The 144,179-nt window shown below is 49.7% G+C and overlaps 1 protein-coding gene across 1 annotated transcript; it reads right to left on the minus strand.

The window, feature by feature from the left end:
• Window positions 1-13,705: 13,705 nt before the first annotated feature.
• LOC140398053 (V-set and immunoglobulin domain-containing protein 10-like 2) lies at window positions 13,706-101,856 on the minus strand. The gene is given in 12 exon segments (XM_072486265.1): window positions 13,706-13,902; window positions 18,423-18,618; window positions 20,525-20,628; window positions 42,136-42,258; window positions 68,210-68,548; window positions 72,459-72,749; window positions 73,956-74,213; window positions 82,943-83,203; window positions 85,520-85,795; window positions 87,481-87,759; window positions 92,192-92,545; window positions 101,784-101,856. Coding segments are annotated over 12 exon segments (2,751 nt in total).
• Between the last annotated feature and the right edge of the window lie 42,323 nt (window positions 101,857-144,179).

Below are 144,179 nucleotides of genomic sequence, written 5' to 3' on the forward strand. Positions count from 1 at the left end.
AGGAAAGGACACTACCCCGATGAACACTTGCAGTGGTGTCCAGGAGTTCAGATGATTAACCTCCAACAAAAACAACCATCCTCCTTTCTGCCAGGAATGGCTCCAACATGTGGAGAGATTTCCCCCTGATTCCCATTGACTCCAGTTTTGGTACGGCTCCTTGATGCCACACTCGGTCAAATGCTGCCCTGATGTCAAGGGCAGTTACTCTCACCTCACCTCTTGAATTCTTTTTTAAAATTTAGAATACCTAATTATTTTTTCCAATTAAGGGGCAATTTAGTGTGGCCAATCCACTTAACCTGCACATCTTTGGGTTGTGGGGGTGAGACCCACACAGACACAGGGAGAATGTGCAAACTCCACTGTGCAAACAGTGACCCGGGCGGGGATTGAACCCAGGTCCTCAATGCCGTAGCCAGCAGTGCTAACCACTGCACCACAAAGCTGCCTCTCACCTCTTGAATTCAGCTCTTTTGTTCATGTTTGAACCAAGGCTACAATGAGGTCAAGAGCTGTGTGACCCTGGCGGAACCCAAACTGAGCGTCAGTGAGCAGGTTATTGCTGAGTAAGTGCCCCTTAATAGTGCTGTTGACAATTTTCAGCACTTTCTGATGACTGAGAGTAGACTGATAGGGCCGGAATTGACGGAGTTAGATTTGTCCTATTTCGTGTGTCTAGGACATTCCTGGGCAATTTTCCAAATAGCTCGGTAGATACCAGTGTTATAGCTGTATTGAAACATCTTCTCTTGGGACGCAGCAAGTTCTGGAGCATATGTCTTCAGTACTATAGCCTTTGGTGTATCCAGTGTATTTCTTGATAACATGTCGAGTGAATTGAATTAGCTGAAAACTGACCTTTGGAGTATATGTCCTTCAGGACATGGACAACCTGGTCAGTAGTGGCGCTACTGAAAATCGCTTATTGTCACAAGTAGGCTTCAAATGAAGTTACTGTGAAAAGCCCCTAGTCGCCACATTCCGGCACCTGTTCGAGGAGGCTGGTACTGAGACACATTTTGTGCTCGACATTGAAATCCCCCATCCTGTACCCTCACTATCCTCAGTGATTCTTCCATCAGGCTTTCATAGTGGAGGAGCACTGACTCATCAGCTGAGGGAGGCAGTAGGTGATAATCTGTCGGAGGTTTCCATGTCTGTATTTGACCCAATGCTATGAGGCGTCATCGGCGTTCCAGAGCCGAGGCTCCCAGGGTCACTTCCTCCCAACTTTATACCACTCTGCTGCCAGCTCTTCTGGGTCTGTCCTTCTGGTGTACATGATATATCCAGAGATGATGATGGAGGAGTCTGGAACATTGGTTGTATGGTATGATTACATGAGTATAACAATGGCAGGTTGTTATTTGACCGACCTCCTAACTTTGACACAAGTCCGCAGATGTTAGTGTGGAAGATTTCTCGGGGGTGGCTGAGTACTTTTGTCGATATACGGCACCTAGGCCAATAACGGTTTTATTCTCACTAGACTTTTCATTAGTGGGTTGGTACAGCTGACTGGCTGGCGTGGCAACTTCAGAGGACAGTTAAGAGTCAACCGCATTGCTGTGGGTCTGGAGTCACGTTTAGGCCAGACGTGGTAAAGGTGGGAGATTTCCTTCTGTGGGGCTTACCCCCTTTAATGGGCGATCTACCGAAAGGGGTGACGTTGCCCGGGTAACCAATCAGGGACCGGGGGGGGGGGGGGAATCACCCTAGCAAATGCAGTTTTCTGAATCAGTTTGATTCTGGAAGCTGACCCACAGCCTCGAGGCTGCAAGCCTGTGCATTGTAATTAGAGATAAATAAATGTTGCAGTTATTATTAACCCAACTGGTGAAAAATAAATAATACACCTTCCCTAAAGGATGTCAGTGAACAAGGTATTTTTTTACAACAATCCGGTAGTTTTGTGGATACCGTTATTGAGGCTAGTTTTGTATTCCGGAATTAGTCAATTACTTAAATTCACACCAGCTGCTGCACTGGAATTTGAACCCATGTCTCTTGAACATTAGTCCAGGCTTCTGGGTTCCCAGTCCAGCCACATCAGCACTATGCTACTATTCCATTAAATCTTTGAGGGGACCATGAGTCAGTGAATGAGGGGTAACTGGAGGCAGGGTTGTTGTGAGCCGGGAGATGGGAGTGGGGCCACCACGTGTGCAGCAGAGCGTGGGCCGGTGTCTTATGTGGGAGAGGAGCGCATCTGGAAGAACATTAACAGCGGCATGGAGATGTTGATCCACAGCTGCCAATAGAGTCCAGCCTTGCTCAAGGAAAGGTAACTTTTAAATAATTGAGTTGGAGAACCCATCTCATTGATGGCTGTCAGTCAGGACCTGCTTTTGGCATTTATTTTAAAAATGTTTTAATTGTCATTCATGGGGTGTGGGCTTCACTGGCTGGGCCAGCATTCATGGCCCATTCCTAATTGCCCTTGAACTGAATAGCTTACTAGACCATTTGAGTGTCAACTGCACTGTAATTCTGGAGTCACATGCAAGCCAGACCAGGTAAGGATAGCAGATTTCATTCCCTAAAGAACGTTAGTAAACCAGATGTTTTTTTAATGACAATCGACAATGGTTTCACGGTCATCATTAGACTTTTAATTCCAGATTTCTTATTGGATTCAAATTTCACCATCTGCCATAGTGGGATTCTGTTATAACCTGACTACTTACCATTGGCTGGAGACTAATGACAATCCCACAATCCTGTGGGAGTATGAGCTTCCCCAATGAGGGGGGCGGAGAAACCATTAGTAAACTCCGAGTATAAATGAAGCTGGCCAGTTCAGGAACCAGCAGGAAGGAGTAAGCAGCAAGGGAAGTTGCTGCTGCTGTTATATAATATATGTTATTGTAAATAAATGTTATTACTTTGTATCCTTAAAACTCGTGCTGGATTCTTCGTGGCCCTCACAAAACTGGCGACGAAGGTTAAAGTGAATAGCTGTCTACACTGCTGAAGCCACCTCCCTGGATTTTTGTTGGATACAGGTTGGAAGTTGTTTTCTATTATACCATGCCTCTGTACGGATGTTTGGATGTTTTTGATGCTGCGCTGGAAGCTGGAACCAGTACACACAACGGATGCGTTACTATTTCCGGGCAAACAATATCGCCGAAAATGAGCGCCAGGTGGTCATATTGTTCACTGCCTGCGGCCCGCATACGTTTGGGGTGATTAGGAGCCTTGCGTACCCAGCTGCGCCGGACACCAAAACGTTTGATGAACTTGTGAATATAGTGGGGCAACATTTTAACCCAACCCCGTCCACGATAGTCCAGTGTTACCGGTTTAATACCGCTGAGAGGACCCCTGGAGAATCCCTTGCCAATTTTCTATCCAGGCTACGCAGGATTGCGGAGTACTGTGACTATGGTGAGACCTTGTCAGAAATGTTGCTCGACAGTTTGGTTTGCGGTATTAACAATGCGGCCACTCAGAGAAAGTTGTTAGCTGAGCCAACATTGACTTTTCAACAGGCCATTCAAATAGTATTGTCCCGAGAGAGCGCAGAACGAGGAGTGCAGGAGCTACAGGGAATGGAAGTGCATGCCTTGGGACGCAACCCCTTCCGTCCGAAAACGTCACCCCGCACTCCTGCGGTACCTTGTGCAAGGCAACGTCCGGACCGACACCAGTGGCCGTCGGACATTCCTCCCCGAAGGGAGCCTTCTCCAGAATCAATGGATGAGGAGCCATGTCCGTGTCAGACTTGTAGGCGCCGACCCCGTCGCGGACGGCGGTCCTGGGGGCGCCAGAGGCGCCGTCGTTCCAACTGAAACTGGGACCAGCCCAGGGGCCGTAACTGGGACCAGCCCAGGGGCCGTACCTTCCATGTGGATGAACCTGCGGCGACTACTCCTGAGGACGTGGAGACGGAGGACGACTGCCTGCAGCTGCATTGTGTGGCAGCTCCCCGTGTGGCCCCCATTAAGGTGACAGTACGGGTCAATGGCCACCCGCTTGAGATGGAGTTGGATACTGGCGCAGCGGTCTCCGTGATCGCCCAGAGGACATTCGACCGCATCAAGCAGGGTATACAGGCCCTTACATTAACCGACTCACAGGCCAGGTTGGCCACCTACATGGGGGAACCACTGGACATTGCAGGAACTACAATGACCCCTGTTGTTTATGGACGCCAGGAGGGGCGTTTCCCACTTATCGTGGTGCGCGGCCATGGGCCCAGCCTGTTGGGTCGGGACTGGTTGCGCCATTTGCGGTTGCAATGGCAGCACATCCTCCAAACAGTTTCTGAAGGGTTGACTGAGGTGCTAGGACGATACCCAGATGTATTCCAGCCTGGTTTGGGGAAAATAAAAGGGGCCGTAGCCCGTATCCAAGTCGAACCAGGAGCCACGCCGCGCTATTTCCGGGCGCGCCCAGTGCCTTACGCCTTGCTCGAGAAGGTAGAAGGGGAGCTCACTCCTTTGGAGAGTTGGGGTATTATCAGGCCCGTCCGTTTTGCTGACTGGGCAGCACCAATTGTACCTGTAATGAAGCCAGATGCCACAGTTCGCTTGTGTGGCGACTATAAACTTACAGTGAATACGGTTTCCCGACTCGACCGATATCCAATGCCTCGCATAGAGGATCTCTACGCGAAACTTGCAGGTGGACTCTCGTTCACAAAATTAGATATGAGTCACGCCTACCTGCAGTTGGAGCTGGACCCTACCTTCCGACCATATGTAACGATTAATACACACCGGGGCCTGTATGAATATACACGGTTGCCCTTTGGAGTATCCTCTGCCTGCGCAATTTTTCAACGTGTTATGGAGGGCATTTTGAGAGGTTTACCACGTGTGGCTGTCTACTTAGATGACGTTTTGATTACAGGGACGTCGGAGCAGGAACATTTGGAAAATCTGGAGGCTGTCCTTAGACGCCTTTCGGAGGCTGGAGTCCGTTTACGTCGCACAAAGTGCGTATTTCAGGCAAAGGACGTAGTCTACCTAGGTTATCGGGTGGACCGCGAAGGTTTGCACCCCGTCGCAGAGAAGGTGCGTGCAATTCAACATGCCCCCGCCCCGACTGACACTTCGCATCTTCGTTCTTTTCTCGGTCTCGTAAACTATTACGGGAAGTTCCTCCCCAATCTGGCAACTACGCTGGCCCCTTTGCACCTTCTGCTAAAGAAAATCACACCTGGGTTTGGGGTCAGCCGCAAGAAACCGCTTTCCAGCTGGTAAAGCAACAATTGTCGTCGTCTGGGTTATTAACCCACTATGATCCTGGAAAGCCTTTGCTCGTCACATGTGATGCATCCCCGTATGGTATTGGAGCCGTCCTGTCCCACAAGATGGAGAACGGGGCCGAGCGACCAATAGCTTTCGCCTCCCGCACATTGACTGCAGCGGAGAAAAAGTACGCGCAGATCGAGAAGGAGGGCCTGGCAGTGTTTTTTACGGTGAAACGCTTCCACCAGTACGTGTATGGCCGCCATTTCACTATCGTGACTGATCATAAGCCTCTGCTGGGACTTTTCAGAGAGGATAAGCCAATACCGCCCATTGCTTCTGCACGGATCCAGCGCTGGGCTTTGTTGCTTGCTGCATACGAGTATTCTCTGGAGCATAAACCAGGTACGCAGATAGCAAATGCCGACGCACTGAGCCGATTGCCTTTATCGACCGGCCCCATGTCGACCCCCACGACCGGTGAGGTGGTTGCAACACTAAATTTTATGGACACCTTGCCTGTCACGGCAGCACAGATCCGGGAGTGGACCCAGACGGAGCCAGTCCTGTCAAAGGTTCGGCACATAGTCCTGTATGGTGGGCAGCATAGACAGCTCCCAGGCGAGTTGCGGACATTTTCCTCCAAGCTGTCAGAATTCAGCATGGAAGACGGCATCCTCTTGTGGGGGACGCGTGTGATTGTCCCGGAAAAAGGCCAGGAGCTGATACTAACAGACTGCACAATGGGCATCCAGGTGTGACCAAAATGAAAATGTTAGCCCGGAGTTATGTCTGGTGGCCAGGCCTCGACACCGACATTGAGAAGGTGGCCCAAAACTGCTCCATTTGCCAGGAGCATCAGAAGCTTCCGCCGGCCGCGCCCCTACATCACTGGGAATGGCCAGGGCGGCCTTGGGCACGTTTGCATGCAGATTTCGCAGGCCCTTTTCAAGGATCCATGTTCCTTCTACTAATTGACGCCCAGTCTAAATGGCTAGAGGTGCATAAGATGCAGGGGGCAACGTCCTGCACAACAATTGAAAAGATGCGTTTATCGTTTAGTACGCATGGCCTCCCCGAGGTGCTGGTCACGGATAACGGCACTCCATTCACGAGTGAGGAGTTTGCGGGGTTCACGAAGCTGAACTGCATCCGCCATATCCGCACTGCCCCTTACCACCCGGCCTCAAATGGGTTGGCAGAGCGCGTGCAGACATTCAAAAGAGGCCTAAAGAAGCAGTCTTCCGGATCAATGGACACGAGACTGGCTCGCTTTTTGTTTACGTATAGGACCACCCCCCATGCAGTGACTGGGGTAGCTTCCGCAGAACTCCTAATGGGCCGGAGACTTCGCACCCACCTTAGTATGGTTTTCCCGGACATTGGCGCAAAAGTACGCCGCCCACAAGAACGGCAGGGATAGGGATTTTCTCGGCATCGGCCGATTCGGCAGTTTGCGCCCGATGACCCAGTGTTCGTTCGGAATTTTGCTGGCGGTGCCCAATGGGTTCCTGGTGTAATCTTTCACCAAACGGGCCCTATATCTTACCAGGTGCAAGCCCAGGGTCGTCTCCAGCACAAACATGTAGACCACGTTCGGTCCAGAAGACTATCCCCTCAAAAGATTCCCCGTCCCCGGAGCTCATTTCAACAGCCGCAGAGACCAGAGACAAGGGAAGGGAGTCCTCACAATCTTCCACTGGTGCCTCACTCGAAGCCTGCGCAGGTCGTTATGGGACTGAATGGAGATAGAGACGCTGACATGACGGAGGCAGCAGACTCTGTATCCGAGATGGACACACAGGATGCATCAGAGGGGGAATCCTCGGGTCCACGGGCCGTGGATGTACAACCGTTGCGCCGTTCATCACGGAAGCGCCGGTCTCCGTCTCGTTACACGCCGCCTGATCCAGCGCCGCGTGCAAATGGTGTCCGGCCTGCGGCCAAACGAGTCCGACGCCCTCCTTCGCCAGGGTCTTCGGTGGATTCCTTGGACTTTGGGGGGGAGGCATGTTATAACCTGCCTACTTACCATTGGCTGGGGACTAATGACAATCCCGCAATCCTGTGGGAGTATGAGCTTCCCCAATGAGGAGGGCGGAGAAACCACTAGTAAACTCCTAGTATAAATAAAGCTGGCCAGTTCAGGAACCAGCAGGAAGGAGTGTGCAGCAAGGAAAGTTACTGCTACTGTTATATAATATATGTTATTGTAAATAAATGTTATTACTTTGTATCCTTAAAACTCGTGCTGGATTCTTTGTGGCCCTCACAAAAGATTCGAACCCAGTTCCCCAGCATTACTAGTCCAGTGCCAATACCACTGTGCCATCACCTCCCTTTACAGACAGCACTTTCATATTATGGGGTGTATCACAGTTCACTCAGGGAGCCCGAGTTGCTGTGGAAACATGTGCATTTACCAGCATGTTAGAGTCAGTAGGTATGGATAGTGATGGTAAAGTCTTCAGTTTCCCTTTCCATCACCTTTACTCGGGCAATTAGGGATGGGGAATAAACGCTGGCTTCGGAAGTGTTTCCCACACCCTGTGAAAGAATAATGAAAGCTTGGCTAACCACGAATCTCTCCCACTCTTCCTGCCCACCATTGCCATGGGATAAAAGGACTTGCAGGTTGATACCTGTTTGGCCACATAATGACCATCGAGTCCTGGGGTGGGGCTCAAACCCTGAGCTCCTGGCTCTGAAGCAGAGATGTGACGCATTGTGCCACAAGACCGACCCCACACTCCCCACCCATGAGTATTATCTAGCATGGTTTAGCATGGGGCTGGTTTAGCACAGTGTGCTAAATAGCTGGCTTGTAAAGCAGAGAAAGGCCAGCAGCATGGGTTCAATACCCGTACCAGCCTCCCCGAACAGGCGCTGGAATGTGGCGACTAGGGGCTTTTCACAGTAGCTTCATTTGAAGCTCACTTGTGACAATAAGCAATTTTTATTTCATTGTAATTTAGATGGGAACGTTGTGATTAGGAATCTATTTGTAAAGGTCTTTCAATCATTAAAGTTTCACAGCCATTGGTTTAGTTGTAGCCTAACCAGTCATTAAAAAATTTTTGCATAACCTCTTTCCATCGGAATGAGCAATAACACAGGTTTTGTCCATTTCATTGACACAGTGATGGCACCGATGGGATGATGATCTCTGGGGATTTTGTTCTCTCGCCCCAGAATTAGAAACTTAAAGCTGGGAATTATCAGTCAATTACATTGACATATATAACTGGAAAAGTGCTGGCTCTGAACATGAAAGAGCTCATTCAAAACATTTAATCAGCGTAAAATCCAAAGTGACAGGTTTTTGAAAGGTAGGTCATGCAAGGATTTTTCTAAATTCATTTGAGGTCATGACACACTTGGGAAATTTTCTGGAACTTGACTTTCATCAAATCTTTCTGAAGGTCCCTGGGCAGAGCAACATGTCTGACGGGAATCTCTCCTGGGACCAGAAATGGAATGGCAAATTGGATTAATTGGTGAAATGGGAAGCAGGGCATAAATAATAGGTCTAATTGGGAAATGAGGGCCAGTGAAAACTCAGAAATCACTGCGTGGTTAATAGAAAAATGTGTTGGATGTATTTATGTTTGAATATCTCGGTGACCTGCTCATGAAGGGAGTTAATGGAGAAAACTGGGATGGAGACGAGTAAATATGGAATGCATTGCCAGAAAGGATGGTGCAAGCAGATTATAGAATCTCTACAGTGCAGAAGGAGGCCATTCGGCCCATCGAGTCTGCACCAACCCTCTGAAAGGTAACCCTACCTAAACTCACTACCCCGCCCCGTAACTCCATAATCCCACCTAACCTTTGGGCATTAAGGGACAATTGATCATAGGCAAACAACCTAACCTGCACACCTTTGGACTGTGGGAGGAAATCGGAGCACCCAGAGGAAACCCACGCAGACACGGGGAGAACGTGCAAACTCCACACAGGCAGCCACCCAAGGCTGGCATTGAACCTGAGGTCCGAGCACTGTAAGGCAGCAATGCTAGCCACTGTGCCACCCCTTCAACAGTAAATTATAAAAGGGGATTAGTTGTCTACTTGAAAAGGGAAAAACAAAATTGCAAGGTTCAGGAGAATAAGCAGGGGAGTAGAAATAATTGGATAGCTCTTTCAAAGAGCCAGCACAGCTGTGGTGGGCCGAATGACCTCTTCCTGTCCTGGGTGACTCTATGAACGCTAGAGCAAGGATACACCTGCCAGTTGAAATTGCTGCAGCAATCAGATTCTGTTTGATCAGCAGAATAGACTGGTAAGGGTCAGGGGGAAGGGGGCCTGATTTGGGGGGGGGGCTGCTGGTGGGGGGTCAGAGAGCGGAGTTGGGGGATGGGTCAGGGGGAATTGGGTGGGGGAAGGGTCAGGGAAAGGGGGTTGGTGGGAAGGGCCGGCAGAAGGGAGTGGGGAACAATGATATAGAGGAGATTGTCCCTCAACACAGTCACTGACATACGCGGAGGATTGGCTCCAAGAAGACAGTCAGCTTGTTTGCACACCTAAAGGCACCCTAGGGTAGGCTGCTGGCTCAAAAGAGTCGGCCTCCCTGCAGAAGCCCAGGGGAGGCAGAGATGCCATTTCCCGAAAAGGGGGCCACGGACAGGGAAGGACCCCTCTACCCCCTTGCCCCCAACCATCCTTCGCCGTGTCGTCAATGATCTCCCCAGAAGAAATTCCCTTCCACCCGCAACTCCCCAGATTTTTGCGGGTTTTATTTACTTATCTGTCTATGTTCCCGAGATCTCCTGCCTGCCTCAGCAGCAACTATCTCTCACGCTGGTGTTGCTGAGGCTTCAGAGCTGCCCACCTTCCGGTGGAGCCAATTAGGAGGCCATATGTGATAAAATGGCCGAATCTGTACTGCTGCGGGAGCCATTTTCTGCACTGATGTTGGGGCCCCAAACCCCACAGTAAATTTCAGTCTGTATACAAGTGAAGGGCTCAGTGTTAACTAGCAAGAGACAGATGAGATTTGGTTTTGTCTAAATACTGAGCGAAAGCTCAAACAAGGAGTTGGAACTGTCTAGTAAGTAGAAAAATGCGGGGGATGATGAGGGTGCCCAATATCTGACAATAAACAGATGTTACTTCTCATCTCTAATAACAGTCACCGGCACAGACACAATGAGCCAAATGTTCTCCACCTGTGATGTAATTGCTGTGATCACATGCTTTGTACATCTTAACTGTGATCAGGTTTCTATCTCTTGCCAGCTTCTGGTGAGGGAGTGTTTAGTGCAATAAGTGAGGTTGTTAGAATCGTGCATTCCTTCTCAAGCTTCTCACAAGTGGTCATACCAAAACACAACATGTGGCAACATTTGTAAAACATATATTATTCAATATTTCAATTTGGCAGCACAGCCTAAAAATTGGTCATGTTTTTCAGGCACTGCTGGGACCAATAAGGGCCTCATATAGTGGACCACAAACCAGTGCACCTTTCAGGCCCCAAGAGTACTGGCCACCATATTGGGTAAGGACAACCCTGAAGCCTCCCCGTACCAGCCTCCCCGAACAGGCGCCAGAATGTGGCGACTAGGGGCTTTTCACAGTAACTTCATTGAAGCCTACTTGTGACAATAAGCGATTTTCATTTTCAAGTGCCTTTTGCCACACTCAAGGTGGCCATTAGGCCATTACCTTTTTCAAATAAGAGGCCTCCTGCTTATTTGAGGTCCCCCAGCCGATTGTCTGTCCCTTGGCAGCTGATGTCATCGCCAACTGCACACAAAGAAAACCAGGCCTTGCGATCGCCTGCCAACCAAGAAGATAAATAACTGAATAGGAATCCTAGAAGAGAAGGCTTACGGAGAGTATCTGGGCAGTCTTCCATTCAGTGCAGGAAAAACGCCCTGTGGCCCCACACACATACAAAATGGGCACGTCAGAGTTTCTGGGCCCATATGTTTTCTTTTCATTATTGTCTGTATTTCCAAGTATTTTAAAGAGAAGAAAATTTAGTTATGAGGATTAACGATGCAGCTGAGAACTGATTTTCATTGCCGGCCATTCCACTCTATCAATGTACTTAGGAACAATAAAGTTCGGGAGGCATGGTGGCGCAGTGGTTGGCACTGCTGACTTCAGCGCTGAGGACCCGAGTTCAATTCTGGCCCCAGATCACTTCTCCCCGTGTTTGCCTGTATTTCACCCCAAAAGCCAAAGATGTGCAGGTTAGTGAATTGGCCACGCTAAATTGCCTCTTAATTGGAAAAAAGCTAATTGGGTACACTAAATTTTTTTTTAAAGGAATAATAAAGTACCTCTTAAATAGTTAACCAACTGAAAACAGTGCATCAAGAATAGATGGTGGTATTGTGGTATTTTCACTGGATTAATACTCCAGAGATCTAGGGTAATGCTCTGGGGACCTGGGTTCAAACCACGGCAGGTAGTAGCATTTCAATTCAATTAAAATCGAAAACCCATCTCCCTTTAGGAAAAGAAACCTGGTCTAGCTAACCATTCAGCTCGAGGACCATTGGGGATGGCCAACAAATAACCTTGACAAATGATGTCCACATCCCAAGAATGAAAGCAAATCTGCTGACCTCGGGCTTTGAGGCCATGGGGTGAAAGGTCACATTCACAAAGGTTCAGGATATTTTTCAGGATTGTTTTCTCAAATGGTAGAGCAGACTCAAGGGGCCGAATGGTCCAATCCTGCTCCATTAACACTGATTCTGCAGCCCCAAAATATATCAAAATACATTTTCAGAGCATGGGGATTCATCTGAACACACTTGCTTCCTCCATGGTCCTCAGCTGCAGTGTTGCTCATGTTGGACTCATTCTGCTGCAGCTCCTGACTCCTGATTTTCATTAAAACTTCGGCTACAAATTAACCCTCATTCGACGTAAAATCACAATGGAATCTACACGTGGGAGTCAGCTGAACAACAACTTCTCACTGACGCTGAGCAGGGCACCAGTCAATAGGGTCGGAGTGGGAAAGACCAGTCAGCACCTTTAGGTGCTGCAGGTGGCATCCTCACTGCTCCAACCACCTAATTTCCTCATGAGGATCCTACCCTTTGAGCCTCATTTACATACCCAAGAACAGCGGCATGGCCAGCCAGTAATGGAGGAACACCAAAGGGAAGAGTAGGGCGACCGTGATGAGGATGAAAGGTTGGCCTGAATTTTCCAGTCCCGCCATGGTGGGACCCGCTGTGGGAGATTCGGTGGCCCAGCCGAAAGTCCATCCACATTTGACGGGACCGTACGTTCCCAACAGCGGGCAGCGCCTGAAAATCCCACCATTTCCATGCTGACTCTGTGCTGAGGACCACTGGGTAAAAGGTACCTCTATGGAGCAGTGGTGTTCCGCTTTGGGTGGCCGAAGATCTGAAGCTGTGCTTGGAAGGTGTGGCTTGAATGAACAAGGTGATCCAGGGGACTGGAATCTCGGAAGGCGAGATTGAAACCCTGTGAGGCGGGTCATTATTGAAGCCATCCGAGTGGGAGCGACCTTTGGAGAGAATTCTTTGGTGAGATCTTTAGATGTTGAGATTGGAAACTCTTGTGCGAAAGACAAATTTTCAGTGAAATTGTTTGGCTCACAATGTGACAAACATCTGGGTGGGTTGTTGAGAAACCCATGGAATCTGCTTTGGTCACATCTGTCACATCTGCCAACTATTGTGTTCAACCACAATTCACCTGTTAATTCACGTGCACCTCATACTTATACTGAATGTTAGAGTATCAAACAGATCCTGTGGCTTTATTCATTTAGTAAATGTCTTGAATCTCAAACTTCATCTACTTTAAATAAAACATTATTGATCCCAAACCAGACATCCCGCCACACGATTGGATCTGGCCAAGGATCATAATACAAGCAGAATCCATCCAATGTCTCAATGGAGGCTTAGGGCCGAAATTTGTGATTTTTATTTCAAAGTGTTGCCACCATGCTTCCCTCCCCCAACGGAAGTTGACCCTGGCACTGCCTGAGCACTGCTCCCTGGCACTGCCCCCAGGGCATGACCCTCTTCCCTCTGGGGACTGTACTTACCTGTGCACCCAGTGCAGACCGCTTGCCAGGTCCCTGTTTTTCCGGACCTGTTGCAAACCCCATAGGTGTGACATCACGCTGATGGGGCGAATTCCTTATGTGGGGGGATAATGCAGCAGGGATGCCCGCTAATGATATCTAAATGTATAGGAATGGTTCCTGACCTTTCATGGGAGGAAGCACATTATGTCATTGATAGGGTCTGTGGACAATGTCAGTGGAAAGCCTACCGGCATAAAAGACATTTGGAGATTCCCGTTCGATTCTCCACGTTCCTGTCCCGTCCCGTCCCCCCCAATCCCCTGCCCCTTCCCTCTTCCCCCCCCCTGCTGAAAATGGGGGCAGAACTCCCCTTCTTTAGACTTTTTCCAAGCAAGCTCAGCTTGCGGTCACATAGGCTCCAGCTGATACCGGGTAAGCACAGATCCCACTGCTGATAGGGGCTTGCAGAATGTCACAGCAGACTAGCAATCTGTCCTTGAATACATTGCCAGGACTGTGACCATCCTGGGGGAGTGGCAATGTCTCTGATGAGCACAAATCTGTTCTCCAAGGTTTCTGCCACGTCTTTCTTCCAGATGTGGTCATATTGGCTTCTATTCTCCTTGGCCGACAGCATGACAGGGAGAATGAGCAGACGTGATGCACAAGCTGCTCAAAGAGAAAGAGACAGGGGAAAATATGTGTTACGGTTCACTTAGGGGCCTGATTTTTCTTTAATTATTTGATGGGAATTGGACGTCTTTGGCTAGGTCAGCATTTCTGTTCCCCATCCCTTAATTGGCGATGAGCCACCTTGAGCCACTGCAGTCTATGTGGTGCAGGTACACCCAGGGTGCTCTTAGAAGGGGAGTTCTAGGATTCTGACCCAGCGACAGTGCAGGAACAGCGATATTTATCCAAGTCAGGATGGTGAATGGCTTGGAGGGGAACATGCAGATGGTGGCGTTCCCATGTGCCTGCTGCCTTTGTCCTTCCAGATGGTAGAGGTCATAGGTTTGGAGGGCACATCAAAGGAATGTTGACTGTTGCTGTGGCAACATACACGTTTCCATTCACGTTGTAGTCTCGAGTTATGGTCGAGAATCCAACTTTCGTCCTGTCACATGGTTGACCAGGAATCTCTCCAGTTCTTACTTCTTGCCATTGTAGGGAGGATTTGCAGATTGATAATCAACCTGTTTGGCCAAGTTATGAACGCATCTTTCTTGACCATCTGGACAGGGGCTTGAACCCGGAACTTCTGGCACAGAGGCAGGGACGCTACGCATTGTACCACAAGACCTCCCGGAAGAGCTAGTAGCAGGAGACAAATAATGCACTGACAAGTTGGACTGAAGTTTTACCCAACTTATTTTAGTGGTAATTAGTCGGCAAAAGCGTTGATAAAAGCAACATTATTGAGATGAGTTGTCAGCGCGGCAATAATAAAAATAGTGTTATTCTGATCTGAGAATGAAGAGCCAGGGAAAATCTGATGTATAATTAATATCTGATTCTCATGGCTGAAGACCACACTGAGAGTCAAATGGCTGCAATAAATAAATGGCAAAGATTTTCCAAGTGAGAGTTCCTGCCGTAGGGCTTTGTCCATGGAATCATTTAACAGAAATACACAGCTCAACAAGTTCAATTCCTTACATTTATTCTTCCCAATGGAGAATCATGTAGGTGTTTGCTCGCCGTGTTTAAATTTCCATTACACTCTCCCATTGCGACAAACCCGGTGGCATACCGTGAACACCAATTCCTTGATTTCACTGTATCTGACCCCTATGTTCTTGAACGGTGGTGCCACATGTTCATATTCTTTTCATTCCTGTGCTGGCGTTTCTGTGATCCATTGATGACCAGAGTGGAACAGAGCCTTTGTATACATTATAAAGAAAGATTTGCATTTGTATAGTACCTTTCAGAACCTCAGGGCATCCCAAAGTACTTTGGAGCCAATGACGGCACAGTAGTACAGTGGTTAGCACTGCTGCCTCACGGTGCTGAGGACCCGGGGTCGATCCTGGCTTTGTGTCATTGTCCTTGTTGAGTTTGCACATTCTCCTCATGTCTGCATGGGTCTCACCCCCACAGCCCAAAGATTTGCAGGCGAGGTGGATTGGCCACGCTTGATTGGAAAAAATAATAATTCGGTACTCTAAATTTATTTTTTAAAATAATGTTGGAAAACATTGTAGCCAATTAATGCACAGCAAGGTCCCACAAACAGCAATGAGGCAATGACCAGGAAATTTGTTTTTGTTGGTTGTGGGATAAATATTGGCCAGGCCATGGGACATAACTCCCCTGCTCTTCATCAAAATACTGCCATGATATCTTTCACATTCACCCAAGTAGCTTGACCAAGTTGGCAGTCGGGATCTCGGCTTAACAATTTATCCAAGAGATGGTAGCTCTGTCAGTGCAGCACTCCACTAGCACGGCACTGGAACATCAGCCTAGATTGGGTGCTTAAGTCTCTGGAGTAGGACTTGAATCCACAGCCTTCTGTCTCAGAGTCATGAGTGCGATTACTAAGCCACGGCTGGTACATCTGATGGTGAGGAATGTGTGGCAGGCATGGATAGAGGACTAACAATTTATCCTGAGATGCAGCAATTCAGAAGTTGCTTCACCAACAGCAAGCACCTTGGCTTGTGGAGCTTCCAAGGAATTTTCCAATAATACGGTTAATAATAATAATCGCTTATTGTCACAAATAAGCTTCAATGAAGTTACTGTGAAAAGCCCCTAGTCGCCACATTCCAACGTCTGTTCGGGGAGGCCGATACGGGAATTGAATCCGCGCTGCTGGCCTTGCTCTGCATTACAAGCCAGCTGTTTAGCCCACTGTGCTAAACCAGCTAATGAGGAATTCGGAAATCTTATTGGTGTCATGGGGACTGATATTCTTTGGAAATTGGAGTGTAAGTGTCCAGTAACACTCATGGGTTGATAGATTTTTAATCAGCAAGGGAATTAAGGGTTATGGGGACAAGGTGCAACAGTGGAGTTGAGGATAATCGCATCAGATCGGTCATGATCTCATTGAATGGCAGAGCAGACTCGATGGGCCAAAGGGTTCAGCTCTTACATTTGGTCTTGTGGTCTTATGGTTGCCAAAAAGTGCACTGTTGTTGACAGATGTGGCTGAATGGCACGGCTCCGACACCGTCCTTCATACTGCCAGGCCTACCTGCTGCTCTCGCTCTGTTTGGATAACCAGCTCGTTTCTCTGAATTACCGAGATGGGGGAATTCCCACTGGAAAACCCAGTAAAATGGTTTATTCTCAGCATATGAGCATCAGCAGAGCCAGAACTTATATCCCATTCCCACTGGTGGCGATAGTGGGGCATTGCCATGTAATAGTTTGGTGCAACTGAATGGATTGCTCAGTCACTTTCGCAGAAATTAGGGCCAACCACGTGGGACTGGAGTCACATATAGGCCAGACGAGGCAAGGAGACTCACATCCCTTCCACAAACAACATTAGTGAACTGGTTTGGTTTTTTACAACAATTCAACATCAACCTGGTCACTTCAAGCTGATTTCGAAATCTTGAGGATGAGGATTGTCAGAGGATACAGCAGGACATAGACAGGTTGGAGACTTGGGCAGAGAAATGGCAAATGGAGTTTAATCCAGACAAGTGTGAGGTAATGCATTTTGGTAGGTCTAACATAGAGGGAAATATACAGTTAATTACAAAACTCTTAGGAATATAGAACGCCAGTGAGATCTGGGCGTGCAGGTCCACAGATCTCTGAAAGTGGCAACACAAATGGACAAGGTAGTCAAGAAAGCATACGGATTGCTTGTCTTCCGTGGGGCATCGAGTATAAAAACTGGCAAGTCATGCTACAGTTGTATAGAACCTTGGTAAGGCCGCACTTGGAGTATTGTGCACAATTCTGATCGCCACACTACCAGAAGGATGTGGAGGCTTTGGAGAGGGTGCAGAGGAGGTTTACCAGGATGTTGCCTGGTCTGGAGGGCGTTAGCTATGCGGAGAGGTTGAATAAGCTCAGACTGTTTTCATTAGAACGATGGAGGTTGAGGGGCGACCTGATAGAGATCGACAAGATTATGAGGGGCATGGATAGAGTGGATGGGCAGGCACTCTTTCTCAGGGTGGAGGGGTCAGTCACCAGAGGGCATAGGCTTAAGGTCCGTGGGGCAAAGTTTAGAGGAGATGTGCGAGGCAGGTTTTTTACACAGAGGGTAGTGAGTGCCTGGAACATGTTGCCAGGGGAGATTGTGGAAGAGATACATTAACGGCTTTCAAAAGGCACCTTGACAGATACATGGATAGGATGGGTACAGAGAGATACGGCACAAGGAAGTGCTGAGGTTTTTGGCCAAGGTTAGTATCATGACCGGTACAGGCTTGGAGGGCCGAAGGGCCTGTTCCTCTGCTGTATTGTTCTTTGATAAGAAGATAAGAAATAGGTGGAGAGGTCAGCCATTCAGCCCCTCCAGCCTGTCCCACCATTCAATAAGATTATGACTGACCTTACTGTGGCCTTAACTCCACTTTCCTGTCTGCCCCTGTCACTCTTGACTTGTCAATCAAAACCCCCTTCTAGCTCAGCCTTGAACATATACAATGACCCAGCCCCCACCAACTTCACTGGGAGGTAAAGAATGCAAAAGATTAACAACCCTCTGACAAGAAATACCTCCTCATCTCTGTCTCAATTGGGAGACGCCTTATTTTAAAATTGTGCCCCTCCCAGTTTTTGATTCCTCCAGGGGGAACAACCTTAATTTTCCTGTGAAGTGCCAATGCTGCCAGTAATGGTAAGGAGGTGGGGGTTTGGGGGGAGGGGCAGATAAAAATGACAACAATTGATACAAAGGCTCATGAAGGTCTTAATTTCAGCAGACAGGGAAACCATTGTGGGCGCAGCAACCTAACAGCCTGTTGGGAAACTCACAGAAGGAAAGAGCGAGATGGAGGTAGGTGCAAGGATGGCAAGCGACAGAGAAGATGCAGATGCTACTGCACATCTGGCAACAAATTTACACCCAGTGAGATTCATATAACTTCCCCTCGCCCAGTCCACTGAAGTACAGATTAATGCAATGGTTTCCTGATGTCAGTCAGCGTGTGAACAAAAACTATTGAGCTTGACGGGTGTTCTTTTAATCTTTTCAAAACAAACGAGGGGAATACCGATCATCATTACTTTATCGAACTTCCAGTGTTGCCTGCCTGAAGTACTCTGTCGGCTCCTCAGGCTCCATCTCTGATTCTCAGGTGCTGGTTAACTCGCTGGCTGCACCATCACCTTGGTCAGCACCGGCGGACGGCGATTCGACGGTGGCTGTGGTGGTAAAGGCCTCCTCGGCAGAAGCGCCTGGACTGGTCTCTGCAAGATTGAACGCAGCCATTGAGAACACGCCCTGCCTTCTTCGTGAATGTTACACTGATCTCCCCCCCCAACACATGAGGCACCAACTGAGTTCCTCGGCCAAGTTTAATTCAAATTATCAGCGTAGAGTGGCACAGGGGGCGGGATTCTCCAATCCCACGGCAGAGTGTCCACGCCGTTGTATAAGCCGTTGTGTTTTACGACAGCGTGAACGGGCTGCTGCCAGGACTAATTATAGCCCCTACAGGGGGCCAGCACGGCGCTGGAGCGGTTTGCGCGCTCTAGCTGCCGATCCCGGCGCGAACTGTGCGCCGCAGGATCTGCGCAAGCGCAGTTGCGCCGGCGCCAACGAGGACATGCGCAGTGGCCTCCTTCAACGCCACGGCCCCGACGCAACATGGCGCAGGACTACACGGGCCGGCACGTAGGAAAGGAGGCACCCAGCCACAGAGGCCGGCCTGCCGATCTGTGGGCCCAGATCGCGGGCCAGGCCACATCGCAGGCCGCCTCCCCCCCCCTCCCCGGGGTCAGAATCCCCTCACCCCCCCCCCCCCCCACAGGCCGCTACCTGACCCTTCCACGCCGATGTCCCGCCGTATGGTGACTGGAGGTTGTCACAGGACATTTGGCACTTTATTGATACACATTTATAAATTATTTTTTTTAATGCTTTTCATTTTGAGTTTGAACGGGCATTTCCAGTGTCCTCCTTTAAGGGAAGCTCTTTCAAGTTTAGAGTTTGTTGGAAATACATTCTTGAACTCTTGGTGTCAGCTGGTGTAAGTCCAACATCCCCTTATATACTGGACCTGGTTCACACTTGCCAACATACTCATGCGTGCAGCTTAGGAATGTAATGTTAGACCTGCCGTAGCTTGAGCAGAATACTAATAGAAACAGAGGTATTGGCCATTTCTGCTACTTCTCTGATCTTATCCCTGATTGAGAGAATCACAAGGAATTTCTATCCCACCAGGAATGTACCAACCTCCCTTCTGAGGATAAAGCATGATGAGAATCCTAACATTGCAGGTGTGCAATCTCTTCCAATTTACAAGTGGAAAGACTTTCACCAGGCCCCAGAACAGGGAAATAACAGCTTTTCCGCAAAAAAAAGAGCTTGATCAGAAATATACTCCTGTGGCCAGCACGGTGGCACAGTGGTTAGCATTGCTGCCTCACGACGCTGAGGTCCCAGGTTCAATCCCGGCTCTCGGTCACTGTCCGTGTGGAATTTGCACATTCTCCCCGTGTTTGCATGGGTTTCGCCCCCACAACCCAAAGACGTGCAGGGTAGGTGGATTGGCCATGCTAAATTGCCCCTTAATTGGAAAAAATGAATTGGGTACTGTAAATTTATTTTAAAAACAGAAATACACTCCTGAACTATTATGACCAATGCGCCCCGGGAAAAGTTTCCAACCCTCCAGGATTGGCCTGGAGCCTCCAGGGATTGGAGGTCAATCTCCAGGACACTGCTGCGTGCGACCCTGGAGAAAAATCATCAGGACATTAAAAAAGATTGTGTCTGGTTATCTCTAGCCGTTCGATGGCAGTGAGATTCTCTGTTCCCGCTGGCAGTGCACCCCATTCTGCGTGTTTCTTGGCCGCGCGGGGTGACTTCAATGGGAAATCCAATTGACGAGAGCAGGAAGAGAGAATTCCACCGCCAGTGAAGGGCGCGCCACCGGGAAACACACGACAGGGAGACCAGGAGAATCCAGCCCTGTGGTTTTTTTGCCATTTTCTCTGAACATTTCTCTTTACCAGATATAAAAACATAGAAACTGGGGGGAAAAAATGTTGTTTAGCTGATAGGCAAGCATCATCCAATTGGGTAATGAGTCTGGGGTCATGAGACCTGAAGAGAACAAAGGAGAGAATAGAAAAATCTATCCAATACCTTCTGCCTGCTCCCTGCCATCCTCAATGTCTTCGGCCTCAGCAGGGGAAGTAACATCAGCATCCTCCGGATAGTTAATCTGCTCCTGGGATTCACTGGGTGGTCTATGGAGAAGAAAGTGATACGTTATGAGGATTAAGACCACCTCAGTTCAATTTTTACCAGTTCTCAACTCAGTGACAAATCCATAAGAAGCTGGAGAACAATAAAGGCCATTCAGCCCAACTAGTCAACTCCTTTAATGGGGACCATCTATACTGTTGTTTCTCTCCCACATCTAATGGTGCACAAGGCAGACTTTAATCTGTTCCCATAGCAATTTTTTTCCCCTGGAACAGGTCATTAGTCCTTCACCAGAGGCTTATAGCATGAGGAGCGCCACTCTGGATCAAGCATGTCTGACCAGGAATATCTCCTACTTTTACGAACTGCCATTGATAACTGTTGGAAGGATTTTGCAGGTTGACGCGCAAGCTGTTTGGCTGCATTACAAACACATCTTCCTTGGCCATCAAGTTCTGGGGATGGGACTCGAACCCAGAGCTTCTGGCTCAGAGGCAGGGACGCTACATTAAAGTAGATAAGACCCCAGGGGCTGATGGGATCTACCCCAGAATTCACTGCGGGAGGCAAGGGAGGAAATTGCTGGGGCCGTGACAGTAATCTTTGTATCGTCATTGGCTACAGGTGAAGTTCCAGGGGACTGGAGAGTAGCCAGTGTTGTACCATTGTTTAAGAAGGGGATAATCCAGGAATTTATAGGCCAGTGAACCTTACGTCAGTGGTTGGGAAATTATTGGAAAAGATTCTTAGAGATACGTTTTACTCATATTTGGAAACAAATGGACTTATTAGTGATGGACATCATGGTTTTGTGAAGGGGAGGTCGTGCCTCACTAATTTGATTGAGTTTTTTGAGGAAGTGACAAAGATTTCTTTTTTAAAATTTAGAGTACCCAATTTGTTTTTTCCAATTAAGGGGCAATTTAGATTGGCCAATCCACCTACCCTGCACATCTTTGGGTTCTGGGGGTGAAACCGACGCAAACACGGGGAGAATGTGCAAACTCCACACGGACAGTGACCCAGAGCCGGGATCAAACCTGGGACCTCGGCGCCCTGAGGCAGCAGTGCTACCCACTGTGCCACCATGCTGCCTGAAGTGGCAAAGATGATAGATGAGGGAAAGGCAGTAGATGTTGTATACATGGACTTCAGTAAAGCCTTTGACACGGTACCTCATGGTCGACTGGTACAAAAGGTGAAGTCACATGGGATCAGAGGAGAGCTGGCAAATTGGATACAGAACTGGCTTGGCACAGAAGACAGAAGGTGGCAGTAGAAGGGTGCTTTTCTGAATGGAAGGCTGTGACTAGCGGCCTTCCACAGGATCAGTTCTGGGGCCTTTGTTATTCATGGTGTATATAAATGATTTGGAAGAAAATGTAGCTGGTCTGATTAGTAAATTCGCAGACGACACAAAAATTGATGGAGTTGCGGATAGTGAAGAGGATTGTTAGAGAATACAGCAGGATATAAACTGGTTGGACTCTTGGGCGGAGAAATGGCAGATGGAGTTTAATCCGGACAAGTGTGGCAATATGCACTTTGGAAAGTCCAATGCATGTAGGAATTACACAATAAATGGTAGAACTCTTGGGAGTACTGACAGGCAGAGAGATCTGGGTGTGCATGTCCACCCATCACTGAAAGTGGCAACGCATGTGGATAAGGTGGTCAAGAAGGCATAGGCATGCTGGCCTTCATCAGTCGGGACATTGAATATAACAATTGGCAAGTCGTGTTGCAGCTGTACAAGACCTTAGTTAGGCCTCATTTGGAATATTTTGTACAATTATGGTTGCCACACCACCAGAAGGAGGTGGATGCTTTGGAGAGGGTACAGAAGCGGTTTACTAGGATGTTGCCTGGTATGGAGGGCATTAGCTATGAGAAGTTAGATAAAGTCAGACTGTTCTCGTTGGAACGACAGAGATTGAGAGGCGACCTGATAGAGGTCTACAAGATTGAGTGACATGGACAGAGTGGATAGTCAGATGCTCTTTCCTCGAGTAGGAGAGTGAAGTACTAGGGGACATAGGTTTAAAGTGCGTGGGGAAAAGTTTAGAACAGATGTGCGAGGCAAGTATTTTACACAAGAGGGTGGTAAATATATGGAACGCGCTGCCTGGGGAGGTGGTGGGATAACGGCATTTTAAGGGACATCTAGACAAATATATGAATAGGGTGGGAATGGAAGGATACGGATTCCGTAAGTGCAAACGGTTTTAGTTTAAGCAGGTACCATGGTCGGCGCAGGCTTGGAGGGCCGAAGGGCCTGTTCCTGTGCTGTATTGTTCTTTGTTCAAACCCTCCTGACCATCCATATCGCGTATTAAAGCTCTTACATCTGTGTAACCTTTTCCTCTATAAATTTCAATGTCCATAGTTATGATGACAATTGCCTTGTGTTAGGCACATCCTGTAAGTATCATACTCAACTTGCTTCACTGGTAAGATGCCTAGTGTTGAAATGAATATCGCTCATTGTCACAAGTAGGCTTCAAATGAAGTTACTGTGAAAAGCCCCTAGTCGCCACATTCCGGCGCCTGTTCGGGGAGACTGGTACGGGAATTGAACCGTGCTGCTGGCCTGCCTTGGTCTGCTTTCAAAGCCAGCGATTTAGCCCTGTGCTAAACCAGCCCCAGTGCTAAACCAGCCCCAGTTATGGACTATTAAGCAATACGTGGCAAATTTGTTGTATTAATTGTATTATTATTTTATTGGTTGGAACCGTCTGTTGACACTGAGCACCAATTTTGCACCAACATAGTGCTTTGAAAACATAAGTATTTCACCAGAATATTGTCAGACTATAAAAGGGTTAAATTAGGTTCTCGTGTTGTATAAAATTGCTTTGTAGTCTCTTGAGTTCAGAAGGGTTGAGATGTTTACAATGACATTGGGACTTGATGGGAGAGATCATGAGAAACTAGTTTAGTGTCTGGGGAATCGAGAACAAGGAGGCAAAATCTTACAACACAACTCAGGAGTGCAATGTGGAGACATCTTGGGCTGGATTCTCTGGTCCCCCCTGGCCACTTGTTTCTCAGTGGCGCACCATTCGCTGGTGGCGGGATTTCCACTCCCGCCCCTTGCCAATGCGATTTCCCTCACCGCCGTAAAACCTGCGGGCGGGGTGCGCTTCCAGAAGGAAGGATACAGTCTGTGGAATTCTGGAACTGTCTCCCCAGAGGCTCTCGGTGCTGGGGAAACAATTGAAATTCTCAAGACAAATTTAAACTCTGAGCAGCATCAGGAGTGGAACCGTTAGGAAATCAACTCTCAGGGACAACTGAAAGTGATGAACAATTTATTCTCCAAACCTCTGGAAACTATCCATGTTCACATTAGACATTAAGCAGTACTTACCGCTGAAGCAGCAGGTCATGCAGCCCTAGGGAAGAAGGATAGTTGGTCATTATAACACATCCATCACTCAACATTAGCCGTAATCTGGTTAAATGAAACACTATAATTTCACAGCAATAATTCAGCAAAAATATTTCCTTTGAAACCCAGTGTGATTTATGTCATTACATTTCAAGTTATCATTCCTTGCTTATTTAGGAATTCACGAGAGCGAATGTGATTCTTTCCTTTTCGATCGATTCTCACTCTATGCTCCAGGTAACACAGGAGGGTTGCCAACCCACCAGGATTAGCCTGGAGTCTCCAGGAACTGAATATCAATCTCCAGGACATTGCTGTGTACGACCCAGGAGAAAAAGCATCAGGACATTAAAAATTATTGTTTTTTTAAAAAGTGTTCCTTCATCGGATAAAGAAAATATTGAATGTAGCGGGGGGTGGGGGTGGGGGGGAGGGGGTGGCTGCTGTTTGGCTGCCAGACAAGCATCGTCCAATTGGATAATGAGTGTTTTAGATTTCTGATTGGTACAGGTAGGCCGTAGGTCACAAGGATGGATGTGTTGGCCGATCAATGGATGGAGCGCGAGAGGCAAGCCATGTAACAAAACCTCCAGGAATACATTTAATCACAGTTGGCAACCCTGTAACAGGCCTCGTAACAGATAATTTCCCGGCAATCTGAACTTCTCAACTTTGCTTGATAACCACATTTTTATTGGGTTTTCCGGGGTGCAGTGGTTGCCAGTTGTGTCTGTAAACTAACTGACCTGACCTGAGTACCACAAGCTGCGAGGTGTTTTGGCAGAGGCGGTGCCACAGTGGTATTGTCACTGGACTAGTAAACCAGAGACCGAGAGCTGTATTCTCTGTCCCGGGACGCCCAGAATGTGTTCCCCGATGGGATGGAGAATCGGGCATGGGGGCAATATTGGGATCGGGGCCGCTGCCGACCCAAACGCCATGCTCCGACACGTTGGTGGCGTGAACAAGTTCCACGCCGCATGCCAGCGGGAGCATGGAAATAAATGGTAATGACCCATTTGCAACTATTTAGCGGACCCACCGCCCTATGCACCGCCCTCCCGTGGCCGGGAAGCACATGGTTCACTTGTGATCTCTACAGTCATGGCCCTGCCATGGTGGGCCTCGCCCCCTTGGCCCACCACGAGATCCAGCACGGCAGGGCCACAATGGTGGACCCCATTCAAGTCCATCTTACCCCACACCGCAAATCAGGCCCAAACCCACCACCCACATCACACAGCAGCCCCCAACCCTCAGATTCCCTGGGTGCACCCCTCAACCCCAAGTATGGGGTGCCCCCCCCCCGGGGCCCCTGTAATAGGGTTACCCCCACAGGAATCCTGGTGATAGGGAGAGCCCCCCACAGGGGCCCCTGTAATAAGGAGACTCCCCACAGTGGCCCTTATAATCGACGACCCTCCACAGAGACCCCTGTAATAGGGAGACTCCCCAGAGGGACCCCTGTGATAGGAAGACCCCAACAGGGATCCCTGACTTAAGGACCCACCATGGGACCTCCTGGCTGAGGGAAAGCCCCCTCACGGACATCCCCTCAGGAAAGAGACCTGCTAGAGAGCAGTCCAAACAGGGGCTGTGGGAAGCATGTTAGCTGTAATACCGACCTAGCAGCTCCATGTGTCCATTCCTGCATCAGGTTGCTACAGATCCACGATCTGCAATCCATTCATGGCTTTCCAATAGTGGTCCAGTAGTGACTACTCATAAAAGCCATCTGCAGCTTTGATCCATTCATATGCTAAGTGGTGAAACCCCAATGTTTGTAAACATTGACCACATCAAAGAGATGAAAGTGCACTAAGTGCTTCCAATCACTCAAATATGTGATTTCACTGTACTTAACTCACTTACCTCCCTTTGATGTGGTCAATGTTTACATTGGGGGGTCAAGGCCAATTTGTGGTGGGGGAGGGGTTTAGGGCTGATTTGGGGTGCGGTGGGGGGGGGCAGTGCCCATTTGCGGTGCATGGGGGGCTGGCCATGGGTCTCCGCTATCTCCACTCAAGATGGCGGCCAAATAACGGGATGCCCTGGGAATCCCTCACATTCTATGTCATGCATAAATTTGCATGGCATGGAACGTTGGATTGCATCCCGCTTTGCGACCGCAGCGGGTTAGTAAAACTGGTGCAATTAGTTCCGGCTGGTCCATCCAGCGATTCCGGAATCGGGAAAGGCGATTGGGTGGAGAGTCGCACATGAGGCCAAAATCGTGGCTGGCGCCAGTCTCCCGACAGAATGCCAAGCTGCGGCGCCTTGACTGCGGCGTCAGTGCATTCTACTCCACACATACTGTAAACGCCCTTCGCATATCATTAGCAGGTCTGACCCAGTATTCTCTGGACCTTCCGTCCAGAGCAATTACTGATGGCAAGATGCACTTGTGGTTTTAAAATTGAGAAAACAGACGCTGTGGCTGGCGAGGGAGAGAGAGGAGGTGGGACATGCAGAGGCACGACGGTGGGCTGCCGTCCTGCCACTGGCAGGGCTGGCTGCGAGGGGGTGGGGCTCAGCAAGGTCGGGGGGGGTCAGCGGGGGTTGACGGGTGGTGAACAGGGGATGGGCCATGGGGCCGGAGTGACCAGCGGCATGAACACCCGTCCCACCCCACACCCCCCATGGCTGACCACCCTCTCCCATGAACACCCTCACAGCACCACAACCTCCCTTGCAACTCCCTCCGTGATCCCTGCCTAACTCACTACGGGGTGAGGGCTCTGGGTTGGTCCACGGGATGGAGGGTGATGACGATCCACTCTGCGATGAGCTCTGATCCTCTGCACCATTTGACAATGTCTGCCTCCAGTCCACGGTAGCATTTTCCACCATCAACCTGGGTGATCCCTGCATGCGAGCTGCCCATTCCATCGCGCCAGACCATTGGAGTAGCGGAGTTGGAGACGGTGTGGGGGAAACGGGGGTATTGGGTGGCGAGGGATGGGGGAGGGGCACCAGAGCACTGAGTGCTGGCTGAACTGGGGTCCCTGGCCCAAGCCCACCCCGAACGTCTGCCTATCTCTGCCGCGCCCCCTGGTGCTCATTGTAAAACAGTGAACATATATGTACAGATTTGTGTCCTAGTCCCTATCACTACACTGTGCGCTGCGCCCGTGTATACCTTTCTGGCATTATAGGCCCTAACGCTAGGTGGATCTCCAGACGGTACATCAGGAGTGGAGGCGGCCTGCTGCAGTTTCCGCCCTGTGACATGGGTCCCCTTTGGTGGCCATCTTCTGGGGCTACTGGGCCTGGATGGACCCAGCTGCTGCTCAGGTGTCCCAGGTGGCAGGGTGCCCGCTACCCATCAGGTGCACCAGGGACAGGAAGGGGCGGGGGGTCTGAGATGCTGGGTGTTCCAGCATCATCCCTGTGGGTGTCACCCGCAGTCCCATCACCTCCTCCTCACTCGGGGTGGCCGATGGCTCCCGGGCTACTCCTTGAGACGGGGGTGGTGGGCGCGGAGCTAACCCCTGAGGCTCCCCCACTACCTGGCTCCGCCAGTCCTGGAAACCCGCTCCTGTCTCGACCAGGGTCTCAATGCTCGCGGCCATGGGGCACAGGGTGTGGACCACCTCCCTCTGCTCCTGAGCCACATTTCTCAGTAACTGTGCCGCCTCCTTCTGTATCTGGCTCATGTCAGCCAGAGCCCAGGTAATGCGGCTGACTCTCTCAGCCATGACCCGCTGTGACTGGGCCACATTCTGGAGCACCGCTGCAATGTCCAGGTGGGCCGAGTACATGGCTGCCTGTGACAGGGCAGCCTGTCCTTTGCCTCGGCCATCGCCTACACAGAGAATCCCGGGCCTTGGACATCCTGACCCTTGACCGGTACCTTTGCCCCCAAGGCCTCCACCGTAGACACTACCCGTGTTGTCGGAAGCGACAATTTCTTTGATCCTAAAGCGGGACAAGGACCCACTGCAATGTGGATCGTACAGGCCAATCTCGCTCCTCAATGTGGATGCAAAGTTGCTGGCAAAAGTGCTGGCCACGAGGATCGAGGACTGTGTCCTGGGGGTAATCCACGAGGACCAGACGGGATTTGTAAAGGGCAGGCAACTAAACACCAATATGCGGCGGCTCTTAAACGTGATAATGATGCCATCGGAGGAGGGAGAGGCGGAGATAGTGGCAGCTCTGGACGCGGAGAAGGCCTTTGACCGAGTAGAGTGGGAGTACCTCTGGGAGGTGCTGCGTAGGTTTGGGTTCGGGGTAGGGTTTATCAATTGGGTGAAGCTCCTTTACAGAGCCCCGATGGCGAGTGTAGTGACGAACCGGCGGAGGTCGGAGTACTTTCGACTGTACCGAGGGACGAGGCAGGGGTGCCCCCTGTCCCCCCTGTTGTTCGCATTGGCGATCGAACCATTGGCCATGTCATTGAGGGAGTCTAAGAAATGGAGGGGGGTGGTCCGAGGGGGAGAAGAGCATCGGGTGTCGCTATATGCGGATGACCTGTTGCTGTACGTGGCGGATCCAATGGAGGGGATGGTGGAGGTCATGCAGACTCTAAGGGAGTTTGGGGAGTTTTCGGGCTATAAGCTCAATGTAGGAAGAGTGAGCTCTTTATATTACAGGCGGGGGACCAAGAAAGAGGGATAGGGGACCTACCGCTGAGGAGGGCGGAGGGGAGATTTCCGTATCTGGGGATCCAGATAGCCAGGAGTTGGGGGACCCTACATAAACTGAATCTGACGAGGTTGGTGGAGCAAATGGAGGAGGATTTCAAAAGATGGGACATGTTACCGCTCTCGCTGGCGGGTAGAGTGCAGTCGGTCAAAATGGTGGTCCTTCCGAGGTTTCTGTTTGTGTTTCAGTGCCTTCCCATCGTGATCACTAAGGCCTTTTTTAAGAGAGTAGGCAGGAGTATTATGGGGTTTGTGTGGGCGAATAAGACCCCGAGAGTAAGGAGAGGGTTCCTGGAACGCAGTAGGGACCGAGGAGGGTTAGCGCTGCCAAACCTGGGGAGCTACTACTGGGCAGCAAATGTGGCGATGATCCGCAAGTGGGTTATGGAGGGAGAGGGGGCGGCATGGAAGAGGATGGAGGTGGCGTCCTGTAAAGGAACAAGCCTGGGGGCGTTGGTGACGGCACCGCTGCCGCTCTCGCTGACAAAGTATACCACGAGCCCGGTGGTGGCGGCAACGCTAAGGATCTGGGGCCAGTGGAGACGGCACCGGGGTGCAATGGGAGCATCGGTGTGGTCCCCGATCAGGGGTAACCACCGGTTTGTACCGGGGAAGATGGACGGGGGGTTCCAGAGCTGGCATCGGGCGGGGATTGGAAGAATGGGGGACCTGTTCATCGACGGGACGTTTGCGAGCCGAGGGGCACTGGAGGAGAAGTTCGAGTTACCCCCGGGAAATGCATTTAGATATATGCAGGTGAGGGCTTTTGTGAGGCGACAGGTGAGGGAATTCCCGTTGCTCCCGGCACAAGAAGTTCAAGATAGGGTGATCTCGGGTGTGTGGGTCGGGGAGGGCAAGGTGTCGGCAATACACCAGGAGTTGATAGAAGAGGGGGAAGTGCTGGTAGAAGAGTTGAAGGGTAAATGGGAGGGGGAGCTGGGGAAGGAGATCGAGGAAGGTCTGTGGGCTGATGCCCTAGGTAGGGTTAATTCCTCCTCCTCGTGTGCCAGGCTCAGCCTGATACAATGCAAGGTGGTCCACAGAGCGCACTTGACGGGGGCGAGGTTGAGTAGGTTCTTTGGGGTAGAGGACAGATGTAGAAGGTGCTCAGGGAGCCCGGCGAACCATGTCCATATGTTTTGGTCATGCCCGGCACTGGAGGGGTTCTGGAGAGGAGTGGCGGGAGCAATATCTCAGGTGGTGAAAGTCCGGGTCAAGCCAAGCTGGGGGCTAGCAATATTTGGAGTAGTGGACGAACCGGGAGTGCAGGAGGCGAAAGAGGCCGGCATTCTGGCCTTTGCGTCCCTAGTAGCCGGGCGAAGGATCTTGCTAATGTGGAAGGAGGCGAAGCCCCCCAGCCTGGAGGCCTGGATAAATGATATGGCTGGGTTCATAAAGTTGGAGAGGATTAAGTTCGCCTTGAGAGGGTCTGCGCAGGGGTTCTACAGGCGGTGGCAACCGTTCCTAGACTATCTCGCGGAACGTTAGAGGAAGGTCGGTCAGCAGCAGCAGCAATCTTTGGGAGGGGGGGGGGGTGGAGGGGACGTCCTGGGAGGGGGGGGGTGGGTGGAGGGGACGTCCTGGGAGGGGGGAGGGGGGGGGAAAGGGGGGACTGCCTGGGAGGGTGGATGAGCAAGAGATAACATGAAGGGTTGGGGAAACTGGCACGTACGGGTGAGGGCCAGTGTACAAAGCTGTGTAAATATATCATTTTGCCATGTATATATCTTGCTCTGCGCGATTTCTCATTTTTTTTGTTATGGGGGGGGGGTGGTTATTGTGTTAAAAAACTTTAATAAATATATATTTTTTTAAAAAGACACTACCCGTGCAGTGTTGGCCTGGGTGGCACGCATGGTCGGCACTGCCTCCTGTCCCCACAGGTGGTTGGACACCTCTAACTGTATCTGCAGGTTCTGGATGGTTGCTCACAGCCCCTCATGCAGTCCCTGGCTCTGCGTCTGCATCTCCACTATCGATGTGACCGCTCATTCCAGAAGCTCGAAACCCCTTTGGATGTCAACTAGTCCCTGGGGTCGGGCGGTCCTCTGACCATCCGCCCCTTCGGGGTTTCCTATCTCCACCTGATGTAGCGCTGCACGTGTGTGGTACACACCAGATAGTGCCACAGGAGCCTCTTTATAAAGATGAGTGTCTCTGGGCTGGTGGAGGGTGTTGGAGACAGCTGTGTCGGGAAGTCAGTGTTGTTCCAGACTGGTGGTCCGAGGTGTGGGGGTGTGTTCTCGGGAGTGGGGATGGTAGTAGGGGTGGTAACACACATGCCATGGGAAACCGCAACTCAGCGGGGTTTCACTTGCTCGTCTGATGCCGACCTCCGTCTCAGTGACGGCCCTCTCTCCGGGCCCTCCAACCAGGTCCAGTGCCCGCTGCTCCACTGCACTGGGAGGCCGCAGGTCCAGTGATCTCCCTCCAGTTTCCAGTGGACCACCTTCTCCTGGTGTGGAGAGGGGGGGGGGGTTGGGGGGGAGACAGAAAACGCACAGTGTAAGGTAGTTGGACGCATGCAACACAGACCTTTGTTGCCAGGGCATCCAGAAATGGCGACCGGTATGGGTGCTGCCATGTGGTACAGGGTGGGGTGCGTGCATACCGCTACCGGGTAGGGTCCGGTCAACCTCCAGGTGGGGGGTGGTTAAGTGTTTGTGGAAGGGGCTTGGTTCCAAGGGCACGGTGCTGCCTACTCACCCTGGCCGCCCTGAGGAGGTTATGCAGTTTTTTGTGGCACTGCTGACCGGTCTTGGCAGTGGGGCCCATGGCGCTCACGGCTTCTGACACCCCGCACCCAGGCACGGTGTATGGCACTGGGTAGCAGCCTCCTACCCACCCCGGGGTAGAGGGTAACCCGCCTCTCCTCCATGGCACCTGTGGTGATGTGCATCAATGTAAATGCATATAGGCTAGCTAGACACCAGAGGGAGCACCAGAGACATCACACACACACACACTCAACCAATAGATCAGTTAGATAGGACGCGACCAATGGACATTCATGATACACACAGAGGTGACACGACGACAGGGGGGGGGCATTACACCAACCCATATATAAAGGACACCACACACATGATCTGCCTTTTTCCAGTGGAGACAGTCAGTGAGTAGAGACACAGGGTTGATTCAATATCACTCCCACCACGTGGATTGCAGCAGCTGGTTAGTCAGTCTGGGTAGTTATAGTAGGATTAGCAGTAATGTCGAACCTGAGTAATAGAAGTGTAAATAGTTTAATAAACGTGTTGAAGTTATCTCCACGTCTGAACCTTCCTTTGTCAAGTGCACCACAAGGAAGCCGCTCATGTTACACCTAGAGCATAACAAATCATGGTACCAGCAGTGAACTGTTTCAATCCATATACCTCAGTGTACAGTGACAACCAGCAACGATACCCAGGCAAGATGTTTGAGATCCGGGTTCCGCAGCAGCTCCAGTGCCACGGCGATCTCCACAAAAACTGGCAGGTATTCCGGCAAATGTTTGAAATCTTCCTGGTAGCAGCCAACCTAGAAGACGTGGCCGATGCTGAAAAAACAGAGCTTCTCCTCACCATCGCTGGTGCCAGAGCAGAAGAAATCTTTTAAAAATTCAAGTTCTCCAAGGGGCAAAACAGAAGCAACTTCCAGGCAGTCCTGGACAAATTCGGCAAATACTGTGAGGAAAACACACTCCAACCAGCAAGAAAGGGTAAGAGAAACGCCAGTACTCACCTCGAGGCCGGTATCCCAGAGCAGAGAACGATTTTGATCGGCAGCCATCTTTCTAAAGGGACTGCACTTGCGCAGTTGCGCGAGAAACGCACAGAACTGGAAGGTCCGTTTGCGCAAAGACGCCGCGCATGCGCAAACACGAAAACGGCACCTGGTACAGGAATAGCGATTTGCGCGTGCACAAACGCTTCCTACATATGATGTCACATGCGTCATGATGTCAGAGGCCCCGGACCACGCCCATTTAAAGGGGAAACATCCCAAATCAAAGAACAAATCTTTTAAAGCCGTAAAACAACCTTCTTTCACCTGAAATGCCAGCACAATGCCTCAAATTGAACCAGGACATGAAGTTAACCTCCGAAGAACCCTGCAACAAGCCCAACCTATGCCCAAACCGATGATTCCGACCTTGAATACTTCGAAACCAACCTTTACATTTTCTCTGGACCTCGCGAGCCCAATGCCAGCTCCGACGCAAACAGTGATGATATGGTCTTGGAAGACAACGACTCAGATGAACCTTTCACCTTGGGAGGCTACCCCAGTACCAAATCCGATCCGCAACTAGACGTGTTGCACATTGGCGACCCCCGTACTGAATCTGACGCAGACGCGGATTCATTCTTCGGATTTGAGGATCTTCAGCCCAGCAGATATGACATCCCGACTCGTGAGTGTAGGATGATGCTGCGGCCTGAAACCAAGAGACAGAGAGCGGTACAAGCCCACAGAGAGCGGCCTGCTGCCACACAGAGCGTGGTCCACGCACCTCTCAGGGTTCCCGACTCTACGAAAGAAGACATGCAAGACTCCACACCGCAGTCCTTGCATGAACAAGGAGTGACTCCAGTGTCACAAGCCTCCACAGCGAGCTCGTGGACAGACTCCGTGATAGAAGAAACACAAGACTCCAGAGCGCAGTCCTTGCACACACAAGACCTGACTCCAGTGTCACAAGCCTCCACAGTGAGCTCGTGGACAGACTCCACGATAGAAGCAACGCAAGACTCCGACGCCCAGTCCTTGCAGGAACAAGACCATGAGTGTCCAGCAACCTCCTCTGATCAACTAGCGGCAGACGATGCAAGTCTGCCATGCTCAAGTAAACAGCAAGAAGACTATGACAGTCTACCACGCTCCAGTGCACAGCAGGACGACCATGAGGGTCTATCATGCTACAGTGAAGAACAAAGCGACGATGACAGTCCAAGCCCAAATGATGGACAACAGCAAGACAATGAGAGTCCACCCACATTGTTTGCACCACCAGCTGAAGACTCTGACGATTTACCCAACCCAAGTGAATAACAAGCAGCTACTGAGGATCTACCCACGGTATGTGGGACGGGTGACGACAGCATCCCACTTCCCATGCAAGATGTGCAAAGTGACAGACCTCAGCTAGTGTGTACAGAGGCACTCGACGATCACTGTGAGACCACTGGTGACTCCGGCGACACCACGATACTTCCACCCTCATTCGCTCGAACCTCTCCACAAGTCAATGCATTCCTGCATGTTCCGACTCCAGACGTACAGCTTCAAGAAATCTCAGCTGACTCCAGTGAACCTGCTGAGATTCCGGACGGGGAGCATCAACAAACCAACACTGACTCAGTTAAAACAGACCAGACTCCAGATGGGGAGCAACCAAACGCCGACTCTGATTCACGTAAGTCGGACTTTACTCCAGACAGGGAGTGCCGCAACCTCAGTGATGGCACGCTCAGGGTGACAGCAGATGCCACAACGACAGGAGATGGATCACTTAACAATTACACTGGGTCAGTAATAACAAGCAGCGGCTACAGTCCAAGAGGAATACACCAATATTCACCACAGCTATATCCACACATTTTTTCCACACCAGCAGTGCAGCCAATGACAACTCATGCTGGACAAACCCAGTATTCAGGCATGCAGCAGCCAGCAGTCTATGCAGCATATTCTCAAACAGGCCAGCACTACGGATTGCCCACTAATGGAATCAAGACCGAAGGAGGACTACCGCAAGTGCAATCTACACTACAGACTGGATGCCTTAGTTACATCCCATGATTTGCTGCACCCCAGCCTGGCCAGACGGCATATTCCTATCAGATGCAAGGTTCTAGTTTCACACCATCACCAGGTATTTATGCGAGTAGCAATTCTGTTTCCAATTCGACAAGCTTCAACGGTTCTTAGAAGGATCACCCTTCCTGCACAGCATGTGGCCAGAACCAGTATGTACAGTCTTATCCCACTTCAACATATGGCACATCCATGACCTTGAATGATACTGTTGATGGTACCTCTTCAACGTCAACACCTTATCAGCTACAAGATGCCATCCGACAGCACCATCACAAACATCGAAAAAGAAATGGACTCCAAATCAGACAGCGAAGTGATTTGACCACTTCTTGGTTTCTGTGGCACAGGGACGTTGATGGTGTTCATAATCAAGAGAGACATTTGACCATGATGATTGATGGTTTTTGGACTCACACGAATGATTTAGGCTTATTGTTTAATTGCTGTTCCCATGACTTGTATATACCTTACCTTGTCTACCTGTTCTTTGTTCAATTTTCTCAAAGTGTACAGAAAATATGTAACATATAAAAAAGGGGGGATGTGGTGATGTGCATCAATGTAAATGCATGTAGGCTAGCTAGACACCAGAGGGAGCACCAGAGACATCACACACACACTCAACCAATAGATCAGTTAGATAGGACACGACCAATGGACATTCACGATACACACAGAGGTGACACAACCACAGGAGGGCATTACACCAACCCATATATAAAGGACACCACACACATGATCTGCCTCTTTCCAGTGGAGACAGTCAGTGAGTAGAGACACAGGGTTGTTTCAATATCACTCCCACCACGTGGATTGCAGCAACTGGTTAGTCAGTCTGAGTAGCTATAGTAGGATTAGCAGTAGTGTCGAACCCGAGTAATAGAAGTGTAAATAGTTTAATAAACGTGTTGAAGTTATCTCCACGTCTGAACCTTCCTTTGTCACTTGCACCACAAGGAAGCCGCTTATGTTACACCTAGAACATAACAAATCAGCACCCAGCAGGGTCTCGAGCTCTATGACCACAAATCGGGGTGCTGCTCGCTGTGCTGCCATCTTGTTTGTTGAGATGAATGTGTGTGTGGGGAGTGGAATGCTGATATGCAGCTGCAGCTTGTCAGCCGCTTGAGTGTCAATCCTGGCTCCAGTGAATCTGACACTGTTTTTCATTGGAATTGCTCGTGTTGAAGTCCACCGATTCTGTCCCAGCGTCAGCACATTGGGTGGGATTCCCAATTGCCCGATGCTGAAATCGTAATCATCGATCGGCCGCAGAAACCCTGTTTGGGACCGAATCGGGGGGGGGGGGCCTGTTTTTGGATGCTCCGCCTCCTCCAAAACGGCATCATCGAGGAGCACGTCACACGCCATTGGGACGGCCTCAGGACTTTACCTGAAGGCCCTCCCCCGATGCTCCGCCCCCGATGGACCGCGTTCCTGATGGTGCGGGACACGTGCTCTCAGTTTTCGTGAACCCGGCGTGGTGGCTGCGGACTGTGTCCAGCGCTGCCACGGTCGGGGGGTGGGGTGGTGGAGCCTTGCTGCTGGCTGGGGGGACTTCGGCAAGGGCTGGGGGACTGATGGGGAGTGGCCCGGGGGTGGCGAGGGGAGTTCAGGGGGGTACTATCTGGCACGTCGGGTCCGCGCGCGGCAGGCACCTTTTGTATGGCTGCAGGTTGTCGCCATGCGCATGCGCAGCCAAGGACCCGGCAATTCTCCAGGCGTCTATGTCGGGGAGGCCATGCATTTTACGTGGCGTGGCTGCTAGCCCCTCACCGGTCGGAGCATAGCTGCAGGGGCGGCCCCAACGTTTTTGGCGTAAAACCAGACACTTCCTCTGGACATAGCCTCAAAATCGGAGAATCCAGCCGTTAGTCTCTGGAATGGAGAATCCCGCCCATAGCCTCCCAAATGGATAATCCAGCCCTTAGAGCAATGCTCTGGGGACCCAGAATTCAAATCCCACCACTGCAGTTGGTGAAATTTGAATGTAATAAAATCAGGAATTTAATAGTCAATTGATGACCATGAAACCATTATTGATTGTCATAAGAACCCACTAATGTCCTTTCGGGAAGGATATCTGCCGTCCTTACCTGGTCTGGCCTCCATGTGACTCCAGATCCATAGTAATGTGGTTGACTCTTAAGTGCCCCCTCACGGGCAATTAGGGATGGGCAATAAATGTTGGCCGAGCCTGCAACGCCCACGTCCCAGTAAAAAAAAGAATACTTCCAATTTTCCCTCCAAGCCACACACCATCCCAACTTTGCCATTCAACATTGTTCGTTCATTGGCTGCAACTTTCTGAGCCCTGTGACAATGGACTAGAAGGTGAAAACCTGGCATCTTCCTGCCACCATGTTATATTATCATCAGCCGCCTGCCAGGTGGCCAATCAAACCGCTCAAGTGGCCACTTTAGAGACGTTTCCAATCCCCGCAGGCATTTTGCCCACAGCAGGAGGGCCAGTGACCATGTGAGACCATCCAGTGATGCCTGGCAGCTCCCAGCATAAAGGGTGGAAGGGGGGTGACCCATGCACCATGGATGCTCAAACCCCCCCCCATTCCCCCTTCCACATGGCAATGGTGGTCCCTAGGGTAACAAAGGAGGTGGTCACACCGCAGGCTCAGGCTCCGCAAGCAGGACGGGAATGGGTGACCACCAGACAGAGCAAGAGAGCGAGGCAGGTAGTGCAGGAATCTCCTGTGGCCATTCCCCTGCAGAACAGATATACCGATTTGGATACTGCTGAGGGGAATGGCCTCTCAGGGGAAAACAGCAACAGCGAAACTCGTGGCACCACGGTTGGTTCTGCTGCAGAGGGGAAGGGCGATACGTGTGACAGTGCAATAGTTATAGGGGATTCAATTGTAAGGGGAATAGACAGGGGTTTCTGTGGCCGCAAACGAGACTCCAGGATGGTATGTTGCCTCCCTGGTGCTAGGGTCAAGGATGTCTCGGAGCGGGTACAGGACATTCTGGAGGGGGAGGGTGAACAGCAAGTGATCGTGGTACACATCGGTACAAAAGACATAGGTTAAAAAAGGGATGAGGTCCTAAAAGCAGAATACAAAGAGCTAGGAAAGAAATTAAGAAATCGGACCTCGAAGGTAGTGATCTCAGGATTGCTACCGGTGCCACGTGCTAGTCAGAGTAGAAATGACAGGATATATAGGATGAATACGTGGCTGATGGAATGGTGTCGGGGGAGGGTTTCAGATTCCTGGGGCATTGGGACTGGTTCTGGGGGAGGTGGGACCTGTACAAACTTGACGGGTTACACCTGGACAGGACTGGAACTGATGTCCTAGGGGAGCTATTTGCTAGAGCGGTTGGGGAGTGTTTAAACTAATGTGGCAGGGGGATGGGTACCGCTGCAGGAAATCGGAAGGTAGTAAAACAGGGACAGAAACAAAAGGCAGTAAGGGGGAAAGGCAGAGAAGCCACAGTCAAAAATCAAAAAGGGCGATAGTACAAGGTACAGTGACTGAGGGGAGCTCAGTGAATAGGCCCAGTAATACGGGAATAAAACGGGAAGTAAAAACATAAATGGAAAGCGAAGCGGCAGGTTGTTACATGCAGATAAGGGTTCAAAGACAAGGAAAATTAGGAGAAACGTTAAGAGGAAAAATAACTTAGGAGAGGTTACTGATCAAGGTGTTAAGATTCAAAACAGAGGTATAAAAGCACACTGGGCTAAATCACTGGCTTTTAAAGCAGACCAAGGCAGGCCAGCAGCACGGTTCAATTCCCATACCAGCCTCCCCGAACAGGCGCCGGAATGTGGCGACTAGGGGCTTTTCACAGTAACTTCATTTGAAGCCTACTTGTGACAATAAGTGATTTTCATTTTTCATTCAAAAGTCAACATAAGAGTACTTTACCTGAATGTTCGGAGTATTCGGAATAAGGTAAATGAGTTGATGGCGCAAATCATCGTGAATGACTATGACTTAGTGGCCATTACTGAAACATGGTTAAAGGCTGGTCACGACTGGGAGTTAAATATCCAAGGGTATCAAACTATACGGAAGGACAGAGTGGATGGTAAGGGAGGTGGTGTAGCTCTGTTATTTAAGGGTGACATCCGGGCAATAGTAAGGGATGACATTGGTGCTATGAAGGATAAAGTTGAATCCATTTGGGTGGAAATCAGGAATAGTAAGGTGAAAAAGTCACTGATAGGAGTAGTCTATAGGCCACCAAATAGTAACATTATGGTGGGGCAGGCAATAAACAATGAAATAACGGATGCATGTAGAAATGGTACAGCAGTTATCATGTTGATTGGTTTAATCAGGTCGGTCAAGGCAGCCTTGAGGAGGAGTTTATAGAATGTATCCGCGATAGTTTCCTAGAACAGTATGTAATGGAACCTACAAGGGAACAAGCGGTCCTAGATCTGTGTAATGAGACAGGATTGATTAATGATCCCATAGTTAGGGATCCTCTCGGAAGGAGTGATCACAATATGGTGGAATTTAATATACAGATGGAGGGTGAGAAGGTAAAATCAAACACTAGTGTTTTGTGCTTAAACAAAGGAGATTACAATGGGATGAGAGAAGAGCAAAGACTTTATGGTGAAACAGTTGAGGAACAGTGGAGAACCTTCCAAGCGATTTTTCACAGTGCTCAGCAAAGGTTTATACCAACAAAAAGGAAGGACGGTAGAAAGAGGGAAAATCGACCGTGGATATCTAAGGAACTAAAGGAGAGTATCAAATTGAAGGAAAAAGCATACAAAGCATACAAAGTGGCAAAGATTAGTGGGAGACTAGAGGACTGGGAAATCTTTAGGGGGCAACAGAAAGTTACTAAAAAAGCTATAAAGAAGAGTAAGATAGAGTATGAGAATAAACTTGTTCAGAATATAAAAACAGATAGTAAAAGTTTCTACAAATATATAAAACAAAAAAGAGTGGCTAAGGTAAATATTGGTCCTTTAGAGGACGAGAAGGGAGATTTAATAATGGGAGATGAGGAAATGGCTGAGGAACTGAACAGGTTTTTTGGGTCAGTCTTCACAGTGGAAGACATAAATAACATGCCATGGACTGACAGAAATTAGGCTATGACAGGTGAGGACCTTGAGATGATTGGTATCACTAAGGAGGTAGTGATGGGCAAGCTAATGGGGCTAAAGGTAGACAAGTCTCCTGGCCTGATGGAATGCATCCCAGAGTGCTAAAAGAGATGGCTAGGGAAATTGCAAATGCACTAGTGATAATTTACCAAAATTCACTAGACTCTGGGGTGGTCCTGGTGGATTGGAAATTAGCAAACGTGACACCACTGTTTAAAAAAGGAGGTAGGCAGAAAACGGGAAATTATAGGCCAGTTAGCTTAACTTCAGTAGTAGGGAAGATGCTGGAATCTATCATCAAGGACGAAATAGCGAGGCATCTGGATGGAAATTGTCCCATTGGGGGCAGCATGGGTTCATAAATTTCAGGTTGTGCCTAACTAATTTAGTGGAATATTTTGAGGACATTACCAGTGCGGTAGACAACGGGGAACCAATGGATGTGGTGTATCTGGATTTCCAGAAAGCTTTTGACAAGGTGCCACACAAAAGGTTGTTGCATAAGATAAAGATGCATGGCATTAAGGGTAAAGTAGTAGCATGGATAGAGGATTGGTTAATTAATAGAAAGCAAAGAGTGGGGATTAATGGGTGTTTCTCTGGTTGGCAACCAGTAGCTAGTGGTGTCCCTCAGGGATCAGTGTTGGGCCCACAATTGTTCACAATTTACATAGATGATTTGGAGTTGGGGACCAAGTGCAATGTGTCCAAGTTTGCAGATGACCCTAAGATGAATGGTAAAGCAAAAAGTGCAGAGGATACCGGAAGTCTGCAGAGGGATTTGGATAGGTTAAGTGAATGGGCTAGGTCTGGCAGATGGAATACAATGTTGACAAATGTGAGGTTATCCATTTTGGTAGGAATAACAGCAAAAGGGATTATTATTTAAATGGTAAAATATTAAAACATGCTGCTGTGCAGAGAGACCTGGGTGTGCTAGTGCATGAGTCGCAAAATGTTGGTTTACAGGTGCAACAGATGATTAAGAAGGCAAATGGAGTTTTGTCCTCCATTGCTAGAGGGATGCAGTTTAAGACTAGGGAGGTTGTGCTGCAGTTGTATAAGGTGTTAGTGAGGCCACACCTGGAGTATTGTGTTCAGTTTTGGTCTCCTTACCTGAGAAAGGACATACTGGCACTGGAGGGTGTGCAGAGGAGATTCACTAGGTTAATCCCAGAGCTGAAGGCGTTGGATTACGAGGAGAGGTTGAGTAGACTGGGATTGTACTCGTTGGAATTTAGAAGGATGCGGGGGGATCTTATAGAAACATATAAAATTATGAAGGGAATAGATAGGATAGATGCGGGCAGGTTGTTTCCACTGGCGGGTAAAGCAGAACTAGGGGGCATAGCCTCAAAATAAGGGGAAGTAGATTTAGGACCGATCTTAGGAGGAACTTCTTCACCCAAAGGGTTGTGAATCTATGGAATTCCTTGCCCAGTGAAGCAGTTGAGGCTCCTTCATTAAATGTTTTTAAGATAAAGATAGATAGTTTTTTGAAGAATAAAGGGATTAAGGGTTATGGTGTTCAGGTCGGAAAGTGGAGCTGAGTCCACAAAAGATCAGCCATGATCTCATTGAATGGCAGAGCAGGCTCGAGGGGCCAGATGGCCTACTCCTGCTCCTAGTTCTTAAATTCTTAAAAGCACCCACGATCCACAACCCCTCTCTATACCTACGATCGTGGGCTTTGACTGCCCCCGCCCCTACCCCCTCCCAACCTACCTGGACCTTCATTGAGGGCACTTGTCCTTTCCGGTGTGCTCATGTTCCTGGTGCACCCCGAGTCGTGGTATTTCTGAGGCTGCTGAGCTGCTGGCATTCTGATTGGGCCGGGGATATCTCAGGCCTCATCATTCAGACCCAGGCCATGCATTCCATGTCCGAGAAGGCCCCAAAATGCGCACATCTGAATTTTGAGGACCATCGCTCGTGCTTACCAATTTTAATGGGCATTAGGTTGTAAAGAGCTATCATTGTCCAGAATCAGCACCTTTCACCATTTGCTTACTATATATGTACAAATTGTACTGCGGGGTGAATCACTAATTGGTTGCCTCGGGTAATTTCACGTCTTGTGACATTCGATTTAGAAGAGGGAGCTTTATTCTGCATCTACTCCATGTCTTGAGGACTTAATGATGGAACCATGTCACATTGGCTCAGTTGAAAGGTTATAGCACTTTTCCAGGATTTAAGTATCACCCTCCCTAACCGTGGCAGAGATTGCATTGTATAAGAAACCAGTGTCCTTAGAGATAATACTCAATCAATGAAATTGTCTGGAATTTTCCAGAGTATTTTTTCCCTTGCTCATTTGCGCCCTGGAGATTACATGACTGCGAGTCTGGGGATATGGGCATTGGATGGAGGTGGGGGTGATGATGAGGAGTGGGAGAAAGTCATAATATCCCAGAGGGTGAGGAGAACCTGAGGGACCAACTAGCCTTTACCTGCCCATCTATTTCATTTGAGAAGAATGAAGGTTTTAGATAACTCTGCAAAATCAGGTTCAATTCTCACGAAAATCTTCACAATGACATTGATGATTTAAACGCCAGAGAGGGGCAACACGTGATGTCATATTGAAGTGGATGGGCTGGCGATTACTTACATGGAATGTTTTCACGATTCCTCATAGCGTACATAAACACCAACACGGTTCCTATGACAGCAACCAGCATTCCGACCACGGCAGCGCCAATCACTGCTGGCAAGGCACTAAAAGGTGGGTCAGCTGAAAAATACATGAGTGACAACTCAATGCTGGCCTTTTTATGTGGTTTTATGCAACCAAGCTTGCTCACTTTCTTGAAAAAATAAAATAAATGATGTTACGCAGGAATTTAAAAGAAACAAAATCAAGTCTGCCATATAGGAACAGTTAAAACATTCATGTGAAGTTGCACCATCTGAAATTTTAACAAGGGGTTTTTCCAATAAAAAAACATGGATACATTGACCTTAACAAAGGAGAGATGTAGCACTGGGGTGAGGACACTCGAGAGGGAATTGCAGAGCATGATATCCAATAATCTTCAAAACTAAGGAGCTGGTCGTTGATTTCAGGAAGCAAAGTATCGTACACACCCGTCTGCGTCAATGGTGCCGAGGTGGAGTTGGCTGATGGCTACAAATTTCTTGGTGTGCACATCACCAACAATCTGTCCACAGCGACGCTACGACCAAGAAAGCACAACAGCGCCTATACATCCTCAGGAAACTAAGGAAATTCGGCATGTCCACATTGACCAACTTTTACAGATGCACCAATGAAAACATCCTATCTGGCAGAGTCACAGCTTGGTATGGCAACTGCTTGGCCCAAGACCATAAGAAACTACAGAGAGTCGTGAACACAGCCCAGCCCATCACACGAACCCACCTCCCATCCATTGACTCGGTCTACACCTCCTGCTGCCTTGGGAAAGTGGGCATCCTAATCAAAGTCCACTCCCACCCGGGTTATTCTCTCTTCCAACCACTTCCATCGGGCAGAAGATATAAAGGTCTGAGAACGTGCACTAACACGCTCAAAAACAGCTTCTTCCCCGCTGTTACCAGACTCCTGAATGACCCTCTTATTTAAAAAAAAATAAATTTAGAGTACCCAATTCATTTTTTCCAATTAAGGGGCAATTTAGTGTAGCCAATCCATCTAGCCTGCACATTTTTGGGTTGTGGGGGCGAAACCCACACAGACACGGGGAGAATGTGCAAACTCCACACGGACAGTGACCCAGAGCCGGGATCGAACCTGGGACCGCGGCGCCGTGAGGCAGCAGGGCTAACCCACTGCGCCACCGTGCTGCCCCTTGAATGACCCTCTTATGGACTGAACTGATTTCTCTACTGAGTAGGACTACACTCCATATGCTTCGGTGTCTATGTATTTACATTGTGTGTTTATCGTATGTCCTATGTTTTTTCACGCGTGGAACGATCTATCGGGACTGTACGCAGAACAATACTTTTCACTGTACCTCGGTACACATGAAAATAAATCAAATCCAATCCAAGGTAATGAACGGTTTTGATAGGTTAGATATAGAGAAGGGTTTCTCAATATCTCGGGAGTCTGAAATGGAGGCCAGAAATAGTCACAAATAAATTCAATAGAGAATTCTGGAGAGGCAACTTTACCCCAGAGAGGGGTGAGAATGTGGAATTTCCTTCCACAAGGATTAATTGAGGTTAATATCTTAGATATATTTCAGGGGAAAGTTCAAAGCTCTGTTGTTGATGGCACAATGGCACAATGGAGAGATCAAGAATGTAGAATTCTAAATGGCGGTACCCGTGTATCAGAAATGAGCACTGATATCTCCATCATCCCACAAAGCGTAAATCAACAAACACAACAGGAGGCGATCAGGATTGAAATAAAAACAAAAAATTATGGAAATACTCAGCAAGTCTGGCAGCATCTGTGGAGAGAAAAACAGAGTTAACATTTTGAGTCCATATGGCTCTTCTTCAGAGCTTAAGAGAGGGAGAAAGTAATGGACTTTATACTGTTTGAGGGTGTGGAGCAGCTGAAGCAAAGGAGAAGGTAATTGATTGACGGGAGCTAGGAGAGACTGCAACAAAGATGTCTAGGACATAAGATAAAGGGATTGTTATTGGCAGAGTGAAGAGATAAAGAAGGTGGCATAAATAATAATAATAATCTTTATTATTGTCATAAGTAGGTTTACATTAACACTGGAATGAAGTTACTGTGAAACTGCCCCAGTCACCACATTCCGGCGCCTGTTCGGTTACACGGAGGGAGAATGGGAGAATTCATAATGCCCAATTCATGTAACAAGCACGTCTTTTGGGACTTGTGGGAGGAAACCGGAGCACCCAAAGGAAGCCCACGGAGACACGAGGAGAACGTGCAGACTCCGCCCAGACAGTGACCCAAGCCGGGAATCAAATCCGGGTCCCTGGGGTTATGAAGCAACGGTGCTAACCACTGTGCTACCATGCTGCCTTTTGAGATAGGGAGGGTTATAGTGGTCTGGAGGATGTTACAGAGATAGGGAGGGTTGTAGGATGATACAGAGGTAGAAAGGGTTGTAGGGGCTGGAGGAGGTTTCAGATAGGGGCTGTAGTAGGGGCTGGAGGGTTCATCAGGAGGGTTTTAGAGGTAGGAGGAGTTTAAGGAGATAGGGAGGGTTTTAGGTGTCTGGAGGAGGTTATGGAGAAAGAAGTCTGGGGGTGGTTGACAGGTGGTGCTGGAAGCGATGGTCAAGCCCAAGGGGAGTGAAGGGATGGAGGGTAGGAAGGAAGGAGGGAAGGTGAGAGATTCAGAGGTGTGGGGGGATGGGGGTGAATGATTCGAATGCCAGTAAGAGCCACGTCCTGGGAGAAGGGTTGCCTTCCTTTGGCCCGTCCTCGATCTCGCTCCGAGAACATCGTTCGGATGGTCTTAAAGGTAAGATAGCAGAATGTGTTAGTGGGAGAACAAAAGTCAGAGATCAGCGAAAGCAAAACTAAAGAATAAGTGACAGATGGCCCAGTGGGTGAGGCGGAGGGCAGGTTTTGCATTGGGACAAAAAATGTTTGGGATTTAAAAAAAGGTCAAGATGGAGGAGAAAGGTCACAGTCTAAAATTGTAGAACTCAATGATGAATCCCAAGGGTTGTAACGTGCCTAATCGGAAGCTGAGATACTGATCCTCCAGTTTGCATTGGGCTTCACTGGAGCATTTCAGCAAACCAAGGATTGATGTGAGGGCAGCGGAGCAAGACGCTGAGTTGAAATGGCAGGCGATAGGAAGGTTGCAGACTGACCAAAGGTGTCCCACAAAGTGGTCACCCAGTCTGCGTTTAGTCTCCTCAGTGTAGAGGGGACCATATTGGGAGTAGTGAATATAATAGACCAGATTGGAGCAAGTGAAATGTTGCATCACCTGAAAGGAGTATTTGGGGCCTTGAATGGTGAGGACAAAGGACCTAAACGAGGAGGTGTTGCACCTTCTGTGATCGCACGGGAAGGTGCTGTGGGGAAGTGAATGAGGAGTTGGGGTGATGAAGGAGTGTAGCAGGGTATCACGGAGGGAGGGGCCACTGCAGGATACTGACAGGCGGGGTGAGGGGAAGATCCGATTTGTGGTGGCATCGTGCTGAGGTTGATGGAAGTGGTGGAGGATTGATCCGGCACTTTGAAGAAAGCAACGCTGATGCATTGGTAGCGTCATTTGATCAGTGAACCAGGCTAATGCTTAAGGGACGTGGATTCAAATCCCACTGTGGCAGCTGGTGAAATTTTAATTCAATCTGGAATGTAACACTAGTCCCAGTAATGGGGGCCATGAAACAACCAACAATTGTTGGAAAACTCTAATTCGTTAATGTCCTTTAGGGAAGGGAATCTGCCATCCTTATCTGGTCTGACCTACATGTGACCCCAGATCCACAGCAATCTGGTTGACATTGAACTGCCTTCTGAAATGGTCCAGCAAGCCACTCAGTTTCAGGGCAATTAGGGATGGGCAATAAATGCTGGCCTTGCCGTAGATCCCACGTCCCATAAAAGAATAAAAAAGCAATAGCCCCATTGCACAACCCTTGTCCTCATAGCCCTGCACATTTTTCTATATCAAGTATATATTGTTGTGTTCTGTGTTGTGATGGTGGTAATGACGTACACAGAACATCTAGAGTTTAACTAGAAAGATGATTTATTAACAAACACATGGAAAGATAATTAATGAACTATAATACAGACGATGGCTACTAAATGAATTCAGTGAATTCTCCTAGAGCTACTCTAACTGCGACTATCTTCTTTTGCGGCTTACTACCAACTGGCGGGTGTCTCGAGTCACGGGATAGATCTCTATTGCCACCAGCTGGTCGGAGGCCGATAACTATGTGCATTGATAGACAACAATATACATTGATGTGTACATGCATATCACCACATATATCTAATTTTTTTGGGAAAGTTTCTACTCCTCTTCCCCCTGGTCCACAAGGATGTCTTTATAAGATAACCTTGGCTAACTGTCTGAGCCCCCTTCTGTGCCCCCTGCTGCCTGTTGTCATAACATATACCAGTATATCATGGTGCAGATACACACACACTGATGGACACACAGCAAGACCAATCAACACACACAACACCGCAGCCAATCACCAGTTAGAGCACACTCACTATAAAGATGATGTGGAGATGCCGGCGTTGGACTGGAGTGAGCACAGTAAGAAGTCTTACAACACCAGGTTAAAGTCCAACAGGTTTGTTTCAAACACTAACTTTCGGAGCAATGCTCCTCCCTCACCTGAGGTAGGAGCTGTGCTCCGAAAGCTAGTGTTTGAAACAAACCTGTTGGACTTTAACCTGGTGTTGTAAGACTTCTTACTCACTATAAAGACAGGGGGCATCAGAGTTTCCACTCATTCGGGATGCAGCCTCTCAGAAGGACAGAGCTTACAGCTTACAGCACAGATCTTCACCATGTGCTGAGTGCATAAACTGGTTAGGACAGGCATAGGTCTTTAATCCAACATTGTGTTAGCCCACAGTGAAAGTTCAACAGTTTCTAGCTTAATAAAATAGTGTTGTACTATTTTAAGTGTTGGTGGCCTGTATGTGTTCCACGGATCCAGAGAACCCAACACATCATGGTACCAGTAGTTGAGGGATGTTAGAACTTCGTAGACCTACCTGCAAGTGATCTGCCTTCCACCAGCATACCGTCATCCTGCAAAATGGACAGCGTCCGCCCGCCACCGCCGCTCCGCATCACCGGTAACCTAAGGGCCAACTGGAAGATATTCAAACAGCGCTTCCAGCTCTACCTTGAAGCCACAGACCGGGAAGCTGCCTCAGACACCAGGAAGATCGCTCTCTTCCTATCCACAGCCGGGGAACATGCCATCCACATTTTCAATTCTCTCACCTTTGCTGATGGTGAAGATAAATTGAAATTCAAGACAGTCCTCCTTAAGTTTGACACTCACTGCAACATAGAGGTGAATGAATGTTTTGAGCGTTATGTTTTCCAACAGCGTTTGCAGGGTAAGGATGAACCTTTCCAGTCCTTTCTCACCCACCACTGCATCCTTGCGCAGTCCTGTAATTACAGGTCCACCTCCGACTCCATGATACATGACAAGATCGTTTTCGGTGTTCAGTCGGACCCCCTACGCCAGCAGCTCCTCAAGGTAAAGCAGCTCACCCTAGCGATTGCCATCGAGACCTGCGTGCTACACGAAAACGGCACTAATCGGTATTCCCACATCCAAGCAGCTGAAACGGCACGGCAAGGTCCCCACGAGGCAGAACGGGTCCAAGCAATCGAGCAACTCCAGGGCCTCAGCCTGGATGAGGGCGGCCATTTTGCGCGCTTTTCACGGACTCCCGCGTTTGTGTGCACCGAACGAGGGGACGGCGACGTCGACGAACGTATCGCACAGGCGCGCACCACGTACGACCGCACCGCGCATGCGCGGTGGTGCAGCGAACGTACTGACTCTACAACGTGCGGCAACTGAGGCTCCGCCCACTTAAAGCGGCAATGTCCTGCCAAATCCTGACGATGCCTGAGATGTGGCAAACTTGGCCACTATGCTGCTTTATGCAGATCAGCCCAGTCTGCCAACTCTCGTCGCTCCAGCCAGCCTCGCAGGAATGTCCGGGCCATTCAACCCACAGTCACCGAGCCCGATTCGGACCTGCTACCCATTATTGACACCGAGGACCCGAAGGTGCCTTTTCGAGTCGGTATCATTACAAAAAACAGGGTGTCCCCGAAGCAAAGAATCCAGCCTCTATCAGTATACAGCATCGATCCGGACGATGAGTGGTGTGCCACCCTGACGGTCAACCGGTCCCAAATACGATTCCGCCTGGACACCGGTGCCTGGACACTGGTCTGACCTCCAAAGCCTTCATGTCAAACCAGCCATCCTGCCATCAGCCTGCCAGCTTTTAGATTATAATAGCAATGCCATTGCTGCCAGCGGCTCATGCCAACTTGAAGTGACGCACAGGTCACGCAAAGCCATCCTTCCCTTTGAAATCGTGGGCTCCTCGAAAGCCTCCCTGCTTGGCGCGCAGGCATGCAAGCTGTTGAACCTAGTTCAGAGAGTTCACTCTCTCTCTCCTGCTGACGCGTCTGCCTTTCAGGACACCGACTTCAGGGCGCAGCTCGACGCCATTATCAACCAGTACCATGACGTCTTCGAGGGCATGGGCACGCTCCCGTACACCTACAAGATTTTATTAAAACCGAATGCCACGCCTGTGGTGCACGCACCTCGCAGGGTCCCAGCACCCCTTAAGGATCGCCTCAAGCAGCAGCTGCAGGACCTCCAGAACCAAGGAGTGATTTCCAAAGTCACGGAACCGACCGACTGGGTCAGTTCCATGGTATGTGTAAAAAAGCCTTCCGGCGAATTAAGAATTTGCATTGATCCCAAGGATCTAAATCGCAATATTATGAGAGAGCACAATCCAATTCCCAAGCGCAAAGAGCTCATATGTGAGATGGCTCGCGCCAAGCTCTTTACCAAACTCAACGCCTCAAAAGGATTCTGGCAAATCCAGCTCGATAAATCCAGCAGGAAACTCTGCTCATTTAACACCCCCTTTGGAAGATATTGTTACAACAGGATGCCGTTTGGGATCATCTCTGCATCAGAAGTGTTCCATAGGATTATGGAACAAATGATGGAAGGTATTGAAGGTGTTCGCGTCTATGTCGATGACATAATCATTTGGTCCACCACCCCGCAGGAGCATGTTAGTCGCCTCCAGCGCGTAGTCAGATGTATACATGAGCATGGCCTCCGCCTCAACAGGGCCAAATGCTCTTTTGGTCAGACAGAACTTAAGTTCCTCGGGGACCACATCTCCCAGCTGGGTGTGCAGCCGGATGCGGACAAGGTAGCTGCCATCACAGCTATGAAAACACCAGAGGACAAGAAGGCGGTCCTCCGATTTCTGGACATGGTCAATTTTTAGGGACATTCATCCCTAACCTCGCCTCTCATACCACGGCTCTCAGAACCTGGTCAGGAAGACGACAGACTTCCAATGGCTCCCTGCCCACGAGCGCGAATGGAGGGACCTCAACGCAAAACTGACCACAGCCCCGGTCTTAGCCTTCTTTGATCCAGCAAAGGAGACCAAAATTTCGACTGATGCCAGTCAATCTGGCATTGGTGCTCCTTCAACGCGATGAGGCCTCATCATGGGCCCCCGTTGCATATGCGTCACGTGCGATGACCCCCACGGAGAAGCGCTATGCGCAGATAGAAAAGGAGTGCCTGGGCCTTCTGACCGGTGTTGTTAAGTTTCACGATTATGCCTACGGACTTCCTCAATTCACCGTCGAGACCGACCAATATAATATTGGTCAATATAATACAGAAAGACTTGAACGAAATGACGCCTCGCCTCCAGCGTATTCTTCTCAAGCTCCGGCGATACGACTTCCAGCTGGTATACACCCCAGGCAAGGACCTCATCATTGCCGACGCTCTCTCCAGAGCAGTCAACACTCCATGTGACCCAGCAGAAATTGTCTGCCAGGTTGACACCCATGTGGCATTCGCGGCCTCCAATCTACCTGCCCCGGATGAACGCCTCGTCCAAATTCGCCGCGAGACGGCGGCTGACCCCTTGCTACAGTGCGTCATGCGCCACCTAACGGACGGGTGGCTCAAGGGCCAATGCCCTCAATTCTATAATGTCAGAGATGATCTGGCGGTAGTGGACAGGGTTCTTCTAAAACTAGACCGCATTGACATCCCGCATAGCATGCGCCAGCTTGTCCTGGAACAACTACACGAGGGCCACCTTGGCATGGAAAAGTGCCGCCGACGGGCCCGAGAGGCAGTGTACTGGCCCGGCATTAATGAGGACAGAGCCAACACAGTGCTCAACTGCCCCACTTGTCAGCGCTTCCAGCCGGCCCAACCACGTGAGACCCTGCAGCCCCATGAGTTGGTCACGACACCATGGACCAAGGTGGGCATCGACCTGTTCCACGCGCTGGGCAATATGTGTACGAAAAAGGCATTCGGAGTCTGAATTCTGCTGTCTGACCTTAATTTCCAGCAACGTTCTATTGGCGAGTGCTTAAACATGCCAAGCACTTGCTGTGACCACACTTTGGAGCGAGCTGTTCCCTGATCCATGAAGGATTAACACCAATTAAGTCAGGGGAACAGCTGATGTTCACAATTAATGTGGTTTCTAAGGTTACAGCAAATAAATGTTCACAATTGATGTCATTTTAGGTCAGTTCCATCACTTGATTACTTTTGGATACCAAATGATCACTTAATAATCACTTTTGAACTCAAGAGTTTCACAACCGAGTGCAAGTTAACACTGTTGTGCAGAATTATATCAAAGTTTTCAGATAGGGCGGATATCTGAATTTTATTGCGAGCCTCACCAGCCAGTGGTGTGAGCTTCACAAACCTCCAGAAATGTGGAGGTTGACATATCTGCCAGCATGTTTGAGGCACCAAGTCAGAGAGCAAGGCACTGCAGCAATTGAAATCTCTGCCCCACTTGTCCCATTCTCATCAGCCAAGCAGTGTTAAAGTCGGCCCTGTATTATGGAAATTGACAGCAGACAGCCAATAGGAATGATGCTGGGTGTATGCTGTATTGGCTATTAAAAAGTGCGAATGAGGGACCTCCTCTTGTGCAAGGATGAGCTTGATACAGTTCAAGGTGGTGCACAGGGTGCATATGACTCGGGCGAGAATGAGTGGGTTCTTTCAGGGGGTAGCAAATGAGTGTGAGAGGTGTGGGCGGGGGCCAGCGAATCATGCGCACTTGTTTTGGGGTTGTGAAAAATTGGGAAGATTCTGGGCGGGGGTGTTCGCAGTTTTAGCCAGGATAGTGGAGGAGGGAGTGGACCCGGACCCTTTGGTGGCGATATTTGGGGTTTCAGAGAAGCCGGAGCTCATGGAGAGGAGGAAGGCCGATGTCATGGCCTTCGCCTCTCTGATTGCACGGCGACGAATTTTGCTGGAGTGGCGGTCGGCATCGCCACCTGGGGTAGCGGCTTGGGTGGGTGACCTGTACGACTTCCTGCGGTTCGAGAAGATAAAGTATGAGTTAAGGGGCTCAGCAAAGGAGTTCAAGAAAAGGTGGGGGATGTTTGTGACCGTGTTTGAGGAGCTGTTCTTCGCGGGGGGGGGGGGGGGGGGGGGGAGAAGATCCCACTGGCAGGAGCGGCCAGAGAATTTCAGCCGATGGATGGGCATCTGGGACTGTTGCTTGCAATTCCTGCACCATGTGGGAGCTTCAAGAACACTTCATGCGTCTTGGGGTCACGTGTGTCGGAAGTGTCTCCAGCTGCTTCAACTTGAGCTCAGGAATTCTGAGCTCGAGACACAGCTGGAGTCACTGTAGAACGTCAGGGAGGATGAGTGTTACCTGGATTGTATATTCCAGGTGGTGGCCACCCCACTGGCAGTAAGTGTTCACGGCAGTAGTGTTGCCATCAGGAAGAAGACAGGGAGTACACGATGTGTGTTATTCTCAGGATTTGATGGGTGCTGACAGTGACAGTACCCTGAAGGAGCACAGTCTAGACCATTGCACCAATGCAGAAGGGACTGCACAGGAGGGAGGAGCAAACAATAGAAATACAGTTGTTCGAGATGATTCTATAGTCAGGGAGACAAACACACATTTCTGTAACTGTCTTTGTGAGGTCCACGTGACATGTTACCATCCAGGTGCCCGAGTAAAGCAGATAATAATAATAATAATAATGGAGAGAGTACAGAATATTCGTTGGTACCAACAACATTGAGAAAGCAGATATTGAGTGCCTATAGTCAGATTTTCAGGAGCCAAGGAGGAAATTAAAAAGGTGCATAAAGTGAGTATTGGACAGTAGTAGAGGGGGCAATAATACAATATTCGATAGGAGCGACTATGAAGGACTACAAGGTCAGAAGACCCCGCCGCTGGCCAATGGCGGCCGCTGAGAAACACACTATGGGGGGTATGGAAAACCCCAACTATTTGAAGAGACTGAAAAAAATGGGAATGTTCTCTTCAAAGAAGTGAAGGCTAAGGGGAAGTTTAATAAAGGTGTTCAAAACTATGAAGCATTCTGATTGCGTAAATAACTGTTCTCGGTGGCGGAAGGGACAATGGACAGAAGGCACAGAGTTAAAATAATTAGCAACAAGTCAACCCAACAAGGAGGAGATACAATTGACAGCAAGGATCTGAGTTCAACATGGAGGAGATGATCCCAGCAGTGCAAAGAAATGAAAATGAAAATCGCTTATTGTCACAAGTAGGCTTCAAATGAAGTAACTGTGAAAAGCCCCTAGTCGCCACATTCCGGTGCCTGTTCGGGGAGGCTGTTATGGGAATTGAGCCGTGCTGCTGGCCTGCCTTGGTCTGCATTCAAAGCCAGCGATTTAGCCCAGTGCTAAACAGCCCCAGAGATGAACAAGAAAGCGAGAGGGTGAATTCTTGGCTCAAATGATGCTGTGACATCCACCCCAGTTAATGACAGTAGTACTTTTGCAAATGTTATTTGACTCTTTCCATTGTCATGTTCCTCCAACCCAGTTTACTCAGTGGCCAGGTCATCAATTATATAAATAAATGACATTAGTTATAAAGGTAGACAGAGAGAGACTAGTGGCTAATGGCTGAATTGTTAATCACCAGAATGAAAAATCTGATTCAAAGTTAATTTCAAAGGGTTATCAGAAAATGTCCTTACTCGCGGATAAATATTCAGAATTAATCACAGGATGAGACAGGCGGGATATAGCACTGAACTGTTCAAAATGCAGGTGGCTACTATGATATGTCTGAGAATTAACTTAGAACAAGGTAAGGTTACAAGAGGGTAGGGTATCTGAAGATCAGGGTATTGTCCAGATGAGTACCTGAAATTTAGTATTAACTGGTTAGACTACTATATGATTAGAGTACCTGAGGTTTGAAGATATCGAATAGTTAGGCTATGAGAGTACCAGGGTACTAGTCAGTTAGTATATCCTAGATTAGGGCACCTGTCAATTGGGACACTACAGAATGTGTGTATTAGTTAGTTTGCATATTGGAGATCAGAGTACCAGAGAATAAGTGTGCCAAACAATAAGGGATTAACCAATGAATGCATTAGCCAGTTAGGGTACCAGAGCACTGGGATATTTGAAAGGCAATTTTCCATCAACCATATAGCAATTTCCTGTTCTAGGATTCTCTTTGTAATAATAGCCAAAGACAAAAGATTCCCATTAGCTTGAGCTGAACTAGATTTGAACCCATCGGGCATTATCGAATGTCCTCATCGCACCTGACATGGTGACGCGACGAGGGCGTAATTCTCGCAAGAGGCTTACGCGAGATTTGTCATGCTCAGAAAGCCTCGTGAGATTTAACTAGATATCACAAGACGTCATGATCTGGATTGGGTTGGATTTGTTTATTGTCACATGTACCGAGGTACAGTGAAAAGTATTTTTCTGAGAGCAGAATATTTAGTACATGAAAAGAAAAGAAAATAAAAAGAAAATACATAAAAGGGCAACGCAAGGTCCACAATGTAAATACACAGACATCGGCATCAGGTGAAGAATACAGGGTGTAGTGTGATTCAGGTCAGTCTATAAGAGGGTCATTTAGGAGTCTGGTAAAAGCGGGGAAGCTGTTTTTGAGTCTGTTCGTGCGTGTTCTCAGACTTTGTATCTCCTGCCCGATGGAAGAAGTTGGAAGAGCGAGTAAGCCGGGTGGAGGGATCTTTGTTTATGCTGCCCGCTTTTCCCAGGCAGCAGGAGGTATAGATGGAGTCAATGGATGGGAGGCAGGTTTGTGTGATGGACTGGGCTGTGCTCACGACTCTCTAAAGTTTCTTGCGGTCTTGTGCCGAGCAGTTGCCATACCAGGCTGATCTGGCTCTCGCTGGGATAAATCCAGATTAACATATTAAAATGAGCCATTAGGCTCATTTTAATATGTCTGTGCCCGACTCTCCTGAGGCCTGGGAACAAACGTTCATGCCTGGGAGACCCCACCATGGCACTGTTTCACACTGAAACGTGGACCAGGCGTAACAAATCGTCGACGGGGGTGGGTGTGTGGGGGTGGGGGTTGTTTCCCAGGCCATTGGAGGCCACAGGTGGTCGAACTCGCGTTAGATCTCGTAATGCTTTCCAAGCATTGCAAATCTTGCGAGCGGCCTCTTGTGAGATTTAACAGCCTTGTCGGGTCACTGAGTGGGGTGCAAAAAGGCCATTCGATCGTCCCTGTGGGTTTAAATCAAATCCAGCTAAAGCTAATGAGCATATTAGCAAAGAGAATCTTAGAACAGGAAATTGCTATGTGGCTGATGGAAACTTACCTTTCAAATATCCCAATCTTCGAGTACCCTGGCACTCTTGCTGCCACCCAGGCACCTTGACACTCCCACCTGGGCACCCTGACAGTGCCAAGGTGCACGGGTGCCAGATTGCCCGTGCCAGATATCGGGCCTGAGGTGGCCACCCTTAAGAGGTGGGGTGAGGAGGGCTCGAGGACCCCCTAAGAAGTAAGTTAGGGCAGTGGGGCGTCCAGAAGCTGTGGCGGAGTGTCCGAGGATGTTTGAGAGATCGGGGCGGCATTTACAAATGGCGCTCCAATCTCTTTCTCTGCACTGATGAGCTGGTGGATGGTGGTGAGGTAAGTACGGCCTCAGTGGGGAGTTCCTGCCTGAGGCCAGAAAATATGATGGAGTATTGTTCGATAGCAGGGTCATTCTCGGTGCTGCAGGTGCCAAGAAAGAACCCACTATACTCTGTTTTTTTGTGCGTTAAATCACGGCCATCACCTTATCACTTCATATTCATACATTAAACATTAAGCACCTGGTCTTGCATCAGAGAAATAGACTTCAATCGGTCTCAGCTGAAAAATCTAGTCCCTTTAAACAAAGCCTTTGAGGTGACCACCCGATGGACAGCACAGTTTACCTGTTTGTCGTATTGGGTGTTCTGGTTCACAAACAAGCCAACAATGCTGGAAGTGGTGTAACACTATTTTATTAACTGTTCAACTATGCTAACATACTGTAAACGTGGGTTTGAGCAATACCAGCTTAACTGTGGACCCTTTCCTCTCACTAGCTTTGGTGAGGCACTCAGCACATGGTGAATGTCTGTGATGCAGGCTGTGAGCTCTGTGCTCTGAGCTGGCTGCTGCTAGAATGAGCGGGAACTCTCCTGTCCCCTGTCTTTATAGTGCTTGTGCTCTCACTGGTGATTGGCTGCGGTGTTATATATGCTGGTTGGTCCTACTGCATGTCCATCAGTGTATGAGTGATTGCACCATAATGTACTGATGTATATTATGACTCCTCTTATCTCTAAGGACTCAATACTAATTCAACAGAGTGCTATTTCACACGCCTATATATTAAAAGGGGTGGATTACACAGGCAGGACAGAATTACAGACAGAACTGTGGAGGTCAGTAATGCTGTAGCCTGCAGATCTTGTCATTGACAGTTCACTACCTACAGACAAGCCGTACTCACAGACTTGGCTTCCAGTCAGCTGGGGAGCACTCTGGATCAGGCTGTAGGAGCAGATAAGTTGGTTGCACAGCCCTAGGTTAGGGTGGTGGGGGTTGCAGGGAATAGGGTGGGGGTGATGTGGGGCAATCCTGGGGGAGGTGGAGCTCAATCCCTGCTGACCTGAGTTTTATTTTTTTAAATGGACACAAACACAAAGATGGCTGAGAATGTACAGTCTGCCACTGACAGGATTGCTGTAGGGTGATTCTAGAAGGGACAATGGAACCTCTGCCTGTTTCCAGACAAGGGGCGGGATTCTCCAAACCTCCGCGCCGGAATCACGCCTGGCGCGGGGGTGGAGAATAGCCGTACATGCCAGAAATCCGGCACATCGGCGCTTCCGCGATCCCACCAATCCCACACATGCGATCGATGCGGAGCCGGTCGGGGGCCGTTGGAACAGGTCCCCGCGGCGATTCTCCGCAGTCGACCGCCCGAACTCCCGCCAGCGTGGTTTACATGTAGTACCACCTGGAGGGAGCTGGGACCTGCAGCTGCGGTGGCGGTCCTGGTGGGGGGCGGGGGTTATCTGACTCCGGGGGGGGAGCCTCAGCGGTGATTGGGGGCCACCGATCGGCGGGCCATCGCGATCTGGGAGGGACCTACCTTCCTTCGCACGGGCCCGCTGTGTGGCTCCGCCATGCCTGCGGCGACCATGCCGAGGTGAGCCACTGTGCACATGCGCGGCCGCGCGGTCTGGCAAGCAGGGCCTGGCGGGCAGCCAGAGCTCTGCTAGCCCCCTAGAAAACAGAGAATCACCCCGGACCTTCAAGGAAAAAGTCCGGAGTGATTCTCGCCCGTTTTCCGGCGGGCATAGGGACTTAGTCCCCGGAAGGGAGAATTCTGCCCCCAGTATTTCTAAAAGCATCCAGAGAATGGTTACCATCTCCAGGAAAGACATAGTGGCGTAACGGCCATTTCATCTCAAAGGATCCTGTGAGTAATGCCTGGACAGACTTGTAAATTAACTCTCCACCACTGTCCGTGTGGAGTTTGCACATTCTCCCTGTGTCTGCGTGGGTTTCACCCCCCACAACCTAAAACATGTGCTGCTTAGGTGGATTGGCCACGCTAAATGAAATGAAATGAAATGAAATTGCCCCTTAATTGGGAAAAAAATAATTGGGTACTCTAAATTTTTTTTTTAATTAACTCTCCACTTGGAATATACAAACAATGGGTTAAAAGCCAGCAAATAAAGTTGCCCAAGTGTGTGTCTGTCTGTTTGTTCTCTGTGAGGATAATAAGCTGGAGGTTTTTCGACACAGAATGTGTCTGATACGGTAGCAGAAGCAGTGCCCCTTCAAAAATAGCCATCTTTTGCAAGTGTGTCTCCAGCCTCCCTCCCTCCCTCCCTCTCTCTCTCTTTCTCTCTCTCTCAGATTGAGGAAGTCAGCCCAGCCAGCAAACGGATTGCAGCTGGAAAGAGAACTGAAAATTCTCTGCCAAGCCACAGAACACTGGAATTGAGCCAGCTGTTCGACTACCAAAGTCAAGTCTATTGGAATCGAATCATAATGCCCGCACACTTCATCACCTGCTTCTCGCGAGTCAAAGACTTTTCTCAATACCTTTTTATTTATACTTTACGTACGATTGGACTCAATTTTCACATCTAATCTGTATGAATGTAGAAGCGAGCGTTTTATCATTTTTTTCCTGGCCTTTTTTGCAGTTAATCACCTCACTCGATCTAAATTCAAAAGAGCATGGGTAAAGTGCACCTTTTTAAAATTAGCTATTGGGTCTGAAAAAAAGTCGATTGAGTCTGAGAAAATGTACCCCAGGGAAATGGAGCCTTAATTATACCAGCACAGGGGGTTGAATAAAGACGGGGCCAGTCACAACTCCTCACTCGGGTTTGTGACAATTTGGGGGGTATATCCCAGCTGGATCATGGGCGGCATGGCAGCACAGTGGTTAGCCCTGTTGCTTCACAGCACCAGGGTCCCAGGTTCGATTCCCGGCTTGGGTCACTGTCTGTGCAGAGTCTGCATGTTCTCCCCGTGTGTGTGTGGGTTTCCTCCGGGTGCTTCGGTTTTCTCCCACAAATCCAGAAAGACTTGCTTGTTAGGTGAATTGGACGTTCTGAATTCTCCCCCAGTGTACTCGAACAGGCGCTGGAGTGTGGCGACTCGGGGATTCATTGCAGTGTTAATGTAAGCCTACTTGTGACAATAAGATTATTATTATTATAAATCGAGGGGTCTCGCCCAGATCGACAACTTTTGGGGAACTGCACCTGGTCATAACATCCTCTATCAAACCGCCTGGGAACAGATACATTGGAGGAGGAGCGGGATCGGGTTTCAGACTTTTTGCCTGTTAAAGCTCGGCCTTGCATTTCACACAGAATCAAGCAGCTAATCAGCAGCACCATCTGAAGAAAATGTACAATCACAGCAAGGCCAAGCCTTTCAAACTGTGGTGATACACCACTGTACCTCCCTACCATTGTACATAGTATATAATAGTTGTGCGTAACGTGGCCCTGTAATACTGTGTATTGTACTGTAACTCTGCAGAGGTTCGGTCACTGGTAGGTAACCCGACCTGGCCACGGAGAGCTCCGCCTTAGCCACTCCCCCGGGAGTCAGTATAAGAACCCTCTTCTGGGACAGGCCCCATTCTGTCTGGGGTCGTCTGTGTCGGGTAAGCCTCCCATGTAGTATATTAAAGCCTGAGTTAAAGTCTCCCATGTCTTTGTGGTTCTTGACGCTTAGCGCATCAATTTAATATACTACATGGGAGGCTTACCCGACACAGACGACCCCAGACAGAATGGGGCCTGTCCCAGAAAATGATAAGATATTACGGTGGAGGATCGAACTCTCCACCTACAATTATACTATCTTATACCGGCCAGGTAAGCTCAATGATCCTCCTGATGCCCTGTCCCGTAGTACTTGTGCCAACGCACAGGATGACCGGCTGCGGGCACTACATAATGACCTCTGTCACCCGGGCGTCAGGCGGCTCTACCACTACATCAAGGGCCACAACCTACCCTTCTCAGTCGAGGAGGTCAAGGCCATGACTAGGGACTGCCAAGTCTGTGCGGAGTGCAAGCCGCAATTCTACAAGCCAGACAAGGCGCACCTAATCAAGGCCACCCGCCCCTTTGAAGGTCTCAGCATTGACTTCAAAGGGCCCCTCCCCACCCACAACCGCAACACGTACTTCCTCAACGTCATCGATGAGTACTCGCGGTTCCCCTTCGCCATTCCCTGCCCCGACACGACCTCCGCCACCGTCATCAAAGCGTTGCACGACCTCTTCATGCTGTTCGGTTACCCCAATTACGTTCACAGTGACCGGGGCTCCTCCTTCATGAGCGAGGAGCTGCGTCGGTACCTGCTCGCCAGGGGCGTTGCCTCGAGCAGGACGACCAGCTACAACCCCCGGGGGAACGGACAGGTGGAGAGGGAGAACGCGACTGTTTGGAAGGCCGTGCTGCTAGCCCTCAAGTCCAAAGGCCTACCAGTCTCCCGTTGGCAGGAGGCCCTCCCGGCCGCACTCCACTCCATCCGGTCCCTTTTGTGTACTGCAACGAATGCTACCCCTCATGAGTGGATGTTTCTCTTCTCCAGGAGATCGGCATCCGTGACATCGCTTCCATCCTGGCTCCTGTCCCCGGGAGACATCCTGCTCCGCAAGCACGTGCGGACCTCCAGGGGGGAGCCCCTGGTGGAGAGAGTCCATCTCCTCCACGCCAACCCACAGTACGCGTACATAGCATACCCCGACGGGCGTGAGGAGACCGTCTCCATCAAGGACCTGGCCCCCTCTGGGGCCCCTGCCGCCCCCGCCCCGCAGCCTCCACCCCACTCCCTCTCTGCTCCCGTCGATCACTCGGCCTGTTACTACTCCGTGCCAGCCGCTGTCATCCCGCAGTTTCACCTCGAACCAGCCGAAGCGGTGGGAGAAGTCATGCCGCCTCGCGACCCAGCACCACCGACCGCACGGATACCACCGGACACTACCTCAGCGCCGCAGCTCCGACGTTCAAAGAGATCGACCAAACCCATCGTTCGTCTCGACCTTTGACGACACGGAACCTCCTGATGGACTCTGTTCACTGCTCCAAATTTTCACCCCGGACTTCCTTCTAAACAAGGGGTGAATGTGGTGATACACCACTGTACCTCCCTACCATTGTACATAGTATATAATAGTTGTGCGTAACGTGGCCCTGTAATACTGTGTATTGTACTGTAACTCTGCAGAGGTTCGGTCACTGGTAGGTAACCCGAACTGGCCACGGAGAGCTCCGCCTTAGCCACACCCCCGGGAGTCAGTATAAGAACCCTCTTCTGGGACAGGCCCCATTCTGTCTGGGGTCGTCTGTGTCGGGTAAGCCTCCCATGTAGTATATTAAAGCCTGAGTTAAAGTCTCCCATGTCTTTGTGGTTCTTGACGCTTAGCGCATCACAAACAAACCTTCAAACAACACTACCCCTAGAAAGCTTACAGAGTAAGATCTAAATCATCATTGATGTATGGTCAGTCCTCATTACTATAAACACCGAGGTGCATAAAGTAAAGTGAGTCTATCGTCTTAATAAAATTTTGTGTCTTCTCTCCATCAATTTGGGGCTTTTACCCAGTCCAGGGTAATGTTTGTCTTTTGATGAGATTTGCATTGAGATAGTATATAACAATGAGATTTCAATGAAAGATAATCAAAATTCAGCAACATGTTTAAATTCCAGCTCATTAAAAAATTATTTTCTGATTCTTGTATCAAAGAAACCATTCATCCCATTGGCAATTGCTAGTTCTTCAACAGCAAATATCTACTCAAATGGTCCACCCTTTGTCTGCATCCACTTTATAATCGTCCTTTTCCCGTTTGGTCTATGAACACTCCACTGCAATGAACTTTTTAACGCGCTGGGTTGTGGGAAACAGGCTGTAAAATGGCTACAACAGTTATCATTCAGGAAACCAACTGTACATGGGAAGAGGCACGACACTGGAATCCATCTCTTCCGCTGGGCGCAGGCAGTCCAATGGGTCAGCTGTAAACTGGAATGAAAAGGTGTTAGATCAGGGCACCAGGTTACACACGGTACAGCGACAGATCCATCAAACGCTTAGATGCAATTATCCTTTTTTCCGAGGACTGAAGTGCAACAACTGGTCCTTTCTTAAACAAAAAGGTAAGTGCACACAGCAAACTCTGCCGCCCATAACAAAATAAATAAACAGAATGGGCGGCATTATGGAGAATGAGGAGGCCTCCAGCCAGGTAGCAAATAGATTATTTAAGGAGTAACTTGTCATCACACTAGAATCACAGCAATAACTACAGTTCCTTTGGAATCCATTATTTTGTAGGCCCAGAATTTGCAACACAATTTCTGGATTCCCTCAGAAATTCTCTATCGCTTTGGATCAATGCAATAAGCTGTCCTGTTGGCCAGTGCAGAGTGCAGATTCTGAGGGAAGATGCTGGGCTGGACAGAACCATAAAGCAGCACAGAAGGAGGCCTTTCGGCCCACTTGGGTTTGCACCATTTCCCTCGAAGAGCAATCTAGTTAGTTAATGCACAAAGGATGGTAGAAGTTTGGAACATTTTTCTGCAAATAATAAATGATGATGAGTCAATTGTTAATTTGAAACCTGTGATTGTTAAGAGTTGATAAGGCCCCTTGGGGATGAGCGACCATAACATGATAGAATTCTTCATCAAGGTGGAGAGTGATGCAGTTGAGAATAGAGTCCTGAATCTAAACAAAAGAAACTATAGTGGCATGAGGCACGAGTTGGCTATGATGGATTGGAGAGCGTTACTTAAAGGGATGATGGTGGATAGGCAATGGCAAACATTCAATGAGCGCATGGGTGAACTGCAACAATTGTTTGCTCCTGTCTGGCGCAAAAATAACATGGGAAAGGTGGCCAAACCATGGCTTACAAAGGAAATTAGAGATAATATTAGATACAAGAGGCATACAAATTGACTAGAACAAACAACAAACCTGAGTATTGGGCGGAGTTTAGCAAAGGAGGACCAAGGGATTGATTAAGAAGGGGAAAATAGAGTATAAAAGTAAGCTTGCGAGGAACATAAAAACTGACTGTAAAAGATTCTATAGGTATGTGAAAAGAAAAAAAATGTGAAGAAAAATGTAGCTCCCTTACAGTCAGAATGTATAATAGGGGACAAAGAAATGGCTGACCAACTATATACATACTTTGGTTCTATCTGCACAAATGAGGACACAAATTAGATACCAGAAATGTTGGGGAATGCAGGGAGAGGGAGGAACTGAAGGTGATCAATATTAGCAGGAAAATGGTGTTGTGGAAATTGATGGGATTGAAGGCCAATAAACCCCCAGGGCCTGATTTTCAATATCTCAGAGTACTTAAGGACATGGCCCTACAAATTGTGAATGCATTGGTGGTCATCTACCAAGATTCTATAAACCCGGTAACCGTTCCTACAGATTGGAGGGTAGCTAATTTAACCCCACTATTTAAAAAGGGAGGTAGAGAGAAAACAGGGAATTATAGACTAGTCAGCCTTACATCACTAGTGGGGAAAATGTTAGAGACCATTATATAAGATTGTATTGCAGAGCACTTGGAAAACAGTGGCATGTTCACACAATCAGCATAGATTTACAAAAAGGAATTCATGCTTGACAAATCTACTGGAATTCTTTGAGGAAGTAATGAGTAGAGTTGACGTGGGGGAGCCAGTGGATGTGGTTTACTTGGATTTTCAGAAGGTTTTGTATAAAGTCCCACATAATCATAGAATCATAGAGTGCCCACAGTGCAGAAGGAAGCCATTTGGTCCATCGGGTCTGCACCAACGCTCTGAAAGAGCACCCTAACCCCGCAACCCCGTAACCTCACCTAACCCGCACAACCCTGGACACTAAGGGACAATTTAGCATGGCCAGTCTGCCTACCTGAACATCTTTGGACTATGGGAGGAAACCGGAGAACCCGGAGGAAACCCACGCACACATGGGTAGACGTGCAGACTCCACACAGACAGTCACCCAGTACCAGAATTGAATGGCTATAGATTGAGAAGGGAATGTGCAAGAGACCTGGGTCCTTATACACCAGTCATTGATAGTCAGCATGCAGGTGCAGCAGCCAGTAAAGAAAGCAAATGGTACATTGGTCTTCATAGCAAAAGGATTCGAATACAGGAGCAAGGATGTCTTGCTGCAATTATACAGGGCCTTGGTGTGACCACACCTGGCATTTTGTGTGTAGTTTTGGTCTCCGTTTCTGACAAAGGATGTTCTTGCTATGGAGGGAGTGCAGCGAATGTTTCCCAAACTGATTCCTGGGATGGCAGGGCTGATGTATGAGGAGAGATTGAGACGGTTAGGATTGTATTCACTGGAGTTTAGAAGAATCAGGGGGGAGTTTTATAGAAATCTGTCAAATTTGAACAGGACTAGACAGGATGCTCCTGTGGTGGGTGAGTCCTGAACCAGGGGTCACAGTCTGAGGATACAGCGTAGACTGTTTAAGACTGAGATGAGGAGAAATTTCTTCACCCAGAGAGTGGTCAGCCTGTGGAATTCACTCCCACAGGAAGCAGTTGAGGCCAGAACATTGTTTTCAAGGCGGAGTTAGATATAGCACTTGGGGCTAAAGGGTTCAAAGGATATTGGGGTGGGAAAGCAGGAACAGACTACTGAGTTGGATGATCAGCCATGCAGCCATGATCATAATGAATGGTGGAGCAGGTTCGAAGGGCTACTTATGGGACTCGCTCCTCTTGTGGCGGTCTGTATATATTTCATTAACTCTTGCATTGCCATCATTTATGATAATACCACACCTGTGACATACCCAGCCTGTGACATACCCTTGCAGTTACAAGCCCCACCTGTGACACCGCTCACTTACACACCCTGCCTGTGACACACCCTGCCTGTGACACACCCCTCTCATTAAACACCCCACCTGTGGCATACCCCACCTGTGAAACACCCCACCCGTTACACACTCCTCCCATTACCCACCCCATCTGTCACATACCCCAGCTGTGAAACACCCCTCCCGTTCACACACCTCCTGTTACACACACCACCTGTGACACACCCCGCCTGTGACAAACCCCACCTGTGACATCCCATCTGTTACACATCCAGTCTGTGACACACCCCAACTGTTACACAGCCCTCTCATTACAAACCCTGCCTGTAACACACCCTGCCTGTGGCATATCCTGCCTGTGATACATCCTGCCTGTGACACACCCTGCCTGTGACATACCCTGCCTGTGACACACACAACCTGTAACACATCCTGCCTGTGACACACCCTGCCTGTGACATACCCTGCCTGTGACACACACCACCTGTACACACCCTGCCTGTGACACACCCTGCCTGTGACATACCCTGCCTGTGACACACATCACCTGTACACACCCTGCCTGTGACACACCCTGCCTGTGACATACCCTGCCTGTGACACACACCACCTGTAACACACCCTGCCTGTGACATATCCTGCCTGTGACACATCCTGCCTGTGACTTTTCCTGCCTGTGACATATCCTGCCTGTAACACACGCTGCCTGTAACACACCCTGCCTGTGACACACCCTGCCCGTGACACACACTGCCTGTGACACACCCTGCCTGTGACACATCCTGCCTGTGACACACCCTGCCTGTGACACATCCTGCCTATGACAATCCTGCCTGTGACACACACCACCTGTAACACACCCTGCCTGTGACACACACCACCTGTAACACACCCTGCCTGTGTCACACCATGCCTGTAACACACCCTGCCTGTGACACACCCTGCCTGTGACACACCATACCTGGTACACACCCCAACTGTACACCCAGACTGTTACACAGCCCTCTCATTACACATCCCACCTGTGACACATACCACCTGTAACACACCCTGCCTGTGACACACCCTGCCTGTGACACACCCTGCCTGTGACACACACCACCTGTGACACACTCCGCCTGTGACACACTATACCTGGTACACCCCAACAGTTACTCAGCCCTCTCATTACAAACCCTGTCTGTGACATACCCCACCTGTTACACACCATACCTGTGACATATTCACCTCTGACATACCCTGCCTGTTACAAACCACCTGCATGTGAGGCCCCTGCCTGTCACACACGCAGCCTGTGATATCCCCTGCCTGTGACACACCCCTCCCATTACATACCATGGCTGCAACACACACAGTCTGTGATACCTCACCTATTACACATCCTGCCTATGACACACCCCTCCCGTTACACACCATGGCGGCAACACACTCGGTCAGTGACACCCCACCCGTTACACACCCCACCTGTCACACACCCCACTTGTAACACACTCGGTCAGTGACACCCAACCCGTTACACACCCCACCCCTTACACACTCCACCTGTAACACATCCGTATGCGACGTACCCCACCTGTTACATACCCTATCTGTTACACACCCCGCCATTACACACCCAATGCATTACATATCCCATCTGTTACACACACTCCTGTAACACACCCTTCCAATTACATACCTCTTCAGTTACATACCCCACCTATTACAAACCCTCCTGTTATTACCCATTACACACCCTTCCAGCTACACATCCTGCCCAGCTATACATGGTGTGCATTACATATTTGGCCTATTGCACACCCTGCCCATTACACACCCTGCCTAGTACGCACCCTACTTGTTACACACCTCACCCGTTACACTCCCTGCAATTTATACACCCAGCCCATTCCACACTTCCCAATATAAACTGCTTATTTATCTATTTCTTCAAGGTGGAGGTGAGGAGCTATTTCTTCACTTAGCGAGTGGGTAATCTTTGGAATTCTCTTCCTGAGATATCAGTGGAGGCTGTGTCCTTGACTATATTCAAGGCTGAGTTAGACAGATCCACAAGTGAGTCAAGGGCTATGGGGGATAGACAGGAAAGTGGAGTAAAGGCCTCAATCCAATCAGCCATGCTCAAATTGAATAGGTTTTAGGGGCTGGTACATACCCCAACTATTCCTGCTCCTATTTCTTACAATTTTGTTTCCTTACGTGTCCCCTTTTATACCATGGCTGGAATGATTGAGCGGCTGTTGCACGTACAGTGTGTTGCGAGCTCTGCTGTCTGACCTGATTGATCAGACACTTTTGTTCCACCAGCTGGGTGAAGCATATATTGAGGAGCTCCGTGGCTGTTTCCTTCTCCTCCCAAAGGTCCTGACACTTCCTGGGATTTGGTTCCCCATGGATATTGGGCACACTCCAATATTTTTCCAAGGTGACCCTTTACTCGTGCGTGACGATTGATGTTTATTGTCACCGAGCTCTCCCACGATCGGATAAGTCACTGAAAGCTCAAATTTATTCATATCAATATCCACATCCCACAGGAGTTACTGAAATGTGACCCAGTGCAGGAACCCTGGCTCATTTTTCTCGGTCTCTAGCCACAGGCTGCTGAAAGCGATAGTAGCTCCACTCCCACTTGTTATGGCTGAGATGGCTAACACCAGAGAGAGCAGAGATCCTACTGTTCAGATTGTTCAGTCCCGTAGAATAATATATCCTTTACCTAGTGACTAGAGAGGTTTGAGGAGATTTTAGCCAATGTTTTAAAATTGTTTTTAAGGGAGAAGAATATCAATGGTGCGATATCAGCTCTGTTGCCCACGGCCATCATTTAATTGTCTGGTTCCCTACAAGAGCTTCTCTCAAAGCCAAGATTCTACCCTCTACTGGAGCACAACTCCCTCGATAGAACCTGGGAGCTCACACTTTCAACTTCTGTCCCTGGACCTGTGGAGTGTATATTAAAAAAAAAACATTTCCCTACCCACACCCCAGCACAACACCATTCCCATCTGCACTGCCTTGAATCATCTTGAAATGAACTTGTCAGGCTTTTTATTTACCGATTGTGACTAGTTATGGCACTGGACCAGGAACCCAGCATCTAGGTGCTTCGATGACATGTTGTGAGCTGAACTGAAATCATCTGCTGATTTGGGACATGGGAAGAGACCATATAGGCTGCCAGATTGTGGGAAAACTGGTGTCATGCAGGGAAGCGAGCCTCCCAACCCTGGTTTGATCGACACGTTGGCTATTATTTCCCTCTGCAGCGACGCACCCAATCAATGTGGAAACAATCTCCGCAAAAGATCAAGATCCGCATGTAATGCTCTGGAGGCCCTGCAAGAAAAGATGATGGTGGATCATGTCGGATGGTTCCCTGTGCAGGCCGCCAAAGTCATTTCTCAGAATACCTCATCACCAGAATTTTCCAATAAACACCAGGACTGAGCTTGACCAGTGGTAAGAAAGGCCCTCCCTATCAGATCCTTCATTCATGCCCTGAGTCTCACCCCCATACGCACGTTGCCCTCGAGGTGGCTGGGGGGAGGGGAGGAGAGACCGTTGTGCACCTTCTTCTGGAGTGTGCGTTTACAAAGAAGGTCTGGTTTCTGTCAAGGTTCATCCTGAGCAGCTCCGTGAGTAGGACTCCGTGCAAGATGACGGCAAGATGAACATCAACTGTGGATCGACCCTCAGCTCGATGATCTGACCAAAACCTGCTGGTCTTCCAGTGCAACGTATTGTCCTCGACCTAGCGTTGCATGACTGGCACATTCCAAGGTTCAGGAATATGTGCTGAGAGACCCACTAAAGCTTAGGGCAGTCACCACTTGGTGCATTGGGGAATTGATGTCTAAGACCTTTCAGCCATAGTACTGATGACATTAAAGGGTACTATGGGGATAGTGGAGGAAAATGGCTTCGAGGCAGATGATTAGCCATGATCTGTTTGAATGGAGGGGCATTCGATGGGCTGAATGGCCTACTCCTAATACTATGATATGAGGCACCTCAAAGTGGAACATGCTAAATTTAGACAAGTTGAATTTCATTGCACTTTCTCTAATTTTCAAGTCAAAATGGTTTGTAGTGTACTGTAAGATTTTTTTGAGTAAGGTATATTTTTGGGGGAGAATAAAGAGATCCAATATCTTTTTAGAGTTGGGCAGGAAATGTGTCATCCACATCTCAAAAAATATAAACCGGAAATGAATGGGAAAAAAGATGGTTGCAACTCCTGGAAAATCACTTTAAATTGCTCCAAAAGCTTTCATACTCTACCTGGAGTTTTCACTTCTGAAGGATACCCTGTTGTCTTGTGATTGACAGCCAAAATACGGAATGCATATAAGACCCTGGGGTCCATGCCCCCCAGCTTGTGACCTCTGATGGCGGGGTCGATGGAACTAGCGATAATCTGCCAGGGGATGTATGGGTCGGTGATGGTCTCCTCCAGTTTGGCTCTACCACGAAGCCTCAGCAATCGTCTTGCGGGTCTCCTCTGTATCATAAAGCCCGTTAAATCGCCGGAGCCTCGAGTCAGCCATTCCAGAACCACCTCTGTTCTCTGGCGGCCGTACAGCAGCTTGCTGATGGTCACATTCGGGGGCGTGGGGTATTCTGTGAGGGATAGGGAGGAAGACACATTATTAGGGAGACAACAGAATGTAGAGCCATCAAGCAGCTCCATTCTTGAAACCGCTCAGTGGAAACTGGTAGGTAAGAAATACAGAAGGAGAGCGAGTAACACAATAGGATATGGTCGCGGAGTGGTTCCGAATTGGACTAGTAATCCAGAGGGCCGGATTAATTCATAATTCATGAAATATGAGTTCAAACACTATCACAGCTGAGGTATTTAAATTACGTTAATTAAAAACAAAATAAGGAATTAAAGAGCCAACAGCAATAATTATTGGGTGACTATTGGATTGTCATAAATAATGCTCTTTAGTGAAGGAAATCTGCTGTTTTAACAGGGTCTGGCCTATATATGATGTCAGACTCACAACATTGCTATTGTCTCTCAACTGCCTGCACAAACCACTCAGTATGTTCAAGAAGTCAGCTCAACACCACCTTCTGGAGGGTAGTTAGGAATGGGAAACAAATGCTGGTTTAGCCAGCAACACCCACATGAATGAGTTCAAATAAAATAGAGAGAGAGATACAGGGTACGACACAGCCATGAAAATTATTTTTGTAAGGGCAATCAAGGTTCCACGCCAAGTAGGTGGAAACAAAAACTTATTTTATTTACACTTTACTAATATCTACAGCTCCAGTACTTCCCGACTGGATCTTCTTTAGGCGTTGCCTTACTGACCGACTCTCTTTATGCAAAGCCAAGTATCACAGGAGGAGCCAAGTATTGTTAACGGTCCCCTTATCACAGGAGGAGCTCATATTCTGCAAGATCCAGGGGGCAGTTAATCATCCCTACCCCACAAGACCCATGCTGTTTATAACAGTGATAATTAATGAAGATATGGGACGTGATTTAATGGCCGCGCTGCACTTAAGCAAGAGCACGTGAGGCCGTTGAATCGCGGGAGAGGCTAAAATCGAGAACTGTGCCGGGTGCTGATCTGTTTATGATCTAACAGGCCTCCTCCCGTTGGCAAAATCAGGATCCCACCTGATATGATCCCAACATGGCCTTATACCAATAATCATCACTTAAGCCCAATCTCCACAGAATTAACAGGAACGACCCCAAATCTACCCCCCCCCCCCCCCACCGTGATCTAATGGCCTCCCCAGCAAATGGTCACGGCGGGCGCCGATCAGTACTCCTTTTCAAAAATGTGAAGCTGGTGGAAGGGCTGCTGTGGGGACCTGAGAAGGTGAATAGCCATCTTCACTCGCAGGCAAAGAGTCCGGGGAACCAGGGTTGCTGCCCTGATGCTCGGGGGGGGGGGGGGGGGGGGGGGGGGGGGAATGGGGGATAGCCACCGGAGGCCAGTCTCAGTTGGGGTGGGCCGCCATCAGGGGAAGGGGGGTGTTGTGGAGCAGATGGGTGGCCGCCCAGCGGTGGAGATGGGTGTCTCATCACCCGCGGGTCCACCATGCCAACCCCTGGACAGTGTGGCCCCGGTCCAGCGGGAAGCCCAGCCCCAGCCTGCCTGCCTCACTAACCACCCGTGACTCCCACTGACCGTACAGGCCTCTGGCCGTGCAGCTGAAGGCTGGAAATTGGCAATCGTGGTTAAGTGAGCGCTTCGCACATCCCAAGTGGATCCCCATGCGTAGGAGTGCCATATAGCAGTGGGAGTTATTGTCTAGCATCCCAATCAGACTGTGATGCCTGGCACTGTGCCTGAACACTGCGGGGGGCAACACCTAGGATGCAGCGACCAACACCCAGGGGCTGGGCCTCAGCACCAGGGACATATCAACGACCAGAGGGAGGGTGTGTGCACCGGGGAGGGGACCAACGTCCAATCCAGATAACATTACGTGCAGGTGGCTGAGGTACAGGATGTGGGGGTCCAGTGAGCAGGGGCCCTGGTGCGACCAGGGGTGCGTGGGCCGGTCGTGTCGGATGGGAGGGGGGGTGGGGGGGGGAGCAATAAGGGTACTGGAGGTCTCCAGTTGGAAGATACCGCTGGTTGTCAGTCACACACCCTCATCAATTCCTGACAGATATTTCACAGGATGGATGATATCTTGGACCCCGCCAGACGCTGGAGGAGGCAGCGGCAGGAGTGTCAACAGAGTCTTGAGGCAGAGTCCCATGAGCGGGGACTTGTGCGGCATCTCACAAGCTATAGCCATTACGTGCATCTCTGAAGTCACGGATGCCCTGTTAGCCCGGGCAGAAAACTATATAAACTTTGACATCGACCAGGCCCAGCAAGGTGCCCAGGCAACAGGATCCTCTGCCACAGCTGGAATGACACAGGTCCAGGGGATAATAGATAGCATGCATGTCACCTTGCGCGCACTGGGCCATTTCGGAGTTCCCTCCATCAACTGGAAGGGGTTCCACTCCCTGAACATCCAGCTCATTTGCGACCGCCACACGAAGATCATGTACATGTGTGCACGCTTTCCAGGGAGTGTGCACGACAGGTACATCCTGGGGCAGTCAGACATCCCCGGCCTCTTTGAGGACCACCCCATGGTGGCCAGTTTGCTCTTGGGGGATAAGTACCGCTGAGAACCTGGCTAATGAAACGGCCGGCGACCGATGCAGAGACCTGATACAACGAGGCCCATATGGCCACCTGGTCTGTCATTGAGTGGTGCACATGACTGAAAATACGGTTCCGATGCCTCGACCGCTCTGGTAGTGCAATGGAAGTATACTTTGTGATGGTCTGCTGTGCTGGAGATGGAGGGAGAGGAATATGTGGCCACCGAGGAGGGCGAGGATGAGGAGGCTCCGGACCAGAAGGGGCTGGGGGACGGGCCCGGTGAGCACCCGCAGGATCAGCCGGAGGATAGAGAACAGGTGGGAGCGGCAAGGTTCTGGCAAGCCCGGAGGGCCAGGGAAACCCTCATCCTCATCCACTTCACATAGGACACCCCTCCCAGATGCTCTCCTCACCCTTTCCCCCCCAATGCCCTCCCCTTTATTCCCTACACCCCTTACCCCCTACCACCTCCTCACACACCACCCCCCCTTCACCGCCCCCCCCCCCCCCCCCCCCGCCCCCCCGCCCCTCAGGTGCCCTCTCAGTGATCCTCAACATTCTTGGCCTTCCATGCTCTTCCACTGCAGCTAGGTGTGTCCCCAGGATACACATCAGACGTGGAGCCTTCGATGCCCCTGGCACGCGTCTTCTGGGGGCTCTGGGGCTGAAGGGCCCTGGCGCACTTGCCGGTGTCACATGTCCCACCGTGCCACACTGTTCCAGGTGCTGACTGCAAGACACGCTGTTGTCAGGGGGATGGAATTAGGCGGAGATGGTGGCCACCATCGTCACTACATAGGATGGCTCCGGGTTGACACCCAGCGCCCCCTCCTCCAGCGAGGAAATTTAAAGGAAGATCTAAGAATTTCTTAGCTAATTACAAATGTCAAAGAGCATCAATGTCAGATAAACTAGGTGATGGATTAGTGCTAAATGTCACAGTGTGTGCTACATGTCATGCTGTGTTAGCATGTGTCACAGTGTGTGTGGTATGTGCTATAGTGTGCGCAATGGTATGTGTGCTATACCACAAGTGCACAGAAAAATATATGTAAACGTCACCACAGTCTCAGGGGGAGCTGACTGGTGGTGATTTAACCTGTGGGTCACCGATTTTCAGGTGAGGGGCAAGGTTGAGAAGGCGGAGTCTTCATGATTAACTGCAGCCGGTACGGGAATTTAACATGGGGGTTGCTCCGCATCACAAACCCACTGTTCAACCAACTGTGCTATAAATATATAAATATAGGCATACGCACATATACACACAAATACACCTAAAGTCTCACACTGACACATACGGACAAACACACAAGGAAGGGATAACCAAAGAGCTGTATATGCAAACACAAATTCCCACTGCTTCAATCACTATTGAGAGGTTCCCTCACTATTCACGTGGAGCTGGATGCTGAGAGTGGAACTCCCCACTACATTGCTTGCTGTGCACCAATAATTTCCACTGTCACGGTCTCCATCTGTTTCCCGAATGGTGAGGTTTGACCAGAAGGCTTCCTGGTGCAGTAGGTACTTTCTGGGCATGAGCCAGACGCTTTCATTTCTATTATTGTGCCAGACAATCTCCGAGGAAGGATAAGCAGCCTTCAGGATGCAGGTCAGGTGGATGTCACTCCCTTCAAACACTGTCAAGGCCTTTCTCGGGGTGAGCAGATCAGGCGCCTCTGAAACCCAAATAAACACAGTGGGTTGTAACTCACATAACACGTTTAGTAACTTCATAGAATCTAACAATTTCTCGTTTCTCGGCCGTTCATCGCGCTGAACAGTGTGAATTCTGCCATTCTTTTTATAATATTGACAACCTCAAATAGGCAGCCTCAAAATCTCTTTTGTTTCAAACAGCAAGCTCGGGCCTGAAAGAGCCATCAATGTCAGCTTTCCTGAGATCAAGGGCACCCTGATCTCCAGTACCCCCCCCCCCCCTCGGCAACAACACTGAGACCCCTCCCCCCACCCATACACACACGGGCAACTCCCCTAACCCCTCCATGAGAACCCCCCATATAAATACGGGAACCCCCTGCCAAACAACACAGGAACACCCCACCCCCCCGCCCCACCTCCACGGACACGGGATCCCCCCTTCCCCCATAGTGCTCCCCCAGAGGGGGCTACCCGTCACTGTCCCTTGGTACTGTCCCTGGCACTGTCCTACAGCAGTGCCAGAGGCAGTGCCAAGGGGCAGTGCCAAAGGGCTGTCAGGGCATACTCCTCTCCCCCATGTGGGCTGACATTACCTGTGCGCTCCCAGCATGGTCTCTTCGCCTGGTTCACATTGCTCCAGGCCTATTGTGAAACTTGCCGATGTGACATTGGCAAAGGGGGAGTTTCCAATGTGGGGGTATACAACAGCGGGAAGCCCTATAATGACGTGTTAATGCATTTAAATGAGGTTCCCAACCTTGGGTAAGAACCACATTACATCAATGGCAGGTGGCGGGGACAATCACGCTGCAAGATCTCGCCAGCAGAAATTGCGCTTTTGGCCTGTCACGTAATTTCGCATCCGTAGGAAACATAGGCACAAAGGTCCAGCTGGTAACAGATGCTATCTGGCCTGTTGGGTATTTCCAGCACGTTCAGTCTTTATTTCAGATTTCTGACCTCTGCAGTATTTTGCTTTTGTGCCAACCTCTTTAGTCTTTCCTCATATTTTAAATCCCTGACACCCGACACCCAGAACCATTTTGGCTGCGTGTCTCAGTGTCAGAGCAAAGAGATAGATATCTTTAACTAAAATTAAGAATTAAACAAGATGATAGTCAAAGGACAACTACTTTCCAATATGATTATAGAAGTGTTGAGGTCAAGATGGAAGGCTTAAGATTACAATTTTAAAATACAATTTCTTCTCAGAGACTCAGTACCTAGTTTTATGCTGCATGCCTTGCTCCTGGTCAAAGGATGTGTGGCTTGACAGATAAATTCCTTGCCACTGTGCATTGGACTAGATTTTAGCACCTGATTGTTGATGGACCGTTCGGCTTTACCCAGGTAAAAGCCTCTCCAGTTCTTCCACTGCAGTGAAGCCTGAGGTAGGCCTCCTTCCCAACTACATGACAGCATAGTGTATTCCAAAGTTTTCACAGCAGCAGCTGAGCATTTGGGTTTCCCTCCAGGCAACACTGAAAGCATAAAAGAACTTTAAGACAAAATTAGCAACAGAAAAATCACTTGGTTAAATGGGAGATTGAGAAAGTAAGCTCGAGTGGGTCCAAAAATGATCATAAACCCCAAGTCCAGTTTGTCATCATCCAAATCCCAAAATAGGATTTCCTTTATAATCCCTTCCCCATTTTATTGGGGAGGGGGGTAGTTTATGTCTGAATTGTAGGTGGAGTTTTCCGGCCCTTCCCACTGGCAGGATGGTCCGCAGGGGGAGCGGAAACTCCCGCCAGTGAGTACAAGGGACATTCTAAATTCCTGATGATGTTCTTGCCTTGTTGTTCACACGAGCATAGGGGAGCTGTTTAGTTGGGTTGATGGCTGGCTTGTGATGAGGGGAGACACCAATATCACAGGTTCAATTCCTGTGCCAGCTGAGGTTATTCATGAAGGCCCTGCCTTCTCAACCTTGCCCTCACATGAGATGTGGTGACTCTCCGGTTAAATCACCATCAGTCAGCTCTGAAAAAAAGGGGAGAGCAGCCTATGGTCCTCGGGGACTGAGGCAACGTTTACGCTTTACCCGAGTAAAAGATGTCAACAACAACTACACATCATCTCCATTGGTCATTTTGTCCGTTAGACATTGGGATTTTTGAACTTCCGGTTGCGGCTATGCGGACGTTCACACGTTCGGCAGCTCCTGCTTGGAACGGACTTTTGGGCTCTTTTCAGGGCCCCCCAACGGCAATTTTCAACATTTCCCGGTGTGGGAAGAAGACTGCAACATTTCCCCAACAGTGTATAGCTTGGACCAGGAGCGGGGCGACTAAAAACGTGGTGAAGCCAAAGAAAATGCGAGGGAAGAAGAGCAAGATGGAGGCAGGCGGGGACCAGGCAGCGTGGATGCAGTGGGTGCAGGAGCAGCAGGAGGTTATCCAGCGCTGCTTCAGGGAGCTCAAAGCGGACCTGCTGGAGCCGATGAAGGCTTCTATTGATAAGCTGCTGGAGACACAGACGGCCCAGGGGTGGCGATCCGCGAGGTTCGACAAAAGATCTCAGATAACGAGGACGTGATCTTGGGCCTAGCGGTAAAGGTGGAGGCACACGAGGAGCTCCACAAGAAATGGCAGGAACGGTTCGAGGAGATGGAGAATCGGTCGAGGCGGAAGAATCTGTGGATCCTGGGCCTCCTGGAGGGGCTGGAGGGGTCGGATGTGGGGGCCTATGTGGTCACCATGTTAAACTCGCTGATGGGAGCAGGATCCTTCCAGGGGCCCCTGGAGCTGGAAGGGGCCCATAGAGTGCTGGCGAGGAGGCCCAAGGCTAACGAGCCGCCGCGGGCGGTGTTGGTGCGATTTCATCGGTTCGCTAATCGGGAGTGCATACTCAGGTGGGCCAAGAAAGAGAGGAGCAGCAGTTGGGAGAACGCAGTGGTTCGAATATATCAGGACTGGAGCGTGGAGGTGGCGAAGAAGAGGGCCGGGTACAACCGGGCGAAGGCAGTGCTGCACAGGAAGGGGGTGAAGTTTGGCATGCTGCAGCCGGCTCGACTGTGGGTCACCTACAAGGACCGGCACCATTATTTTGAGACCCCGGAGGATGCATGGGCCTTTGTTCAGGCCGAGAAGCTGGACACAAACTGAGGGTCGGGATGGGGGGGTCGGGCGTGGGGAAGGCCGGGGATTGCTGTTGTTGTGTTACATTTTGAGGGGGGGGGGTTTTGTTCTTGTTCAGTTTTGGTTCGGTGTGGGTGGTTAGGGTGGGTTGGGCACTGTTTTGGTTGGGTCTGTCGGGTGGGCTCTTGGAGGGGGGCAAGTAAACAGAGTAGGGGGTGGATGACCGGTAGGGGAGATGGGGCCCCGTGGGGGAGGGGGAGGCCCGAGTTGGGGGTGAGGGGACTGGGCCTGTAAAAGGAGCTTCGACAGAGGAGGCGGGGCCAGGCAGGTGGAAAGCGCGGGCTTTTTCCCGCGCTGAAGGCTGGAGGAGGCGGGGCCGGGGCAGGGACGCGCGGGTTTTTTCCCATGCTTGGGATGGAAGGGGGAGGCGGAGAACCTAGTGGTGGGTAATGGAGGGGGAGGGGAAGTCCCACAGTGGGAGGAGTCGAAGGAGAGGCGGGAGCGGCTGGGTTCAGCAGGAGTCAGCTGACTTGCGGGAGTGCAAAGGGGGGAGCAATGCAGCTAGGAGGGGTCAAGGGGGAGCTGGAGCGAGTAGAGGGTGTTGGGATGGGGGTCTACCGCCGCGAGGAATGGGCCGGGCGTGGGGCGCGGGCGCGTGGCTGGCCGAGGAGGGGTTATGGCTAGTCGGCGGGGGAGGGGGCGGGTAGCCCCCTGACCCGGCTGATAACCTAAGGGGGCTTAGGGGCCGGTTAAGCAGGCCCGGGAATTCGCACACCTGAAGGGGCTGAAGGCGGATGTGGGCATGCTCCAGGAGACACACCTGAAGGTGGCAGACCAGGTAAGATTGAGGAAGGGGTGGGTAGGCCAGGTGTTTCATTCGGGGCTGGATGCCAAAAATCGGGGGGTGGACTTCTGGTTGCGGCGATGCGGAGCTAAGCCGCACATTTCGGCAGCTCCTGCGATAACGGACTTTTGGGCTCTCCAGAGGAGCCCCAATGGAACTTTTTTGATTTAATCCCGTGTGGGAAGGTGAAGTAAGGTCCCCCCTTATGTTGTATGGCCGAGATGAGCGGTGGAGCAGCGGGGAAAACAGGCTCTGGAGCAGCGGCAAAAACGAGGGGGGAAAAGCAAGATGGCGGAGGGCGGAGATCGAGCAGCATGGGGGCCGGACCAGCAGGAGTTCCTTAAGCGCTGTGTGGGGGAGCTCAAAAAGGAGGTGCTGGCGCCAATGCTGTTGGCGATCGAGGGGCTGAAGGAGACCCAGAAGGCCCAGGGGGTGGAGCTTCGCGAGGTTAGAGATAAAACGAATGAGAACGAGGACGAGATCCTGGGCCTGGCGGTAAAAATGGAGGCGCACGAGGCGGTGCACAGGAGGTGGGCCGAGAGAATCGAGGTCCTGGAGAATAGGTCGAGGAGGAAGAATCTCCGGATTCTGGGTCTCCCCGAAGGGGTGGAGGGAGCTGATGCCGGGGCATATGTGAGTACAATGCTCCATTCGCTGATGGGTGCGGAGGCCTCTCCGAGCCCCCTGGAGCTGGAAGGAGCTCAGCGGGTCCTGGCGAGGAGACCCAAGGCTGATGAGCCGCCAAGGGCGATAGTGGCAAGGTTCCATCGCTTCGCGGACAAAGAAAGTGTTCTCAGATGGGCCAAGAAGGTGCGGAGCAGTAGATGGGAGAATGCGGTGATCCGAGTTTACCAGGATTGGAGCGCGGAGGTGGCAAGGAGGAGAGCTGGCTTCAACCGGGCCAAGGCGATGCTGCACAAGAAAAGAGTCAGGTTCGGCATGCTGCAGCCTGCGCGACTGTGGGTCACTTATCAGGACCGACACCATTATTTTGAAACGCCAGAAGAGGCTTGGACCTTCATCCAAACGGAGAAATTGGACTCGAACTGAGGGGATGTGGTTGTGGGTGGAGATGTTGGTTGTATACGGGGTTGTAAATATGGGTAAAGATTACGTCATGGGTGGGATGATGGATGGGGATGTGGGTAGAGTTCTGGTTAAAATTCCCCTTTTTTTTCTGTAGACGAGATGATGGGGAATATGGGTGTCGGTGCTGGAGGGAGGTGAGACTCGGGGATGAGGGAACTGGGATAATGGCCGCAACAGGAGCTGCGTCATAGGGGGCGGGGCTGGCTCAGGAAAGCGCGGGCTTTTTCCCGCGCTAAAAGGGGAGGGTCCGGGTCAAGCCAAGCTGGGGGCTAGCACTATTTGGAGTAGTGGACGAGCCGGGAGAGCAGGAGGCGAAAGAGGCCGGTATTCTGGCCTTTGCGTCCCTAGTAGCCCGGCGAAGGATCTTGTTAATGTGGTAAGAGGCGAAGCCCCCCAGTGTGGAGGCCTGGATAAATGATATGGCTGGGTTTATCAAGTTGGAAAGGATAAAGTTTGCCTTGAGAGGGTCTGCGCAGGGATTCTACAGGCGGTGGCAACCATTCCTAGACCATCTCGCGGAGCGTTAAATGAAGGTCGGACAGCAGCAACAGCAACCCAGGGGGATGGGGGGGGGGGGCATCGTTCGTGGGGGCGGGGGGGAGGAGGGAGGGAGGGAGGGGAGGGGGGGGGTTTCTGGGGGGCATTTGAGCAAGGAAACACATGAATGATCCGGAAAACTGACATGTACGGGAGGAATCCAATGTACAAAGTTCTATATCTTATTGACTTGCTATGTTCATGTCTTGTATATCTCTTTTTTTTTAAATCGGGGGGTGGCGATCTTGGTGGGAAGGAAGGTGTCGTTCGAGGCGTCGAGCATTGTGACAGACAATGGCGGCAGGTACGTAATGGTAAGTGGTAAGCTGCAGGGAGAGAGTGTGGTACTGGTCAATGTGTATGCTTCGAACTGGGACGATGTGGGTTTTATGCGGCGTATGTTGGGTCGGATCCCGGACTTGGAAGTGGGGGGCCTGATAATGGGGGGGGACTTTAGCACTGTGTAGGACCCGGCACTGGATCACTCCAGGTCTCGGACGGGTAGGAGGCCGGCGGTGGCTAAACTGCTGAGGGGGTTTATGGACCAGGTGGGAGGGGTGGACCCTTGGAGATTTGCAAGGCCGGGGGCTCGGGAATTTTCATTCTTCTCGCACGTTCATAAGGCTTATTCCCGGATCGACTTTTTTTGTTATTAGCAGGGCGCTGATTGCGAGAGTAGAGGATACCGAGTACTCGGCGATAGCCATTTCGGATCACGCCCCGCATTGGGTAGACCTGGAGCTGGGGGAGGAGAGGGAACAGCGCCCATTGTGGCACTTGGAGGTGGGGCTGTTGGCGAACGAGGAGGTGAGCGAGCGGGTCCGAAGAAGCATAGAGGGATACCTGGAGGCCAATGATAACGGGGAGGTCCGAGTGGGGATGGTCTGGGAGGCGCTGAAGGCGGTGGTTAGGGGAGAGCTGATCTCCATTAGGGCCCACAAGACGAGGAGAGAGCAGAGGGAGAGGCTGGTGGGGGAGATGGTGAGGGTAGACAGGAGGTATGCAGAGGTGCCGGAGGAGGGACTGTTGAGGGAGAAGCGTAGCCTCCAGGCCGAATTCGTCCTGTTGACCACCAGGAAGGCAGAGGCGCAGTGGAGAAAGGCCCAAGGGGCGATTTATGAATATGGGGAAAAGGCAAGTCAGATGCTGGCGCATCATCTTCGGAAGCGGGATGCAGCTAGGGAGATTGGGGGAATTAAGGATAGTGGGGGGGGGGGGGGGGGGGAGTGTGGTGAGGAGTGGGGTTGGCATCAATGGGGTCTTCAGGGACTTTTATGAGGAACTGTATCGGTCCGAGCCCCCACTGGAGGAGGGAGGGATGGGCCGCTTTCTGAACCAACTGAAGTTCCCGAAAGTGGAGGATGGACTGGTGGTGGGATTAGGGGCCCCGATTGGATTGGAGGAGCTGGCCAAAGGGATAGGGAGCATGCAGGCGGGGAAGGCACGGGGCCGGACGGTTTCCTGGTCAAATGTTACAAAAAATATGTGGACCTGTTGGGCCCGTTGCTGGTTAGGACCTCCAATGAGGCAAGGGAGTGGGGGGCGTTGCCCCCGACGATGTCCCGGGCACTGATCTCCTTGATCCTGAAGCGGGACAAGGATCCCCTGCAGTGTGGGTCTTACAGGCCGATTTCATTGTTAAATGTAGATGCCAAGGTGCTGGCGAAGGTCTTAGCCACGAGAATTGAGGATTGTGCGCCGCAGGTCATCCACGAAGACCAGACGGGGTTCGTGAAGGGGAGGCAGTTGAACGCGAATGTGCGGAGACTCCTGAACGTTATTATGATGCCGGCGAGGGAGAGGGAGGCGGGGATAGTGGTGGCGATGGACGCTGAGAAGGCCTTCGATAGGGTAGAGTGGGGGTACTTGTGGGAGGTGCTGAAGAGGTTCAGGTTTGGGGTGGGGTTGGTCAGGTGGGTTAGGCTGTTGTACGAGGTCCCGATGGCGAGTGTGGCCACGAACAAGAGGAGGTCTGCATCGAGGGATGAGGCAGGGGTGTCCCTTGTCCCCCCCTGCTCTTCGCGCTGGCGATTGAACCCCTGGCTGTGGCACTGGAGGGGGCTGGTGCGGGTGGGGAGGAGCATAGGGTGTCGCTCTATGCGGACGACTTGCTGCTATATGTGGCGGACCCGGTGGGGGGAATGCCGGAGGTAATGAGGATCCTCAGGGAGTTCGGGGATTTCTCAGGGTACAAGCTCAACATGGGGAAGAGCGAGTTGTTTGTGGTTCACCCAGGGGACCAGGAGGGGGATTGGCGAGCTCCCACTAAAAGGGCGGAGAGGAGCTTCAGGTATTTAGGGGTCCAGGTGGCCAAGAGCTGGGGGGGGGCCCTGCATAGACTTAATTTCACGAGGCTGGTGGAGCAAATGTAGGAGGAGTTTAAGAGGTGGGACGCATTGCCGCTGTCCCTGGCGGGTAGGGTGCAGTCAGTCAAGATGACGGCGCTCCCAAGGTTTTTGTTCCTGTTCCGGTGCCTCCCCGTTCTTATCCCAAAGGCCTTCTTTAGGCGGGTCAACAGGAGCATAACAGGGTTTGTATGGGCGCGAGGGACTCCGAGGGTAAGAAGGGTGTTCCTGGAGCGGAGTAGGGATGGGGGGGGGGCTAGCGCTGCCCAACCTCTGTGGGTACTACTGGGCCACCAATGCGACGATGGTGCGCAAGTGGGTGATGGAGGGGGAGGGGGCGGCATGGAAGAGGCTGGAGACGGCGTCTTGTGTGGGTACGTGTCTGGAGGCGCTAGCAACGGTACCGCTGCCGCTCCCTCTAATGAGGAATACCACGAGCCCGGTGGTGGCGGCTGCCCTCAAAATTTGGGGGCAATGGAGGCAGCACAGGGGGGAAGTGGGGGCTTCGGTGTGGACTCCGATATGGGGGAACCACCGGTTTGTCCCAGGGAGAATAGATGGAGGGTTTTCGGGGTGGCACAGGGCAGGGATAAGAAGGTTGAGGGACCTGTTTGTGGATGGGAAGGTCGCGAGCCTGGGTGAGCTGGAGGAGAAGTACGGGCTCCCCCCGGGGAACACCTTCAGGTATCTACAGGTAAGGGCGTTTGCCAGGCGGCAAGTGGCGGAATTCCCGTTGCATCCGCCGCGCACGGTACAGGACAGAGTGCTCTCGGGGGCGTGGGTTGGAGAGGGGAAGGTCTCGGCAACATACCAGGTGATGCAGGAGGAGGAGGGGGCCTCAATGGAGGTGCTGAAAGGTAAGTGGGAGGAGTTGGGGGAGGAGTTCGAGGAGGGGACGTGGGCAGATGCCCGAGGGAGGGTGAACTCTTCCTCTTCGTACGCGAGGTTCAGCCTCATACAGATTAAGGTGCTGCACAGGGCACACATGACCGGGACAAGGATGAGCCGGTTTTTTGGGGGTGAGGACAGATGTGTTAGGTGCTCAGGGAGCCCAGCAAACCACACCCATATGCCCAGCGCTGGAGGAATTTTGGAAGGGCGTAGAGAGGACGGTGTCGAGGGTGGTAGGATCCAGGGTCAAACCGGGCTGGGGGCTCGCAATATTTGGGGTGGCAGAGGAGCCGGGAGTGCAGGAGGCGAAAGAGGCCGGAATTCTGGCCTTTGCGTCCCTGGTAGCCCGGTGAAGGATTCTTCTTCAGTGGAAGGATGCGAGGCCCCCAATCGTGGAATCCTGGATCAACGATAGGGCGGGGTTTATTAAATTGGAGAGGGTGAAATTTGCCTTAAGGGGATCGGTGCAAGGGTCCTTCAGGTGGTGGCAGACGTTCCTAGACTTCCTGGCAGAACGGTAGACATTGGTCAGGAGCAGCAGCAACCCGGGGGGGTTGGGGGGGGTTCTATTTTATTTTTGTTCGTCTATACTGGGGGATCTGAGGGGGGGGGTCTATTTGCTATGTTTGCTATGAGTTTCGGCGGGTGTTAATATATTATTTATGTATAGGGGGAGGGGGCACGGGGTTGTTTTGTTTTGTTTTGTATTTAATTCTATTGGGTTCCTTTTACATTTTATTGTTGATATTTTGTGAAAACTTGAATAAAAAATTTTTTTTTTTAAAAAGAAGTTGGGATTTTCTGATAAAATGGTTGCTTCAGAATTAATAGCAAAACATCGTAAGAACGAAAAGCATAAACTTCATTTTATTTTCATTCATTCCATCATTGAGCCAGGTTTTCCTGAAAAATGTCGGCGTGTTCTTAATGTGTAAATTATCCAGGAAGCTCGGGGTATTCAGGGATACATCATGAATCCATCACCAAACTATCTGATTGATTTACACTGTTCCGCTATTTGATTCACACAAACAGCATTCCATCCTACAACATGCCATGTTCGTCTGCATGTTGGAGATTTCAGAGTATGAGTGGTTGCTTTTGGGGGCTAATGATATCGTTGATAATATTGGTGCAGGCCAGGCAAGCTCAGTACCATTAGTAAGAGCGGCCAATATGCTTGCTGAGGACAACAAGATGCTGAGTCAGTGAAAATCAGTTTGGGCTCCCAGTTCTCAACAATGAGCAGTGGCTTCAACTGGTAAGCACATCGACTGAGGTCAGGGTCAACCTCACCTGGCCACTTTCAACAGGAAATAGTCACCACATTCCAGAGACGGGGAAGGGAACTGAAGGTGGACCAGGGGGAAAAGGGCAAGTAACATATTCTATCTGGGCCAACATCTGTTCATTATTATACTCACGTGCTGTGGTCCTGCAGGACCAGTCTGCCCTCAGAGCTGGGTGGAAGGCTCGGCAGGAATAGGTACTGTTATTTGAGGTCTCCCGTCCCATCTTTACTCTTGAAATGCTGGATTGTCCCTCGGCGTCGATGCCAGCTCTTGCTGTATTAACCCACTGGAGAGTCGCTGGCGGGTCTCCACCTTCCCAAGAGCACCACAGAGCTATGTCTCGATTATCATTAACAGATAGCACAGTGCAGATGGGCCTTCCAGCAGGCAGATCTATGCATGGCATGAAGGACTACACAGGTTAGTCAGTACATGAGGAAACATGATGAATAAAACTGAACGTGGGTCCTACCTTCACACTTTCAGCCGCCTCTTCCCATTTACAATTAGCCAGTGGACAACCTGTTTCCAACAAAGTGGATATGAAGCAATATCTGGTCAACGTGAACAGGGCGAAGCGAGGGGCATAGGGATTGGAGTACGAAGTAATTGCTGTTACTGACAGACTTTTGCAAGCTAACCCAGAGGTGATGATTTACAAGCACCCGCTAATCTGCAAACTTTCCTGACATGCAGCAATTAAACTCTGATTGACCTCAGGCGCCTGTTTAGTTAGATCCAGTGATGCATAAACGGGTGGGTTTGAAAACTGATTGAAAACATTAATTGCGATTTACATTCTACAATGCCTCCTCCATTGTGAAACTGCTGAGCTTCTGACTTACCATGAGCAATGCCAAAGAAGATGAACGGGTAGATGTTGACACTTAACAGTGAGTGAGGCGAGTCGGTATTTTGAGGTGAATCTATGACTTTCAAGGGAAATGTTGATTTCAGTTTCAAGGCATGGTGAAAGAGGTTTTCTGCAATAATGAATTGGGGAAAATGGGGAGAAGCAATGCTTTTGAATAATATAGCGCAGAAAAGCCCTGGCCAAGAAATGCTATTGAAACTCATCCCTAGTCTCCTTCTAATAACATCCAGATCATTCCGAAGGACACACGATTGTGCCTCCAATACCATGCTAGGCTGCTTATCCAGAACATTTAATGCTCAATAAGGCAATTCTTCCTAATATCCTCTCAACTTTCAAGGTTAGGAAGAATGAGGATACATACTCTGCTATTCCTTTATCTCACTGGGACCAGTGACCTGTTCCTGCAACATCTGAAGCTGAGTCAGTTATTGGGGGGAAAAAAATTACCCAGGAGTCCAGCTGTCCAAACCATCGAGGGAGGTCAATAAGGAGTCAAAGGTAAGACTACAAAGCTTTAATTCCACAAAAGCAACATTAGGGAGTGATTATAGATACCAACGGTTGATGCAGTTGTTATGTCATTTAGAATTCAAAGATTTATTCATTTGAATGAACTAAGCCAGTCTTCAAATGCCTCAAATGTTTGCTTATAGTTTCTGGAAATGTGGATAGGAAAACGATAACCCAAATCAGACTTTTCAACCAGGATTTTCTAATCTCACCAGGGGGCGCGCATCGTCACAGGGAGAGCAATGCCTACCAATGCCAGAACTGGAAATTCACATCCATTGGCCTAGAGCTGTACATTTCCAGGAGAAAGTTAAGACAAGCATAGAGACCTCTCTTGTTACCTTACATCAGACTTCCTGGTAGTCGCCAACTCTCCAGGATTGGCCTGGAGCCTCCAGGAACTGAAAATCAATCCCCAGGACACTCCTGCGTGTGACCCTGGAGAAAAATCATCGGGACATGAAAGAAAGAATTTTCTGTTTTCTCTTTATCTTTACCAAATATAAAAATATTGAAAATGGGCAGGCATGAGTGTGTGTGTGTGTGGGGGGGGGGGGGGGTGGTGGGGGGGCTGTTTGACTCAGGGCCAAGCATAATACAATTAGGAAATTAGTCTTTTTGCTCTCCGAATGGAGTAGGAAGGCTGCGTGTCACAAGGACAAATGTGTTGGCCGAATAATAGCTGAAGCATGAGGTAAAATTATGCAATGACAGCGCGAGGAATACATTTAATCACAGTTGGCAACCCTGCACCCTGGGCAATCCCTCTTCCGTGCAATTCTTAATGTGGCTGACTTGAGCCAGGGTAATGGCAGACGGTTACTATGGTTAGAGTCACCTGTTCACCCTGTGCATTTTTAGTTCAGCTCCTATCAACCATACATTTCAAGAACAGTATTGCATCACTTCATGCTGGGGAATGGTCTTATATTAGAGTTTGGCTGGCAGACTGTAATACAAAAAAAGTCACAATTTATCGGTAAAACACTGCAAAAGGTACTTCCAGTCAAAAGCTGTCATTGCCCTGGATTGTTCGCAGAATGCAAGGAAGACGATTGCAATTGTGCTAACTGCTTGCATCGTTTTCTAGTTGCATTATGAATTAGTGTAAGACTTTACAACATTACCGAGAGCACCTTAAAAAAAATGTTTATTAATCTCACTTTACAGACTTTTGAAAAATGTGCAGGTCGTCTACAATCTGTGACTTTGTCAAGGAATTTGGAGTTTATGAGAAAAAAAATCCAAAGCAGAAAAACAGTTGAGGATAATTTTAAAAAGGTTTCTCGAAGCCAAACGATTTGAGATTAAAATCTACTCACAGTAGACAGTGAGTACGATGGTGGCCTTAGTCCTGGCGTTGAGAATTGTGTTGTGAGCGAGGCACATGTAGGTTCCCGTCTGACTTCGGGAAATTCGCTCAATGACAAATTGCTGCCCCGCGTAGATCTGTGAGTTATTGTGGAACCAGATGTACTGGCTGGGTGGGTTGGAAGAAGCTGAACAGATCATGAAGACAGTGTCCTGCTCAATGGCGGAGTAGCCGACAGAGTTGAGAGCGTAAGGAGTGACATTGATGTTTGGCTGATCAGGACCATCTAAGAAAAAAAAAAGCGTGAGCCATTATCACTTTGGAGACCGTCTCTTGCTAAATGCCACAATTGCACAATTGTCCAGTATGTTCCATTGAGGGAACGCAACAGAGGCTAATTCCTGGGATGGAGGGATTATCCTATGAGGAATGTTTAAATAGACTGGGCCTTTATTATCAGGAGTTAGCGGAATGAGGGTGGGCCGGAATTCTCCGGTCGTCGGGATTCTCCTTTCCTGCAGGCAGCTCACCCCACTCCAGCGGGTTTCACGCTGGCCTGGGGTGGTTTCAATGGAATATCCCATTGACAAGCAGCGGCGGAAGAATAGAATCCCACCGCCAGCGAATGGCGAGCCACCGGGAAACCCGCAGCTGGGGGCACACAGGGCATTGATTTGAACGGCATCGCTGACAGGACTGCACTCCCTCAGTCCTGCAATAGTGTCAGATTAAATTTTGTGCACAAGTTTCTTTGAGTGGGATCTCTTGACACAGAGGTAAGAGAGTTACTCATTATGCCACAGCTGACAACTAAATGTACATAGAAATGATAGAATCCCTACAGTGCAGAGGGAGGCCATTCTGCCCATCGGGTGTGCACTGACCCTCCGAAAGAACACACCACCTAGGCCCACTCCCCAGCCCTATCTCCATAATCTTTGGAAACTAAGGGGCAATTTACCATGACTAATCCACCAAACCTGTACATTTTTGGACTGTGGGAGGAAACCAGAGCACCCGGGGGTAATCCACGCAGACACTGCAAGAAGGTGGAAACTCCACACAGACAGTCACCCAAGTTGGAATTGAACCCGGGTCCCTGGTGATGTGAGGCAGCAGTGCTAACCACTGTGCCACCGTGCTGACTTCTTGATCAATTGCCATGTGAGAGTACCTTTAAGAAATTGATGTTTTTACAGCAGTGATGTCAGGGAGTGGGTGGAGCTGGGCTGTCTGTCAACTTCTTACTTTTGTTTTAGGCTGTTGCTGCAGGGTGTGTTTTAGTTTCGTTTTCAGAGCTGGATAGCTGCAGTCACAGCCAGAAGGTGTATTAGAGTCTCTCTCTGTAATCTAAAGACTGTAAATCGATCCAGGTGATTTAAAACTAATAACAGTAGTGACTTTAACCTGATGTGCTTCTGGGAAAAGATGTTTTAAGTCGTTTGGATGTTAAAAGGAAAGCGGAAAGGATTACTTAGTGTTGTATTCTTTGGGGGTTGTATTTGAATTGATGGTTGCTAAGATGTTCACTGTATGTTTTAAAAAGGTGAACTTGAGTTCATAGAATAAACATTGTTTTGCTTTAAAAAAATACTTTTCCTTTTCCGCTGTACCACGCCTGTAGAGTGGGCCGTGTGCTCCCCATACCACAATCTAGTAAAAGTTGTGGGTCAGGTGAACTCTATGATACACTTTGGGATTCTCTAAACCCTGCCCGATAACACAATATCAATAAAAACTAGCAGCAAGGCAACAAAAGCTAACTGATCAACACAGACATTAAAAGACCTCAATTGGAACCAATTGCACTGTGTGTCAGGGGAGGGGCCTTTTCCCAGGGCTGGTGTTATTTCTGTTTCCACAGTTGAGAGCAACCAGGTAACTAAGTGGGCACAAAACCAGATTTCATTCGATGAGATATTCACTGTGAACTCTGTAAAGTCTTCATTCTGAGGTGCTAAAAGAACTCACAGATGACGTCGAGCCAAACCCGGTCACTGGTCTCTTCATTCACCTCGTTCTTGGCTGTGCAGATATACCAGCCCGTGTGGTTCCTGCTTACGGAGGTCAGGTTCAGCAGACTGTCCGTGCTCTCAGTGACGTTGACGGGACTTCTGGACAGAGCCGCCTGCCTGGTCCAGGTGTACTCCAGGGGCCCGGTTCCATTCTCCACGGAACACAAGATCGAAATCGCGGACCCTTCAACTGGAGCTGAGAGACTCATCTGAATGGACGGTTTGGAAATTGGAACTGTTGAAGTAAAAGAAACCTGGTTATTTCCACAGAGTGAGCTAACGTTCACCTCTGCGAGTTCAGTTCAAAAAGCATCTTATATTGTTTCTATTACAGGTTCAATGTAACTTCAAAGAACAGTACCCCACCTGTCAGTCAGGCACTTTGTAGGGCTCAACATTGAGTTCAATAATTTAGAGCCACAACCTCTACTCCCAATGTTTTAAAATACTACTCTTTTCTTTTTGTAGAGTGTTGCAACAAAGGAGAAAAGCAGCGTTGAAGCCGTCAGCACGAACGGGAGCTTTGTCCATCGTATTGCTCGGAACATAGTGCAGTGCGAAGGGGCGAGCCTCATGTCGTGGAGCGGGCTCTGAGTGAACCCACCCACCAACAACTTAGTTTTTTTAAGCTTGGGATTCAGTTTTTAAAGGCCACCCTGGCTCACAAAAGTTAAAATGGAAATCTCCCCGCAACACACCTATCTATGCAACTGCCCTGGCGCTGCCCGGGCACTGCCCCCTGACACTGCCCCCTGGCATTGCCCTGTCACTGCCCAGGCACTGCCCTCTGACACTGCCCAGGCACTGCCCCCTGACTCTGCCCAGGCACTGCCCCCTGACACTGCCCAGTGCCCAGGGAGACTGCTGAGTAAAATAAGGGCCCATGGTATTCGAGGCAAGGTACTAACATGGATTGACGATTGGCTGTCAGGCAGAAGGCAGAGAGTTGGGATAAAAGGTTCTTTTTCGGAATGGCAACCGGTGACAAGTGGTGTCCCGCAGGGTTCAGTGTTGGGGCCACAGCTGTTCTCTTTATATATTAACGATCTAGATGACGGGACTGGGGGCATTCTGGCTAAGTTTGCCGATGATACAAAGATAGGTGGAGGGGCAGGTAGTATGGAGGAGGTGGGGAGGCTGCAGAAAGATTTAGACAGTTTAGGAGAGTGGTCCAAGAAATGGCTGATGAAATTCAACGTGGGCAAGTGCGAGGTCTTGCACTTTGGAAAAAAGAATAGAGGCATGGACTATTTTCTAAACGGTGACAAAATTCATAATGCTGAAGTGCAAAGGGACTTGGGAGTCCTCGTCCAGGATTCTCTAAAGGTAAACTTGCAGGTTGAGTCCGTAATTAAAGAAAGCAAATGCAATGTTGTCATTCATCTCAAGAGGCTTGGAATATAAAAGCAGGGATGTACTTCTGAAGCTTCATAAAGCATTAGTTAGGCCCCATTTAGAATACTGTGAGCAATTTTGGGCCCCACACCTCAGGAAGGACATACTGGCACTGGAGCGGGTCCAGCGGAGATTCACACGGGTGATCCCAGGAATGGTAGGCCTAACATACGATGAACGTCTGAGGATCCTGGGATTATATTCATTGGAGTTTAGGAGGTTGAGGGGAGATCTAATAGAAACTTACAAGATAATGAATGGCTTAGATAGGGTGGATGTAGGGAAGTTATTTCCATTAGCAGGGGAGACTAGGACCCGGGGGCACAGCCTTAGAATAAAAGGGAGTCACAGAGATGAGGAGAAATTTCTTCAGCCAGAGAGTGGTGAGTCTGTGGAATTCATTGCCACAGAGGGCGGTGGAGGCCGGGACGTTGAGTGTCTTTAAGACAGAAGTTGATAAATTCTTGATTTCTCAAGGAATTAAGGGCTATGGAGAGAGAGCGGGTAAATGGAGTTGAAATCAGCCATGATTGAATGGTGGAGTGGACTCGATGGGCCAAATGGCCTTACTTCCACCCCTATGTCTTATGGTCTTATGGAACCCAGAGGCCCCCGAGCACCTATAGGGAAGGGGATAGGCAGGAACGCAGCCCGGGACCTTCCACCCAGGAGATCCTGGCGGTGTCCTGTCCATCTGACACCATCTGACACCCCCTCCCTGTGACTGACCCACCTCCAGCCCTGCACACCGAGGAGGGTAGCACAGTAACACCCGTGCTGCTCGATAGCAGGCGCAGACCATCAAGGCCCTGGACCATCAGGGGAAGCCCACTGAGGTCATCTCAGGCAACCGGGCGCAGCAGTCAGCAGGCTGTCTCATCCTCAGCTGTGGATCCAGACGAGACACTGAGACGTAGCAGGAGGGTAAGGAAGGCAAAGGTTTTATAGTCATAGCATGGGCTCGGGTGAGTTTAGGCACAATTAAATATTGACCACTGATGTTAGCACTATTTCATGCATCAAAAGTCACATTACGCACCCTCACAGTGCTTCTCCACTCTCATTTCACCATTCACAGCTAACCCCCACGTTTAGGCTGGGAGCGCAACGCCACGCATCCTCAATCTCCTCAGAGAGGATGGATGATCAACAGTTGTCCCCCCCACCAACTGTAATGATGCAGTCATGCTGATGTAATCCTGGAAATGCCCCCCTCCCCCAACCTACACCAACACACGGGCCTTTCATCACTGGAAGCATTCTTTCAGCATGGGAAAACCATTGGCTGAAGGTTTGTGAGAGTCTGTCCACTTGCACCCACACCAGCACCCCTAACCTCAAAGCAGGCCCTGTTAGCAGAGGTGGGTCACTCAGCTTCTCATCACCTGCAGCTGTAGCCTTCAGGGCTGCACGCAATGGGTGACCTCCCAGTCCATGTGGCACCAACCCCTACATCACTGAGCAGGCCCTCCCATCTCCTCCTCTTGACATTGTCTCCCCCGGTCCACGGCAAAACATCCCCAGAGGAGTATAGAATGTGCAATAAAGTAAATCCTAAATTGCTTTACAAGTACATTAAGGATAAAATGATAACTAGGGAAAGAGCAGGGCCCATTAAGGACCACAGTGGTAATTTGTATGTGGAGCCGGAGGATGAAGATATGGTTGTAAATGAAAACTTTGTGTCGGTGTTCACTCACAAGAGGGATGGTGTGGGTATAGAAATCAGGAAGAATTACTGTGATAAAATTTTTATAATTAACATAGGCAAAGAGGAGACTCTGAAAGGTCTGACAGACTTAAAAGTAGATAAATCTCCAGGGTCGGATGAAATGTATCCCAGGCTGTTGAATGTGGCAAGGGATGAAATAGCAGGGGTGCTGGCAATAATTTTCAATTCATCTCTGGCCACAGGAGATGTGCCGGAGAACTGGAGGATAGCCAATGTGACACCATTATTCAAGAAGGGAGGAAGGGATAAACAAGGAAACTACAGACCACTCAGTCTAACCTCAGAGGTGGGGAAACTATCGGAAGCAATTCTGGGAGACAGAATTAATCTGCATTTGGAATGGCAGGGATTAATCAAAAACAGTCAGCATGTCGGACTAACTTGGTTGAATTTTTTGAAGAGGTGACCAGGTGTATAGATGAGGGCAATGCATTTGACGTAGTCTACTTAGAACAAAGAACAAAGAAATGTACAGCACAGGAACAGGCCCTTCGGCCCTCCAAGCCCGTACCAACCATGCTGCCCGACTAAACTACAATCTTCTACTCTTCCTGGGTCCGTATCCCTCTATTCCCATCCTATTCATGTATTTGTCAAGATGCCCCTCAAATGTCACTATCGTTCCTGCTTCCACCACCTCCTCCGGTAGCGAGTTCCAGGCACCCACTACCCTCGGTGTAAAAAACTTGCCTCGTACATCTACTCTAAACCTTGCCCCTCTCACCTTAAACCTATGCCCCCTAGTAATTGACCCCTCTACCCTGGGGAAAAGCCTCTGACTATCTGACTTCAGCAAGGCTTTCCCACATGGGAAACTGATAGTGAAGGTAAGAGACCATGAGTACTGTTTGGCCTCAGAATGTGCCCATTTACAACAAGCCAGTTTACGTACCGTAATACGTAATAGTGCTGTACTACAGGCCTTCTAACTTATCGCGAGCAACACTAGAGATATCTATCGGCTTACACCTACAGATTTTGTGATGTGTGAGACTTCGCAGTTGAATGGGGTCAGGCTGGACGGAGCAATGGGACTTTTCCAGTCTGTCATTTTTGTACACAATGTTTGGTGGGGAAAAGAAAATCACGGCAAGGCTGCTCATTCTGTTTCAGTTCTGTAATATTCTTTTAAGGGCGACTATGGAAAATTGTGGAGGCCTTGTGACACAGTGGGTAGCATCCCTGCCTCTGAGCCAGAAACTCTGGGTTTGCGTCCCACCCCAGGACTTGATGACCAAAGAGAGTGCGTTTGTAACATGGCCAACCATATTGAGCGGCAACCTGCAAACCCTTCCAAACACACTAATGGCTGCCGGAAAGAGCAGGAGAGACTCCTGATCAATCACACTTGATGTGGAACGATACCCATCACGCTATTAGCTTCTGTGACAAACTAGTGACCTGTTCCAGGAAAAATGTCGCTATGGGAACAGGTAGCCTTGTGCAATTCAGCTTTGCCAGAAGTGCAAAGACAGCAGGGTGGGGGAGGGGAACAATTGGCTGCATTTTCCTTGCTGAAGAATTAAAATCTGAAACTCACCCAGGACGTGTAAATTGACGAAGACGTAGACAAGTTTTGCCCCGTCGTTGGTGTCATACAAACTTTGACACGTGAATCTTCCCTCAGCTGTGAGTTGCAGGTTATCTATGACCAGGGACGCGCTATCGGAGAGGACTTTCACATCACCAAACATGGAGGCCATTTTCTGCAGCTTGGGGCCCATTCCATAATTGTACAGGACCGCTCGAATATCACTGAAGCCAGGTCTAGTAAAGCCCCAAATGTAAATGGTGGGCAAAGACTGGCCGCACCCCAGCACCACAGACCGACCTATGACTCCTTTCACCTGGCTCTCGGTGTAGGTGACCTCCTCGGGATCCAGGATATCCAACCCTGAGTAGGAAAGAGACCACGTTAAGTTCGCAAATTAAATAAGAAAATGTTTGCAACGCTCAGCAAGTGGGCAACATCAGTGGAGAGAGAAAACCAATATTAACTTTTCAGCTCTGTGACTCTTCCGCAGGACTGGGAGATGTTAGGTAACAGGATTTAAGCAACAAGGGCAAAAAGGGCAGGAAAAAATAAAAGGGAAGATCCGTGGTAGGGTGGCAGGCAGGAGAGATGAAACAACAAACGGAATGATGTGAAAGACAAAAGAGGCAGCGAAAGGGGAAGAATAACAATGAAATATGGATGCAGAGGAGATGCAAACAGTTGCAGAGGAGGGAAGTATGGAGCTTTTAATTTTTTATCCCTGGCATTGCTGTCAACGTATTTTGCCCACCCCTGACAGCCCTCGTGAAGAATGTGGTGAGCTGCTTTCCTGAACTGAGTTACACGTTGGGCCATTTCAGAGGGCAGCTAAGAATCAACCACATTGTTGTCAGGCTGGAGCCACATGAGGAGAAGACCAGATAAAAACAGCAGATTTTCCTCCCAAAATAACTGCCAAAAACCTATATTTATATAGCACCTCTAACATAAGTCAATGCTCCAAAGGCACTTCCCAGGATCATTACAAAACAAAGTATGACATTAAGATGGTGTGATGAATATAAGAATTTTTTATCTATTATATTTTATATCTGTTGCAGCAATGCTATTAAAAGCCTGAGTTAAGGTATATACTTGTTTCAGTAATATTGCTAAAGAACCTAGGTTAAAGTATCCAGACCGTGTGTCTGCTAAAGCTGTAATTAAGGAGTCATAAAAAGTGAGGTCACCATGGTTTCTAACCATTTATTTGTTTACATATGGATGGCTAATGGAATATTGTTTTGATTGCTGGGGATTCCCTGGGGTATCGATCATTTATGAGGGAGTGATGTTTAGTCCTAGCTAAGCAGGTCATGGGACATCTTAATGGGATACAGATGGTGTAACTAATGGGAGCAGCCAGGTCTGTCTGTAGTTTTCAGTTTTGCCAAATGCTGTTAGGTTGAGAATAAGAGTCTGACAAGACAGAAGTGCACTGGATCTGCTCTTGAAAGAGTCTCTCCAAAAGTGTCTATACAGAGGACCGCAAGTAAACTTATTTTGTTAACTTTATTTATAAGTGGTAATTGAACTGTATTGGGGTTGTTTAGTTTGAATATTTATAGTGAAGGTGTAAGTTAAAGTTTTTCCTTTTAGTTTCAAGAACTGTTTAACTGTGAATTGTAGAGCTATTTCTGTGATGTTAATGTTGTTAACACTGTTAAAAATAAAGTCTGGGACATCACGGTGGCGCAGTGGTAGCACTGCGGTCTCATGGCGCCGAGGTCCCAGGTTCGATCCCAGCTCTGGGTCACTGGCCGCGTGGAGTTTGCACATTCTCCCCGTGTTTTCAGGGGTTTTGCCCCCACAACCCAAAGATGTGCAGGGTAGGTGGATTGAACATGCTAAATTGGCCCTTAATTGGAAAAAATGAATTGGATACTCTAAATTTATTTTAAAAATAAAAAAAATGAAAAAAGAAGTCTGATTTAACCTAAAAGATCCCTATTTGCCAGTGGAATTGCTTCTGGGAAGTATCCTATCCTCACAGTTTTACAAATTACAAATTGTTGGGGTTTCTCGTCCGAGATCCTGACAATTAAAGGGCAGTACAGTAGCATAGTGGTTAGCACAATTGCTTCACAGCTCCAGGGTCCCAGGTTCGATTCCGGCTTGGGTCACTGTCTGTGCGGAGTCTGCACATCCTCCCCGTGTGTGCGTGGGTTTCCTCCGGGTGCTCCGGTTTCCTCCCACAGTCCAAAGATGTGCATATTAGGTGGATTGGCCATGATAAATTGCCCTTAGTGTCCAAAATTGCCCTTAGTGTTGGGTGGAGTTACTGGGTTATGGGGATAGGGTGGAGGTGTTGACCTTGGGTAGGGTGCTCTTTCCAAGAGCCGGTGCAGACTCGATGGGCCGAATGGCCTCCTTCTGCACTGTAAATTCTATGATAAACTCTATGATAAACAGTTAGGGTGACATTAGATCAGGTGACCACAAGCTTGGTCAAAGGTGACAATTTTAAGAAGTGTGTTGAAGGTGGAAAGCAAGGTAGAAAGGCAGAGTAGTGTAGAGAGGGAATTCCAGAGTTTAGGGCCCAGGTAACTGAAGGCATGGTCACCAAAGGTCAAGCAATTAAAGTTAGGGATGTTACGGTCCTTGACCAGTTCCACAGATCTTTTGTAAGATCTGGTTAGGAGCCAATAACCTTTTGTTTAAAGTTTAAGATTGAAGACACTTGCTCAGTGAATCAAGCCACAAGATTCCACAGGTTTTGAACAAACAAAAGTGAACTTCACTCTACAAGGTCAGAAAGATAAAACAATTTACAATATCTATTTGATCCTCTAACCCATCAGGGTTGATATGAGTTATATGTGAATGTACAGAATTAACTTTGTTCGATCACATCACACTGCACACTAAATAGCAAATGCAACGAAGACAGTGTCCATGGATTTCTCAACAACCCACCTCAACGTCAGTAAGCACTACGGGGTCAACCAACCCCGTAAAACTCTGTCTCTCTCCCAAGGGATTCCCACCTTCAACTTTGAAGATCTCACCAGGGAATTCTCTCCCCAAGTCGCTCCAACTCGGACGGCATCAACCTCAGCCCACCTCGCAGGCTTTCAATTTCCTCTTCCAAGATTCCAATTCCCCTGGATTCATGAATGGCTTTCAAGCGCTGACTCCAGCTCTTTGGACATGCCGATCAGAAAACAACAACTGCAAAGGGCCATTGGCGCACAGCACCAAACTTCTTCCACCTTCTTGAATCGTCAGGGCTTCTCCAAAGCCCTCTTCCCTTAAAGACTGCTCCCCACAGCCCTCTTCCTGTTCAAAACATATTTATCTGCTCCTTTGTTACCATATATGACAAGGAGAAGTCGTCCATGGCTCAGGAATGTGGTGGAGCAACATGTGTCCACCTAGCTCCCAAATTTCTTTCATCTCTAGTCCCTCAGCCACCTATCTAACCAATTCTTAAATGCTGACATAGTCATTCCTTCAATCACTATCTCTGGTAATGCACAGCACAGCCTCACAACCCTCGGTGTAAAATAAATTTCTCCTACTGCCTATCCTAAATCTCTTAGATTTCATTTGCAATCCATATCTATAACCCTTCTCAATGGTAATTAGGGATGGGCAACGAGTCCTGTCTTTGTTAGTGACACTGACATCCCAGGAACAATTAACACCACACCCTTCCATTAATAAAAAGAGCCTGTTTCTATATATTCTGTTCCATTCCTTGATAATTTTGAACTTACCTATCAAAACACACCATAATCTTGGATTTGGATTTGGATTTGATTTATTGTCATGTGTACCGAGGTACAGTGAAAAGAATTGTTCTGTGTACAGTCCAGATAGATCATTCCATACATGAAAAACATAGGATAAGAGATGTTGGAAGAGGATCTGCGGAAGAGAGCTCACAGAGAGTCGCCACGCTCTGGCGCCATCTTGGTTCCATCTTCTCTGTTTTAATTTTTTTTTAAAATAAATTTAGTGTACCCAATTCATTTTTTCCAATTAAGGGGCAATTTAGCGTGGCCAATCCACCTAGCCTGCACATCTTTGGGTTGTGGGGGTAAAACCCACACAAACACGGGGAGAATGTGCAAACTCCATACGGACAGTGTCCCAGAGACAGGATTCGAACCTGGGACCTCGGCACTGTGCCAACGTGCTGCCCGTCTTCTCTGTTTTAATGATCCTTCTCCTTCAGGTACCATTTAGTAAGAAGGCATGAGTAACCATGGAATTCCATTGGATTGGTCCATGTTTACGTTTGGCGTAGTGGTTTGTCATTCCTTTCCGCAGTGTGACCAATCAGGAAGCTGTCCCTCTCTTACCACCTGCCATCTGGTGTACTGGAAGGTTTAATCAGCCTGTTTGACCACTTTATGGACGCACTTTCCATGGCAATCAGGTCTTGGGGGTAAATTTTCCTCTCTCACGCAACACGGGAATTGTCATGGGCTGGATGGACAATTTGACGGAAATTTTAAAGGTTCGTTGACCTCGGGTGGGAATTGTCGGGGCAGGCGTCCCTGTAAAATCCCACCTCTGGAGTGGGATGTGAAGCCTGACCTTCAGACCCAGAGATAGGAATACTACCCCTGCGCATGAGAACTCCTGTTCTAATGATACCTGTCCCAATTGTTCACGTTCTTCTTAAACAATGAAGGTGGATGGGTCCGGATTCTGGAGTAATGCTTGATCACATTTGAGGGGGAGTTTTCTGTCTGTATTTGCATTTCTTCAGACCAGGCAGCATCCAAGAAAATCAACCCTGGTTGTATCTGTCATCTTTATTGGTGAATAACAATGGGAATTTGATGTGAGTGGGAACTCAGTGCGGAGCGAGAGGGTAATAAGTAATTTAAATCAAGCGTAACAGAAAATAAGCAAACATATAAATAATTAAGTTGAAAATCTACTTAAAGCTAAGCAGATAAAACTAAAATTAATTAAGTGACAGGTACCAACATTAAAAGTATCTGAATGTATTAAACAATTAATAAATTATAACACCAATAATATTAAACAAACAAAAACAATAAATAATGAATAAGTAGTAAATAAAAGGACCTAAGGCGATACTAAACTACCAACAAAGATATAACACTAAGTAGATATTTTAAGTAAAATGATGGATCGCTGAGACCCATTACCTGCAATTCAGGCGCAATGAGAACCCCACATTTGTGTGTCCTAGATAAACACACGTGCCAGAAATGCTCCAGATACTCAAACCTGTGCTCAGAGTTCAAAGCTTTAAAACCTGCTGGAGTCACTGCAGGAAGTTGAGAACTTCCTGGAGTGCAGGCCCAAGGAAGTGGCTACCCCGCAGAGTTCAACAGGGTAGGGAAGAGGCAGGCAGCGCAGGAATGTTCCGGAGCTATGACACCCTCAAACCTGTTTTCAGTGCTGAATGAGCGGGATAACACATCAGGAGAATGCACTCCAGAATCTGTCAACAAGATCATGGGGAGAAGAACAACAAAGTCTAGACCTGCAGTTGTCATAGGGGATTCAATAGCCAGGTAGTCATTTGGCAGTGCAGAACTTGAGTAATGCTGAAAAAGGACATTCTGTAGAAGCTTTTCATCTTGCATTCATCAGGACAATTCGCAAGAATACCAATGTCAGGGAAAACAACAAATTTATACTGTAAGACAAGAGATTGGTTGGGAAGCTGATTAGTAGAGGAGTTGCCATGTATAAGTTTGATGTTTACCCTTACATTGGTATTATTTTGAGGATAACACCTCAGGGGAGTGCACACCAGGATCATGGGGAGAAGAACAGCAAAGTGTAGACAATTCTTTTGAATTGTCCTGATGATACAGCAGGATTTAGATTGTTTGGAGACTTGGACGGAGAGATGGCAGATGGAGTTTAATCCAGACAAATGTGAGGTAATGCATTTTGGAAGGTCTAATGCAGGTAGGGAATATACAGTGAATGGTAGAACTCTCAAGAGTATTGAAAGTCAGAGAGATCTAGGAGTACAGGTCCACAGGTCACTGAAAGGGGCAACACAGGTGGAGAAGGTAGTCAAGAAGGCATACGGCATGCTTGCCTTCATTGGCCGGGGCATTGAGTATAAGAATTGGCAAGTCATGTTGCAGCTGTATAGAACCTTAGTTAGGCCACACTTGGAGTATAGTGTTCAATTCTGGTCGCCACACTACCAGAAGGATGTGGAGGCTTTAGAGAGGGTGCAGAAGAGATTTACCAGAATGTTGCCTGGTATGGAGGGCATTAACTATGAGGAGCGGTTGAATAAACTCAGTTTGTTCCCACTGGAACAAAGGAGGTTGAGGGGCGACCTGATAGAGGTCTACAAAATTATGAGGGGCATAGACAGAGTGGATAGTCAGAGGCTTTTCCCCAGGGTAGAGGGGTCAATTACTAGGGGGCATAGGTTTAAGGTGAGAGGGGCAAGGTTTAGAGTAGATGTACGAGGCAAGTTTTTTTACACAGAGGGTAGTGGGTGCCTGGAATTCGCTACCGGAGGAGGTGGTGGAAGCAGGGACGATAGTGACATTTAAGGGGCACCTTGACAAATACATGAATAGGATGGGAATAGAGGGATACGGACCCAGGAAGTGTAGAAGATTGTAGTTTAGTCGGGCAGCATGGTCGGCACGGGCTTGGAGGGCCGAAGGGCCTGTTCCTGTGCTGTACATTTCTTTGTTCTTTGTTTGTTCTTTGAGTGCAAGACAAAAAGCTTCAACAAGGTGTCTTTTTTTTCAGCAGTAGTCAGGTACACCTCCAACCATTGACATGCATCCTGCATGATGTGCTGCCCACTTGCACCAGGGTAAAGGACATTGTTGCGAGAGTGTAGAACATTTAGAGGGATGAGAGAAACAACCAGAGTCGTAGTCCATTGGGGTCCAATGTCATAGACGTGGTCCCGTGGTTAGAATTTCAGAAGCCAGGATGGAAGCTATGGAGTAGAATCTCAAAGGTAGTAATCCCTGGATTACTCCCAACGTTACGTGCTGAGTGTATATTATACGTCACCAAACATTGGGAACGATATCGAGGAGAATACTTTCAGACAATTCCAGAAAGAAGCAAGAAATAGAGGTTGGTGAGAATGGGGGACTTAACCATAAGGCCATAAGACATAGGAGCAGAAATAGACCATTCAGCCCATCGAGTTTGCTCTTCACTGAGATCATGACTGATCTGATGTGATAATCCTCAACTCCACATTCCCACCTTATCTCCATAACCCTCGATTCCCTTATTGATTAAAAATCTGTCTATCTCAGCCTTGAACATACCTAATGACCCAATCACTCCAACGCTCTATGGCAAAGAATTCCACAGATTCACTACCCTCTAAGAGAAGAAATCCTTCCTCATCTCTGCCTTAAATAGACAACCCCTTACTCTGAGATTATGCCCTCTGGTCCTAGACTCTCTCACAAGGGGAAACAACGTCCGGGATTCTTGCCGGGGTGATTCTCCATTATGCCGGCGCTCGGGGGCTTCCCGATGGCGTGGGGCTGCCCTGCATTGGGAAAATAACAGGTAAAATAGGGGGAGAATTCCTTAATTCTTGAATATCGCCCAAGAGAACCCCCTTGATCTATGTCAGAAAGGAAGCAGTACTGAATCCTGTTCCAGGGAAGGAATTGGGGCATTGCAGCATGTTTCAGTGGGGGAGCATTTAGGAAACAGTGATCTCAATATCATCAAGTTTAGAATGCTATGGAAAGCGACAAAGAAGAATCAAATTTGATCGAACCAATGGAAAGGGGGTTAATTTTGGTAAGTTGAAAAAGGATCTGGCCCAGGTGGATTGGAATCAAAGATAAACTGGTGAAACGGCCAAGAGGTGTACAAAAAAGATCCCCTCGTGGAGGCAGAGAGTATCACTGGGAAAGGAGCAGACAACCTGGCCTTCACCTCCCTGATCGCTTGACGGAGGCATCTGCTAATATGGAAATCGGCAGCACCACCAGAGCCTCGGAGTGGCTCTCAAACCTGGCTGAATTCCTGAAGCTAGAGAAAATAAAATTCTCAATCAAAAGAACTGAGGAGAGATTCGATGACTTGTGGAAAAAATGTACCAGCCTCTTCGAAGACCTGTTCGTAACCAGCAAATTGGGGAGAGCGGGGGAGGGGGGAGCGGATACGGAGGGAGGGGAGCACGGGGGGGAGAGAAAACAGCTAGATGGGAAGGGGAAAACACACGCAACACAGAGGAGAAATGGGGAGGCTGCCTTACATTTGGAGGGGCATAGGCCTCGCCCACTCATAAAACACCGAGGAGATAGAGCACCCATCTCATCCTCTGTAACCAATGGACTAATATGACTCCTTCTGTCACTGTAAATAATATATTCTCTTTACTATGCACACCATTGTAAATCAGGAAATGCTATAACTGGGACTACAGCCGCAGATGCTGTGACAACCTGTGATACGTATTTTGTTGTTTTTATTCTGGTTTGTAAATTTTGATATAAAGTGTTAAAACTCCAATAAAAATATTTTTCAAGGGCAGCATGGTGGCCTAGAGGTTAGCACAGCTGCCAGGCAGCACGGTGGCCTAGTGGTTAGCACAGCTGCCTCACGGCGCTGAGGTCCCAGGTTCGATCCTGGCTCTGGGTCACTGTCCGTGTGGAGTTTGCACATTCTCCCCGTGTCTGCGTGGGTTTCGCCCCCACAACCCAAAAATGTGCAGTGTAGGTGGATTGGCCACGCTAAATTGCCCCTTAATTGGAAAAAATAATTGGGTACACTAAATTTATAAAAATATATATATATTTTTCAGAAAAAGATACAAAATGAATATTTTATCGAAACTCCACAAGGCAGAAGGAGGCCATTCAGACCATTGAGTTTGCACCAACCCTGCTAAAGAGCACCCCCGCTATCACCCAACCTGCACATCCTCAGACACCAAAGGGTAATTTAGCATGGCCAATCCACCTAACTTACACATTCTTTAGGGAGGAAACCGGAGCACCCAAATGAAACCCACAGAGACATGGGGAGAATGTACAAATTCCACACAGTCACCCAAGGTTGGAATTAAACCCGGGTCCCTGGCGCTGTGAGGCAGCCGTGCTAACCATTGTGCCTTCACTGTGTCGTCACTAAAGAACAAGATTCTGACAGTGTCACAGGAAGGGAGGAGGTAATAGAGAAATTAGATAGGATAAAAACAGATAAGGAGGACGTACTTAAAATGCTCAAAGTAGCAAAGTCACCCGGGGTGGCGGGGGGTGAGGGGAAGAGAGATTGGGGGGTGGTTGGAGGGAGGTGGAGGGAGGGAGGTGAATTCATTTAACGTCTAGTCCCACTTGAAGCTTAGAGTCCAACCCCCAGTAAAGGTTGTCAGAAGTATAAATTTTGCCCCAATGCACCATTCTGTTTCCCTGTTGTTTAAGACAATTATGGTATCGCTGGACATTTGCAAACACAAAAACACTGCAGAACATCCCGCACAACAGCACTGAATCCATTTCCATACTTCATTATTTGTGTTGAAAGGAAACAGTCCAATTAGAAAGCATTAGCCTTAAAATTATATTTCATCCTACATCCTCTATAACTGCAAAATTACTTTCCCACGAGTCTGGGAGACAGACAAGACACAACCCCCAGATCTTACCCAGGGCCAATGGGGCGAGAATCCAGAGAAACCTAAACTGGGTTTGAAATTTCCAAATCAATCCATCACCCATTTCCGGACCATGCTGCTGCCGGGTTCACAGAATGTGAACACCCCCTTCGACTAACATGCTGTCGGGATCAGCGACCGTGAGGAACCGAGTTCAATCCTTTCCTATGTATTTCCTGGCTCCGTGCATTGTGTCCAGGGGTCTAGTCTGAGCAATCATGCTAAAATATTTGGACTGACTCTGGCAAACATGACCCAAGGAACGTGAAGCACTTGCAATGTTCTCAGATTGACTCTGAATTATTTATCACCTCTTCTTTGATAAAGCAGTTTCTGTTTACCAATGTCCTGTGTAGTCTATCGATTACAAATTTATGCAGAGGTAAATGATTCACCTCAGTCCCAATCATTTGTCTGATTCAATTCAATTCAAACATAAATCAAATCAGTATACAACACGAGACATTTAGCCAATTTAATAAGAAGTCGCCCATCACCCTATATAATTAGGAAGATTTTAGTTCTCTTCCGTTAGAATCATGGAATCTCTACAGTACAGAAAGAGGCCATTCGGCCATTGAATCTGCACCGACCCTCTGAAAAAGCACCCCACCTAGACCCACTCGCCCACCCAAACCCCATAACCCCACCTAACCTGCACATCCCCAGACACCAAGGAGCAATTGATCATGATCAATCCACCTAACCTGCACATCGATAGCTACTAATAAATCTGATAATCGATTCAGGAGAAACGTTCTTACCAGGAGTTTTGTGGGAATGTGGGGCTGGATTCTCCGCCCACCAACATGGATAGCACAATTGCTTCACGGCTTCGGGGCCCCGGGTTTGATTCCGGCTTGGGTCGCTGTCTGTGCGGAGTCTGCACGTCCTCCCCGTGTGTGCGTGGGTTTCCTCCGGGTGCTCCGGTTTCCTCCCACAGTCCAGAGATGTGCAGGTTGGGTTGATTGGCCATGATAAATTGCCCTTAGTGTCCAAAATTGCCCTTAGAGTTGGGTGGGGTTACTGGGTTATGGGGATAGGGTGGAGGTGCTGACCTTGGGTAGGGTGCTCTTTCCAAGAGCTGGTGCAGACTCGATGGGTCAAGTGACCTCGTTCTGCACTGTAAATTCTATGATAATCTATGATTAATCCAGAACAAAGGTTCGGCACAACATCATGGGCCGAAGGGCCTGTTCTGTGCTGTATTTTTCTATGTTCTAATGCTGAAATCACGTTCGGCGACGGGGCGGAGAATCCATTTTAGTGCACAAAATCCGGAGTAGCGCCGGTTCTTCAATACTCCGCCCCTCGAAAATCGGCGTACTTGTGGAGTACGCAGCGCCGAGTGTCCCCCGCCTCAGGCCATTGCCAGCGATGCTCCGTCCCCGACCGGACAAATTCCCGACGGCGTGGGACTAGAGTGGTCCCACCGTCCGTGATCCTCGCGTGGCGGCTGTGGACTCAGTCCAGGGCCGCCACAGTCGGAGAGGGGGCGATCGGCGGGCAGGGGGGACTTCATTTGGGGTTGGGGGTAATGTGAGCGGGCGGTCCGGGGCGCACAAACGGACGATGTGGGGCACTATTTTGCCAGTCCAGGTCCGCAGGCTGAGTCTGCCGTGGAGCACGGTGCAGCCGCTGGAGGCCGCCGCCATGTGAATGCACAGCCTCTGACCTGGAAGTGCGGGGGTCCGTATCGCCAGCTCGAGCTGCGAGCTCTACGATGGCTGCCTGCTAGCCCCCAGCAAAACGGGGAATCTGTGGCCTTTTGATGCCAGTTTTCCTGGCGTAAAAGACCACAATTTTCCCGACGGCGTGGGGACTTAGTCCCAAAAACGGAGAATCCAGCCCATGGAATTTGTGGGCACAGCGAGTGGTTAAGCCCAAATATCATAGCTGCATTTAGTGGGGAGTTAGATATGTACATGAGACAGAAAGGAAGTGAAGGATCTCTTGATTGGGTGAAGTGAAGTAAATAGAGTGGCAGATGGCTCGGGTTGTCAACTGTCCGGTATTGGCCGGGAATCTCCGGGAATTGAAAATCATCCTCCAGGATATCGCTGTGGAGAAAAATGAGTGGGGCATTTAAAAAGATCGATTTTTGTCACTTTCTTTGATCATTTCTCTTCAACAGATATACCAATAGTGAAAATGGGGTTAAAAAAAAACCGATTATATGGCTGACAGCCAAGCATCATCCAATTGGACAATTAGTATTTTTGCTTTTCAATAGACATAGGAAGGCAGTGCATCAGAAGGATGGGTGTGTTAGTCGGCTCATGGCTGGAACGTGGGGGCAAGTCATGTGGTGAAACCTCCAGGAATACATTTACTCACAGTTGGCAACCCTACTCGTGTGAATGAAAATTCCAGAATAGACCCATTGGGCTGAATGACTGTAAATTCCATGTAACACTGGTGATGAGCTTGTTCTGTTTTTGCTAATGGCAAGTCCCAGAGCAAACACTCACGTCCTGGAGTCACCACGCACCTGATCGATGAACTTGTCCATGCCACAGGACAACAGGTGTGATGCAATCACTGAAAGCTTTGACAGTGTTGGCAGAGAGTTGAATTCTGGGAAATAAGAACTAACATATATAATATGAGTGTGGTAATTCTCTGTGACATCCTCAAGGCCTAGTCTTCATCTGCCAAGTAACCCAAACTCTTCCGTGGCTTCACTCACCCACGGATCGCCTTGACAACGGGCCCCTTGGAGACAGATAGGTTTACATAGCAATGCGCAGGCCACTCAAGCCGATCGCCAGAAAAGGGCTGGAATCATGGTAGGCTCCAATTAAATGACCACCTTTTTCTGAATTGGACTTCACTCTAAATTCTTGTACAGCAAGCATCACTACTGTGAGAAAATACAGCTTTACCACTGCTCTTTTCTTTGTAGAAACTCGAGCTCCAGTTTCACACGGCTGGCACACATTCAACGAAGCCTCAGATCTATCAGAAAACTGAAGCAAACAATAATAAATCATTCAACTTGATTCTCGAGTATCATGGCTGGTATTAACCGTCCCTGTTGTTAATGCTGAGGGATATTGTACAGTTGTATCTCAGACTGCTACAGCACTATCATTTGATTATAATTGTCAAATACCAAGTTCCACCGATGGCATTATGTTTAAGTTCTAAGAATGAACAGAATGCTAAATTAAATCCAGCAAATGTTCAACATAGCAGATCTAAAGAAAGTATAATGACAAATAGTAATATTAATCATTTGGGCTCTAAGTAGTCCATCAGGACTTGGGTTCAAATGTACTTCAATCAGACAACCAGCTTCAGGTCACAATTAAAGAATTTGCAACTCTGCAAGTTCTTCTATATCGCTGGGAAGAAAGGTGATGGGGGAAAAGGTATACCACACTGGGTTGTGGAATATCAGTCACCAGCCCTTAATCTCCAAATACTTCGGCCGGGATTCTCTCAGTCCACGCCGGATCGGAGAATTGCTGGGGCGGGCGCGAATCGCACGACGGTGCGGCGCCGGTCGGGGGCCGCTTTACGGGGTCCCCCCTGGCTATTCTCCGCCTGGGATAGGCCGAGTGGCCGCAAATAAAATCCGAGTCCAGCCAGCGCGGTCCACATGTGGTCTTACCCGGTGGGACCTTGGGTTTCATCCTTTCGGGTGCGTCCTGGTTGGGGGGGGGGGGGGGGGGGGTGGTCCAACCCCACGGGGGGGCCTCCATTGTGGCCTGAACCGCGATCGGGGCCTACTGATTGGTGAGCTGGCCTCTCGGGCTGGGGGCCTCTTTTGCTCCGCGTCGGCCCCTGTAGCCCTGCACCATGTTGCGTCGGAAGCCACCGCGCATGCACACAACCGCGCCGGTCACAGTGCGCTTGCGGTCACAGCGTGCATGCGCAGACCCGCGGCGCCCATTTGAGGCCGGTATCGGCAGCTGGAGCAGCGTGGGCCACTCCAGTGCTGTGCTGACCCCCTGTGGGGCTCGGAATAGCTGCTCCTGGGGGCCTCTTGACGCCGTCGAAAAGCGCAGCAACATTTTCGATGGCGTCAAAACTTAGCCTCGGGATTAGAGAGGCTTGGTGCACTTCCAGAAAACATCAACATCAACCCTATGTTACAGATAGGGATGAGAGAGTATTGAAACTCCTGCTTCCTTCCCTTTCCTTAATCAGTGTGTTTTTGAAAAGGAAGAGACGCGTGATACTTAACCTGAGTGTGTGGTCAATTTAAATAACCAGCAGCAAGCCTTTTATGGATTTAATATAACGAAGATTATTTATTCATGTGTTCATCCTGAAGATCTAACACTACATCATTCACTCAGTAACATACACAGATATAAACACACACAAACACGGGCGGCACACTGATGCAGTGGCTAGCACTGCTGCCTCACGGCGCGGAGGTCCCCAGTTCGATCCCGGCCCCGGGTCACTCTCTGTGTGGAGTTTGCACATTCTCTCTGCGTCTGTGTGGATCTCACCCCCAGAACCCAAATTTGTGCAGGGTAGGTGGATTGGCCACACTAAATTGTCCCTTAATTGGAAAAATGAATTGGGTACTCTAAATTTTCCTTTTTAAAAACACACACAAGCACATGCACCACATAAATGTAAAGTACAGTTTCAGAGAATAGTGCACTTTTACAAGTTATAAACAGAACAATAGTTCATAATTCACATATTTGGCTCACTGTGAAAGAAAGTATGTGTTGCAGGCCCGACGAAGAAGACATTTCACTCCTGAAGTATAGTCTAGGTGGGTGCAACAGCAGGAGTCATCTATTAGAATTGTTGCAGAATTTCCTCAAAGAGATTTGGGCGGGATTCTCCGACCCCCTGCTGGGTCAGAGAATCGGCGGGGGGCGGCGTGAATCACGCCCCCTCCGCCGGCTGCCGAATTCTCCGGCGCCGGGGATTTGGCGGGTGCGGGAATCGCACCGTGCCGATCGGGGGCCATTAGCAGCAGCCCCCCCCCCGGCGATTCTCCGGCCCGCGATGGGCCGAATGGCCACCCGTTTTCGTCCAGTCCCGCTGACGTATGCTACGACAGGTATTTACCGGCCGTACCTGGCTCCGCGGGCGGCCTCCGGGGTTCTCGGGGGGGGGGTGCGGGGGGATCTGGCCCTGGGGGGTGTCCCCATGGTGGCCTGGCCCGCGATCGGAGCCCACCGATCCGCGGGCGGGCCTGTGCCATGGGGGCACTCTATTCCTCCGTGCCGGCCGGTGTAACAGTCCGCAATGGCCGTTGTGGCGATGAACCCCCCCTGTGCATGCGCTGGGATGACGCGAGCACACGCTGGCACTCCCGCGCATGCGCCAACTCGGGCCGGCCGGCGGAGGCCCTTCAGCACCGGTTGGCATGGCGCCAAGCCCCTTCCGCGCCGGCCAGCACGGCGTAAACCACGCCGCCGCCGGCCTGGCCCCTGAAGGTGCGGAGGATTCTGCACCTTTGGGGTGGCCCGATGCCAGAGTGGTTCACGCCACTCCTCAGCACCGGGACCACCCGCCCTGCCGGGTAGGGGAGAATCCTGCCCATGGACTTTCGGCAGGTCACAAAGTTAGTTACTTGTAATCAAGATACCAGGAAGTTAGTTGTTTGTAGTGGTGGACTTGAAAAGAAACAGGTTTGGAGTTCTTACAATGTTGTCATAAATATCTTTGCCTCTTCGGCTGCTGCTGTTGTTCAGAGTAGTCCTGCTGGCAGAATATAAAGCCTTTTTGAAAAAGGTGACCAACATGGCTACCTGTGGTTCTTCACGGCTCTTTTCCAAATATGATTTTGGGTTGAATGAATTAGCCACAACCGGGGTCTTTGTGTTTGCAGACTCCAACCGGGAGCGGGGAGGGGGCGGGGGGGGGGGGGGGGGGGGGGGCGGGGGGGAGTAGATGGAAGCATTGTCCTAGTTTCAGGATGACCCATTCAAGTCCGGAATGCCGTTTGGATGCTCTCAACATATCTTAAGCCTGGAATCTCCATTTGTCCTTTAGCGGCCATCTTTTGCAGCTGATCAGTGTCGACCTTTAAAAGGAAAGTTAGTTCCAGAATAACCCAAACCAATCACAGTTTGTATTTTTAAAAGTTAAGAGGAAGCCGGTCCTCTGCTGGGCCTGACACCTGTGAGATATCTGTCCAGTTTCCAACGGCCTCCAGCTGCGAACCCTTGAACATCAGAAAGCCTGAAATGTGAGAAGCTGTTTTTCCCATCAAGGTCTCGCTTCCTCAGCTAGAGATTCACGTTCCTCTGCCGATTCTGTCACAGTGACGAGCCAGCCTGCAGCCCAGGGGCCACCTGCGGCCCACCTGGGTTCTGAGTGCGGCCCAAGGGACATTTTGTTGACCGTTGTCCAAGCGCGGTTTGCCACATTCCATTGATTTCCGTCCGCGTAATTTTTTTTTCTACCGGTCTGACTGAAGTGATTCGCACGAGTTTATGGGCAAGTGAACTGTCAGCGTGCTGATCGCACACAACATTGACTGTGAGAACCGTGCACAACCTCTGCATCCAAAAGCATAAATATTTATTTTGTTTTAACCATTTGAAGTTGATGATAATATATAAATGATTAAGCATTCCTGTAACTCAATATGAAATGTTCAGCATGTAGTAAATATAATTTTTCCAATTAAGGGGCAATTTAGTGTGGCTAATCCACCTACCCTGCACATCGTTTTGGGTGGTGGGGATGAACCCCACGCAGACACAGGGAGAATGTGTGATGCGACCATCAATTTACACGAAACCAGGAGTAGAAGTTAACTGTGGCTTTAATCAACTAGAACAGTGCCTGCCTGCGACTGGTCTGTTAGTGGGAGCCACCTACAGGGCGACTGCTCTTTATACCTCAAGGGGTAGAGCCAGGGGCGGAGCCCACACAAGCCCCAACATGCTACATCATAGGTAATACCTTACAATGGTCCATAGGTGGAGCCCACATGGGCAACAGCGTAATACAGATATGCACATGGTGAATTGTTACAGCAATACTTTCACCACATTCACCCCCTGTTTAAAAAATGAAGTCCGGCGGGGGTGAAGGGTTCATACATTCAGCCTGTCCAGCGCACGGATTGTGCGCTGTGATCGCCGAAGCTGTGGTATCGCAGCTGGCCCGGGCATCAAACCCAGCCGTGCTGGCATCGGTAGTGAAGTCGCCGGTGCGGGCACAGACGTGGACTCCGGGAGCATGTTTTCTGGGGCTTCATTCCTGTGGGTCGGTGAAGGGGGAATGGCGTGCAGGAGGGGGTGCGGCTGCCATATAAGGACAGGGGTGCTGGTCAGCATAGGTTGGGCGGGGTAAGATGGGGTGGCAGTGGTAGTGGAACCTGTGGGTGCCAGGTCCCGGAGGGAGACCATTTCCTGTCGGCCGTCGGGGTGTTCGATGTATGCGTACTGGGTGTTGGAGTGTAGAAGCTGGACCCTCTCGACCAGGGGGTCGGACTTATGGCTCCTGACGTGTTTGCGGAGCAGGACAGGCCCCGGTGTCTTCAGCCAGGATGGAAGCGAGGCCCGGAGGTGGATTTCCTGGGGAAAACAAATAGGCGGTCATGAGGGGTCTCGTTTGTGGCCGTGCAAAGTAGGGACCTAATAGAGTGGAGTGATTTGGGGAGGACCTCCTGCCAGTGGGGAACTGGGAGATTCAGATCGTAGGGCCAGGAGGACGGTCTTCCAGACCGTCGAGTTCTCCCTCTCCACCTGCCCGTTTCCCCTGGGGTTATATCTGGTAGTCCTGCTCGAGGCGATGTCCTTGCTGAGCAGGTACTGACGCAGTTCGTCGCTCATGAACGACAAGCCCCGGTCACTGTGAACGTACGTGGGTAAACCAAACAGGGTGAAGACACTATGTAGGCTTTAATGACGGTGGCCGCGGTCATGTTGGGGCAAGAGATTGCAAAGGGGAAGCGGGAGAACTCGTCAATGATGTTGAGGAAATATGTGTTGCGGTTGTTGGAGGGGAGGGGCCCTTTGAAATCGACACTGAGGCGCTCAAAGGGCCGGGATGCCTTTACCAGGTGGGCCTTATCTGGTCGATAGAAGTGCAGCTTACACTCCGCACAGATTTGGCAGCCCCTGGTCATGGCTCTGACCTCCTCAGTGGAGTAGGGCAGGCTGCGGGCCTTGATTTAGTGGAGAAGCCGGGTGATCCCCGGGTGGCAGTGGTCATCGTGGATAGCACGTAGTCGGTCATCTTGCTCGCTGGCGCATGTGTCGCGGGACAGGGCATCTGGGGGTTCGTTGAGCTTCCCAGGACGATATACTATATCGTAATTATCGGTGGAGTGTTCGATCCTCCACCTCAAGATCTTATCATTCTTGATCTTGCCCCGCAGCGTATTATCGAACATGAAGGCTACCGATCGTTGGTCGGTGATGAGGGTCGGTGATGAGGGTAAGCCTCCTACCAGCGAGGTAGTGCCTCCAGTGCCGCACGGCTTCCACGATGGCTTGGACTTCCTTTTCGACTGAGGAGTGTCGAATTTCGGAGGTGGTGAGGGTTCGTGAAAAAAACGCTACTGGCCTGCCTGCCTGGTTGAGGGTAGCGGCGAGGGCGACCTCTGATGCGTCGCTCTCCACCTGGAAGGGGACGGACTGGTCCACCGCACGCATCGCGGCTTTGGCAATATCCGCCTTGATGCAGCTGAAGGACTGGCGGGCCTCAGCCGCCAGTGGGAAGATGGTGGCCTTGATTAGTGGGCGGGCACCTTTTCAGGGCCTTGTGGCAGTGGGGAAGGGGGAGTTGCAGGAGGGGGCGCATACGGTTGGGGTCGGGTCCTAGAACCCCTTTTTCCATGACGTAGCCGAGGGTGGCTAGTCTGGTTTTGCGGAAAATGCATTTCTCCTTGTTGTACGTGAGGTTAAGGGTTCGGGCGGTTTGGAGAAATCTCTGGAGGTTGGCATCGTGGTCCTGCTGATCATGGCCGCAGATGGTGACGTTGTCCATGTACAGAAATGTGGCCCGCAGCCCGTACCGGTCCACCATTCGGTCCATCGTTCTTTGGAAGACCAAGACCCCATTTGTGACGCCAAAGGGGACCTGGAGGAAGTGGAAGAGGCGACCGTCTGCCTCAAAAGCTGTGTAGTGGCGGTCCCCTGGGCGGATTTGGAGCTGGTGGTATGCAGACTTCAGATCCACCGTGGAGAACACCCGGTAGTGTGCGATCTGATTAACCATGTCTGCGATCCGGGGAAGGGGGTACGCATCGAGGTGCATGTACCGGTTTATGGTTTAGCTGTAATCTACAACCGTCCGGTTCTTTTCCCCGGTCCTGACCACCACCAGCTGGGCTCTCCAGGGGCTATTGCTGGCCTCGATGATTCCTTCCCGCAAGAGTCGCTGGACCTCGGACCTGATAAAAGTCCTATCCTGGATGCTGTACCACCTGCTTCTGGTGGCGACTGGTTTGCAGTCGGCGGTGAAATTTGCGAAGTGGAGGGGAGGGTCGACCTTTAGGGTCGCGAGGCTACATACGGTGAGTGGGGGTAGGGGCCCGCCGAACTTCAGGGTTAGGCTCCTGCGGTTACATTGGAAATCCAGTCCCAATAGATGAGGAGCGCAGAGGTTGGGGAGTACATATAATTTAAAGTTGGGGTACTCGGCGCCCTGAATTGTGAGGGTTGCAGTAGTGCACCCCCGGACCTGCACCGAGTGCGACCCAGAGGTGAGGGAGATGGTTTGATGCGCTGGGAAGATTGGGAGCAAGCAGCGTCTTACCATGTCTGGATGAATAAAGCTCTCTGTGCTCCCGGACTCGAAGAGGCAGGGCGTTTCGTGTGCGTTTACCCGGACGTCATCATAGAGCTCCGGAGGTGTTTGGGTCGCGACTGGTCAAGGGTGACCATGCTGAGTTGCGGGTAGCCGGCGTGCTCGGAGGTGCTAGGGCGGTTCCAAGATGCCTGCCCCCGTTGGTCGCACGTGTCGGGCGGCGTTGCAGATGGCGGCCAAGATGGCGGCTCCCGTCAGCCGCACGTGTCGGGCGGTGAGGAAGATGGCATCCAAGATGGCAGCCCCCATGAATCGCACATGGCGGGCCGCATGGGCGAGGATGGCCAGGATGGCGGCCCCCGTGAGTCGCACACGCTGTGCGGGCTGGAACATGGCTGCCCCCACGGACAACAAGAGGCCGATGGCGCGTCCGGGGGGTGGGGGGGGGGTGGGGGGGGCGGAGCCGGCAGACACGCTGCCACACTGCGGGATCTGCGGGCTTGTGAGTCTGAGGGTCGGGCCTGCGATTTAGATTTTTTGGACCTGGCCAGGCAAACCTTAGCAAAATGTCCTTTTCTCCCGCAGTCGCTGCAGTTCGCAGTCTTGGCCGGGCAGCGCTGCCGGGGCTGTTGAGGCTGGCTGCAGAAATAACAGGGTAGCCCCCCATGGTGGGCGGGCAGCCGCGCGGCACAGGCCTGGGGTATTCTTTGCTCGGGGGTCCACAAGGGGGGTCGCGTGATCTGATGCGAATGTGTTAAGGCTTTGGAACGCTACTTCCAGCGAGGAGGCTAATTTTACCGTCTCTTCCAGGTCTAGGGCACCCTTTTCGAGTAGGCGCTGTCTCACGTAGTTGGACCTGACTCCAGCCACGTAGGTGTCCCAGATGGCGGGTCCATAGGTTGAGTGGCCGTAACGGCCTGGTAATTGCAGCTTCGTGCAAGGACTTTGAGGTCGCGTAAGTACTCTCCCAGCGATTCCCCGGGACGCTGGCGGCCAGTGGTGAGGAGATGCCGCGCGTATACCTCGTTCACGGGCCTTACGTAGAGGCGCTCTGGCATCACGAGGGCGTCTGCGTAGGTGGAGGCTTCCTCAAGTTGAACAGAGATTCGATGGCTCACCCGTGCGTGGAGAAGACTCAGCTTCTGTTCGTCGGTAACGGAAGGCGAGGAGGAGGCGGTGAGGTCGGCCTTGAAACAGCGGAGCCAGTGCGAAAAAAATCTCTTTCGCCTCCACGGCCTGCGGATCGAGTTCCAGTCACAGTAGAAGTAAACTGTGGCTTTAGTCAACTAGAACAGTGCCTGCCTGCGACTGATCTGTTATTGGGGGGGCTGCCTACAAGGTGACTGCTCTTTATACCTCCCCTCAAGGGTTGGAGCCTGGGGCGGAGCCCACACAGGCCCCAACATGCTACAACATAGGTAACACCTTACAATGGTCCATAGGTGGAGCCCACATGGGCAACAGCATAATACAGATATGCACATGGTGAATTGTTACAGCAATACATTCACCACATTGTGCAAATTCCACATGGAAAGTGACCCGGGGCCGGGATCGAACCCGGGACCTCGGTGCTGTGAGGCAGCAGTGCTAAACACTGCACCACCATGCCGCCCTGTGCTAAATGTATTTAATCTTATTCATGGGGTCATAGCTAGTGATTTAAGCCCGATTTAAATCTTGTGGCTCACTGAGATGAAGGAGGGCCACTCATGCGGCCCACTCACTAGCTTAGTTTCTCCATCATTGCTCTATAATCTCTTCCGAACCTCACGATTACGATATTAACCTCAATGTTTTGATATTAATAATATGTAATGCTGACGATAGCCCATGAGGCATATGTTGCCCACAAGCCTTGGCACTCAGGCCCATGAAGTTCCATTGTTCACACCTAAAGCATCCACAAAGATAAAGAGCACAGACACTATGGGTGGGATTCTGTTATCCTCAGGCTAAGTGTTGACGCCATCAGAAACGCCATCGCGTTTCTCGAAGGCGTCAACACAGCCTCAGGATCAGCAATTCTGACCCCTACAGGGGGCCAGCATGGCACTGGAGCAATTCACGCTGCTCCAGCTGCTGATCCCGGCATCAACTGGGCGCCGCGGGATCCGCGCATGCGCAGTGGCACCGGCGTCAACGCGCCGGCCCCGATGCAACATGGCGCAGGGCTACAGGGGCCGGCGTGGAAGAAAGGAGGCCCCAGACAGAGAGACTGGCCTGCCGATCGGTGGACTCCGATCGCGGGCCAGGCCACATCGGAGGCCCCCCCCCCCCCGGTGATGGACCCCGCCACTGGCCAGCCCCCGACCCTTCCACGCCGAGTTCCCGCCGGCTGAGAGCAGGTGTGCATGGCTCTGGCAGGACTTGGCTTTTTTACGACGGCCGCTTGGCCCATTGCGGGCCGAGAATCGCCGGGGTGGCCCCATGGAGCGGCCCCTAACCGGCGCCGCGCCAACCACGCCGGCACCAATGGTGCCGATTCTCCGCTCTGCGGAGAATCACGTGCCGGCGTCGGGCAGCGTGGCGTGATTCACGCTGGTCGAGGGGATTCGGGCTGAGAGGATCCCGCCCTATAATCCTTGATACCCTTTCTCAGAAGGTATTACTGCAACTGCATAGGAACAGAAAACTCAGTCCCTCAAGCCGTTATGGTAGGTCATGGGTGAACTGTATCTTATCCATATCCCTTAATAACCTTACCTAACAAAAATATACCTTTCCTTATTGAAGCTATCATTGACCCAGACTTAATCCTTTCTTTCCACAAGTTGGATCATCGAATGTTAAAGAGAGGCACATTATATTTGTAATTCATGATGCCTGGTCTCGACCATGGTTGCATGATGTATTGAACAATTAAATGTCTCACAGCAAGTCAGGGCCCAAGTCTGTGGGGAAGTGGAATTCAGCATTTATCATGGAGAGAGACATCTAATCCAGTGGAATCGCGCACATTACTATTGAGGAGTCAATCTAATTAATGTTACCCATAAGCACCTCCTCCCCCCACTCCCCAACCCTGTGCTGCCCTGTGAGTAGTTTGAACCGATGGTTCCCCACATTCTCCAAGAGTATGGAAGGAAGAGGGCTTGAGTACAATATCTGACAAACCTGAAGTGAGGCAAGAAATAAGGCATATTTTCCCCTCAGATTAATGAACTAGGTATATAATTCCATTGAAAAGAATTTGCTAATTACCTTATGTGTTAGAGAATGTTTTGTGTGTTGAATGTCTGGGGCAAGGAACAAGGTTGGAGGTCATTTTAACCCAACACATTGGGCGGGAAAGGGCTGACTTTATTTTGCAGCTTGCCCAGTTTTACTGTCCATTGAAGTCAGACAACACAGTGACATCATTACTGAGGTACCCTCAATAATGATGCTTAGAGATTAAACTGTAAAGAAGGCTTTATTAGGCTAATACCTATGCTACAGATTTGGACGAGAGCTGACTGCTATACAGACCATGAGGCAGGCCTTTATGTATGGCTCCCAGATGGGCGGAGCCAGAGGCGGAGTCCCCAGGGTTCCAAGCCTGGTCTTAAAGGGGACATCACCTTACATGATGATAAGGCAGTAACAGTTCATCACAATTACCAAGGCACGGGAGCTAAGACTGAGTCAATACTCAATCTATGATTAGATTAACAACATCACTGGTAGAGCACTCAATCTATAATTAGACTAATAAAGTTAATATTAGAATATTCAATCAACGATGGGCTACTAGTGTCTTTCTTAGACCAATCTATCTACGATTGGAATACAAAAATAAATAAGGAAGAATAGCATTTATACAGCTCTTTTGCAACCACATAACATTCCATCTCATTAGAACCAAGAAGTACATGTGACCTGTGATCCCAGTGGGAAATGCAGCAGCTAATTTGCTAAGAGCAAGCTCCCACATTCATTTTTTCCAATTAAGGGGCAATTTAGCGTGTTCAATCCACCGACCTTGCACAGCTTTGGATTGTGGGGGCGAAACCCACGCAAACACGGGGAGAATGTGCAAACTCCACACGGACGGTGACTCAGAGCTGGGATCGAACCTGGGACCTCGGCGCCGTGAGACTACAGTGCTACCACTGCGCCACCGTGCTGCCCACTAAATCTCATTCTGGTGCTGATTGAAGGACTGTCCTGCTCTTCCTCCTTGGGATCCTTTGCAACCACCTGAGAGGACAAGCAGGGCCTCAGTATAATATCTCATCTGAATTCCAACAGTGTAGCATTCCACTTTCAGCCTCAATTTCTCTGTTCAAGTTCCAAAGAAAGATTTGAATGCATAAACCTCTGACATAGAGGCAAAGATGCTATACTGAGCACCAGCTGACATTATTAGAGCTACAACTGAGGTATTAGAGTCTTTACTAGAGTGATCTATGATTAGAGCATTAGGTACCATGCCTTATAGGGCATTGAAAAGCATAGCCTCCCATGTGTTGGCCCACAGTTATGCTTGGCAAGGTCTTGTTGTGTGTGGCCGTTGCCTTCTGCAGTTCTGGCTGACTAGGAGATTCTTACCGCTCTTATCACCTGTAATCATATTGGATGGATTTGCAGGTGGATAATCAACCAGTTCAGCCATCTGCACCTTCTACAGCAAATTTCTGGGACTCAAATCCAGACCTACTGACTCAGCGATAAGGACACTACCCACTGTGCCACATGTCATTAATAAAGTACTCAGTTTGACAGGGCACTACAGTCATTATTAGATTATTTGCCCTATGATTTGAGAGATTAATGTCATTATCAGAGCACTAGTGCAGTCTGAGGTAATAGCTTACCTTTGTGTCTTTTTGAAAATTCTTGAGCATATGTGGGGCGGCACGGTGGCACAGTGGTTAGCACTGCTGCCTCACAGCGCCAGCGACCCGGGTTCGATTCCGACCTCGGGTGACTGTGTGGAGTTTGCACTTTCTCCCCGTGTCAGTGTGGATTTTCTCCGGGTGCTTCGGTTTCCTCCCACAGACCAAAGATCTGCACTTTTGGTGGATTGGCCATGATAAATTGCCCCTTAATGTCCAAAGGTTGGGTGAGGATACAGGTCTAGAGCGGGGATTGAGCCTCATTAGGGTGCTCTTTCGAAGGGTCATTGCAGACTCGATGGGGCGAATCGCCTCCTTCTGCACCGTATTGATTCTATGATATTGGTTTCTCCCAGCTGTACCTCCATCTCTCCCATACTCCATATTTGAATCCCTCCGATCTGATTTCCAACCTTTCACAGCACCAAGATAAACCTCACCAAAATTAAAAATGGTGTTTATGATGCATTATTCTTCCTGGACTTGCTTGGTCTTTTGGCAGTCCGTCAAGCTATTGACCATGCTCCTCCAATGAAATTATGATAGGATCAGTCGCTTTGTTCAAATGTTACCTATTTGATCAGTGCCAGAGAATCTATAGCAATGGTTTCTCTTTCTGCCTCTGTATTCTCACCTCCAGGGTCCTCCAAGAGCCCACTTTTGACTCCTTGGGCGAAATTCTCCTACCCGCCCCGCCACATTTCTGCGTCGACCGGCCGGCGGGAGTCTCCGTAACACCGGCCGGTCAATGGGGTTTCCCATTGTGGGGCAGCCCCACGCCGTCGGGAAACCCCCCGGTGCCGGCAGAACGGAGACTCCCGCCGGCGGAGAATGACGCCCCTTGTCTTTCTCATCAAACATGCTACTCCTCAGGGGCATCAGGATGCATTGGGTTAGCTCTGGATATGTGCTGATGACCTCCACAGAATCCCTACAGGGCAGTAGGAGGCCATTTGGCTGATCAAGTCTGCATTGATCTTCCAAAACAGCACTCTACCTAGTCCCATTCCCGCACGCATTAATCATGGCCAATCGACCTAACCTGCAAATCTTTGGATATGAAGGGGCAATTTAGCATGGCTAATCCACCTAACCTGCAAATCTTTGGGCTGTGGGAGGAAACCGGAGCGCCCTATTCCAGTCAATGAATTTCTGAAGTTCAGGTTTTGTTTTGGTACTTGTTCCTTCTAGGCTTGAGATGGTTTTCTCTGGCAAGGTTGTCTACTTTCCCTGCAGATTTAGCATTATTTCAGGTTCACAGCAAAGAATGTGCCAGGCACTCATGGCTATCAGGGCATTAGAGCAGTTATTTCACTTCTGCAAGCAGGAGAGAGAGTTCCTTTCACTCACAACATCTAAACATATCTGCTAGTTTCTCTCAGAAAGCATCACACAGGAAACAAGCACTGACTGTTGCCAGGCAAAACACCATCCCTGGCCAGCCCACCAGTTGCCAATTAACCAATCAAACTGAGTCCCACCAAAGCTGTTTCCTAAAATCTTCTCAGTGCTGAAGAGTCTGGTTTCCCATTTTCAAAATACAAAACCTGGGAACAGGATGTTCTGGCAAGCAGGCTGCTTCAACTCTGAGTCTTCTGTTTAAAGGCACATCCCAAGTATGGGTCCACAGATCAAATTAATAAAATAAAATAAATGGGAACAAAGGAAATAAACAGGGAGGACTCTTGCACTGGCTTGCATTTCACAGTGTACCTATTTTAAATTCTTGTCCCTTCTTACCTCGGCGACCTATTGCAGCCTTAGGAACATCTCCAGAATTCTTCCTTTCTCTGATATCTATGTTTTAGGAAAGAGTTAATGTTCCCCAGTGCTTAGGTTAGAATTAGAGTTAATTGTTTACTAGACTACACTTATTGTTTGACAGGCTGCACACATATATAAAGGGGGTACAGGTGGCATTGTGGAGTTGGATGGGAAGTGGTTGTAGAACACAATAAAGTTGGAATTGAAGGACTTCCGGGTGCGGCGATGACCAGCTAAGTCGCATGTTTCAGCAGCTCCCGGTGGAACGGACTTTTGGGCTCTTAATAAGAGCCCCAACGGCAATTTTAACGGCTAGAAGCACTGTGCGGTAAACCAGAAGAAAATCCCCCCTGGAAACGGATGGAAAAAGGAGAGGGAAGTGGCCAGATTGCAGTGGATCCTTTGGAGCAGCGGCAAGGAAGGCAAGCAAGAACCAAGATGGCGACGGAAGGTGGCAGTTTAACATGGGGCCCTGAACAACAAGAGTTTTTGAAATGTTGCGTGGAAGAACTTAAAAAGGAAATGAAGAAGGAGCTGTTGGCCCCGATATTACAGGCGATCGAAGGGCTAAAGGATGAGCAAAAGACCCAGGAGCGGGAGCTTTGGGTCGTGAAGGCAAAGGCTGCTGAGAACGAGGACGATATACAGGGCCTGGTGGTGAAGACGGAGATGCACGAGGCACACCATAAACGATGTGTGGAAAGACTGGAGGTGCCGGAGAATAACGCGAGGAGGAATAATTTAAGGATTCTTGGTCTTCCTGAAGGTGCAGAAGGAGCAGACGTCGGGGCATATGTGAGCACGATGCTGCACTCGTTAATGGGAGCGGAGGCCCCGGCGGGTCCGCTGGAGGTGGAGGGAGCATACCAAGTGATGGCGCGAGGACCGAGAGCAGGAGAAATTCCTAGAGCCATAGTGGTGAGATTCCTCCGTTTTAAGGACAAAGAGATGGTCCTTAGATGGGCAAAGAAAACTCGGAGCAGTAGGTGGGAGAACGCGGTGATCCGCGTATATCAAGACTGGAGTGCGGAGGTGGCGAGAAGGAGGGCGAGCTTTAATCGGGCCAAGACGGTGCTTCACAAAAAGAAGATAAAATTCGGAATGCTGCAACCGACAAGACTGTGGGTCACATATCAAGGGAGGCACCACTACTTTGAGACGGCGGATGAGGCGTGGACTTTTATTGTGGAAGAAAAACTGGAATAAGCGGGTTATTAAAAAAGAACGTTTGAAACAAAGTGGTGGGGCGAGTATGGGGGGGCGAAGAGGGGGGAAAAAGGGGGGGAAAGATGAGTTTTATGTTATTAATCCTGCGATGCGGTAACTTTTCTCTCTTCCACAGGTGGTGGTGGAGGGAGGAAGGGAGGTGGAGGAGATGGGGCGTTGGCCATGGGGGGCGGGGCCAAAAGGGAAGCGCGGGCTTTGTTCCCGTGCTATGATAATCATGGCGGGAATAGGGAAGCAGGAAGGAGGGGGCGTCGCACGGTGCGAGCCGAGGTCACGGGGGGAAGCCGAGGTCGGCCAGAGTTTGCTGACTTCTGGGAGCAACATGGGGGGTGTAACTACGCTAGTGGGGGATCTAGCGGGGGGGGGGGGGTGGGAGGGGGGAGTTACTGGGTTGCTGCTGCTGGGGAGAGTGGGGAGCCGGAATGGGGTGGGGTGGGCGGGGGGGGCACCGCCTGGGGGGGACACAGCTGCGTGGGAACCGGGTGAGGAGCTGGAAAAAGGGGATGGCTAATCAACAAGGGGGGGGGGTAAAAAGCCCCCCAACCCAGTTGATCACGTGGAATGTGAGCGGGCTGAACGGGCCGATAAAGAGGGCACGAGTACTCGCACACCTTAAGAAACTTAGGGCAGACGTAGTTATGTGACAAGAGACGCACTTGAAACTTATAGACTACGCAAAGGATGGGTGGGGCAGGTGTTTCATTCGGGGCAAGATGCGAAAAACAGGGGGGTGGCTATACTAGTGGGGAAGCGGGTTATGTTTGAGGCAAAGACCATAGTGGCGGATAGCGGGGGCAGATACGTGATGGTGAGTGGCAAATTACAGGGGGAGGCGGTGGTCTTGGTAAACGTATATGCCCCGAACTGGGATGATGCCAATTTTATGAGGCGCATGCTAGGACGCATCCCGGACCTAGAGGTGGGAAAGTTGGTAATGGGGGGAGATTTCAATACGGTGCTGGAGCCAGGGCTGGACAGGTCGAGATCCAGGGCTGGAAGGAGGCCGGCTGCAGCCAAGGTGCTTAAAGATTTTATGGAGCAGATGGGAGGAGTAGACCCGTGGAGATTTAGCAGACCTAGGAGTAAGGAGTTTTCGTTTTTCTCCTATGTCCACAAAGTTTATTCGCAAATAGACTTTTTTGTTTTGGGAAGGGCGTTGATCCCGAAGGTGAGGGGGACGGAGTATACGGCTATAGCCATTTCGGATCACACTCCACATTGGGTAGACTTGGAGATAGGGGAGGAAACAGAAGGGCGTCCACCCTGGAGAATGGACATGGGACTAATGGCAGATGAAGGGGTGTGCCTCAGGGTGAGGGGGTGCATTGAAAAATACTTGGAACTCAATGATAACGGGGAGGTCCAGGTGGGAGTGGTCTGGGAGGCGCTGTAGGCAGTGGTTAGAGGGGAGCTGATATCAATAAGGGCACATAAAGGAAAGCAGGAGAGTAGGGAACGGGAGCGGTTGCTGCAAGAACATCTGAGGGTGGACAGGCAATATGCGGAGGCACCGGAGGAGGGACTGTACAGGGAAAGGCAAAGGGTACACGTAGAATTTGACTTGCTGACAACGGGTACTGCAGAAGCACAGTGGAGGAAGGCACAGGGTGTACAGTATGAGTATGGGGAGAAGGCGAGCAGGTTGCTGGCCCATCAATTGAGGAAAAGGGGAGCAGCGAGGGAAATAGGGGGAGTGAGGGATGAGGAAGGAGAGATAGAGCAGGGAGCGGAGAGAGTGAATGGAGTGTTCAAGGCATTCTATAAAAGATTATACGAAGCTCAGCCCCCGGATGGGAAGGAGAGAATGATGCGCTTCCTGGACCGGCTGGAATTTCTTAAGGTGGAGGAGCAGGAGAGGGTGGGACTGGGAGCACAGATCGAGATAGAGGAAGTAGTGAAAGGAATCAGGAGTATGCAGGCGGGGAAGGCTCCGGGACCGGATGGATTTCCAGTCGAATTTTATAGGAAATATGTGGACTTGCTTGCCCCGATACTGATGAGAACCTTTAATGAGGCAAAGGAAAGGGGACAGCTGCCCCCGACTATGTCGGAGGCAACGATATCGCTTCTCCTAAAGAAGGAAAAAGACCCGCTGCAATGCGGGTCCTATAGACCTATTTCCCTCCTAAATGTAGACGCTAAGATTCTGGCCAAGGTAATGGCAATGAGGATAGAGGATTGTGTCCCGGGGGTAGTCCATGAGGACCAAACTGGGTTTGTGAAGGGGAGACAGCTGAACACAAATATACGGAGGCTGCTAGGGGCAATGATGATGCCCCTACCAGAGGGTGAAGCGGAGATAGTGGTGGCGATGGATGCCGAGAAAGCATTTGATAGAGTGGAGTGGGATTATTTGTGGGAGGTGTTGAGGAGATTTGGCTTTGGAGATGGGTATATTAGATGGGTACAGCTGCTGTATAGGGCCCCGATGGCGGGCGTGGTCACGAATGGACGGGGGTCTGTGTATTTTTGGCTCCATAGAGGGACGAGGCAGGGATGTCCTCTGTCCCCATTATTGTTTGCACTGGCGATTGAGCCCCTGGCAATAGCATTGAGGGGTTCCAGGAAGTGGAGGGGAGTACTCAGGGGAGGAGAAGAACACCGGGTATCTCTGTATGCGGATGATTTGTTGTTGTATGTGGCGGACCCGGCGTTGAAAGCGACACCCCAGCGATTTTCTGCACCTCGACGGGCTGAGTGCCCACCAAGTTCGGCCGAGTTGGGTTACGTATGGTCCCACCCAGCGGGACCTCGGAGATCTGGCTGCGGGGGCCGTCTTGGTGGGGGGGGCGGGGGGATCCGACTCCGGGGTGGGCCTCCATGGTGGCCTGGCCCGCGATTGGGGCCTACCAATTGGTGGGCGGACTAATTCCGTGGGGGGCCTATGTTCATCCGCGCCGGGCCCCTATAGGGCTTCGCCATGTTGCCCGGGGGCCGGCAAGGAGATGGGAACCCACGCGCATGCACGGACCCGCGTCGGCTGTGGCATGCATGGGTGGACTCGTGCCGGCCATGGCGCGTTGGCTTTCGAACGCCGGAGCAGCGGACACCACTCCGGCGCTGTACTAGCCCCCCAGGAAGGGGTGAATACCTGGGCCTGGAGGCCTGTTGACGCCGGAGTGGCTCGCGCCGCTCTTGACGCCGGCGTCAGAACTTGGCCGCGGGATCGGAGAATCCCGGCCATGTTATTCTATAAAAGAGATGGATTTAATGAGTGGGAAGGTCCAGAAAAGGTTCTAGGTACAGATGGTGAAACAATCGTTTTGCAGCATGGGAAGCAGACTGTTTGAGTGCACTCATCAAGATTAGTGGGCATTGCAGATTCAAATGGGGTCATTGAAAGTGACGAAGAACCATATATACATATGTTATAGAATTACGGGGTCCAGATCACAGAAATTGACAGGGTGCCTGAAGAGGGACATAGTCATTCTGAGGAACTGGATGAGGCGGTTAGGTCCTTGGATTGGGAACATGAAGTACAAAAATGTAGAGCACAGCGACGTTGCATCATTTCGGATGGTAGGTCTGGCAGTGAACATTCCCATAGGAAGAGATCAAGAATTGTTGAAAGGACAGCTCATAATAGGAGGGGCAGATCAAGCAGCCGGGTAAGAGGCCTGAGGCAGGATAGAGGGTGCAGCTTAACAAGGTTAAGACTAGAAATGCTACAAGAAGCAGAAACCCATATGATCGAGAAGTCTTAGTGGCTTCCAACAACTTAGATGATAAATTAATGAAATGTACAAAACAGCAAGAACATGCAAAGTTGGAAAGAATTTGGAGTGTACACGGAGGCCCCAAATAGGGGACAATGAGTTCTATCTCCTAGATGGATATGCACAGTGTGGTAATACCAGGTATTGCGGTACCAGAGAGAGGAATAACCATTGGCTAGACTGCGGAGTCTACCATTGGGCAATGTACATAGCCCCGCCCTGAGAGGCGGGGTATAAGAACCTGTGCCGTCCCCAGCAGCCTTCACTTCTGTAACTTCGCTGCTGGGTACAGTTCTATCTGATTAAAGCTGGATCGATATGACTCCTCGTGGACTCAAGCGTATTGATTGTGCATCACACAGAAAAGGTTTTTCCTGATGGATGCTTCACCCGATGCTTGTGTCTATGTATTTACATTGTGTATGTTATGTTTGCCCTCTCATATATTTTCTTTTCATGTACAGAATGATCTGCCTGAGCTGCACACTGAACAATACTTTTCACTGTACCTCAGTACATGTGACAGTAAACCAATCCAATCCAATCTATTCATTGCACTCTGGGGTAGTGAATTCCACAATTTCACGACCCTTTGAGAGAAATAATTTCACCTCATTAAACTCATCTCTGGCCTCCTGACCTCCCCTTGTAATCTTTCTCTCTTTATCTCACTGCCCAGTTCTCGCCATCCCGTTACAAAGTGCTTTTCCTATGTTATGGGTACGTTTTTGCTGTTGACGACTTTGGCCTTTCCCGGGACGGCAACGCAAGGCACATGAGCATTGGCATGAGCTACGTTCTGAGGCAAATGCTCTCCCGGGTGCTTTGAATCTTCCGTGTAGCAGAATTCCATGTCATGCTGCCAGATGGGACCAGATGGGCTGGCACATTGATCATCTCTTTCATCTGTAATAGCGACCAATGCATCCGGTCTTGGCAAACAGTTCTGATTCTCACAGCAGTGCCCCAAATGTGGAATGCATTATTCCTACAAGTTTCGTCTAAATGACTAAGAAAAACAATTTTGTCACCAAATAATTTCTAAACCATTCTCTTGCAGATGCAAGGTTCTTATGTTATGTTACATTCCATTGCTTATGAGTAAAGTTGTTTTATCTGGGGAAATCCTTTCGATGCCAACACTTCAGTCATCGAGTGCAAATGCTGGCTCAATTAATGTCACGGAGAGAAAATGGCCAATTGCAAATGTCTGAATACAAAGCTGATATATTATGCAGCTTAAGATGGATATTTTATTTTCTGTTCTGCTGAAATATTTGCATTGATGAAGAATGCCTGTTGAAGCTTCAGTGTCTCTCAATTTTCCAGCTGTGACTAAGAGGTAACACCCATGAGATGTTGATGTAGTTTAACCAGGAGCAGGTTTTTGGGCTCAGGCAGCCATGTGGAGTTAAACATCCAATTCAATCCACAGTTAGCGACACAGAAGAATTATAGAATGGTTCAAGCGCAGCAGGCGACCATTCGGCCCATCGTGTTCGTGTCGATTTCCTGCAAGAGCAATCGGTCCCGCGCTCCCCGCACATCCTTGCCCTTTCCCCATGGCCGACAATTGTTTTCCCCTCACATAATTATCCTATTCCCTTTTGGATCCCATGATTGAATCTGCCTCAACCAGGCAGCACATTCTAGATTCCAACTAGTCTTTGCGTGAATAAGATTTCCCTCATGTCGCCATCGATTCTTTTGCCAAGCACTTTAAATCTGTGTCCCCTGGTTCTCAACTTATCTGCCATTGGGAATATCTTCTCCCAACCTACTCTCTCCGGTCACCCCTTGACTCTGAACACTTCAAATAACCTCCTCTCAACCTACTCTTCCCTCAGGAGAATCCACAGCTTTCCAATCTATCCACATAGTTATGTAGTTTATGGGGTAGGTAACGCCATCATGATGTTTATAGGAGCAGGACTCAGACCTCAGACAATTAAATCATGGCTGATGTGATGAATAAAGGAATATTTTATATATATTGTATTATGTATCTGTTGCAGTCATGTAATTATTAAGATATCCTGATTTTATGTCTGCTAAAGCTGTGTTGAAGGGATTAACAGCTAGGCAGGCTGTAATGTCACTCATGGGAGAGGCTGGGTCTGTTTTGAGTTTTGTTTTCAGCCCTGCCCTGTGTCTGTTATTTTTAGTTTCATTTTGAGAGTTCTGCTCCGGTTTCTGAGGAAAGGACCTGTGTTTCTTAGACTGACTTCTGAAAGCTTCTCTCCCAAGGACTTTATGAATAAATCTGTAAGTCACTGAGTGTTAACTGTAATTTTAAGTGGCATGTGGCCTGTGTGTGTCGATTTTACTTGACTGAAATTGCAAGTAGATGGGAAAGTAAGCTCAAAGACCTTTCTGTATTTTTTTAAGAACTGTTTAACTGTTGATTGAAGATATATTTTTTCTTGGATGTTAATGGGGTGAATCCTGTATAATAATAAAATTTGTTTTAATATAAAAGATCCCTAATTTGTCAGTGGGATCATTCCTGGAGCGAAGTATCCTTTCCTCACAGTTTACAAATTGACAAATATTTGGGGTCCATTCTGGTTTCCTAATATAAATTGCCCATCAAGCTGAGGAGAGGGTCAGAAGGCAGCGGAAAAGGAGACCCCAGGTATACAGGACCCGCTTGTCCTTCAACGAGTTGTCAGACACCATGGCCGCCGAAGGCTCCGGTTGATCATGAAGACAGGGCAGCAACTCTGCCACATCCTTGCAGACCTCACACCTCCTGCAATCGGCCTTGCAGTTGCGAGAATGTTGCTGACAACTCCTACTGGAATTCCCAGCTCTGCCTTTGCATCTCCAGTAGCTCAGGGAGAGCCTTTTCCAGAGGCTCGGCATTTCACCGGGGACCAGCTATTTGCTGGGTTCTAGCAGACTTCTGACTGCCTGATCCCTGGGACATTCCTACCTCCACATGACGCCCATCAGTGAACGTGTGGTTCTCACCAGACAGTGAACCTGAAGCCTGGCTGCCGAGATCACCTACCAAGGTGTGTGATTCTGCGCTGGTGGATGGTGCGGCTGATGGATGTGACACCTCTTTTCTGTATTCCTCAGATTTCTCCCCCAAGGTGCTGTCGAGGGTTGCAGAGGGGGCTGTGACTACAGATGGTTACCCTCATCAGAATGTAACCTTGCAAGACAAGAGACGTGGGTTCAGTGAATGGCAAAGACAAGGGACTGGGCAACTGAGAGCTCACTTGAGACAGGCCAAATGGATGAAGATACAATGGATTCTCACTTTGCAAGTGCAGGCCAAGCTTGCAGTCAGTCACGGCTCTCTCCTATGCCTGCCCTGTGATCTCCATTGCCCTTTACACATAGGGGATGAATAATCATAACTTAGGCATACCCTACCCATTCTCTCCCTCGCCCTTTCATTATGGGCTATCTTCTCCTGCGGGGACACAAAGAGGACATTGTGAGCCGGAAACCTGGCGGTTTGAGGTTCTGCAGCAAGTGGCTTATGCGGGCACCGCGCCTAAACAGGAAAGCGTTGTGATGAGGAGTGCCGAGGGATTCTGAGGAAGATGCTGGGAGGTCGGGTGTTGGGAGGCTGTGAGGTGGAAGGGAGTGAATTAATGGTGACATCCTAGGGGTGACAGACGGGACTGATGCCAGGAGGAGACAGCTGGGAACTCACCCTCGCAGCTTCTAGGATGCCGGTCCTCCTGGTCAGGCTCTTGGCGCTGATTGCAGCTGCCACCGTATCCCAGGCCACATTATTCATGTTACTTTGGGGTCCCCTATCCACACAGGGGTACAGGGCCCCCCCGCCTCTTCTCCACGGCACCCAGAGCCTGTTTAGGTCTCCCTGCAGGAAGCAAGGAGCAGGTCTCCACACAGCCATCCTCCTGGCTGGACTGGGAGTGCTGAGGGACCGTTTAAATGCAGCTCCCCTTGTTAGCATTAAACGGCTGAGCCCCAGGGCAGGCGAATCAGACGTCTGGGGACTCCAGCTCTACGTGTTTCCCGTGATGGCTTCATTTATGGGTGTCACGGCAGCACAGTGGTTAGCACAGTTGCTTCACAGCTCCAGGGTTCCAGGTTCGATTCCCAGCTTGGGTGATTGTCTGTGCGGATCTGCATGTTCTCCCCGTGTCTGCGTGGGTTTCCTCCAGTGCTCCGGTTTCCTCCCACAGTCCAAGATGTGCAGGTTAGGTGGAAGGGCCATGCTAAATTGCCCCTTGGTGTTCAAAATTGCCCTTAGTGGTCCAAAAAGTTTAGATGGGGTTATGGGGTAGGGTGGAGGTGTGGTCTTAAGTAGGGTGCTCTTTCCAAGGGCCAGTGCAGACTCGATTGGCCAAATGGCCTCCTTCTGCACTATAAATTCTATGATTGACTATATGATTTATGGCACTAAATGTGGGAAGATCGTGATCCGTTTACTGATGGAAATCGCACCGGCTTCGCGTCCAAAATGACACTTTTTAATTTTTTGATAAAGTTCCACCTTTCCTCAGAACTGAAGGAAGATAGAAAGATAATGGGCTTTGAGCAAGTGAAAGGGGGAGAGCGGGGAGGCCAAAAGTGAAGGCCTTTGATAGGTTGGAGGGCTAGTGAGGCAAAGGTAGGGTTGCCACCTCTCCAGGATTGGCCTGGAGCCTCAAGAAATTGAAGTTCAATCCCGAGGATATTGCTCTGTTTGCAACCCTGGAGAAAAATCACCAGGACGTTGAAAAATGATTGTGTTTTCTGTCATTTTCTTTAACATTTCTCTTTGCCAAATACAAGAATCTTGAAAATGGGAAAAACAGGCTGTTTGGCTGACGGTCAATCATCCTCCAATTGGATATTTGCTTTCCAGTGGCTGATGAATGGCTTGAGCGTGAGGGGCAAGACATGTGTAAAACTCCAGGAATACATTTAATCACAGTTGGCAACCCTAAGCAAAGGGAGTGTCAATAGTTACAGTAAAGAAACAAAAGATTTGTCCCGAGTGAGTGTGAATCAAACGCCTGTTTTACATCGCACGTATTTCTCTTTCAATGAGAATGAGAAGTGAAAAATGTCTAAAACAACAAGGCTTCGGATTCCCAGAACCCCCCCCCCCAGAAAGGAGACTGGGGGGGGGGGGGGGGCTATCCGGCCTTTCCTCATGGCTGAAACACTCAGCTCTGGTATAATACTTGCCACTCGCTTTTGTACTTTTCCTCTGTAACCTTTTTATAATGAAACCAGAGCAGTTTACAAAACCCTCCACGATAAAAGCTAAATACTGCGGATGCTGGTGATCCAAAATAAAACCAGAGAGTGCTGGGAAAACCCAGCAGGCTTGGCAGCGTCTGTGGAGAGAGAAAGTGAGTTCTTTTTTGTACATTTAGAGTACCCCATTATTTTTTTTCCCAATTAAGGGGCAATTTAGTGTGGCCAATCCACCTAGCCCGCACATCTTTGGGTTGTGGGGATGAAACCCACGCAAAGAATGTGTAAACTCCACACAGACAGTGACCAGGACCGGGATTGAACCCGGGTCCTCGGCGGCGTGAACAGCAGTGCTAACCACTGCGCCACCGTGCCGCCCTTAGAGAGAGTGAGTTAACGTTTCGAGCCCAATACGGCTCGTCGTTGGAACCCAGACTCAAAACGTTAACCCTGCTTCTCTCTCTGCCGATGCTGAGGTTTGAGTAATAATAATAATAATCTTCATAAGTGTCACAAGTAGGCTAACATTAACACTGCAATGAAGTTACTGTGAAAAGCCCCCAGTCGTCACTCTCTGGCACCTGTTCACGTACACAGAGGGAGAATTCAGAATGTCCAATTCACCTAACAAGCACGTCTTTCGGGACTTGTGGGAGGGAACCAGAGCACCCGGAGGAAACCCACGCAGACACGGGGAGAACGTGCCGACTCCGCACAGACAGTGACCCAAGCAGGAAATCGAACCTGGGACCCTGGCGCTGTGAAGCAACAGTGCTAACCACTGTGCCACAATGCCGCACTTTTGTTTTGTATTACAATCCTCCCCAAGTGTGATCTGGACAGGATTCTAAACAAGTTTAATTTATTAGCCTGCTTTTCAATTATTTACCTGGGAAAATGCTTTGCCTCCATTTTAATGGCTCTGTTAACCTACTATGAATTTGAATGCTGCAGGCATCTGACACTTTATGTACTTGTGTCGAGCTGTGGGAGAAGGTTTCAGGTGGATGCTAAGGTGAAGCTCCGTGGAATTTCTTCAGAGATTTGAATCTCTTGGAGACCCGGATGCCCACAACCTGTTTGCACGTTGAACTGAATTTTAAACACTTGCCACCATGTGCTACTTAATTATAACAACTATCTAGAGCCTCGACAAACATTGGGCAACACCAAACACAGCTCTACCTCTGTGTAACTATAGAAAATGATACAGAGAAGATGGAGACTTGATATGCTTCATGCAAGGGCCTGTCCTATTGAATAATTCACACTGTTAACTAGGAATGTGTGACAGATTGAATTTCTAATTCTATTCATCCACTGCTGAGAGATTGCGAGCAGCTAATGTCAATAATTCAGCTGCTTGTTTTACAATATTTATCACAGGAACACGCACACTGTGAAACACAATGATTCTGTAATGCAATAATGTGCATGTTGAAGAATGTTCCTGGCCGGCGATGACTAGATGGGTTAGCACAGCTGCAGGAGTGGCACAGAGCAGGCAGGCCGTGGTTCTAATCCCAGGTTAAATCTGCGCCCGATGAGTTGATCATGGCTGAGGAAGACAGTGAGGACATTGCAACGTGGTCAATGTTATATCCTCTATTGCCATTCAATAGAGGATCATCTAACTGAGCACAGGGCGAAGATTGTCACTGAGTTCAGGACTGACGTAGGAGGAGAGTTTGAGTCGGTTAGGATTGTATTCGCTGGGGCAGCACGATGGCGCAGTGGTTAGCACTGCCGCCTCATGGCACCTAGGTCACAGGTTCGGTCCCGGCCCTGGGTCACCGTCCATGTGGAGTTTGCACATTCTCCCTGTATTTGCGTGGGTTTAGCCCGCACAACCCAAAGATATGCAGGCTAGGTGGGTTGGACAATCTAAATTGCCCCTTAATTGGAAAAAATGAATTGGGTAATCTAAAAAAATTTTTTAAAGGATTGTATTCACTCGAGTTCAGAAAAATGAGGGGGGATCTCATAGGGACCTACAAAATTCTAAAGGAATTAGACAGGGTAGATGCAAGAAGGATGTTCCCGATGGTGAGAACCAGGGGTCTCAGTCTGAGGATACGGGATAGACCGTTTAGGACAGAGATGGGGGGAAATTACTTCGCCCAGAGAGTGGTTGGCCTGTGGAAATCGTTACCACAGAAAGTAGTTGAGGCCAAAATGTTTTCAAGAAGCAGTTAGATATATCTCTTGGGGCTAAAGGGACCATAGGACATGGGGGGGAAGGCAGGATTCGGTTATTGATTTGGATGATTGGCCATGATCATAATGAATGGTGGAGCAGGCTCGAAGGGCCGAATGGTCTCCTCCTGCTCCAATTTCCCATGTTTCTATGTTTCAAAGAGTTAGGGAGTAAGGGCCCCCACTACTGATCATTGCCCAGTGACTTGCTAATCAATGGCTATACATAGAATCTGATTGTGATTATGAGAGGGAAGAAGGCCGGTGGAGTGCTGGCAAGAACACATGCATGGTAATCGGTCTAAGACAGGACTGGTCAAGGCCATCCCATGCTTTCTCGGTTGAATAATTCACTTGTATTCCTTGCCAATGCACATGTGAAGAATGGACTCAATGGTGTCTCCTCTACCTTAGTCATGAGGTTCAGCTTCCCGTCCAGAGTACTGAACACTTAAGGAGGAATTTAGCCCAGCTCATCACAGCAGTAAACATGGCATCCGGCCCTGCTAAATGGTGCAGCAGGCAACGGGTCAGTTTGCTGGCAGTATGAAAACCTCCCGTGATTGAGTCAGAGGCAGGATAGGGCCACTGCATGCAATCTGCCCACTTGTGCCCTGTTGACAATTAGGCTCATTAATGAGCCACTGGACACCAATTCTCCCTCAGCCCCACCAGGATTTAAGATTGTCTCGGGGATTAAATGGGTGCCAAACGGCTCTCCCATGCTTCCTGAAGGGGAGGTTTCCCTGCAGTCTCAGAGTGGTGCCCCCTGTTCGCAGGCACTCGATATTTGACCAACGGACCTGTCATAAGGTAGTGTTTGGGGGGGAGAGAAATGGGCGGGGGGGACACGGAAAGCCAGCCCTCTGTCCTCGCCCCTGACCACCACTACTCCCACTCTCTGCTGATCCCCTCTCCTGAACCCCCACCCCACCCCACTCACCTGCGTCCAGGAATCCAGCAATGATCCCCGGTGAAGTCCTTCGCACATCATCGGCAACAGCCACTGCTCCTGGTAGTGCTGCCGACAATGGAGAAGGTCGGTGTCTGATTGATTGGCAGGGTTTGCCCCCGGGATTTAGGCCTGAGGATGGTGTGATAAGTGCCTGACGAGGACTTCCCCCCCAATTCCCCAACTGGTGGGTGAGACCCTCATCGCTCGCATTAAACCGAGGCCATAATCTGAATTGGCACTCGAGCGAGTGCGGTACTTTTGGAGTCGCAGTCTTTATGGTAAAACATTAAACCAACACCCCCATAAGGTGGGGGTCAAAGATCCAATGGAACTACTCAAAGTAGAGCAAGGGAGGTCTGCCTGGTGTCCAGGTTAATATTTTTCCTGAACCAACATGACGGAGATAGATTACCTGGTCATTATCACATTGCAGTTTGGGTGGGATTGTGCTGTGCTCAATTAGGCTTCATAGCTTCAAACATGTGACATACGCTTCAAACGGTACGTCATCAGCTGTGAATTTGCACTTTTGGGGCACCCCGGGCTTGTGAAAAGCGCTATCTAAATGCAGGCGATTCGTCTCTTCTCTCAGGTCGATTTACTGGTGCACAAAATGCTTGAGAGGTTAAAAGAATGAAAAGGTCGTGGACGATGAATTTGCTGCTGGGACTGACGTGCGTGCACTTGGCAGGCTCCAGCTAGTGGAAGAAATGTTCAATTGTCTCCATTTCCTGTGATGAGCCAGCTCAGATTAGAGAACAGTAAGAAACTTGGCCAATAACCAAATCGGCCATAAGCCCAGCAGTTATAATCAGTGGTTCATGAGAAACAGGCTTGAGCTGCCTTCAGCACAGTAGATCAGGAGTTATTATTGAAATATGCCTCACATTATCCAAAGTCTTTGATCACGTTAGACCCTTCATACTTGGAGCTTTGCCAACCAATCTTAGGAACACTGATGGGAATATCAGCGCAGAGAATATGTTTTCACCATGTTTGAATTAAGGGCTGCGAAGGCCAAAAATGTGAGACAAGGCCTCTTTGATGTGTCTTGCACAAACAAGGTTCAGCGTTGTGGCTGACCTGTCGTAGCAGCAGAAATGTGGGGCTGCTTCCAGTCTTTTATTCACCAGGACTACTTTCTTCCCAGGGGCCGGTGGATGAGACCCAGTTCTGCTGTGTTTTGTACTGGACCCCACCTGGTTGCCCCTGTCACCCGCTAGCCTATTTTAAATACTCTTAATAGGGGTGCCGGACCCAGTGTCACCAACAGAAAGGCAACTGCAGAAGTGCTTCTGCAAACAGATTGGATTCTTTCATTCTTTGCTTCAAGCTTTGGCTGAAGACCAATTCAATCCTGTAGACAACACCGAGAATGAGGTCAACTGACCAAAGGTGACCTTTTAAGCACACACATCATGGACAGAATTTTATGCTCCCAAACCCAGTGGGTTTTGATGCAGGGAGAGGGGGGGGGGGTGTTGGTATGGGGGGAGGGATCAGTGGGAGGGGGGTGTAGAAGTGTGAAACTGCATGGACAGGATTCGCTACAGGTTCCCGCCCGCTCTGGCTGAGCTGTTTTACGCTTGAGCGGTGTAGTACCCTCAATAACGACACGAGAGTGTGGAATGGTAAATGAAAGCTTTAATTAGCAGAGAACTAGCCAGTTACCGAGATGTGTGCTTACTGAGTTCCGCCCACAGGGCGCCACATTATATACGGCTCCCTGATGGGCGGAGCCGGAGGCGGAGTCCCCCAGGGTTCCAAACCCGGTCTTAAAGGGGCATCACCTACATGGTGTTAAGGGTACAGTAACCATTCATCACATTCACCCCCTGTTTAAAAAAAACGCAAAGTACGTCAGCGGTGAAGTGGAATCACATGTCTATTCTTTTTGGCGGCCTGATCGTCCTCGTCGACCTACTCAGCTCGAGCGGTGGTGCGGCGGACACGGACGTCTTTGGTGAGGGTACATCCGGGAGCATGGTAGTCGGAGCTTTCGTCCGGGTCGGGGTAGGGGGTCGGGGGGCAGGGGAATAGCTGGGGGAATAGCTGGGGCTGGGGGTAGCGGTGCCGGCGCCGGCGGGGAGTGTGGAGGGGGGGGCGCTAGTGGGGGGGGCATGGTCGGTGTCTACTAACGGAGTGGGGGTCCCGGGGGGGGGGGGCATCAGTGGGGGAACCAGCGGGTGCCAGGTCCTGTAGGGAAACCACGAGGTGGGGGGGGGGGGTGTCAGTAGTGGGGGAACCAGCAGGTGCCAGATCCCGGAGGGAAACCGTGTCTTGCCTGCCGTCGGGGTGCTCGATGTAGGCGTGTCGGGGGTTGGCATGGAGCAGTCAGACCCCCTCGACCAGGGGGTCTGTTTTATGGCTCCTCGCGTGCCTCTGGAGAAGAACAGGTCCCGGAGTCGTCAGCCAAGGTGGAAGCGAGACCCCGGAGGTGGACTTCCTGGTAAAGACAAACAGGCGGTTGTGAGAGATCTCATTCGTGGCCGTGCAGAGGAGCGACCTAATGGAGTGGAGGGCATCGGGTAGGGGATCCTGCCAGCGGGTGGTTGGGAGACTTCTCGAGAGAACTGTCGCGTTCTCCCTCTCCACCTGCCCGTTTCCCCACGGGTTATAACTGGTCGTTCTGCTCGAGGCGATGCCCTTGCTGAGCAGATACTGACTCAGCTCATCGCTCATGAACGATGTACCCCGGTCGCTGTGGACATAAGCGGGGAAACCAAACAGGGTGAAGATGCTGTGCAGTGCCTTTATCACGGTGGCCGAGGTCATGTTGGGACAGGGAACAGCGAATGGGAAGCGGGAGAACTCGTCGATGACGGTTAGGAAGTAGGTATTGCGGTTGGTGGATGGGAGGGGACCTTTAAAGTCCACGCTTATTCGCTCAAAGGGTCCCGAGGCCTTTACAAGGCGAGCCTTGTCTGGCCGGTAGAAGTGCAGTTTGCACTCTGCGCAGATCTGGCAAGCCCTGGTCAAGGCCTTGACCTCCTTGGTGGAGTAAGGTAGGTTGCGGGACTTGATAAAGTGGGCGAGCCGGGTAATCCCCGGGTGACAGAGGTCATTGTGGATGGCTCGCAGGCGATCCTCCTGCGCGTTGGCTCACGTGCTGCGGGACAGGGCATCTGGGGGCTCAATGAGCTCCCCAGGACGATACTTAATATCGTACGTGTAGGTGGAGAGTTCGATTCTCCACCTCAAAATTTTATCATTTTTAATTTTGCCACGTTGTGCGTTATCAAACATGAAGGCTACCGACCGTTGGTCGGTAACGAGGGTGAACCTCCTACCGGCTAGGTAGTGCCTCCAGTGCCACACAGCCTCCACAATGGCTTGTGCCTCCTTTTTGTCTGCGGAGTGCCGAATCTCGGAGGCGGTGAGGGTCCGGGAGAAGAACGCTACTGGCCTGCCTGCCTGGTTGAGGATAACAGCCAGGGCGATGCTGATGCATCGCTCTCTACCTGGAAAGGGATGGTTTCGTCCACCGCGTGCATAGCAGCCTTGATGATGTCGGCCTTGATGCGGCTGAATGACGACCGGGCCTCAGCCGTCAGGGAAAATGACGTGGTCTTTATGAGTGGGCGGGCTTTGTCCACATATCTGGAGACCCACTGGGCGTAATAGGAGAAAAGCCCCAAGCACCGTTTGAGGACCTTAAGGCTACGGGGAGGGGAAGTTCCTTAAGGGGGTGCATACGGTTGGGGTCGGGACCTAGTACCCCATTTTTCACGATGTAGCCGAGGATGGCTAGTAGGGTTGTGTGGAAAACGCATTTTTCCTTGTTGTAGGTCAGGTTGAGGGCCCGGGCGGTCTGGAGGAACTATTCAAGGTTCGTGTCATGGTCCTGCTGATCATGGCCGCAGATGGTGACATTGTCCAAGTACGATTAAGTAGCCCGCAGGCCGTACTGGTCCACCATTTGGTCCATCGCCCTCTGGAAGATGGAGACCCCATTTGTGACGCCGAAGGGGACCCTGAGGAAGTGGAAGAGCCGGCCGGCTGCTTCGAAAGCAGTATAGAGGCGGTCTTTCGGTCGGATAGGGAGCTGGTGGTAGGCGGATTTGAGGTCGGCAGTAGAGAATACACAGTATTGAGCGATTAGATTGACCATTTCTGCTATGCGGCAAAGGGGGTAAGCATCTGGCTGCGTGAAGCGGTTTATGGTCTGGGATAGGTGCACAAGGAACAGCACCTTACCGTTTCTGGGTGGATAAAGCTCTCCATGCTCCCGGAGTCGAACAGGCAGGGAGTGTCGCGCCGGTGGATCTGGACGTGCATCATGGAATTCTGCAGGTGCTTTGGCCGCGATTGGTCGAGGGTGATCGCTCCCAGTTGCGGGTAGTCCGAGTCCTCAGCCAAGTCGGATTCACAAAATGGCAGCCGCCGTCGGTCGCAGGTGTCGGGTCTAGAAGATGGTTGCCACCAAGATGGGCACCCATATGTTTCGAACGAGGCCGATGACGCATCAGAAAGGGGCGTGTCCGGCCGGTGCGCAGCCGCGCTGGCCTGTGAGCTCGATTTTCGGACCTGGTGAGCTTTTTGTTTCTGGGCCTTGGGCCTGGCCAGGCAGACCCTCGCGAAATGTCCCTTCTTTCCGCAGTCGCTGCAGATGGCGGAGCAGGCTGGGCAGCGTTGATGTGGATGCTGGCCCTGCCCACAGAAATAGCACGGTGTGCCCCCGGTCTGGGCGGGTCACCGCGCGGCGCAGGGCCGTAGGGTAGTCGAGTCTGGGGAAGTCCGAGGGGGGCTTGCAGGGTCCGCGAGGTACGTGCCTAGGTTGTGATGGGCCACTTCCAGTGAGGTGGCGAGCGTTACCATGTCCTGAAGGTCTTTAGCTCCATTTTCGAGGAGTCGCTGGCTGATATAGGTCGAATGGATGCCGGACACGAATGCGTCTCGGATGTGCAGGTTCATGTGGACTTCCCTCGTCACATCCTGGTGGTTGCAGTTCCTGGCGAGCGCGGTGAGCTTTTCCACGTACTCGTCTAGCGTTTTCCCTGAGCGCTGCCAGCAGGTGGAGAGCAGGTGCCGTGCATGTACCTCATTTATGGGTTTGAGGAAACGCTTTTGCAGGATCTCGACCGCCTCGTCGTAAGTGGTCGCTTTCTCGATCATGGCGGAGATTCTATGGCTCACCTGGGCGTTGTTGCTAATTGTGTTTCTCTTTATTTGGCTCTGAATATGGCGGCCAATATGGTCGCCTTCCTTAATTCTAATTACGTTTTGCTCTAGAGTCACCAGGTATCTCTCGATACCGCCACAAGGTTCAAACCGAATACTGATCAAAGACTCGATACACCAGTTAGTAAGTTCAAAGTCAAATGCTGATTTATTTACACACAGTTAAATATACTCATGCACAAATACTACAGACTAAACTATCACTACTGCTAAAGCCTATACTTAGCTTCGGGCGCCACTCAGTCAGAGGAACAATGGCCGTTGTTCGGTTCTGAGGCTGCTGGGGTGGAACTGGTACGGGATAACAGCTAAGGTCGTCTGTCTGGTAGTGTGCGTTGATGTTGGACTTACTTGTTCTGGTGCAGCTTTTGGGCAGGTCTCTCCTCGGTGAGAGCCGGAGCCAAGAGAGCCAAAAGGCTGGTTTAGCTCAGTGGGCGAGACAGCTGGTTTGTGATGCAGAACAAGACCAGTAGTGCGGGTTCAATTCCCGTACCAGCTTACCCGAACAGGCGCCGGAATGTAGTGACTAGGGGCTTTTCACAGTAACTTCATACTTGTGACAATAAAAGGTTATTATTATATGTATGTGTGCGTATGTATATGGCTGTGTGTGTCTTTGCGTGTTGTCTGTCTGTGTGTTATCTATGTGTGTGTCTGTGTGTTGTCTGTCTGTGTGTTGTCTGCGTCTGTTCTCTGTATGTGCCTGTTTGTGTGTGTGTTGGCTGTGTGTGTGGTCAGCACGGTAGCACAATGGGTAGCACTGTTGCTTCACAGCTCCAGAGTCCCAGGTTTGATTCCCGGCTTGGGTCACTGTCTGTGTGGGAGGCTGCACGTTGTCCGCGTGTCTGCGTGGGTTTTCTCCGGGTGCTCCAGTTTCCTCCCACAAGTCCCGAAAGACATACTGTTAGGCATTGGAATGTGGCAACTAGGGGCTTTTCACAGTAATTTTATTGCAGTGTTAAAGTAAGCCTACTTGTGACAATAAAAATTATTATTATTGCTATGTTTGTATTCTGTGTGTGCGTGTGTGTTGTGACTGTGTGTTGGCTCTCAAGCGTTTTTTGGCAATTACCACCCACCAGATCACAACAGCATTGAAATAGGAGGCAGCCCTCAGACCCTCTAGCCTGTTCTGCCATTGAATTAGACCATGGCTAATATGTACCTCAACTCTATGTGTTATCTTTGACCCACAGTTCTCCATATCCCAAAAAAATATCTTTCTGAGTTTTCAAAGCTTCAGAAGACCCCTGGCAATCTGACCATTTGGAGGGGGTGGGGGAGTGGTGGGGGGAGTGATGGGCGGGTGGGGGGGAGAATTCCATATTTCTGCTACACTTTCAGTAGAAAACCTGCTTCTCACTCTGCCTACCTCTTTTTACGAATATGACTCCCAGGAAAGAAAATGCTTCTCATTAAAAACCCTTTATTATTTTAAAAACCTCAGTCACCCATCAATCTCCTCGACCTGGAGGAATACACAACCTCTCTTCAGAATTCAACCTTCTCAGCCCCGGAATCATTCTGGTGATTCTGCATTTTACAACTGACCACGATACTCCAGGTTGGGGTCTTACTAAGGCTGCGTACGACTGAAGCATTACTACATCACATAAGACACGTTACAAGGAGGAACAGCAACAAGTGGTGAGTGGGTAACCCTAATCCTACGCTGTGAGGAGTGATTAGCGGAGCTTAACTAAGAGATCCATGTGCAGGAGGAGCCTGACTGAGGTCTGAAATCATTAAGACATGGTCAAACGAGGTCAACCGAAAGTGCAGGACTTCCAGCGGTCACCTGTCTGCCCGAGCTACCACAGGGTTCAGGGAAAGTCTCACACCCTTATGTCAGTTTTTCACCATGTAGTTATCAAATTATATACTGATCATACTGATGATGTACAAGAAAGAAACCTGCACTCAAGTGCCCCAACCTTAACAAGTAAGGATAAGGGCAGCACGGTGGCACAGTGGGTTAGCCCTGCTGCCTCATGGCGCCAGGTTCGATCCCAGCTCTGAGTCACTGTCCGTGTGGAGTTTGCACATTCTCCCCGTGTCTGCGTGGGTTTCACCCCCACAACCCAAAGATGTGCAGGCTAGGTGGATTGGCCACGCTAAATTGCCCCTGAATTGGAAAAAATGAATTGGGTACTCTAAATTTATTTTTAAAAACAAGTAGGGATAAAATCACGAATGGAGGGAATGAAGAAAAAAATAAAGAAAACAGGACATGTGTGAAAGTTGGGGGTGATCTGAAGCATGCTGTTGGCACAAGGTCTGCTTGTGCTATCTTTCCCCTTAAAGTTCAAAGCAACACAACGCTCATCAACGTGAGATGTTACCTTGGTAACCGACTAAGTCATTTATTATGAATGCTGCACCCAGGCAGAGACAGAGGGGATTGGAAAAATATACTCAATCAATTAACCAACATCACCGTCCACAACTGGAATTGGTCCCATTCCTGTTCCAATACCATGTGCGACATTCTGTAGCCCAGTTCGAAGGGAGTGTGTGATATGAGTGTATGATACGAGTTTCTATTTTTTGAATCTCTGTTAAAATTACAAATGTATTCCACGCAGTCAACGTTTGTGACTGCCGTCACACGGGGTGAGTTCAGAGTTCAACCAACACAACCTCTCTAATTGAAAATGTAATGTTTTGTACAGCATCACCCGTGGAGTATTCCACCAATAGGATCTACTTTTAACAACTTTATAAACTGTGCTCATTCAAAGATTTAACTTACTTATGCTAAATGTATGTAGCCAATCCGCATTGATGTTAAGGGTTGCCAATTCTGATTGGATGTTTTTAAGACCTCCCACTACCCCCCCATGTTCCTGCCATTGGCCACCCAGCCTGTTCATCATGACAAAACTCCGCCTCTCCGTGCAAAATGGAAAGAAAAGATGGGCGGGATTTACCGACCACCCCGCCGTGTGTTTTCCGGCGACGGAGGAGGCCAGCTGGTGGGACCTACCGACCCCGCCGTTGTCAATGGAATTTCCCGGTGAAAGCAGCCTTGTCACCAGGAAACCCGTGCGCGGGCGTGGGACCGGAATTTCCCGCCGGCATGAACAGCTGGTAAATCCTGTTCGACACCTTTATTCACCAGTTGGACGAAGCTTGACTGAGGGTTCTTCTTCCCCTCCCCCTACTTTTATAACTAATAAAAAGTGTCAAAATACCACAGAGAAAAACACCCACAATTTTTTAGTGCCTCTATATTTCACTCGGAGGTGCTTGCGACCATGTCCTGAGATTAATCTTTAATTCATGGAGACTCCAGGATTATCTTGGCCATCCTGATTATACAACCAGCTTCATTCCAATCAGAGCTCCGTCTCTGTGTTTGCTACAGAATTACCTGTCATTAGTAAGGTTTAGGTGCTAGGTCCCAGAGGGTAGACTCCACAGTTATCTCACAGTTCGCTCATGTCTGTCATTCATTGCCCGTCCCTCGTTACCCTGAGAAGATTGTGCAGGCCCTTCCCTTTCTCTGACCGTTGCTCATGTAGCAGGCCGAGGCCACCAAGTACCTAGCTAGGCCAATTCAGAGGGCAGCTGGGACTGGACAGCAGTGAAATGAGCCACCCTTTAACCAGCTTCAGGGTTGTTGGTCAAGAGATTATTATTGGGTGGGACACAGAGTAGAATTTCCCCATTCTTCTATGCAGTAGTGCCATGGGGCGTCCGATCACAACGGGAATTAGCAAAACAGGCTCCCCTGACAGGGCTGCATGCCTTCAGTGCTGCCCTCGTGTGGCAGCCTGGATTTTGTGCACAAGCTCCCGGAAGGTGTTTTGGACCCCACCGTGTTCTGACCCTGAGGTGGCAGTCATAACAACTGAGCCAAATGTCAGTGGATTCTTCTATGTTTCACAGCTCTCCAACAACTGCAACATTCAGAAGGGTGATTGGTGGATTGACCACTCCTGATTGAACACACCAGTAACTGGTTCACTTCCTCTAACCCACCAGCAGTGGTGATGCAGTTAATTGTGGGTTTGGGTTCTGCAGCGAGATAGTAACCAGGTAAACTGTCCCAGTGATGTTGGAAGCGTTTCCCAGCTCCTCGTCTGAAATGCCTCATCTGAAAGGCCGCAGGCTGGATTCTCCGATTTCGGGACTTTGTCCGGAGGAGCCGTGGCGTTTTACGTGGGGAAAATCGGCGCCTCCTCAGCACCGATCTTCAGACCGGTGACGGGCTAGCAGCCGCACCACGTAAAACATCCGGCCTCCACAAAATAAATGGCTGGAGAATTGCCGGGTCTGTGGCCACGCATGCAGCGGTCGCACCGTACAACATGGCGCCAGCCATGCACGGACCTGACTTTCCAGATAGTGCCCCACTGGACACCCCCTCACCACCTCCTGGCCACCCCCACCAGTCCCCCCAGCCCTCGCCGAAGGCCCCCCCCAGGCAAATCCCGCCCAACTGTGGTGGCGCTGGACACAGTCTGCAGCTACCACGCCCCCGATGGCCCGGGTTCCCGACCGACCGCGGGGTTGACGTGCGGTCTCAGTGGTCGGTCGGGAACTCCGCCCGCCGGGGGCAGAGCATCGGGTGAGGGCCCTCTGGTGATTTCCCAACGGCGTGCGGTGCTCGCCACGGTACCGCTGTTTTGGAGGGGGAGGAATGTGTGAACACAGGCGCCTCCCCCGAATCCATCGTAAAAAGTAATTCTCCGCCCGATCACCAATTATGAAATTGGCGCCAGGAAACAGAGAATCCCGCCCCCCATCTCCAACAGTGCAGCACTCCCTCATTACTGCATCCGGGGATGGGTGGGATGGGGTCTTTTTTTACATGTACATTTAGAGTACCCAATTAATTTTTTACAATTAAGGGGCAATTTAATGTGGCTAATCCACCGAGCCTGCACATCTTTGGGCTGTGGGGGCGAAACCCAGACAAACACGGGGAGAATGTGCAAACTCCACACGTACAGTGAGCCAGAGCAGGGATCGAACCTGAGACCCTGGTGCTGTGAGGCAGCTGTGCTAACCACTGCGCCACTGTGCTGCCTGGATGGGTGTCTTTGAAGTGGGGCTTGAACAGGTGACCTTCAGATACCTGGGAGAGGACGCAGGGCTGCTGAGGGAAAGGCAGACTAATCGGGAAACATGTTGCTATTGGAATAAGCCAGGTTTATCCAACACAACCACAAAAAACCTGTGGGCAGCACGATAGCATAGTGGTCAGCATGGTTGCTTCACAGCTCCCAGGTTCGATTCCCGGCTTGGGTCACTGGCTGTGCGGAGTCTGCACGTTCTCCCCATGTCTGCGTGGGTTTCCTCCGGGTGCTCCAGTTTCCTCCCACAGTCCAAAGATGTGCAGGTTAGGTGGATTGGCCATGATAAATTGCCCTTAGTGTCCAAAAAGGTTAAGTGGGGGGTTACTGGGTTATGGGGATAGGGTAGATATGTGGGCTTGAGTAGGGTGCTCTTTGTAAGGGCCGGTGCAGACTCAATGGGCCGAATAGCCTCCTTCTGCACTGTAAATTCTGTGATACTATGAAACCATCACTGTCAGTGAAAGATTCACCCTGGGCAATGCTGTCACCTACTGGCTAAGGGTGTTTATTCACTGATGTTTTATTCATACTCAGATAAATAAAGCCAGTATTTTATCATTTGGTAAATATCAGGATTTTGGGCAGCTGGTTTTCTTTAATATTTAGTTTTAGCCTCACAAATGAGGAGAAACATAGAAACCATTATCCCTCCTGCTCCAAAAAACCTGGGTAAATTCAGGGAAAATATAGGATTTTTAAAAATCAATATCACTAAGATTTCAAATGGACAAGCAAGGGTCATGGAACTATTTTTTTTTTAAATAATTTTTTTATTAAAGGTTTTCATAAAATATCAATAACAAAATGAAAAAAGGAACCCAACAGGGTTAAGTACAAAACACAATCTAGAAAGGCAACCCCCCATACCCCCCCACCCCGCCGTACATAGATAATAAATTAACATTAACACCCGACTTAATACAACAGGTATATACACCCCTCAGACCCTCCAGTGTCAATAACAAAAACAATAATAAAGTAAACCACGTCGTCCCCCCCTCCCCGCCCCCACCCCGAGCTGCTGCTGCCATTGACCAATGTCTATCGTTCTGCCAGAAAGTCTAAGAACGGTTGCCACCGCCTAAAGAACCCTTGTACCGACCCTCAAGGCGAATTTCACCCTCTCCAATTTAATGAACCCTGCCATATCACTGATCCAGGATTCCACGCTTGGGGGCCTCGCATCTTTCCACTGAAGAAGAATCCTTCGCCGGGCTACCAGGGACGCAAAGGCCAGAATTCCAGCCTCTTTCGCCTCCTGCACTCCCGGTGCCTATGCCACCCCAAATATTGCGAGCCCCCAGACCGGTTTGACCCTGGATCCTACCACCCTCGACACCGTCCTCGCTACGCCCTTCAAAAATTCCTCCAGCGCTGGGCATGCCCAGAACATATGGCTGTGATTTGCTGGGCTCCCTGAGCACCTAACACACCTGTCCTCACCCCCAAAAAACCGGCTCATCCTTGTCCCGGTCATGTGTGCCCTGTGCAGCACCTTAAACTGTATGAGGCTGAGCCTCGCGCAGGGTCATGGAACTATTAAGGCACAGAGGGAGGCCATTCAACACCTCTCGTCCTTGCTGGCTTGCTGGAGAGCAATCCCAGTCAGTCCCATTCACCAGTTTAGTAGCCCTGCAAGTTTGTTTCCTTCAATACACATCCAATTTCCTTTTGAAAGCATTATTCATCTCTCCTTCCACCAGTCCCATGGGCACTGGGATTTCAGTGCCTTACCACATCTCTTGCGCAAAACCTTACATCTGTGTCACCTGCTCCTTGTGCCATCTGGTAACGGGAGCCTTATCCAAACCTGTCATAATAACAATAACCTTTCATTGTCACAAGTATGAAATTACTGTGAAAAGCCGCTAGTCGCCACATTCCGGCGCCTGTTCGGGTAAGCTGGTACGGGAATTGAACCCGCGCTGCTGGCCTTGTTCTGCATCACAATAATGCACACCTCAGATAAATCCGTTTCCCCCTGAATCTCCTCTGCTCCAACAGATTCATTCACGAGGCACGGTTAAACTGAATGAAAGAGTGCAATTATTTACAACAATTCACCAACAGCCTTAGCGACAGTTTGATTCAGGTGTTTGTGAACACAAACATCAGACCAGGTTAGGGGTGAAACGGATTGATAGAAGTTTGGGAATGGGAAGCACACTGCAAAATGTGTCCTGCAAAAATTCATTTTAAAATAGCACAGTACCATCAATACATCATGATGTACAAACATTTATATAGTCTGAAAGAAATATTAAATGCGTAATGCCTGAATGTTTGGATTATGAACAGAATATTATGATCATTATTGACAAGGACCATCATTATATCAAATCTCATCATCCAGTATAGTATAAATCTTGTTGATTTCCGTAGTTTCTATTTATTTTATTTTGTCTTTATCATTTTTGTTTCATGGATCGTTTTTTTTTTGATAAACAATTTTATTAAGACATTTTGGCACAATGAACAACAACAATATAAAACAGTGTGCAAAAAAACAATCATTATAGTGCAAGAAAACCAGCTCCCCTCCTACAAGGACCAGCCTAACTAGCCCCCTAATCTACGTTACC

Source organism: Scyliorhinus torazame, chromosome 21, assembly GCF_047496885.1.
Source record: "Scyliorhinus torazame isolate Kashiwa2021f chromosome 21, sScyTor2.1, whole genome shotgun sequence".
Classification (NCBI taxonomy): domain Eukaryota; kingdom Metazoa; phylum Chordata; class Chondrichthyes; order Carcharhiniformes; family Scyliorhinidae; genus Scyliorhinus; species Scyliorhinus torazame.